Source organism: Sorex fumeus, unplaced genomic scaffold (assembly GCF_029834395.1).
Source record: "Sorex fumeus unplaced genomic scaffold, SorFum_2.1 ptg000236l, whole genome shotgun sequence".
Classification (NCBI taxonomy): Eukaryota; Metazoa; Chordata; class Mammalia; order Eulipotyphla; family Soricidae; genus Sorex; species Sorex fumeus.
In genome coordinates, this window is record NW_026606293.1 from 656685 (window position 1) to 799704 (window position 143020).

Genomic DNA, 143020 nt, shown 5'->3' on the forward strand with positions numbered 1-143020 from the left:
GCCTGCCAGAACCTCATCACCACCTGTTTTCTTGGTCTCTCCTAGTATTTACCTTTAAAGGAAGATGTGAAACAGAGCATTTCCTGTAAGACAAGGTAGACTTTTGTGTTAGTAAGTCCTGAGAACAACCAGGTATGGCCTGTAAACAAACAATAACAAAACCCAAACCCCCACAATATTGCATTACTTTTCACTCTATAATGAACATGAGTCAAAATGTTGTGTTTTCCGTTTAGAGTGGAGAACAGAACTTTGTGAATGATTGAAGACATGTAGGTTCTTTAAAGAAACCGTTCAGTCTCAACTAATGCTTTGCTGTCATGCTTTTGAGAAACAGATAATTCCATCCCATCTAATTCTCCTTAGGTCAGGGTTAGAATTGGCTTTTGAAGAGATGTTAGTAATGACTCTGATGATGGTTTTATTTAATTAATTAATTTTGCCTTTTGAGTCACAGCCGGGATACACAGGGGTTACTCATGGCTCTGCTTTCAGGATTACTCCTGGTGGTGCTCAAGGGATCATATGGCATGGTAGGGATTAAACGTGGGTTGGCCTCATGCAACGCAAACGCCTTACTTGCGGTACTATCGCTCCAGCCTCATGATGCTTTTCTATGAGAAAGGCGTTAGCAGCAAAAACATTTCTTCACGAATATTACTTTGATTCTCCAGTTTATTTGGATTGTTATAAGTATATCATGGGCTATAAGTCAATTATTTGTTTTAAAATGTCATCAGTTTCAGGATTAGAGAGATAGTACTTTTAGTAAGGTGCTGCCTTGCACCTCCCAGAATGATTCCTGAGCACAAAGCGAGGAGCAAGCCCTGATTACAGATGGTTGTGGCCCCCTATTTGTATCTTTTATTAAATATGCAGTTAATTTACCGTTTCTGAGTACAAAGTTGTAATATTTTAATTTGTAAAAAGGCTCACTTGGCTTACTTTGATTTTAGGGCCACACCTGCCAGTGCTCAGAGGTTATTCCTAGCTCTGTACTCGGGAGAGTATATAAAATGCCAAGGATTGAACTCGGGACAGCTGCATGCAAGCAAAATGCCCTATGAGCCGTTCTATCTCTCCGGTCATCCCTTGCCTTATTTTTTTAAATCATGTTTAATAATCATGTGAATATTTTATTGTCCTTTTAAATTTTGCCTTTTTAATGATTTCCTTAGACTACAATCCCCAAAATGGAAGCAGAAGATGCAAAAATAACAGGTTGATAGAACCACTAACTTGTCTTATTAAACTGCTTTTCTGAAAGACCAAGTATGTGGAACCATCAGCACTATGAAGCTATCTCTAATCATTTCTTACATTCTGACAACACTGGGCTGTATTTTTTTCCTCTGCAAGGTATACTTTGTTATCTTCAGGCTACTCTAATTTGCATTTTTCATTGCAAGTTGGCCATGTGTTTTCACTTTTAGTCCTTTGGTATATTAAATTTATTTTTAAATAATTCCTTCTTCAAAAAATATTTGATGTACACAGTTGTGTTGTTGGGGGGTGGGGATTGAAAGGGAGACATGTTAGGATCCTTGAGGAGCTACACTGGTGGTAGGTGTTGTGTTGATAATATGTGCATTAGAAACCACTATTTATAGTATTGTAGACCAAGTGATCAAGTGATGTGAAGTAAACCACAAAGTATAAATTAATAATTTTTTAAAATGTGATCATTTTCAGGGTTAGAGACATAGTACATCAAGTAAGGTGCTTGCTTTGCACCTCCAGGAATGGTTCCTCACAAAGCTAGGAGGAAGCCCTAGCATGGATGGGAGTCGCCCGCCAGAAGTGAACAATTTATAAACAAATGGACTATCTTAAAATAAGAAAAAGTGAGCAGAATACAAAGACAATCTACACAATGGGAAAGGTTATTCACCCAATACCCATCTGATAATGGGTTGATATCAAGGATATACAAATCACTCGTTGAACTCCACAAGAAGAAAACCGATTCAGAAAATGATTTAAAAAGGAGATTATCCATGACTTCTACTCGGATCTCTTCAATAGCCACGTCCACCTGCCCACCTACCAAATTCCGCAGGATGTATATGTCATTCCCAATGTTCCTTTTCTGAAATACGACATACCATTTCTTTGGTAAAGAAGCGTACAGCTATGGTAAAGAAGCATTCATGCTACCTTGTCCAGACAAGGTAAGACCTTAGCAACTGAAGAACTTGCCGCCAGTACTCGTCAATACAGTGGCTTGGCTCGCCAGTACTCGTCAATACAGTAGCTCAGCACTTCACATGCTACCTGTCTGAATGCAAGGTTCTGTCCCAATGGAAAACCAGAAGGACCATTCTGTTGTACAAGAAGGGAGACATCCACGACACCGGCAAATATTGCCCAATCTGCCTATTGTCCGTTGTCTACAAGTTGTTCACTCAAGTCATCCTGAAAAGAATAGACAGAACACTAGACAAAGAACAACCATGTGAGCAAGTCGGGTTCCGAAAAGGATTCAGCACGATCGACCATATCCACACGGTGACCAAGCTCATTGAGGTTTCTCTGGAGTTCAAGATGCCACTCTGTCTAACGTTCATCGATTTTAGGAAGGCATTTGATTCAGTTGAGACTGAAGCAGTCATCACAGCCCTAGCCAAACAGGGTGTTCAAACCCAGTACAACAGGATCCTCCAAGAGCTGTATTACGGATACACCACCAGGATCTCACCATTCTACAAGGAAGTGATCATCGACATAAGGAGAGGGGTTCAACAGGAGGTCATATGGCCCCTAGTTGAGAAATAGTACTTTAAGAGAGTATACCAGTATAGGAGAATCAGACCTTATTGCATAATAAGGACAGAGGGAGAGAGAGAGAGAGAGAGAGAGAGAGAGAGAGAGAGAGAGAGAGAGAGAGAGAGAGAGAGATTTTCAAATGGGAAAAAAAGATTCAAGGAGAAAGTCAGCATCTTACCCCATTACCTGGTGAGACAAACAATGACATTTGGTTGGGTTTAATAGTCTGACATAAGTGTTCTTATTCCACAAGTTCCATATGCTCTCCTGGTTCAGAGTGGGGCTAGGAGAGCAGGTAAGGGAGGGAGAGTTCTTTTGAAACTCTCTGCCCTTATCATATTTCTCAACCATGAAACTAGGAGATAGTGGTAATATGACAGGAGCTTCCTCTGGATCCCTCTGGGCCACAATTCCTGGCTGAAAGGAAGAGAAACAGTGAGGCAAGCCCCTTCTTTATTCCTACAGCCATCTGGTATAGCTGCTGCCACACCTCATTCTGACATTAGGCAAATACCAGTGGATTGAGTAGAGGGTTGCCCACACTGAGCAGCCACAGGTACCCCTTCCAACACTATGTAGAGGTGGTGCTCCTGGCAGTATCTCTAGCACAATGCCCGTGATAAGGAATGGAGTCCAGGACAGAATGAAGGTTCCAATGAGAACAGTCACAGTGCAGATGGTCTTGAAGTCCTTGGGAGTTCTTGAGGGCCTGTAAGCTCCAGCCATGACTCCTGCATGCTCCATCTTTCGGACCTGTTGACTGTGCTCAGAGACAATCTTGAGCATGTCACAGTAGAGGAAGACAAAGATGGGCAGGACTAGGAATAAGCCAGCAAGAAGAGGGTCAGTACATAGACCCGGTGAAACACAGAGAAGCTGCAGGGTCCTTGGTAGGTGGTCTGCTGGAATACAGGGACTACAAATGGGAGGAAACCAAACAGATAAGAGAACAACCAAAGCCCGGCAATGCAGGCCCCAGCCACAAACCCATTCATGATCTGGAAGTAGCAGAGGGGCTACTGGATGTCAAGGTACCCGTCAAAAGCAACAGCATGACTGTAAGGACTGAGGCAATTGCCGAGGAAGTGATAAATGCCATCCGAAGGCTGCGGAGGGTCTTCTGTGTGGGCCGGGTGGGGCTAGTGAGCTGATCTGTCACCAGGCCAGAGATGGCTACACCAAGCACAGCATCAGTCATAGCTAGGTTCGAGGTGAAGCAGAGACTCACTCCATCATTCTTGTGGATCAAAAACAGCAGAGCCACACCACTAGTGAATTAGCTGCATTGATGAGCGAGGACAGGACAGCGAGGGTCACTCCAAATGGGGACGATAACTCCATGTCTTGAAGAAGCATGATACCCACTTACTCAGCTCAAATTCCCAAGGGCTAAAGGAGCTGTGGGCTCAGGGCTGTGGCACAGTTCTGTTCTTCTTTGGTCATTTAGGCTGGCAGCTTGCCATCTTTGGAATCCCGCTAGTCTTCTAGAGTTATTCCCAGTCTCCTTTTCACTCCTCATCCTCTTGCCTCTCCAGCTCTCTGAAGGTAGCAATCAAAGGGCATATATCCTATCCCCTGAGCCTGAGTTAGTCCCTACCCTTTGAACAACCTAGTTACCAGACAACTCCTAAGTAGCTGGTGTACATCATCTTGCCAGGCTCTCTGCCTTTATGATGATTTGAGGGCTCTGTTTGGACAGACTGGGATATTAGTCAGGTGTCCTGTCTGGCAGAAGACATAATTAACATAAATCACATTTTGTCTTCAGAGTTTGATAATAAGTTTCCACCCTCCACCCAACCCCTGCTAAAGTACTACCTGAAAAACGAATTTCCGCTTAATTAAGCAATTACTTAGTAACTTATTCTCAGTTAATTTTATGGTTGCCTTCAGTCAAGCAAGGTGATAATAATCAGTTGATGTGGGAAGTCAGGGCAAGCAAGTTACTTCAGGGTCCAGGATACTTTAAGGCAAGTGAATTGGAATGTTAAGCTGTTTCTTAAGTTGTATTCCTAGAGCCTCATTTCAAGGGTTGGGGGTTCTTTTTCTCATTCGTTGAAACTGTGTTTTAGAAATTCAGAAAAGTAGGACTCTTAATATCTGCATTCAGTTTAGAATAGAGCCCTTTCCCTATGTGAGGCTGTTGTGAAGTGTTGAGTCCATTGAAACGGTTTTCTACACCATGCTGGATGTCTCTGCTCATGAGTAGTGGCACCAAGCCTTGCTTCTTTTGATCCTGTGTGTCGCTGGAGCAGATGTGGAGGTAAGGCGTGCTCTAGGGTTGAGTTAGGAAAGTTTTCATTTCACAGGAAAAAGACTTGTTAGGGTTCTGCCAGAGGGTGGTGGTGCTGGGATGGGTGAGCTGGACTCTGCTTTGGAGGGCAGCAGCACAAGGTCACTCCAATTTTAGATTGCGCACATTAGAAATAACTTTTGCCAGCTACTCTCGTCTTGGATACCAGCAATAGAGGTGAGGGGAAAAGAGCTTTTAGAAGCTTATTTACTCAGTTCCTGTGACAGCACAAATGGGCAACATTAGTGTGTTAAGTGAAGGAGTGGAGAGCAAGGCACAGGGTGCAAGATAAATAATCTACTCCAGGATGTTTTGGCGGTCGGTGTAGGCCATTGGCAGATATGCCTCTTGCAGACTCAAAAGGGCTATAAAGTGGAAACTTGTTCTTCTAGTCGTCAACTTGACAGCAGTTACTATTTGGTACATGCAGCAGGAGGCCCGTTTCAGGTGCATGACACTGTGCTTAATTTTGTATCTAGATCTAGAGTTAGAAGACTTTTTTAAAAGCCCTTCCTCAGGATCAAAAGTATCGGAGTCACATGGAGACTTTGTTAGAAATCAGATTCTTGGGTCCCACTCCCAGAGCTTCAGATCCATTCAGCCTGGGATGGGCCCAAGAACCTGCATCTCTGAAAATTCCGAGGTGGTAGAATACTGCTGGCTGTACGACTGGAATATGAAAATTAATGCTTTTGGGAATGGAGAGAGAGTACAGTGAATAGAGCCTTGCATGCAGCTGACCCAGCACCCTAAATGCCTCCCCCAGAGACCTGTTAGGAGTAGTAACTAAGTGAAGAGCCAAGAGTAAGCCCTGATCATCACTGAATGTGGCCCAAATCATCCCCTCCAAACAATAAAAGCAAATCACTGCTTTTGTTGCAGGGGTTCTTTAGCCTTTTGTGTGCATTGGAACCACTCTGTGATTTCCTCGAACTATTGATATTTCAGTATCTACAAGAGATTCTGGAATTGTTATATTTCAGTATCTACAAGAGATTCTGGAATTGTTAGTGTTGTGTGTGACCTCTGTAGCTAGAGTTTTAAATGTTTCACAGGGAGGTGGTGAGAGTGACACTTTGACATCTGGGATACTTGGTGGCATATCGAACATATCGTGGCATATGTTCTAGAGAATCAGCTTAGATGCTGGCTTAGTGGAGCAAGGCAAAATAGGCAGATACCAAACCTGATCCAGAACTTTACTGTTAATCTAATGGGAAGACTGCATTGACTCCACAAATGAGCTGAAACCTCAGTTAGCCTTCTTTAAAAAGGGCACATGTGGGGCAGCATGATAGTTCAGTGGCTAGCACAGTTGCCTTGCACACAGCGCACCTGGGTTCAATCCTCGCCATGCCCCGGAGTCAACCTGAGCACTGCCTATGTGGCCCCCATATAAGAAACAATAAACGAATAAATAAAAGCGCACATGGTAATTTCTGTTCCATCTAAGAAGACTGAGTAAAAGCTCTGCGCCAGAGTATAAGTTCTGCACAAGTGTGGCTGTGTCTTGGTATAGAAGTATAAACACAGAAACATAAGTATTTCCAACTCAGGTCATGACTGCAGTGAGGAATGTTTGCATGTCTAGATAAAAATGTACACAAGAATTCGCCCTACATTTATTTCCTTAAATTCTCCTGTGGCCGGAACAGTAGTAGTTTGAGCAGGGCATGTGCCTTGCACACAGCTGACCTGAGTTCACCCTTGCCACCCCATTTGGTCCCCAAACCCGCCATCAGTGATCCCTGAGCACAGAGAAGGAGTAGGTCCTGAGCACCACTGCATGTGTCCCCATACAAATAATTAAAATAAACTCTTTAGTAAAAATTTAAGTTTAAAAACTATTCCTTAGGCTATGTATAGAAAGGTCTGGAATACTTGCTTTGCATCTGAAGTCCCTGAGTTCAGTCCCCAGTCTGGTATGGTCCCCCAATCACCACTAGAAAACAATCCTGAGCAACTGTCAAGTAGTAGTACTGCGAGGTGTGGCCCATACCCCAAACCCCAAAGGAAGATCCTCAAATCACTATAATAATTCTGCCATCTGTCACTGTCATTGTCCTCCCGTTGTTCATCGATTTGCTTGAGCGGGCCCAGTAACGTCTCCATTATGACAATTGTTACTGTGTTTGGCATATCGAATATACCACGGGTAGCTTGCCAAGCTTTACCGTGCGGGCGAGATACTCTCAGTAGCTTGCCAGACTCTCTGAGAGGGGCGGAGGAATCGAACTCAGGTTGGCTGCCATGTTGGCTACTTGCGGAGCAAACGTCGTACCCGCTGTGCTATCGCTCCAGCCCAATTCTGCCATAGGTGAGAACAAAATTTTGCCATTTTTCCAGTGGCAAAAGCATGTGCTCTGTAGTTAAAACATGTGGGGGCTGGCCCAACATTATTTTTGATTTTGTACACATGGGATACCTCACTGGATTTCTTCAGGTGTGTCATGGGTACAATCATACCTACTTCACACAGTTGTGGGGAATGACAAAATGATGCCTGATGGTTCTGAAGCAGCTTTCATGAATTAATTGTGAAATGTTACACGGGTATAATTGAGTGTCTTCCACTTCCTTGTTAAACATAGTATATATCAGATCTGAAGCACTGGTATTATCTGAGATCTTTGTAGATATTCAAATACTCAGGCCCTGCCCAAGACCTATTGAAGCAGTCTTCATTTGAACAAGATATCTAGGTAATATATATGTACATTAAAATTGTCTTTTCCTCTCTCACAGTCTCAGATATCTGACTGTATTCATCTAATTTTGCTGCTGTGATATAGTGGCTTGAAACAATGAAAATGCACTGTCTTAGACTTCTCCATCTCAGATGTCTGAAGTGAGTGTTTCTTTTTTAAAAATTTTTTTTATTAGTGAAACACGATGGGCTGGAGCGATAGCACAGCAGGTAGGGCATTTGCCTTGCACGCAGCCAACATGGCCAACCCGAGTTCGATTCCTCTGCCCCTCTCAGAGAGCCTGGCAAGCTACAGAGAGTATCTCGCCCGCACGGCAAAGCCTGGAAAGCTACCCATGACGTATTCGATATGCCAAACACAGTAACAACGAAATCTCAAAATGGAGACGTTACTGAGCCCGCTCGAGAAAATCGATGAACAACGGAAGGACAGTGACAGTGACAGTGACACACCATGAGGTACAGTTATAGACTTACAAATTTTTGTGCTTGGGTTTCAGTTATACAATGATCAAGTTGAAGTGAGTCTTATAGTGCAAAATCAAAGTGTTGGTAGGGCAGTTTCCTCCAGAGTCTAAAGGGGGAAGTAATTTGTTTGATTTTTGTTTCTTTGGGGGCCGAATCTGGAAATGCCCAGGGTGTACACCTGAATCTGCGCTCAGAAGTCACTTCTAGTGGTGCTTGGGGGATCATTTAGGGTGCTGGGGTTGAAACCTGGTTGGCCACATGCTGGGCAAATGCACTACCCCTCTATTATTGCCCTGCCCCCTTCCACACTTGTTTAATTTTAGAGAATGCGTGCACTCCTTAGCTCATCGCTATAACCATTGCTTCCATATTTCATACCTTTATCTTACTCTGTTTCTTGTCTCCCTCTTTCAAGAACCCCTGTGATATCAGTGGGACTTCCTGTGTAATCCATGAAATCCCCCGTCTTAAAATGTTTTAACTTAATCATATCTTCATATCTCTTTTTGTGTAAGATCAAATATTTGGGTGTGAGGCAAGTGTGTGTGGGCCTTGCACTGATCCATTATAATTCTGCTTTAGTGCTAGGTGCTATGATGCCTGAGGCAGAATTTGAACCAGGTGACTGATTGGAATTCTGGTGGCATATTAGCCCACTCAGATATTGGGGGAATTCTCTTTTGTAGAGAAATAAGAGAAAGTTGGCTCTTTTCCAAAGCTTCTTTCCCTACAAGCATTCAAGCGGTCATGGGTTCAGGTGTTTAACGTTCCACTGTTTTGCCTCAAAGCATTCATTCCCATCTTAGGCTCCCAAACATGCCATCAGGCACATCGCCTCTTTTAGGCCAAAGGGCTAAGCTGTGCTCAGTGTGTGCAGTGGGAGAAAATTTTATACACTTATCAAAGCCTTACACCTGCTCTGTGATGCTTACTGCACTACCAAGAATGTTCGAGGTTCAAGTCACACCATCCGAGCTAGGAGTTTCTGTTTTCCACAGATTCCACGTGAAGAAAATGATCCTTGAAGATAGGCGATTTTTTGTGGCTATCTCTCTCTTGGTGTTCCTCGCACATTCATGGAGGTGCTGAACCAGTCGATCGTATTCCTCGTCAATGTTGTCAACAATGGCATCTTCCCATGTTGCCGCAATAGTACCAAAGAGTTCCCAGTTGGTGGTCATTCTGGGAGTTCTCTTTTTGAACTTTGCAGCCCTTTCTCCCCGCTCTGTGAAGTAGAATTTTACACGAAGGAGATGGTGATCCAATCCCGTTCGAAATTTTGGGACAACAGCGACATCAGTCAGGCAAAACCGTCGATTGAATATGATGTGGTCTATTTTGTTGTGGAATTGTCCACCGGGAGACTCCCATGTCCATCGTTTAGATTCTGCCTTCTGGAACTGTGAGTTACCATGAATGGTCTTGGTCGACATGATGAACTCCAGACAGTCTCTCACCCTATTCGTTCCATTCTAGGCCATGGGTCCCGATGTGAAGTTCTTCAGCTGATCTTCTCGGTCCTATCTTGGCATTAAAATCACCCACAATGATCTTGTAGAAGGTGTGGTCTTCTTTATAGAACTTCTCTAGCTCCATGTAGAACTTCTCGATTTCTCTTTCATCATAATGAGGTGTTGGTGCATAGACAACGAAGATAGAAACTGCAGGCAGTGAGCCACATCTATTCAAATGTAAACGTACGATTCGGTTGTTAGGCATTCGAATGAATCAATGCTATTGGCCAAGTTTGTGTTTACAAGGACACCGACGCCTCCACCACCTCTTTTATCGCATGTTCCGAGGAAAAATTCTTCTCCAGTGTCGAAAACGGCATGGTGAGATTCGTGCCTTCTTGTCTCGGTCAGACCAATGATGTCATACTTGATCATTCGCGCTTGTACCATCAGGTCCTCGATGGATGCATCTGATGCTAGCGTACGCGCATTGAAAGTACAGATGATCATTTTGGTCTTCCTTCGTTGTGGCAGCCTAGGTCGGCCTTGAGATTTTGTCGGCCTCTCCTTTCTCATCCTTCTCAGTGCTGCCATGTCGGTGAAGCCTTCAGGGTCAGGTGAATGAGACCAGTTGTAGTTACTGGTTTTGGCATATCGAATACACAACGGATAGCTTGCCAGGCTCTTCCATGCAGGCGGAATACTCTCGGTAGCTTGCCAGTCTTTCCGAGAGGGATAGAGGCTTTTGGGGCGACCTCTAATCATCCTTGTAGGTGTTACCATATTTGAACCCTATCAAATACGGTACGACAATTCCGGAAGATGGGTATTTAGTGTCTTATGATGTGTCGCATGGCCGCTTCGTGCGGGTCCGGAAAGCGTCCTGGAGTGTGGCGACGGCTGGGTAGTGGAAGTAGTGTCGAGAGTGGAAGTCTGCCAGTGGGGTATTTACCTGGGTAGGGTGGGTCTCCTGTGCGCAATTCGATCCCTGAGTGGTTGATGGAAGCAGACAGGGCAGGGTAGGGTGGGGCTCCTGATTAGAATCCCTTTGTCGCCTGTGGTTGGTGGGAGCAAGCAGAGAAGCTCTGTCCCTGGGTCCACCGAGCCTGGAGTCCAAGGTCTCAGAGAGTTCTGCTTATCTTGTTCTGTGGGTCTTCAGTCGTGCGTGAGTCTCGGCCGGAGCTGCCATGCGGGTCCGGAAAGCATCCTGGAGTGTGGCGACGGCTGGGTAGTGGAAGTAACGTCGATCAATAGATCAATCGGAGTATGAAAAAAGAACAGTGATAAAAGTCTCAAATTCCCTAGTGACAATAACACAAGTTAGCTACAAAAAGTAGGAATGAGTAGACTGCTCTCCCTAAAATGGTGTCAGGATGAAACTGACATAAATTATGTACATGTGTCAAAGACCACTTGATCACTTCTTGATCACTTGACATTCCATTACTCATTGATTTGCTCAAGTGGGCGCCAATCAAAGAATGTAGAAGACACATATTTAGGTGTTAATAGTGAAAATGCTGTTTTAAAATGAATTCATATTTTCAAAAATAAAAATAAGATATAAATAGACCAGTGGAGCACCAGATATGGCCCCAAACCCTTCACATTTGACAGAAGTAGCTTGGCAAGTGTTGCAAGACAGATTTAATAAATATTGCTATTTTATATGTACGCATCATACACCTATAATTATATGTATGGAGAGATAAATGCAAATCGAATTGTTTTTACTTCATAATAAAATTTTTGTTTTGTTTTCTGGCCACAACAAGCAGTAGTCAGGACTTACTCCTGGCAGACCGGGGGATGTGCCAGGGATGAAACCCGTGTTGAACAAATGGAATATAAGTACCCTACCCACTATACTATTTCTAAGGTCCCCATAATAACGCTTTAATCCACAATGGAATACTTTGCAGCTGCAAGAAACGATGAAATCATGCAACTTCTGCAACTTGGTTAGAGCTGGAAGACACCTTGCTGAACGAAGTAAGCCAGAAGAAGAAAAACAAATACACTGTGAACTCACTTGTCTGTGGTATATAGAATACTGGATGAGGAAATGTATTGTTGTAAAAGGGGGTTGCCTAGGTGACCCTTGCCCCAGTGTTTAGAGAGGAGAAGTACAGAGGAGGAAAGAAATGAAGAGTGGGAGGGAGAAGTAATGGATGAAAAGGCATCAGGGCTTCAGTTATACCAGTGATATGAGTGAGGGATACAGCCTTATCTCCAAAACATAGATTCAATATAACTGAAAACATGAGATCTAAGTGACAACCACTGAAACTTTTGTAATGTGCCTATCAAGTTGACAATCAGGGATGGAGTGGGGGTTGGGCTGGGGAGGGAATCTAGGAACACTGGTGGAGAGAAGTGACACTGATGCAGTAATTGGTGTAGAATTATTCTATGCCTAAAACTCAACTATCAGTAACTTTGTAAATCCTAGCTCTTTAATAAAATTTTTAAAAATTAAAAAAAATTAAACCTCCATTTTTACATCAATACTTATTTTTCACACTAAATTGTCAATCCCCCTAGCCTGACAGCTCAATTGGAAAACCCAATAAATGACCTTAGTTCTCTTTCGGTTTGCTCACAGATGCTGAAATAAAGAACACTTTGAAACGTGGATCTAAGATGATGAAATTTAGTTTCATCAGCTTTTTCCAAAGTGATTTCACAAACTGATGCCACTGTCACCAAATCTCGCGAACCCTCTAGCAAGGACAAAAATTAAAGCTTCCTTACCTGACATCAATAAACATGGTGGCCTTCCTCAAAAATAGTTGTCTTCCTTCATGTTAGAAGTACTAAAAATATGAACAAAGAGGGGTTGGAATGATCAAGATCATGATCACGATGATCCTGTTGTTTGTCGATTGCCTCGAGCAGGTACCAGTAACGTCTCCTTCATCCTAGCCGTGAGATCCTAAAAAGTGCCGCATTCAAGGCTCTTTCAGGGTTAGGAGAATGAGACCCATTGTTGTTACTGGTATTTTGCATATTGGGTAAGCCACGGGGTGTTAGCCAAACTCTGCTGTGTGGGCAGGTTACATTCGGTAGCCTGCCAAGTTGTCCAGAGCAAGAATGAGATAGTAAGATGTCATGCGGCCACATTTGCTTCCAGAAGCTGGGTTTTATAGTCTCTGGATCTTGACCATTGATGGGATTACACGACGCCCGGGGAGGCAGTTTATGGGTGTGACCCCTGCCTACTGGAAGATGTAGGATCTGGGTGGAGGATGATCAGCCCCGATCTGAGCAGGCTTGGAGATCTCAGCCCTGGGACCCACATGCCTTTGTTCCTCTGCCGTTCCCTTCATGCATGTGGAGAGTGGTCACAGCATGGTTGTGGCTAGTTCCAGAGGTCTTTGGCTGCCGTGGTTCTGCTCGCGGCGGGTAGGGAACTCAACCCGCCCCCTCCAAGGGGCTCCGATGAGGACAGCCTGGCGTGGAGACAGGAGACTGTACAGCGAATCGGATACTTGTCTCGCACACCCCAGACCCAGGTTTTTTCTCCGACATCCTATATGGTCCCCCAAGCACCACCAGGAGTAACCCCTGACCATCACTGGGTGTGGCCCCCAAACAAACAAAAAATAGCAAAGAAGACCAGAGAGATAGCTCAGCAGGATAAGTGTATGCTTTGCATAAAAGCGGCTGGAGTTTGATCCTCAGTATCACATGGTCCCAGAGAACTGCCAGGTATAGCCCCCAAACCAAAACTAACAGCAAAAAAGAACAAAGTACCAAAAGGTAGTTGAAATAAAGGAAGGTTTGAAAAACGCTTTTGATAGGCATTCTGGTTCATGCACTCTGTCTCACATACTGATACATCTAGTAGGCCAGTGTGGGGTTAAAGTTCTGCAATCGAGGGATCTCTAGTCTTAGGGGGAAGCTAGGATTAATTTCAATGCAAAGTATGCTGCCTTTATGGTTATGTATGGTCAGGTATTCCAGTGCTTTAGAGGTTCCATAAAGGGGGTCATGGATGCGAGCGGGAGTGGTCAGATATTTCCGGAGGAAGTGGAATTAAGGCAATGTGAAAAGGACATGTAGGATGAGGTAGTTAGGGTAAACATCAGGGAGACTTTCACTCTGTTCTCTCTCCTAGCTCAACATTCTGGTTAACACGGGCCTACAATAAGCCTTGTGAGGGTGGAAATGTTCATAAAAGTTCATAAAACCTACAGCATAAACTAACACCAACCACATGGCAACTGAAACACCAGCATGAGTATTTGTTTGAATTTAACCACATGTGGCTAGTGACTTATTGAAAACAAGACTATTTCTCATGGACCTCCCAGACACCAGCCAATTCAATCAGGATTGAAACATGTGAGCGTGTATCCAAAGTCTACCCCAAACATATCGGAAAGCAGTGCAAGATCTCATTCCTCAGAGGGGTTTGGAAGCTTCCAAGTGTCCTCAGGGACTCTTTCAATATTTACGAACCTCTTATATGGCCATTGAACGAGCTTATATTTTCCAGTCATACTATGGTCCTGCACTGATGCTAACTCAAAGGGTGGGAAAGCACAGGCCGCATCTAGAAAAAAAAGTCAAGAAACCACAGAGCAAATGAGAGCCTTTCCTACAAGTAGTATTTGTAGGAAACTGCTTTCAGTGACAGGAACCACTTTACAACTAAAAACACCGTTCTATTCTCTCTCTTCCCCACCCACTCTCTCTCTTATCTCCTCCTCCTTCTCCCGCTGACCACCTCTCCCTTAATCACAAGAAGATTCTCACTCAACTACTCTTATCCCCCAGATTTATCTAAGAAGTTAAGGCAGAGATAGGTCCTAAATTATCAGAATCTCTAAGGAGATATTTCAAAACAAATTTTCCTCTATGCTCTACCTATATTCCAGAAATTGTAACAGAGTTAGGAAGGAGAATGGTAAGCCATTCTGCCCCATATTGTTGCCTTCATGTACACTCATCCTTGCCCTAACTTATTTATCACATACAGAACATAACTTGTAGACTTTTTGTGTTATATCTTTTGCAGTACTAAAAATCTGACCTAGAGCTTCACACATGCAAGTCAAGTGCTTTCTCACTGAGCTTTGTGCCTGGTCCTGTAGTTTGCTCATCTAGCTTAAGTAACATTTATTTGCATATCGCATTTTGATATACAAATTAATATACTACAAGCATATGCTTATAACATGGTAAATTAAAATGTACATTTGAAAAAGATACAGGTTTATCACTTTTGGGGAAGCCATACCCATCCATGCTCAGGGCTTCCTCCTAGCTTTGTGCTGAGGAATCACTCCTGGAGGTACAAGGCAAGCACCTTGCTCAATGTACTAACTCTCTAACTTGGAAAATGATCACATTTAAAAATATACTGATTTATATTCTGTGGTTTACAATACTAATAATGTTTTCTCATGCACATAACTTCAACACGACACCCACCACCAGTGTAGCTCCGCAAGGACCCTAACACCCTTTCAACACCCCCCCCCAACAACTCAATTGTGTGGATCAATTATTTTTTGGAGAAGGAACTACTTAAATACAAAGAAACACACAAAAGCACTAAAAATGAAAACAAATGACCCACTTGCAATTAAAAAATGCAAATTAGAGTAGCCTGAAGTTAATACAATATACCTTGCAGAGAAAAAAAAAAGAATACAGCCCAGTGTTGTCAGACTGTAGGGAAATAATTAGACATAAGCTTCATAGTGCTGATGGTTCTACATACTTGATCTTTCAGAAAAGCAATTTAATAAGACAAATTATGGTTCTATGAGCCTGTTATTTTTACATCTTCTGCTTCTATTTTGGGGACTGTGGTCTAAAGAAATCATTAAAAAGGCAAAATTTAAAAGAAAAAAATATTCACATGATTATTAAACATAATATTAAAAAGTAAGTCAAGGTGGGCCGGAGCGATATCAGGGCTGATAGGGCATTTGCCTTGCATACAGCTATCCCAAGTTCAATCCCCGGCATTTCATATGCTCCTCCGAGTACGACCAGGAGTGATCCCTGAATACAGAGCTTGGAATAACCTTTGAGCACTGGTAGGTGTGGCCCCCAAACCAAAGTAAGCCAGTGAGCCTTTTTAAAAATTAAAATATTACAACTATATGCTCAAAATATGGTAAACTAAATGCATATTTAACAAAAGATGCAAATAGCGGGACCATACCCATCTGTGCCCAGGAATTGTTCCTTGCTATGTGCTCAGGTATCATGCATGGAAGTGCAAGGCAAGCACCTTATTCAATGTACAATCTCTCCAATCCTGAAACTGATGACATTTTAAAACAAATAATTGACTGATACCCCATGGTATACTGTTGGAGTACAAGGAGCTTAGGTTTATCAGGTTGCACTCATCACAGTGCTCCCAAGTCATTCCCATTACTTTGTTTGTCTGTAACCACTTCTATGCTCTCTTCCCCAACCAATTTGTAAGTGTAAGGTCCCTAGGGACCCTGAGGGAAATTCCAGAGTTAAAACTCTACAAATTAGTAACTCTCCGTTTCCTGCCCCCTCCCTAGCAGAGCTTTAGAGTGAAACCATTCCTTATTGAAATGTAAATTCTGAAACCATTTGTTGGCCCTTCCTTATCTATTACCTCTGTTAGGAACTTTTCCCTTATCCACCTCCACTGGAATGCAGGGCTGAGAATCAAAGGAAGCCAGGTGATAACCAAATGTCCGAGTTACCAGATGCCCACTAGCCACAATGCCTATGTATGTAAATGCTGATCTTTGAATCTATAGGCTAAGGAGTGATGTACTTTCAAATGGATTGGTTAAGAAAGTATATGTTGTTACAAATCTATTGGCTATGAAATGCGCGGGTTTTGCTGTAACGGCCAGTGAAGGCCTATATAAGATCCCCTTTGAAGAAGTTCGGGGTCTTGCCTCACCTAACTGACCTGCGCGTCTGTGTAGGTGGCTTGACCCTGGCTAGCCATTCTTACAATAAACCTTGCTTGCTGTTTGCAGTCTCTGGAGTCTCTTTGTCGTTAAACGGAGATCACAATCCGCGCCCTAACAGTAAGGTCTCATCCTTCTAGGACACTGAACTTATACTGTAAGTTAATATTGCCTTTCTCCTCTCCTTATGTCTTTTGAATTGTTTGATGCAATGTCCTTTTTGTATAGCTACAGGAAGACAATATTATGCTTTATAACTTAGGATTTAATTGGCCTTGAATATTATTCACTTCCGGGCATCTGCCTTCTCAACTTAAGCCTCAGTTGCCCTCACTTCCTAGCACTCAAAGAGCAGGGTCCCGACGTGGGACTGGATTGAACCAGGGCAAGCTGGTAAGTCATGTGCTACCCTGGCATCACGATGGGTCAGGCCAAGGTGCCACGATTCTTAACTGTAGGTTAAGAGTTTGATCATAGGCAACTGCTGTCATGATCCAAAAGTAACGACGAGACTAGGACCCTGCTGCTAAGAATAGGAAGGATATCTGGCCTGAGCACTGTAGTCTGAGATGGAGATAGCCCTCGGAGAGCAATTCTATGAACTTAAAGTATTTCTTACTGTGTCCATACAAAATGATTTATATTATGTATGCTTACATGTTTGTTAGACAAGGAAAGGAGAAACACATCCAGGGAAATCTGTCCTAGGGTGGGTTGATCTGCTAAATGAGAATCTGTCCTAGAAGCAGTTTTCCTGGGTGTCCTGACTAGCTTGGCTGAGACAGAACCTTTTACCCCTTCAAACTGCCTTCAGTAAATGATTTCAGTATTTTGAGGCAGTTTCCCTTATCTCACAGGAACCTAGCTGGTCTTAGGCATGCAGATCCCAGGTGCTAAGGCAGGCCTGATCTTTGAGATGTAGATGCCTGGCTCTAGGCAGGCTGATCTTTGAGACTCCAAGCTCTAGCAGACTGGTCTTTGATGTGCTAATCCAAGTGCTTGTAGCTTGTAAAAGGTGAGGCCAGGATTACTGGCCTGCAGATGTAAAGAAACAATGTGGATGTAAAGAAACAATGTATGGTTTGCTGCCTCAATGTTCTTTCTGTAACTCCTTTGATGACATCACTATATTGCACCCTTTAGAGGTACTATGATCTATATGATCTATATAAGGGAGATTTCAGGGCTCTCTGGGGGGACACGCGCATCAGAGAACCTGGGAAGATGGGGCTGAGGACAGAAGCTGAGAGAACAAGTGTGCACTTGCTTGAGGCCTCCTGAGGCCTCCATGACATACATTTCTTCCATGTAATAAACTGCTGCTAAGACCAACCAGCCTGGCCCTCGTTTCTGTCCTTCACCTGACTATCGCCATTGACCTTCCTGGAGTGGGGAAACGGCCTGAGACCACTGAACGCGGGCGGTGGGAGAGATAGGCTGCTGCCACGCTTTTGCCCCTCCTTTTTTGTGTGATTACACAGTATACTTATAACAATCCAAAGATACTGGACAGTCATATTAATAAAATATAAAGGACTTTTTGCTGTTAACTAGTTAACACCTTTCTCATTAAAAAGCATCATCAGGGGGTGGAGCTATAGTACAGAAAGTAAGGTGTCTGCATTGCATGCAGCCGACCCATGTTCGATCCCAAGCATCCCATATGGTCCCCTGAACACCACCAGGAGTAATTCCAGAGTGTAGAGCCATGAGGAACCCCTGTGCATCCTGGCTGTGACTCAAAAAGCAAAATTAAATAAATAAATAAATAAATAAAAGCATCATCAGTGTCATTACTAACATCTCTTCAAAAGTCAATTCTAACCCTAACGGAAGGGGAATGGGATGGGATGGTATTATCTATTTCTCACAAGCATGAGAGAAAAGCATTAGTTGAGACTGAATGGTTTCTTTAAAGAACCTACATGTCTTCAATCATTCCCAAAGTTCTGTTCTCAATTCTAAACGGAAAACACATTTTGACTCATGTTCATTATAGAGTGAAAAGTAATGCAATATTGTGGGGGGTTGAGTTTTGTTATTGATTGTTTTCAGGCCATACCTAGTTTCCTCAGGACTTATTAACACAAAATGCTACCTTATCTTACGGAAATGCAATGTATCACATCTTCCTTTAAAGGTCCATACCAGGGTCACAGCAAGTAGCGCATTTGCCTTGCACGTGGTCAATCCAGGTTCGATTTGCAGCATCCCATATGGTCCCCCAAGCACTGCCAGGAGGGATTCCTAAGTGCAGAAACAGAAGAAACCTCCGAGCATCCCTGGTGTGATCCAAAAAGCAATAAATAAATAAATAAATGAATAAAGATCCATACCAGGAACGTGCAATGGAATGCTCGGGGGCCACGGTGGATTGCCTCTCCTGACACATTTGCTTTGCCAATGTTTAGCACCTCACTGCAGTCTGGCTTTTCCTCCCTGCAACCCCATCAGCTCTCCCCTCATTTTGCCACAAGTGTGAAACCTGTGTCCGGTCTGAAAGCTCTACCTTACAGCTCTAGCTCCTCACCCCCACGGTCCTCTCCAAGAGGTTTTCCTAAATCCAGCATGCCTAATCCCATTTTGGAATCCCCTTGTCACAGAACCCTGGACTAGCACAAATGGTGGCAGGAGAGACCAAGACAACAGCTGGTGATAAGATGAAGTTCTGGCATGTTTCAGTCAATGCCCATTGGACAAAAAATGTACTATGCTCAGGGGCCAGAGAGATAAGTTCGGGGTTAAGTTGCCTTCCTGGAGCGTGCAGCCACATTTGCGGCCATGCAACCTCATATACTCTACCTCACTTATGAAAAGTATCATACATTTGTTTGGTTTCTAATATACTTGCTTGTATTCTCTTATATTCGGGCTTAAATGACTCCAGAATAAAAGACAACAACCCTCACACACTTACCTCTTTATTGTGGTGGGAAGGTGCTTGGTGGTGGGATTGGTTTTTGAATATTATCTGTAATGAACTATTGTGAACTACGTTTGTAAAAATAATATACATAATGAAAAAAAAACAGTCGCTTTCCTTGCAGAACGCCAACCCTACATTCAATCCTGGCACTGCATATCGTCTTCTTGGCACTGTGAATACCCTAAACATAGAATCAAAATTAAGAACTGAGCAGAGCAGAGCGGAGTGTGACCCCCAAACCAACCCCACCCCAAACCAAATAAACTATTTTTTAAAATTTTTTTCATTGTGAGGAGTGATAGACTTATTAAGAACCTTAAGCTTTGAAAATAATCTTTAATATGAACATCACTTTGAAATAGGATATATCGTCATTGACAGAGAAGAATAAGATATTTGTATAGTAATATTTTTCTTGACTTCTAATTTATACATTAAAATAAAATAAAAAATAAGATGTGGCCATCATATTTAATAACTGTGTCTCAAGAAAAACTGCTAGTAGAAATAATAACAAATAATGCAGTGTGGTAATCTTTTGCATATATTGATAAACTAAAAATATTTTATTTAAATATACATTAGCAAATGTATTAGCAAGAAACATTTATATATTTATGTTTCATGATTTACAAATGAGTACACATTTCCAGACTTGCTTATTAATATTGAATTTAAGTAAAAATCGTTTCTCTTTGAGTTTTATTGTTCATTTTTTATTTCCAAATTTTATATTAAATGATCTGAGAACTATATGTAGTATAATAGAAATGGACTGAAAATTTCTGTTAAACGTTTACTTAAATTATATATACTTATGTATATGTACATCCATGTATAATCTACACTTCAGTATTTGTCAGCTATTCATCTGGAACCATCTCTTTTTTTTCTGAAAATATTTCTCGCTCTGCTCCATCCACACAGTTTTGTCTTATGTTTTTCTCTGAACCCTATACACCATTTTTCTGAATGTAGCAGCATAAAGGTTACTCAGGGTGGGATAATTGGATATATTTTCTAAGATTTCTGAAATTTAGACCAAGTATCTGTCATCCCCCTGCTCGAAGAAACTGAGTGGTGAAATTCAGAGACTTCTAAGATGGAAATTGTCTCCATGGGAAGAGGGTAAGTTTGCAGTGTGAGAAAATAAAGCTAAATATACATAGAAAAATATAGTCAAGAGGGAGAGAATATTTTATAGGACTCAATTTCTGATTTCATCTCTTCGCGAGGCCCCAGTGAATCATTGCCCTTCTTTCCTGTGGCTTGAATGTTCAAAGCTGCTTTGGAATCAATTGCCAAATTCATAAACCCCCTTTTTTTAAACTCCCGTGATTGGACGTGAATCATGTTGGATCATGGTCTAGTAAGAAACAACCCCCAGCTGTGATTTTTTTGGGGGGTGGTGAATTGATTTTTTTAAAATTTTTTTTATTAGTGAAACACCATGAGGTACAGTTATAGACTTATAAATTTTTGTGGTTGGGCTTCAGTTATACAATGATAAAGTACCCATCCCTCCACCAGTGCCCATCCTCCACCACCACGGGACCCAGCATCCCTCCCACCATCCAGCGCCCCCATCCCACCCTGCCTCTGTGGCAGGGCATTCCCCCTTGTTCTCTCTCTCTTCTTTTGGGTACTGTGTTTTGCAAGAGAGACATTGAGTGGCAATCATGTTTCGTCTATAGTCTACTTTCAGCATGCTTCTCCTACCCTGAGAGGATCCTCACAACACCCTTTATTTGGTGCTCTCTTATCTATATGAGCTTCCTTTTCCCCTAGCACGTGTGGCTGGCCTCCAAGTCATGGAGCAAAATTCCGGATACTAATCTCAGCCATTCTTGGGTTTTAGTCTCCAATTTTGTTGCTTTATGTTCCCCAGATGAATGCAATCTTTCTGTGTCTATCCTGCTCTTTCCAACTCATTTCGCTTAACATGATACTTTCCATGTAGTACCACTTGTATGTAAACTTCATAACTTCATCTTTTCTAACAGCTACATAGTACTCCATTGTGTAAATATACCAAAGTATCTTTAACCAGTCATCTGTTCTCGGGCACTCAGGTTTTTTCCAGATTCTGGCTATTGTAAAGAGTGCTGCAATGAACAAAAATTGCAGATGTCACTTCGACTATACTTTTTTGCCTCTCTGGGACATATTCCCAGGAGTGCTATAGCTGGGTCAAATGGGAGATCAAATTCTAATTTTTTGAGAATCGTCCATACTGTTTTCCAAAAGGGTTGGACCAGCCGGGATTCCCACCAGCAGTGAAGGAGGGTCCCTTTCTCGCCACATCCGCAGCAGCATCAGTTGCTTTTGTTCGTGTGAATGTGGCCAGTCTCCGTGGTGTGAAATGATATCTCATTGTTGTTTTGATCTGCATCTCTCTGATGATTAGTGATGATTAGTTATGTAGAGCATTTTCTCATGTGCTTTTTACCATGCGGATTTCTTCTTTGCGAGTTTTTGTTCATTTCCTCGCCCCATTTTTTGATGGGGTTAGGTGATTTCTTCTTGTGGAGTTCAACCAGTACCTTGTATATCCTTGATATCAACCCCTTGTCGGATGTGTATTTGGTGAATATCCTTTCCCATTCTGTAGGCTGTCTTTGTATTTTGGTCACCGTTTCTTTTGAGATGCAGAAGCTTCTTAGTTTAAGATAGTTCCATTTGTCTATCTCTGTTTTCACTTGCTTGGCCAGTGGCGTGACATCTTCGAGGATACCATAAGCTTCAATATCATGGAGGGTTTTGCCAACTTTGTCTTCAATAAACATTATGGATTCCGGTCTGATGTGGAGGACATAAATCCATTTTGATCTTACTTTTGTGCATGGTGTTAGGCAGAGATCTGAGCCCATTTTTTTGCATGTAGCAGTCCACTTTTGCCAGCACAATTTATTAAAGAGGGTTTCCCTGCTCCATTTCACTTTTCTTGCCCCCTTATCGAAGATTAGATGATCATATGCTTGGGAGGAAATGTCAGTATATTCAACTCTGCTCCATTGGTCTACAGCTCTGCCTTTGTTCCAGTACCATGCTGTTTTAACTATTACTGCTTTGTAGTAGAGCTTGAATTTAGGTAGGCTGATTCCTTCCATTTTCTTTTTCCCAAGAATTGCGTTAACTATTCGTGGGGGCTTATTGTTTCATATAAATTTCAGGAGTGTTTGCTCCATTTCTTTGAAGAATGTCATGGGTATCGTTATAGGGATCACATTGAATTTGTACACTGCTTTGGGATGTATTGCCATTTTGACAATGTTGATTCTCCCCATCCATGAGCAGGGGATATTTTTCCATTTCCTCGTGTCCTCTTTTTTTTTTCCTGGAGTAGCGTTTTGTAGTTTTTTTGTACATGTCCTTTACTTTCTTATTTAAGCTGATTCCCAGGTACTTGATTTTCTGGGGCACAACTGTGAATGGGATTGTTTTCTTCATGTCACTTTCTTCTCATTCACTATTTGCGTATAGGAAAGTCATGGATTTTTGGGTATTGATTTTATAGCCTGCCACTTTACTATACAAACCTATTGTTTCTAGGAGTTTCTTGGTAGAGTTTTAGGGTTCTCTAAGTATAGTATCATATCATCCGTGAATAGTGAGAGCTTAATTTCTTCCTTCCCTACCCGGATGCCCTTAATATCTTTTTCTTGCCTAATCACTACTGCAAGTACTTCCAGTACTATATTGAAGAGTAGTGGAGAGAGTGTGCATCCTTGTCTCGTCCCTGATCTTAGGGGGAAGGTTCTCAGTTTTTCCCCATTGAGGATGATGTTTGCTGTAGGTTTGTGGTAGATGGCTTTAACCATATTGAAGAAAGTCCCCTCTATCCCCATTTTGGCAAGGGTTTTCATCATGAATGGGTGCTGGATCTTGTCAAATTATTTCTCTGCATCTATTGATATTTTCATATGATTTTTATCTTTTCTTTTATTAATATGATGAATTATGTTGATTGATTTACGAATGTTGAAACATCCTTGCATCCCTGGGATGAATCCCACTTGGTCATGATGTATGATCTTTTTGATGAGTTGTTGAATTCTATTGGCTAGTATTTTGTTGAGAATCTTCGCATCCGTGTTCATCAGGGATATTGGCCTGTAGTTTTCTTTTCTTGTGGTGTCTTTGTTTCCTTTTGGTATTAGAGAAATATGGGTTTCATAGAAACAGTTTGGGAGAGTTTCTGTGTTTTCAATTTCCTGGAAAAGCTTGAGAAGGACTGGCAGTAGGTCCTATTTAAATGTTTGGAAAAATTCGCTAGTGAATCCATCTGGACCTGGGCTTTTTTTTTGGGAAGATTTTGATTAGAGTTTCAATTTCCTTGATGTGAACAGGTCTATTCAGGTACTCTATATCTTCTTGATTCACCTTTAGGAGATGATAGGAATTCAGGAATTTATCCGTTTCTTCTAAGTTCTCTTGTTTTGTGGCATACAGACTTTCAAAGTAGTCTCTGATGATCTCTTGAATTTCTTTAGTTTCTGTTGTGATATCCCCATTCTTATTTCTGATTCGATTTATTAGGGCTCTCTCTCTGTTTCTTTGTGTGTGTTGCTAGTTGTTTATCTATCTTATTTATTTTCTCGAAGAACCAGCTCTTGGTTTCATTGATCTTTCGGATTGTTCATTGTTTTTCATGTCGTTGATTTCTGCTCTAAGTTTTATGATCTCTTTCCTTCTGCCCAATTTGGGCTCTTTCTGTTGATCCTTTTCTAAGATCTTGAGCTGTGAAGTCAAGGTGTTTGTGTGCATCCTTTCTTCTGTCCTGAGATATGCTTGCAGAGCTATAAATTTTCCCCTAAAAACGGCTTTCGCTGCATCCCATAAGTTCTGGTAGCTCATGTCTTCATTCTCATTTGTTTCCAAGTATCTTTTGATTTCATTCTTGACTTCATTCCTGATCCACTCGTTGCTATGCATTGAGTTGTTTAATTTCCAGGTGTTTGATTTGGTTCTCCGTGTCTGTGTGTGATTCACTTCTATTCTCGGTGCGTCATGATCTGGAAAGACTGTTGATACTTTTTCTATCTTCCTGATTCTATTTAGGTATGTTTTGTGGCCTAGGACATGGTCTATTTTGGAAAATGTTCCGTGCGCACTGGAGAAGAATGTGTATTCTTTCTTTTTGGGGTGTAAAGCGCTGTATAGGTCTATAAGTCCTTTCTCTTCTATTTCATCTTTCAAAGCCAATGTTTCCTTGCTGAGTTTTGTTCTTGTTGATCTATCCAGGGGTGATAAGGCGATGTTGAAATTTCCAGCTACTATTGTGTTGCTAGCAATGTTTCCTTAAAATCTGTTAGCAGTTGTTTTAAATATTTAGCTGTTCCCTCATTAGGTGCGTATACATTTAAGAGTGTGATTTCTTCCTGTTGTCCGTATCCCTTGATGAAGAGAAAATAGCTTTCGCTGTCCCTTCTAATCTTTTTCCATGCGAAATTAATGCTGTCGGATACTAGTATGGCCACTCCAGCTTTTTTGAGGGAGCTGTATGCTTGCAGGATTGTTTTCCATCCTTCGACTTTGAGTCTATGTTTGCTCTGACCATTGAGATGCGTTTCTTGTAGGCAGCAGAATGTTTGGTTCTGTCTCTGAATCCATTTTGCCACTCTATGTCTCTTAATTGGTGAATTTAGACCATTGACATTGAGAGAGATTATTGTTATGGGGTTTTGTGTCATCTTTCTATGAGGGTGTGTTATGGTTGTAGGGTTTGTCTTGTCTTATAGTAGCCCCTTTAGCCCTTGTTTTAGGTTTGGTTTTGAGTCTATGAATTTCCTGAGCCTCTGTTTGTCTAGAAAATAGTGTACTGTTCCTTCAATTTTGAGTGAGAGTTTAGCCGGATAGAGTATTCTTGGTGAAGCATTCATTTCAGTGAGTTTTTTCACTGTATCTCGCCACTGCCTTCGGTCTTGGAGGGTTTCCTCTGATAGATCTGTTGTGAATCTAAGGGGCCCTCCTTTGTATGTGTATTCCTTCTTTGACCTTGCTACTTTGAGTATTGTATCTCTATCGGCAGCATCAATCATTCTAACTATGATATGTCTTGGAGTGTTTTTGTTAGGGTCTCTTTTAGCTGACACCCTTTGGGCTCCTTTAACCTGGATTGCTGCATTGTGAAGCTCTGGGAATTTTTCAGCAATGACTTGTTTGACGGTGTTTTTTTCATTGGAATTGTTTCCCTGAGCTTCTGGAAGTCCAAGGATTCTAATGTTGTTCCTCTTGGAATCATCTGCTAGAACTCTGATTCCCTGTAGAGCTATTTTGAGGCCCCTTGCCACTGTTTGTTGTTGCCTTTTGGCTTGGTGCAGCTGATCTTCCAGCTCACTGATTCTCTCTTCAGCTGCGGTTTTTCTATTGTTAAGAGAAGAGACTGAGTTTCTCATTTCATCTATGGACTCTTTTAATCTTGACATTTCTGCTCTTATTTTTTTGCGTAATTTGTCAATTTTTTCTGTGGTGTTACTGGATGTCTGTCTGAGTGTTTCATTGAGTTGATTGAACATCTTCATGACTTTGTATCTGAATTCTGTGTCAGAGAGGTCCCTTAGGTGAGGAGTACCAACAGAATCTTCTAGATTGTTTTCATTGTCCTCCCCTTGTGGTGGGGATTTGCGTTGTTTCTTCATATTGCTGTGTAGGCTGGGGACTAGATTCCATGGGGATTAGGTTCCTTAAGGTAAGGTAAAGGCACTCCCGTTGTTCATCAATTTGCTTGAGCGGGCCCAGTAACATCTCCATTGGAGATTTTGTTGTTACTGTGTTTGGCATATTGAATACATCACGGGTGGCTTGCCAAGCTCTGCCGTGTGGGCAAGATACTCTCGGTAGCTTGCTGGGCTCTCCGAGAGGGGCGGAGGAATCGAACTCGGGTCGGCCATGTTGGCTGCGTGCAAGGCAAACGCCCTACTGCTGTGCTATCGCTCCATACCTTAGTATTGGTAACCTCTTGCGGCCGCATCAGCGTTGGCCCGCCGAAAAATTGCCCACGCCCACTTCTGCAGAAGCCATGCCCACTTGTGTAGAGGCCAAGCCTCTACAGAAACCTGGGTTTGGGACGACATGGGCTCAGAGTGAGGAGTGAAGAGGGGAGGGCAGACGCTCAGAACTGCTTTTCTCCAGGCGTCTGGGGGGACGCCTGGGGTCTTGAAGGGAGAGATGCAAGTCCCGGGTTCAAGAGCCGGCAGCTGAACTGACCTGGGTTTGGGACAAGATGGACGCAGCGTGAGGAGTTAAAAGGGGAGGGCAGCTGCTCAGAACTGCTTTTCTCCAGGCGTCTGGGGGGCGCCCGGGGTCTTGAAGGGAGAGATGCAAGTCCCGAGTTCAAGAACCAGCGGCTGAACTGACCTGGGTTTGGGACGAGATGGGTGCAGTGTGAGGTGTGAAGAGGGGAGGGCAGACGCTCATAACTGCTTTACTCCAGGCGTCTGGGGGTCGCCTGGGGTCTTGAAGGGAGAGATGCAAGTCCCGGGTTCAAGAGGCGGCAGCTGAACTGACCTGGGTTTGGGACGAGATGAGCGCAGCGTGAGGAGTGAAGAGGCTTAAAATTTTTTAAAAAATTTTTAATGAAATACCAGCAGTTACAGACTTATAAACTTTCGTGCTTATGTTTCAGTCATACAATGATTGCGTACACATCCCTCCACCAGTACACATTCTGCACCTCCAATGTTCCCAGTATCCCTCCTCTCATTCCCCTCCCTCTGGAAGGCACATTCCCTTTTACTCTGTCTCTCACTTAGGGTGTTGTGGTTTGCAATGCATATATTTTGTGGCCATCATGTTCGGTCTACAATCTACTTTCAGCTCACATCTCCCACCCCAGTAGGCTCTCCAAGCACCCTTTACTTGGGGGTCCGTTCTATATCTGAGCTGCATTTTTTTAAGCTTTGCCATTGGAATGGTGTCCCCATCCCTGTATTTTATTTTTTCTCTTTTCTTTTTTTAAATATATTTATTTATTTTTTGCCTTTTTGTATTTCTTGTTTTTCTTTTATTTTTTTTATTAGTGAAACATCATGAGGTACAGTTATAGACTTACAAATTTTTGTGCTTGGGTTTCAGTCACACAATGATCAAGTACTGATCCCTCCACCAGCACCCATCCTCCACCACCACGGGTCCCAGCATCCCTCCCACCCCCCATCTCCCCCTTCCCACCCTGCCTCTGTGGCAGGGCATTCCCCCTTGTTCTCTCTCTCTCCTGTTGGGTGTTGTGTTTTGCAAGAGAGCATTGAGTGGCAATCATGTTTGGTCTATAGTCTACTTTCAGCATGCTTCTCCCACCCAGGGAGGATCCTCCCAACACCCTTTATTTGGTGATCCTTTCTCTATCTGAGCTTTCTTTCCCCCTAGTACGTGTGGTCTGCCTCCAAGTCATGGAACAAAATTCCTGGTACTGATCTTTGCCACTCCTGGGTGCTCGTCTCCCATTTTGTTGCTTTTTGTTCCTCAGATGAATGCAAACTTTCTGTGTCTATCCTGCTCTTTCTGACTCATTTCGCTTAACATGATAGTACCACTTGTATTACCACTTGTATGTGAATTTCATGACTTCATCTTTTCTAACAGCCACACAGTACTCCACTGTGTAAATGTAACAAAGTCTCTTTAACCAGTCATCTGTTCTCGGTCACTCAGTGTTTTCCAGATTCTGGCTATTGTAAAGAGTGCTGCAATGAACAAACAAGTGCAGATGTCACTTCGACTATACTTTTTTGCCTCTCAGGAATATATTCCCAGGAGTGGTGTTAGTGGGTCAAATGGGAGATCAAATTCTAATTTTTTGAGAAACGTCCATACTTAAACTATTTTTTTAAGACAGCACATATTGGGGTAGGAATCAAGAGGCCCAAGATAGCTTGTTCAGTATTTCTTTGGAGATGACCTGGGAAAAGAGAGGCTGGCCCTACAGTTGAGCTAATTTCACTTTGAAAAACTATGGGAGCAATAAGGCCTACAAAGACAGTGATTGTTCCACTAAAGCTCGGTATTAGCGTGATGGCAAATGGATGACAGTTCAGAATGGATGACAGTTCAGGGGTAGAAAAAGACTAAGAGAGCATTTCTGCAGAGCATACAAATTGGATCTCATTTCCAAGAGTGGAGAAATGGACACAAAACCATCAGAGTAGTGCAAATAGAGCGACAGAACTCTGAGATGAAATGCTACATATTCAACACATTGTGGTTCTGCTATATCAAAGCCAAGGTCATCTGGTTGGTAGACCCTGAAACACGGCATTGTGGGAGGGGGACCACCTGAGACCAGACCTGAGGATATCTGCTCTGCATGCACCCTGCCCAGCCTCAATTTTTTGTGCCCTAGCAAGAAACAGCACAATCGCTCTACCCTTAGAAATACTCTTGTATAAGTGAGTAACCTCAAAATTCTGGTGGGTCTTACCCAAAGAGATCAAGCCTGTGCAGAAGAAGCGAACTTCTTGACTTCTGAGTAGTTTTCTGTCTAGAATATGACAGACACATATATTGGGAAAATAGTATATCCCAGGTAAGGAATCTTTCAGGAAAATAGAGTGCAAAACCACAAGGAGCATATCACTTGATATCTGTTACCAGGGCTATTACCAAGAATATTGAAGTGCCAGGGATCTAATTGGCGGGCTGCATTCAAGGCAAGCAAACATCTTAAACTTCTATACGATGACCTCAAACACAGTAGTATTGAAATAGAGACTACTTACCTCAATACGTATAAGTTACTACCCCCATTATCTGTTGGGTCTTACCAAATACATCAAGCCTTTCCAGATGAAACTTACTCCCTGTCTTTAGAGTTGTTTTCTTTCTAGAATCTGACAGACACATATATGGAAAAGTTGTATATCCCAGCCAAGGAAGATTTAATTGACAATTTCCTATACCAGGAAAATGCAAATCAAATCAACAATGAGCTTATCTGTAATCAACTCTACTAACAAATAACAGCAAATGGTGAAAGAGACCGATTCCTGGAAGATGACTTAGAATGCTCTAGGAGGGCATACTTTGAGGAAGGGCCAGTGTCAATCTCTGAAACCATATCGACTTGGCTCGCATATATAAGGTTCCTTCTGCCCACATATAGTCATTCTGAATGAAGTTGTATGATGACACCCAGTCTCAATAAAATCATGCCTAATACAACACTATCGTATTCATACAGGTTAGAAACCCTATGAAGGAATGTAGGAAATCTTTCTCACTAAAATAATATCGAATTCAGCAATACTGAATTCATACAGGTGAGAAAACCTATGAATTGTAAAAAACATAGTAGGGCTTTCTCATTCAAATCCTCTCTCAGTCAAAACAAAGAATTCATGCAGGAGAGAAATCTTTTGAAAGAAAAAAATTCTTCTGTCTAACAGTTCTCCAGAGTCACTGTAAATCTCATACAGGAAATAAACCTTATGAATGTAAAGAATAGATGAAAACTTATTACAAGAAATCAGACCTTCAGGGCTGGAGCGATACTACAGCGGGTGGGGCATTTTCCTGCATGCAGCTGACCTGGGATCGATTCCCAGTACCCCATTTGGTTCCCTGAGCACTGCCAGTGAACGACGGGAATGCTGCCTCGGAAAGACGGGGAGCACTGGTCTCCCTCTGGGGGAGCAAGCCACTCTCTGCCCCCTACAACTGTGTCTGTTGCTGAAGAACTCTGACTCACTGGCCAGACTCCTGCATTCTCCTATTATGAATGCAGGGATTGGAGTGAGGCCCTAGGCGGGCACATTACAAACCGCTGGACCTTCAAAGGCTAGGGTTAAAAATTAAAAACACAATAGGAGATGCTGAATAATGAGAATTTCATCTTAAAGCACACGAATCCTGGCATCTTGTCCATGGCAAAAGCAGGAACCAACACAAAAGACTCGCAGTTCTTTCCCTGCACCATCATACAGACTGGTTGGATGGCAAGCACTAAGATCTTGGCATGGTGAAAGGGACATGAATATCATGGAAGCCAGGGAGCATTTTGCATCCAGGAATCGCAAGACCACCCAAAAAATGATTTCAGACTGTGCACAATACTAATGGCTTATGTTTACTCTTAAAGCTACCAGCACAGGGGCTGCAGAGGTAGCACAGCGGGTAGGGCGTTTGCCTTGCACGTGGCCGAGCCGGGTTCAAGTCCCAGAATCCCATATGATCCCCTGAGCAGCAACAGGAGTAACTCCTGAGTGTAGAGACAGGAGTAACCCCTGTGTATCACCAGGTGTTACCCAAAAAGCAAAAAAAAAAAAAACCCAAAAAACGCCCAGAACACTAAACTATTTTGGGCAAGAACACTAAATAGTGAGTAGGACATTTGCCTTTTACTTCCTGAATCCAGCTTCAATTCCCAGCACCTAATATGGTTCCTCAAGTTCTGCCAGGAGGAAATCCTGAGTTTAGAGCCAGGAGTAACCAATGAGCACCACTAGGTGTGGTCCCAAAACAAAACAAAACAAAACAAATAAACCACAAGACCATTCCTTCTGTACCTCAGGAGCCCACCATCCCATACATACTCATGTCCTCTGATGCTTGGGCTTTCCCTGCAGTTCTTTCAGTTTCACATTATTTTATATATTCCCTTTCCACTTTTAGTGAGGCTGCAGTTGCTCATGATTAAATAAATAAAACAATGAGCGAGTTGCCCAAAATATTACAGAAGGGGCTAGGTTGAGAATAAAGAGCATAGGGAGTTTTCCTTGCACGTGGCTGACACAAGTTCAGTCCTGGTGCTATAGCTGATCCCCAGAGCCCTTCCAGGAGTGGTCCCTGAGTGCAGAGCCAGGAAATCATTAGAAGGCCAGGCTCAACCAATAACAGGTGAAACACCTAGTTGTAATTCTGATTCCCAGGACTAGAACCTTAGGGCCACAGTTTCCATGCTATATTGACACTGCAATGCCTACAAACCAGAAGCAACTTCAAGCCTGCCGTGTAGAGTTCACTATGGATTCTACATTGGAACTCATTAGCTAGAGCCCCATGTGAAAGTCTGAGGGATGCAAAAGACATTCCTCTTTTGGAGTTCCGAATAGGAAACTGCCTTTCGGGCCCCGAAATGAGCCACTTGGCCTGCACGCAGTTGACTCAAGTTTGCTTCCTGAGCTGAAACTCAAGAGTCAGCACTGACACTGGGTGACCTTCCCCATATCCCTGGCAGTCATGCCCATGAACTGCCTCTGGGGCCATAAAAGTTCACTGAAGTCCATGAGCCAGAGACTCACAAATCTTAGAAGAGAGCAACAAGCTGCAGAGATGCTCCAGACCTCAAAGCCACCATAAGGTTAAACATTTAACTCCAGCTGTATCACCCTATTTAAAATTGTAAAATTCCTGGAGCAACAACCCATACTCTACACCACTGATGTACCAGGAATAGCACACCACATCAGATGGGGTGTAAAGTAGAAGACAACCAATTAAATCACACAAGGCTTGGCCTGTAACAACGTGTTAATTACCTGTTGTTACACAAGGGCTTAACAACTCTATTGTGAGGTTCAACAAGCTTCACACACTTTCCTCTAAGGAAACTTTTTGGATCATTTTAGAGGCTTTTTCATAAGAAATAATGCAAAATAATATAAGACCTGCTTTGGGGGCCAGATTGGGTGGTGCTGGAAAGGTGTAATAGTGGTGGGATTGGTGTTTGAACATTGAGTGTAATAAATTGTGAACTTTATAAAAAAAATTTTAAGTCAGCCCTGAGCACCGCTGGGACTACCTCCCAACCTCCCCCAAATTTTAAAATATATTACAGAAGAACCTTCGGTAATATTGGAAGTAGCGGGTAAGATTATCAAGTTTCTTCTGAGTACAAAAAGGATCTGCTCTATTTTAGAGTCCTATTTGGGGACCCTTATCTCTCAAAATTGGTCAACTTCTTGTGGCCACAGTCAGTTATGTAACTAACATACCATACCCACCCTCTACGCTCTCTGTGGTGTGATCATTTTTAGACATTCCTTCTTTGGTAATGAATGTCTTCCCATATAATATTTGTGCAGAGACATCCTTAAGATTTAAAGGCATCAGTCCCTCTTGCTTACCACTATTAATGGTACCAAGTACTATTAGAAGTCGTGTTCATTCAGCAGAAGGATCACATGATGCAAGATGACCCTGCTCTTTAGGCAGCAGGTAGCCCACAGAGAACCTTGACACATTCCACACTGTGTAGTCAATTAAAGGACCTCAATCACCTTCAGACTGACACCACTATTTCCTAAAACTGCAAGTGAGGGCAGGATTGTAACCAATCAGAGACAAAATCTGAGCTGCTGGTTGGTCTTTTAAAACACCTGAGCCCCTATGTACTTCTCCAAACGTGGCAGAAAGCAAATCTGATGCGCAACGAAGGATGGTACAAAAGTAACTTAAGAGCACCCTAGGAACCTCTTATTCCAATTTACCCTACACTCCCAAATCCCTACTGTATATTGGGAAACATTTCTCCGTCCACACTCTGGTTGACAGAAGTAGATCAAAAAAATCCTTCTTTGCGCATTCAGAGAATAGAAGACTCGCAACACGTATTACCTTTAAAGTGGGATGTGGGGAAACAACCTACTCATTTTTTTAGGTCTATTTCCTCAGGATTTTTGGAACCATGCTCTTCTATGTGCACGTGCTCTGGGTCATGATCCAGAGGATGTACTCTTACAAAGGTAAAACCTGTTCAGTGTGTGCATAATCTGTTCATCTGTTCCCCTACACAATAAGGATAACAAAAACTGTGCAAACTCCTCTAATTTTTTAGCTTTGGGGATATGAAATCCTAAGAAACAAGGCCTAGCTCAACCAGTAACAGGTGAAACGCCTGGGAGTTGTTCGGGTCCCCTCGACGAGAACCTTAGAACCAGACTTTCCATGCTATATTGACGCTTCGATGCCTACAACCTAGAAGCACCTTCAAGCCTCACAGTGTGGACTGAACCATTGATTCTACAGTGCAATAAAGCCCTACGTGAAAGTCTGAGGGATGCCAAGGACATTCCTCTTCTTTTGTAGATCAGAACGGAGAACTGCCTTTCTGGCCCCAATGTGGGCTTAAACGTGAGCCCCAGCGTTACCTTTGCCACAGCTGCACAAGCGCTTTAATGTTTGGCTCCAAAAGTTAGGCATAGCATCTGGAGATTTAACCCAGTCATTAGGTCCCAGAAAAAGACCAACGGGATATTCAAGCAAGAATCTAGAGCCAGGTGCAGCAGGATGGCCAAGTGCTTTAAGAGCAGTAGCTGCCACAGCTTTTTTACATAGGCGAATAACTGAGGTTGGGGACAGGCATGAATAATCCACATCTCTCATCATTTAACACTACTCTTTAAAACCAAGACACACATTTTTTGCATGATAGATTGTTGCTTCTTCAATGTTATGTCCTCTTTCAGAATATCCAGTTTTCACCTTAAATTCATGTAATACCCTGAACCCTGCTACTTTATTGCCTAGGCCATGGTCCTCCTCTAAAGAAGTTTTATCTACAAACCTAGGAATATACATATACCAAAAGACCTGATCTCTCTAACACTCCTTTTGAAATTCGGATCTCACTGTTTACAGATTGCAGCTGCTTTCTGGAACAGGGCACCACTAAGTCCAGATATACTGCAGTGACCTCAACCAATGTAGTCAAAAGTGGTGTTTTTCCAAGAGTTTTGACAATTGACCTAACCCCCAGCACGAGATCTCGGGTAAAATCATTAAGATTTAAAATGAAACAAAAATGAGGGGCAGAGCTCAAGGGATACACTTTCCCTATCAGGATCACTAGGGAAGAAAACCCTGGTGTTCAAGAGTGGCACAATTCTTCTAGTCTGTCCAAAGCATTCAAAAGATTTCCTGCAGAGCCCTTCAAAATTCCAAATGACGCTATCCACCAGAACTTGCTGCTTCCAGGATCATCCTGGGCCAAAATCGCTGCTTCACTTAAATTCATTGTGACGTGAAGGAGGATCTTAGTATCAAACACAGGTTGTAAAGCAGCAGAAGAGCACAGACAGCAGGTACAGGAAGGAAAGATTCTAACTTGGAATGCTCATGAAATTATGCAGACTTCTGTCCAAACCATAAACATAAGACTTAAGATACAGGAGCCAGCCATACCAGTTTTCCCAATCTTCCTCAACTCTACTTCAAGAGCTCAAGGAGTGGCAAACATGTTCTGTCCATAGTCTACTTTCGATGCCTCTTTTGCAGACCAATGCCTCTTTTGCAGACCAATGCCTCTTTTGCAGACCACAACACCCAAAAGGAGAGAGAGAACACAGGGGATTGCCCTGCCACAGAGAAAGGGGGGATGGGGGGATGGGGGTGGGAGGGATATTATCCATGGTGGTGGAAAATGGGCACTGGTGGAGGGATGGGTATCTGATCATTGTATAATTGAAACCAAAGCACAAAAAATTGTAAATCTACAACTTTAAAAAAAATCACTTAATCACTTAATCACTTAATCCCCGTTATTCATCGATTTATTCGAGCGGGTGCCAGTAACGTCTCCATTCATCCCGGTTGCGTGCTAGCGTAGCCCAATGGTATCTGTTCGTTTTAGGAACATGTAGAGCCTCAAACCGATCATTTAGGGTCTTGACGAAGAAGTCTGACCATCTTATAGGTGGGCGTCCACGTGATCTTTTGATGTCTCGTGGAATCCAATCAGTAATGGCTCTAGTCCAGCGGTTGTCTGTAAACCTCATTACATGTCCAGCCCATCTGATTTTTGATGTCTTGGCAAATGAGACAGCGTCTCTGATTCTTGAGCGTTGACGAAGATCAGAACTCCGGATTCTATCTCTCATTTGAGTGAATCGTGATATTCCAAGCATAGTTCTTTCGATTCCTCTTTGAGAGACCCGAATAGTGTTCTCATCCTGTTTTCGTAGGGTCCAGGTCTCTGAGGCATATGTTAATGCAGGAAGAATAGTGGAATCAAAGAGATGTGCTCGTAGCTGGAGGTTCTTTGTCCTTTTAGTTATTTCTTCAATGCTCTTGAAGGCATTCCAAGCCGCTCTCTTCCTCCTGCGTAACTCAGGTGCCAGGTCATTCATCATGTTGATTTCTCGACCTAAGTATATATAACTGTTGCATTCGGAGATGGTGGTTCCGTTGAGAGCGAATGGAGCGTCAGGAACAAGGCTGTTTCTCATAAACATTGTCTTCGTAAGATTCAGCTGTAGTCCGACCTTTCCACACTCACGGTCAAAGTCCGCAAGCATTTGTGCCGCTTGGCTGATGTTTGGTGTTATTAGAACGATGTCATCAGCAAAGCGGAGGTGGTGTAGTTGCCGACCATCTATCTTCACTCCCATGTTTTCCCATTCTAGTCGTCGCATGATGTTCTCGAGGGTGGCACTGAAGAGTTTTGGTGAAATGGTATCACCCTGCCGAACCCCTCTCTTGATATGGATGATTACTTCTTTGTAGAATGGTGAGATCTTGGTAGTGAATCCGCAATAGAGCTCACGAAGGATCCTGATGTATTGAGTTTGTACGCCCTGATTGGCTAGGGCTTTCATGACCGCTTCCGTCTCAACAGAATCAAAGGCCTTCTTTAAATCAATGAACGTTAGACAGAGCGGCATCTTGAACTCCCGAGATACCTCAATGAGCTTGGTTATTGTGTGGATATGGTCGATGGTACTGAATCCTTTTCGGAATCCAGCTTGTTCACATGGTTGTCCTTCATCTAGTGTTCTGCTAATCCTATTCAGGATGACTCGAGTGAATAGTTTGTAGATGACAGACAATAGGCAGATTGGGCGATAGTTGCCAATGTCGTGGATGTCTCCTTTCTTGTATAGTAGTACAGTCTTGCTGGTTTTCCATTGGGATGGAACCTTGCATTCAGACAGGTAGCGTGTGAAGAGTCGAGCTAATGTATTGATGAGTACTGATGGTAAGTTCTTCAGGTGTTCAGGTCTGATCTTGTCTGGGCCAGGTGCTTTTTGTTTCTTTACCGACGAGATGGCATGTTGGATTTCGGAAGGGAGAACATTGGGAACGACATATCCATCATGTGGTATGTGGTATGTGGGCAAGTGGATGTGGCTATTAAAGAGATCTGAGTAGAAGTCATGAATAATCTTCTCCATTGCCCTTCTGGAAGATGTGATAGATCCATCATGATGTCGGAGGGCAGTCATCTTGGTTTTGTAGTTGGTGAAGGACAGGCGGGCATTACGAATGTTTTTCCCAGCTTCTGCTGCATCTACCAGTACTGCTGCTCTCCTGTTTTTGAGGTCATCCTTGATGGCTTTTCTGCACTGTTTTGCCAGTTCGGACGTTTGCTTGTGGTTGCCTGAGGCACGTGCCACGCCACGTTGGCGAATAAGTTCAAGAGTGTTCGAAGAAAGACGGTTTTTTGTGGTTATCTCTCTCTTGGCATTCCTTGCACAATCATGGAGGTGCTGAATCATTCGATCGTATTCCTCATCAATGTTGTCAATGACGGCATCTTCCCATGTTGCTGCAACAGAGCCAAAGAGTTCCCAGTTGGTGGTTGTTCTGGGAGTCTTCTTCTTAAACCTTGCATTCTTTTCTCCTCGTTCTGTGAGGTAGAATTTTGCACGAAGAAGACGGTGGTCTGATCCCGTTTGGAATTTTGGGACAACAGCAACATCGGTTAGGCAAAACCGCCGATTGAATATGATGTGGTCTATTTCATTGTGGAACCGTCCATTGGGGACTCCCATGTCCAACGTTTAGATTCAGCCTTTTGGAATTGTGAGTTACCATGGAAGGTTTTGGTTGACATGATGAACTCAGACAGTCTGTCACCTTGTTCGTTCCATTCCAGGCCATGGGTTCCGATGTGGAGTTCATCAACTGATCTTCTTGGTCCTATCTTGGCATTAAAATCACCGACAATGATCTTGTAGAAGGTGTGATCTTCTTTATAGAATTTCTCCAGCTCCATGTAGAATTTCTCAGTTTCTTTTTCACCATAACTGGATGTTGGTGCGTAGACAACAAAGATAGAAACTGCCGGTAGTGAGCCACATTTATTCAAGTGTAATCGTCCGATTCGGGTTGTTAGGCATTCAAATGAATCAATGCTTGTGACTAATTTTGTGTTGACAAGGATACCGACACCACCGACGCCTCTTTTATCACATGTTCCAAGGAACAGTTCTTCTCCAGTGTCGAAAACAGCATGATGGGATTGATGTCTTCTCGTTTCGGTCAGACCAATGATGTCGTACTTGATCTTTCGTGCTTGTACCATAAGGTCTTCAATGGATGCAGCAGATGCCAGGGTACGAGCATTAAAAGTACAGACAATCATTTTTGTTTTTCTGCGTTTTGGTAGCCCATGTCTGCCTTGGTGTTTTATCAGCTTCTCCTTCCATATCCTTCTCGACTCTGCATAATCAGGGTTAGGGGAGTGAGATCCATTTATTACTGGATTTGGCATATCAATTTGGTCTATTTGGCATAGATCACGGATAGCTTGCCAGGCTCTGCCGTGTGGGTTGGATATTTAAGGATATTTAAGGTATCCTGAAAATTATTAAATAAATAGTCACAAGCTCCCGGGAGCTTGTTGTGATAATCTTTGGATCCTGGCCTTTGTTGGGGTTACACGGCAGTTGGAGGGTGTAACTGTCTAGTTACTGACAGGTCCAGTCCCAAACCGTGCAGGCTTAGAGATCTCAGTCCCGGGTCCCACACACCTGGGTTCCTCTGCCAGTTCGGTTATGTCTGAGGCTTATCCAAGTGTGTGGAGAGTGGCTCCAGTAAGGCCTTGGTTGGGGCCTGGAAGTCTTCAGCTGTTGGGCCCTGGCGAGGATAGTCAGACACAGGGTAGGAGACTCTGCCTTGTGCTCTCCCGGGAGCTTGTTGTGATAATCTTTGGATCCTGGCCTTTGTTGGGGTTACACGGCAGTTGGAGGGTGTAACTGTCTAGTTACTGACAGGTCCAGTCCCAAACCGTGCAGGCTTAGAGATCTCAGTCCCGGGTCCCACACACCTGGGTTCCTCTGCCAGTTCGGTTATGTCTGAGGCTTATCCAAGTGTGTGGAGAGTGGCTCCAGTAAGGCCTTGGTTGGGGCCTGGAAGTCTTCAGCTGTTGGGCCCTGGCGAGGATAGTCAGACACAGGGTAGGAGACTCTGCCTTGTGCTCTCCCGGGAGCTTGTTGTGATAATCTTTGGATCCTGGCCTTTGTTGGGGTTACACGGCAGTTGGAGGGTGTAACTGTCTAGTTACTGACAGGTCCAGTCCCAAACCGTGCAGGCTTAGAGATCTCAGTCCCGGGTCCCACACACCTGGGTTCCTCTGCCAGTTCGGTTATGTCTGAGGCTTATCCAAGTGTGTGGAGAGTGGCTCCAGTAAGGCCTTGGTTGGGGCCTGGAAGTCTTCAGCTGTTGGGCCCTGGCGAGGATAGTCAGACACAGGGTAGGAGACTCTGCCTTGTGCTCTCCCGGGAGCTTGTTGTGATAATCTTTGGATCCTGGCCTTTGTTGGGGTTACACGGCAGTTGGAGGGTGTAACTGTCTAGTTACTGACAGGTCCAGTCCCAAACCGTGCAGGCTTAGAGATCTCAGTCCCGGGTCCCACACACCTGGGTTCCTCTGCCAGTTCGGTTATGTCTGAGGCTTATCCAAGTGTGTGGAGAGTGGCTCCAGTAAGGCCTTGGTTGGGGCCTGGAAGTCTTCAGCTGTTGGGCCCTGGCGAGGATAGTCAGACACAGGGTAGGAGACTCTGCCTTGTGCTCTCCCGGGAGCTTGTTGTGATAATCTTTGGATCCTGGCCTTTGTTGGGGTTACACGGCAGTTGGAGGGTGTAACTGTCTAGTTACTGACAGGTCCAGTCCCAAACCGTGCAGGCTTAGAGATCTCAGTCCCGGGTCCCACACACCTGGGTTCCTCTGCCAGTTCGGTTATGTCTGAGGCTTATCCAAGTGTGTGGAGAGTGGCTCCAGTAAGGCCTTGGTTGGGGCCTGGAAGTCTTCAGCTGTTGGGCCCTGGCGAGGATAGTCAGACACAGGGTAGGAGACTCTGCCTTGTGCTCTCCCGGGAGCTTGTTGTGATAATCTTTGGATCCTGGCCTTTGTTGGGGTTACACGGCAGTTGGAGGGTGTAACTGTCTAGTTACTGACAGGTCCAGTCCCAAACCGTGCAGGCTTAGAGATCTCAGTCCCGGGTCCCACACACCTGGGTTCCTCTGCCAGTTCGGTTATGTCTGAGGCTTATCCAAGTGTGTGGAGAGTGGCTCCAGTAAGGCCTTGGTTGGGGCCTGGAAGTCTTCAGCTGTTGGGCCCTGGCGAGGATAGTCAGACACAGGGTAGGAGACTCTGCCTTGTGCTCTCCCGGGAGCTTGTTGTGATAATCTTTGGATCCTGGCCTTTGTTGGGGTTACACGGCAGTTGGAGGGTGTAACTGTCTAGTTACTGACAGGTCCAGTCCCAAACCGTGCAGGCTTAGAGATCTCAGTCCCGGGTCCCACACACCTGGGTTCCTCTGCCAGTTCGGTTATGTCTGAGGCTTATCCAAGTGTGTGGAGAGTGGCTCCAGTAAGGCCTTGGTTGGGGCCTGGAAGTCTTCAGCTGTTGGGCCCTGGCGAGGATAGTCAGACACAGGGTAGGAGACTCTGCCTTGTGCTCTCCCGGGAGCTTGTTTAAAAAAAATAAAATACAATAAAGGGGGAAAAAAAAAAAAGAGCTCACGGAATTTCTAAGAGATACCTATGAAAACACCTTTGGGGACGGTGCTCTTTGTGGAGGAGCCTGTGAACGTCACGTGCAAAGACTGGCAGTTCCTGCCTGGCTGATGAGCAGAGGACCCTGTTCGGTGACGTGATGCTGGAAAACTACAGGACCTGGAGTCATTGGGACTTTCTGTCATCACACCTGAAGCAATCAACAAGTTGAAGCAAAGAGTAGAGCCATGAAAAAGTAAAAATGAAATAAGGAGTAGAGCCATGGATGATAGATAACTCAAAACAGAGACTCTCTGGAAAGAAACACTACAAATAAAAACAATGTAGAAAAAATTTCTCAAGGAAGCCAGACCTAATTCAACATGAAAGAACGCACACAGGAGAGAAACCCTATGTACATAAACAATGTAGGAAAACATTCATAGTGAAATCATCTCTCATTCAACATGAGAGGACTCAAACAAGAGAGACACCTTGTTCATGTATTGAATGTAGAAGATCTTTCTCGTAGAAGTGATGTCTGATTGAACATAAGGAATTCACATGAGATAAACCCTACGAATGCAGTGAATGCAGGAAGAAATCTGTCTCCATTAAGTCATTACTGATTGAACATAACAGGATTCACACGAGAGAAACCCTGTAAATGTAGGAAAAAATTCTCATTGAAATCAAACCTCACTAACCATGAGAGGATTTACACAGGAGACCCTATGAATGTAGGAAAACTTTCCTTTCAAATCATACCTAACTGAATAGGAACGAAATTCACAGAGAAAACCTGTGAATGGAAAGGAAACGGGAAAACTTTCTCATTATAATCATATCTCATTAAACAATATGGAATTCACACACGTGAGAAACCCTATGAATTGTAAAGAAAGTAAGAAAATTTTTTGATAAAATTGTTCCTCACTCGACATAATTCATGCAGGGGAGAAAGCCTATGAATATCAAGAATGGATAAAACCTTTTTACAACAAATCAGGTCTCCCTATACACAACATATTGCACAAAGAGAACAAACCCTTAGAGTATGAAATGTAGGAAAAGCTGATTCATGAAATCAAACCTCACTGAACTTGAGAAGATTCACAAAGGAGAGAAACCCTATGAATGCAAGAGAACTTTCTCCAAGGTCGGCAAGCCAGGCCAGGAAAGGCCCAAACAGAGTCCCAGAAGGTTCTTACTCCCACACTGCTTTCTCTCTGGGTGGACCCCACTGTTTCAGGATTGAGACTTAGTCAGAAACCAACTTGCTGAAAATTCAAGTATGCAAGTTTTTGTGACTGAAATCTTGACTCGGAATGGGCTACCTCCCTTACCTCCCTGTACTTCTGGAAGCTCTGGCAGTCACACCCAGGAACCACGCACCGTACCATGTAGGCTCATCTATTGTTCTTGCTCCAGAGACTCAAAATCTTGAAAGAGACCAAGCAGCTGCCCAAACTCCTTCTATCATCCATGCATAGCTGAGGCCTCAGGGGCCAGCCCAGGGCCCGCCCAAACTGAGCCCTGGCTGCTGCTCACTCCCCAACTGCAAAGTCGCAGTCATGCATCTGGTCAGACTCCACTATCTCAGAACCGAGACTTACCCAGAAATAAACCTGCTGAAAGTTCAGGTGTGCAGGTCTTTGTGACCAAAATCAACAGGCTTTCTCAGTGTTGGGACGGGCTACGTTATAAATCAGTGTTTAAATACAATTCCAAACTTAAATAAATGATGGAACTTTCAGACCCATGGAATTCTGAATTCAGAGCCCAGATATCAACCCTCAGAGTCAGAGGCTCTGTCTGAGTCTATTACAAAGGAGAGGAATTCATGAAGTTAGGCCAAAGAAAGGCTCCTCAGCAAATGCCGCTAAGATAACTATGCTCCACTTAACCCAAAATGACACCACATCCTTCTTTCATACCATATACCTCAAAAACATTATCCTAACTGAAATAAAAAATGACACAAAAGGTTAATGGTTATAGGATGTCACTTAGAATGGACAAACTCATAGAAATGGAAAACAGATGGGTGAATTTGGAAGAGCAAGGAAGGCATGAGGAGACATAGCTTAATGGGTACAGGGTTTTATTAAGGGCAGATTAAAATACTTTGAACTAGACAGAAGTGGTGCTTTCACAACACTATGAATTGACTAAATGCCACTAATGTTACCAATAAAATGGTTAATTCTCGGTGCTGGAGCATTATAGCACAGCGGGGAGGGCATTCTCCTTGCAATCAGTCAACCCGGGTAAGATTCCCAGCATCCCATATAATCCCCTGTGCACCGCCAGGTGGAATTCCCTAGTGCAAATCCAGGAGTAACCCCTTTGATCCGCAGGTGTGACGCAAAATAATGGTTAACACTCAATGATTGGAAAGAGTATTCAAGTAGCTGCTGTGCCTTGCATGCAGCCGAACCGGGTTTGGTCCCCTGAAAAGCATATGTTACCCCAAACCTGCCAGGAGTGATTCCTGAGTAGAAAGCCAAAAGTAAGCCCTGAACAGAGCTAGATATGGCCTAAAATACAAAACAAGAAAAGAAATTCTTTGACACAACAAAATCACTTCTGGAAAAAAAAAAAACTCCTGGGCAGTCATCTGACATAAAAAACACTTATCTAGAGACATTTACACCCCTTTTTGATTATATCATATTCAAAATAGGGAAAAGATAGGAATTCACCTAAATGCCCATCCACATATGACTAGCCAAAGAAGCAAGAGCATACTGACACTGGAATACTATTCTGTCATTTTAAAAGATAAAATGTCATTCTGGACAAAATGGAATAGACCAAGTCTGGAAGTTAAAGACAATCATCACTATTTACTCATTTGGAGTATGCATTACTAAAGAAAGTACACCCCGAAGAAATAACAAAATTGGCTTGCTCTTTAAGCCCGTGTACTCACTTAAACATGCATACCACTTGCTTCTGTGTTCTTTACTTGCCTTTTTCTACTCTGGAGAATCCTGTGTTCTCTCCCGAACACACATTTCTTCCTTTCTCTGTCCTCACAGATTTTCAAGTTTTAATTAAAACTAAATTCCTTTGCCCTTTTTTTCCTGCCTCTTAGAGGCGAGCGTTTCTTGCCTCCTCGCTCCGCGTCACCCTTTCCCTCGGCAGACTCGCCCCAGCAGCAGCAGCCAAGCGCCATGGGATTTGGAGTTCAGAAGACTCCCGCAGGCCTCCAGGTGCTCAAAGATTACCTGGCGGACAAAAGCTACATCGAGGGGTACGTGTCGTCACAGGCCAACGTGGCGGTGTTTGAGGAGGTCACAGGCCCACCCCCTTGTATCATGCCCTTCGCTGGTACAACCACATCAAGTCCTTCGAGAAGGAGAAGGCCAGTCTGCTAGGGGTGAAGAAAGCTCTGGGCAAATGTGGCCCTGCTAATGTGGAAGACACCACGGGAAGTGGAGCTGGGGACAGTAAAGATGATGACGACATTAATCTCTTTGGATCTGATGAGGATGAGGGGAGCGAAGAAGCAAAGAATCTAAGAGAAGAACGCCTTGCACAGTATGAATCAAAGAAAGCCAAAAAAACTGAACTTGTTGCCAAGTCTTCCATCTTACTAGATGTGAAGCCTTGGGAAGATGAAACGGAGATGGCAAAATTAGAGGAGTGCATCAGAAGCATTCAAGCAGATGGCTTGGTTTGGGGCTCTACCAAACTAGTACCAGTAGGATACGTAATTAGCAAACTTCAAATACAGTGTGTGGTTGAAGATGATAAAGTTGGAACAGATATGCTGGAGGAGCAGATCACTGCTTTTGAGTACTAGGTGCAGTCCATGGATGTGGCTGCTTTCAATGAGATCTAAATCCATTATGGATCACGGCTCTTCAATAAAGGCTTGCAGGAACAACAAAAACAACAAAACTAAATTGCTTCAGGGCCGGGACAGCAGAACGGTGAGTGAAGCATTTGCCTTGCACAGGACCAACCTGCATTCTACCCCCAGAATCCCATGTGGTTCCCGAGTACAGCAAGGAATAATTACTGAGGGTAGAGCTAGCAGCAACCCTTGAGCTTCACCGGGTCTTACCAAAAAAAAAAAAAAACAATTATTTTAAGTTTTAAAAAATAATAAAACTCTCTTGCTTCACCAAAAAAGTAAAAAGGAAAGAAAATAACAAACTTGCTAGACTGAAGGAATACAATGGTGACTCTCTGAGAGAAGGAGTAGGTAGTGGAAGGAACCAGCTGGGGTCTTTTTGGTGGTGGGATAGCACCCAAAACTTGGTGGTGGATGTTGTGACAATTATATACATACAAAGGTCTGAAGCTAACAGGAGAACCTTCACAGTATTTCAAACCAATTTTAAGGCAATTTTGAAAAACTACATTTTTGTATGAGGTGAATTTTGTTGTGTCAATTTCTCAATAAAAATAAACTGCAAGGAAAATATGTGGGAATGTATCAACAACAAAATGATTCAGGAAAAGGCACATCTCAATATGCACAGAAGAGACTAACAGCTTCATTATTGTATCTATGTCATGCTACTTAACCCGAATTAAGTCACACATCTCTATGGTTTTATCTGCCAGATGGAAAGTCATCAAACACAGATGAAAAATCAAGAACACCTATTTTCCCATTTCTTAAATATTTTTCACCCTACTTGGGGGGGTATAGGTTCTTGGATCTATATATGAACCATTTTTAGCACATGTAATCTGATTAATGGCAAATATATTCCCAAGGACAACAAACTGTGCATAAAAATTAAGAATATCAGGAAATGGAGAGATAAAAAAGCAGGTCAGGCATAGGAACTGCACATAGCTAACCTGCGTTCAGTCTCCATGGCATCCAATATGGTCTCCCAAGCACTGCCAAGAGTAATATCTGAGTGCAGAGCCAGAAGGAATCACTAAGCATCGCCAGGTGTTACCTGCCTTCCCCGCCCAAAAAAAGTAAGGATATCAGACTTTAGGAAGTATATCTCTCTCAAGGATTGATACACAAGCGAATAAAATAATTGAGCTTCAAAAGATTTTACATATCAAAAGAGAGAAATAATTGGTTTTGCTTTCTAAAAACTGCTTCTTAGAACAGTTCAAATCTGGGGCCAGAGAGACAGTTCGGTGGACAGGGTGTTCCTCTTCCATGCAGCTGCCCTAAGTTGAGTCCCCAGAACCTCATATGGTCTTGAACCCTGCCAGGATTGACCCCTGAGCACAGAGCTAGGAGTAAGTCATGAGTAGCTCCTAGTGGGACCCAACACACATACACACACACACACACACACACACACGCACACAAGAACACACCATTCCATGTCCTATTCTACGAAGCAACTCAATTGGCTGCAGTCTCAGTGATGCCTGTAGTCTCTGGAAGTGGGGGATCACCAATCCCGGGAGTGCCAGGATCTTTGATACCTGTGGGATTTATCACTGCTCCTACTCCTACTCCTTCGACCATGCCATTCAGAACGCTCCTTGTGCCTGCCAGCGAACTTTCATATCTGATCTTTGATTTCTGTTCCTATCCCTGTTCTTTTCTTCCCTTTCCTCCCTCCTACTTAAAGACCTGTGTTCCTGTTTGGGCTTCTCCTTCTTTGGCTCCCTGTCTATGGCCTCTGCTCTGGAGTGGGAGCCTGTCCTTGTGTAAACACACAAAAAATAAAACGGCCGGCGGTCTGGCCGCTTCCCCACTCCAGGGAGGTCGATGGCGATGGTCAGGTGAAGGAAGGAACGAGGCCAAGCTAGTTGGTCTTAGTAGCCGTTTATTACATGGAAGAGATGTATGTCATGGAGGCCTCAGGAATCCTCGAGCACGTGCGCCTTTGTTCTCTCCGCTTCTGTCCTCAGCCCCATCTTCCCAGGTTCTCTGATGCACCTGTCCCCCAGAGAGCCCTGAAATCTCCCTTATATAGATCATAGTACCTCTGAAGGGCGCAATATAATGATGTCATCAAAAGGAGTTACAGAAAGAACATTGAGGCAGCAAACATACATTGTTTCCTTACATCCGCAGGCCAGTAATCCTGGCCTCCCCTTTTCACAAGCTACAAGCACTTAGATTAGCACAACAAAGACCAGTCTGCTAGAGCTTGGAATCTACATCTCCAAAAAAGCAGTCTCATCCAAGCTAGTCAGGACACACAGGAAACTGCTTCTAGGACGTGTTTCTCCTCTCCTTGTCCAACCAACATATAAGCATACATAATATTAATCATTTCGTATGGACAAAGTAAGAAATACTTTGAGCTTATAGAATTGCTCTCCTAGGACCATCTCGATCTCAGACTGCAGTGCTCAGGCCTGATATCTTTCCTATTCCTAGCAGCAGGGCCCTAGTCTCGTCGTTACTTTTGGATCATGACATCATTTGCCTATGATCAAACTCTTAACTTATAGTTAAGAATCGTGGCACCTTGGCCTGGCCCATCACGATGCCAGGGTAGCACATAACTTACCGGCTTGCCCTGGTTCCATCCAGTCCCACGTCGGGACCCTGCCCTTGGGGTGCTAGGAAGTAGGGCAACTGAGGCTTAAGTTGAGAAGGCAGATGCCCAGGAGTGAATAACATTCAAAGCCAATCAATTCCTAAGTTACGGAGCATAGTAATTAATTGTCTTCCTGTATCTATACAAAAGGACATTGCATTAAGGTAAACTGCTCAAAAGACATAAGGAGAGGAGAAAGACAATATTAACTTACAGTACAGCTTCAGTGTCTAAGCAGGATGAGACCTTACAAATTGGTTGGGGAAGAGAGCATAGAAGAGGTTACAGACAGACAAAGTAATGGGAGTGACTCGGGAGCACTGTGATGGGTACAATCTGATAAACCTAAGCTCCGTGTACTCCAACAGTCCTGACCTCAGGGGAGCTGTGGTACTGCTTCATCCCCTCTCCGGACTCTGACTTCAGAACCTTTTCAGAGTTCTTGCTGATGAACTTTTTATATTCGGGGGAATCGTTTTCCTTTAGCATCTTGCTTCTGGGTGATGAACAGGAGACCTCTGGTTCTGGCTGTACCTCCCACTTTTCTGTCTTCATTTTCTTTTTTCCCCTTTTTGTCTGGAGATTAAAAAAAATGGAAGGGAGCCACAAAAAGGAAATGAAAAAATAAAAAGCTCTCCCCCAACGTACTTATTTTCTAAATACACTGCATCAAATGCAGAACCAGGAGTAAGCCAAAGCACCAACGGGTGTGACCTCCCACACCCCAAAAATTAACTTGAAGTTGGGGTGGTGGTGCTTGGAGGACCACATGGTATGCAAGAGATCAAACTCTGGTTCTGTGTATAAATCAAACGCCCTACCCACTCGCTGTACTATTATCATCCAGTCTAATAACTTGAATTTTAATAGTATATTCATGGCAAGACAGCAAAAAAGAGCAAAGTCTATAAGATGCAGAGTCAAAAGATTCAAATTATCATACTCCAATTTAAAAATGATGAGCGGTGAAAATGTCTTCAATGATTTTCTAGAAAGTGTGTATGCACATCAGTATATTCTTTAAATTTACTTTTCTCTAGGGAAGTCGAGATAAAATAAAATGAGTATCAGGGCTGGAGCAATAACACCGCAGGTAGGGTGTTTGCCTTGCACACTGCCAACCCAAGTTCGATTCCCAGAATCCCATATAGTCCCCCGAGCAACACCAGGAGTAATTCCTGAGTGCAAAGCTAGGAGTAACCCCTGTGTATTGCCGGGTACGACCCAAAAAGAAAAAAATTGAGTATCTACATTTGTATCTTGACATAAACAAGTTTACTAAGTCATGATTTCTAGAGAGCTTTGTATATGAACATTTCCTATTAGAAAGTAAACATACCTTTCTATGGTTACATAAACAGCTTTATTCATAAGAAAAAAAACAATTAAGACCACCTAGAATCTTTTTTGGTCATAACATTTTACCTTCTTTTGTGTGTGGTTTTTTTTTGGTGGGTTTGTCATCTTCAGAGTCCTCAGCTGAACTGTTTGAAGGCATGTGAGCCCAACAGCCCTTCTCCTGAAGCAGTCTGGTCACATCATCCAGTTCATGTGAGTCCTTAGGAGCCCTATAGTTAGACACATGATCCACTCGAATAGTTTGTCCTTTGATCTAAGACAAAAAGCCAACGCATCATCAAAGACAGCCCTCCTTCCAAACTAAGTGATCCACACCAACTTCCTGATAATTCAATCTCTGGGAAAATCTCCAACACTGTTTGCCCAACTGGTGTGTTTGAGCACTTTTTCCCAGCTAGCAATTTTCTCTGCTCTCAGGGAAACCACATGGGGCCTGAGGGCTACTGAGCCCCTGAGGCAAGTGCACTAGCATCATCGGTCAGTTTACCCCTGTGTGCCATACAAATATTTTTGTGCTCTATTTATGTCATGACATAAAAAAAAACTCTGGGAAATTTTGTGACTAGTTCACACTTATACTTTGCTGTGAAATACAAACTCTGTGCAAGGAACAAAATAGTAATTACTCACATCAAACAAAACCATTTCATTTTTCAAGCATAGACTTAAAAATTCTTTTTTGATGTTGGGGGTGTTGAGCCACTACTGAATGTGCTCAGAAGGTCATATAGGGTGTCCAGATCATAACCCTGGTCAGCCACAGGTAAGGTATGAGCCTTACCCACTGTAGGATCACTTCAGTCCCCGATACATACTTAATTCTATAGGCATCAGGCACTCTACATTCCCAAAGTCTAGCTTTTATTGTTCCAATACAAGGTCTGATTTTAGTCTTATCTTTAAGTCTAATCTACCTCTTTTCATCTATCCTATTTCCCATTTAAAACACTTTTGAGGGGTTGATGCGATAGCACAGCGGGTAGGGCATTTGCCTTGCACGCGGCTGACCCGGGTTCGATTCCCAGCATCCCATATGGTCCCCTGAGCACCGCCAGCAGTAATTCCTGAGTGCATGAGCCGGGAGTAACCCCTGTGCATTGCCAGGTGTGACCCAAAAAGCAATAAATAAATAAATAAATAAATATTTTTGAGGGGCCGGAGCGATAGCACAGAGGGTAGGGCATTTGCCTTGTAGCTGACGGATCCAGGTTTGATCCCCAGCATTCCATCCCCAGCAAGGCCAGAAGTAATTCCTGAGTGCAGAGCGAGGAGTAACCCCTGAGCATTGCTGCATACAACCCGAAAAGAAAAAAATGTTTTGAAAACCATTCCTTCTTTGAGTCAATTTGAATATAGGCTCCATAAAATGGAAACCTATATCCCCATTCCATGCTATCCTTGAAACTACTGATTATTGGTGCAATCATTGATACATTCTCCACGAGTCACTCTCCTGGGCTGGAGAACTACAGTGTTGAGGAGGGAAAGGTAAGAAACAAAGGCCTCCCTGGGTGGGTGGAGAAATAGCTAATACTGAGGAAGAAAAAAGTGCTGACTGGGGCAGAGGCCCATGTAATTGCTTCCTAGAACCATTTTTCCACACCCCTGAAACTCTTTATGTCTCATCCTGGTGGCCCCTGGGACTTTCTGAACCAGGGGAAAAATAAAACTAAACTACTACATCAGAAACCTTCAGCAAAATCCTGTTTATTACTTATACCCACCTTGATGCCATTAAAATTGTCAACCTCCAGTATTGTGCTCTGCTGGACTTCATAGCAAAGGAAGCAGAAATCACTTGGATTTCCCAGGCTTCTTATCCTGTACCAGATTTATGGTAACAATCTCACCGTATCTATTTATTTACAAAAAAGACACACTATTAGAAATAAAATGTTCAGAATGCTTGACAAACAAAACTTAAATACTGAGTATAAAAGACGAAGCTAGAACCAGATGACGAATGAAGATTAACTATAAAAAGGTATACGGAGGGAACTAGAGCAGGACAGTGGGTAGAGCTCTTGTCTTGCATGCAGTCAACCGGGTTCAATCCCTAGCACCCCATATGGTCTCTTGAGCCCGACCAGGAGTGATCCCTGAGCACCACTGGTGTGGCACCCCTAAACAAGACAAAAAAAGTTACTCAAGGATATAATAGGAAATGTCCCATTTAAAAAGTGAATGAAGAGATGAGTAGTGCCTGCCATAGAGGCAGGCTGGGGGGTGGGGGGAAGGTGATGGGAGGGGAAACTGGGGACACTGGTGCTGGGAAATGTAAACTTGGGAGAGATGGGTGTTGGAACACTGACTGAAACCTAATCTTGAACAGCTTTGTAAGGGTCTAGCTTACAGTGACTCAATTAAAAGTAGAAATAAAAAGTTTAAAAATAGTGATAAAAATTAAGACTCAAAATTCCCCCCACCAATTAATATATCCAATCATTCCCAGGAGAGATCCCAGAGCACAGAGCCAGGAGTACTTCCTGAGTAGAGCATGGTGTCACCAGGACAACAGTAAATCTGGTAAAGTGCTTGCCCTGCACACGGCCGAATGACGTTCAATCCCGGGCATCCCATACATTCTCCCGAGCACCACCAGGAACGATTCCTCAGCGCAAAGCCATGACTATTGCCAAGTGAGGAACAAAAACAAAAACAAAATAATATTTTTACTAGAGTCACAAAAAGAAAATATCAAACAGAAATCTTAGTGCGTTTCAGCATATGCTTTGTAGGTAGGCCACCTAGGCTCAATCCCTGGTATCAAATGGTCCCCCAGGCACCACCAGAAGTAATCCCCCAGCACCGAGCTAGGGAAAGTTCCCAGGCATCACTGGAGTGGGACAAATAACAAAAAGAACAAAAAAAAATTGATGAATACATTATAAACATAATCATAGACACAAAATTTCTGCCAAAATCTAGCATCTTATAACAGAAACGACTAAAAACAGCTAAAGTGATTTCATGAACTATTTACCTATTTAATGGCTGGAGCAATAGCACATTGGGTAGGGCATTTGCCTTGCACGTGGGTGACCTGGGTTCAATACCCGGCATCCCATATGTTCCCCAAGCACCGCCAGGAGTTATTCCTGAGTGCAGAACCAGGAATAACCTCTGAGAATCGCTGGGTGAGACCCAAAAACCAAAATAAATAAATAAATAAATAAATAAACTTGAGGGGTCAGAGTAAAAGTACAGTAGTGTGGGCAGTTGCCTTGCAAGTGTCAGACCCGGATTTGATCCACGGTATCCCAAATGATCCCCTAAGAAGCACCAGGGAATCTTTCTGAGTACAGAGCCAGGAGTAACCCCTGAGTATTGCCGTGTATGGTCCAAAAACAAATATAAATAAATACATAAACTTGAGAGACCCGATGAAGAGTACATTGGGTAGGGCACATGCCTTACACATATCCAACCTGGGTTCTATTCCCAGTAAAAGATCCACCTAGCACCACCAGGTCTAATTCCTGAATGCAGAGCCAGGAATCAACCCTGAGCCCTGCAGAGTCTGGCCAAAATAATAAGTAAACATATAAATAATGAAAAGACTTGAACAGGGCTGGACAGACAGTACAGGGGTCAAAGTGCTTGCCTTAAATGTGGCAGACCTGGCTTAATCTTTGGTATGACAAATGGGCCCTGAGCCCTGAAACAAGGGGTCACTGACAACAGAGCCAGGAATAAGCCATGAGCACCATCAGGTATGACCCCAAAAGAAAAATAAACTACAAATTGTATCTTAAGTAAAACTTTTTAAAACTCCTCAAAGAAACATAGAATTAAATAAATATAAAAATATCCCTTGTTGGGTTTAATGGCTCTAGGGTGAGATACAAAAATCTTCACACAATTTTCTCAAAGAAAACATTTCTGAATCATTTGTAACATATTATTCATAGCAAACAATAAAAAATAAATTACCTATGGCTTTCTTTGGGGGCAGGCTTAACTGGTGGACGGACAACCTGAAACAATGGGGGTGAGAAGGTGTAATGAAGGTAGAATTGGTGTTGGGATACTGAATGTAATAAATTCTTGTGAACAACATTATAAAAATAAAATTGAGGGGAAAATATCGTTTGTTGTTGGTTAGGATAACCCAACATAACAAAGGCACTAAAAATCCTTCTCAGGTTGCACTTATTTCTAGAATATAAAGTAACAGAATGGGAGACCAACACCCAAGATTAGTAGAAATAAGTACCAGGAGGATTACTCCACAGCTAGGAAGCCGGCCTCACATGTTGGGGGAAAAGGCAGCTCAGATAGAGAAGGGTGCTAGGAGGGCCCAATTGGGAGGGGAGATGCAGGGTGAATGTAGAGTATAGACTGAACATAATGGCCACGTAATAGCTCTACTGCAAACCACAACACCCAAAAGAAGAGAGAGAGAGCCAACAGGGAATGCCCTGCCACAGTGGCGGGGTGGGGTGGAAGGGACGGGGCGGGGTGGTGGGAGGGATGCTGGGACCATTGGTGGTGGAAAATGGGCACTGGTGGAGCGATGGGTACTCGATCATTGTATGACTGAAATGCAAGCATGAAAGTTTGCAAGTCTGTAATTGTACCTCATGGTGATTCACTAATAAAAAATTTAAAAAAAAGCAAAAATAAAAGTCCTTCAAAAACTAATATATAAATTTCACGCAATTCCACTTTTAAAGTGCACACATTTTTTCCCCTGGAGCAGAGTAAATTGTTTCCAACATTCTTGTGGAAAAATGAACATAAGAATAACTAGGAATGGGGCTGGAATGATAGCACAGCAGGTAGGGAGTTTGCCTTGCACGTGGCTGACGCGGGTCTGATTCCCAGCATTCTACATGGTGCCCCGAGCACAGCCAGGAGTAATTCCTGAATGCAAAGCCAGGAGTAACCCCTGTGCATTGCCGGGTGTGACCCAAAAAGGGAAAAAAAATAAGAACTAGAAAAACTCTGAATAGCTCATAAGATTAGCTACTTGGTATGTGTCATGAATAAATAAACCAATAAAAAGGAAGAAAAACACCAAGAAAGTCAAGCGTATATGAATTAGTATACAAATATGGTACGGTTAATGTTTCAATTTACAAATATTAGCCATTTGAAAAGACAAACTGAATCCATGTCCCACAAATATTCATAAAAATAACTATAAATGGATCAGGGATTTCAATTTATGGCACTAAAATCTTACACATGAGAAAAAAAAGAGCAGTGGGTGAGTAGAAACACCTATAATTGATTACAAATCCAGAAACATGAAAGAATGATACACTTTGCCACATAAAATAATCAAACGGCGGCGGGGGAGGGGGAGTTGGTTCAGAGTCCACCAGAAATGATTTCAGAGTACTGAGCCAGGAATATCAAAGCACCACAGGCTGTGGCCAAATAAACAAAAAAAAAAGCAAAACCAGAAAACAAAAACCACATATGGTCGCTCGAGCCTACCAGGAATAAGAATCCTGGAGTACAGAGCCAGGAGTAAACCCTGAGCACAGCTGGGAGTGCCCAACCTCAAAGGAAAAACATACAGAAATAAAATCAAAGAGAAGACTATAAAAGGTACCACGTGAAGAAAGTTTGAGGGTAATGAAACTGAGCTTCATTCTGATTCAGGCGATGATTACAAAATAATTGCACTAAAACTTACAGGGGCTAGGAAGATGGCTCAGCATTACAGCACATGTGAGACACTGTTATCAATACTCAACAAAAACTTTTAAAAAATGAACACCCTAAAAATGAGTTTTATCCTATAATAAATACCCAGAGGTGCTCGGGGGTTAATCCTAGCTCTATACTCAGGGGTCATTCTAGGCACTCAGGGGACCAATGCTGGACATTAACACAGGGTCAGCCCCATGCAAGTGGAAGCAAACATACACAAATGGGACTACATCAAACTAAGAAGCTTCTGCACTTCAAAAGAAACAGTGGCAAAAATACAAAAAGAGCCCACAGAATGTGAACGAATATTTACCTAATAAATACCCATCTGATACGGGATTAATATGCAGGATATACAAGACACAAGTAGAATTGTACAAGAAAAAAACCTCCAACCCCATGAAAAAAATGGGGGGAAGAAATGAACAGAAGTTTCCTCAAAAAAGAAATACAAATGGCCAAAAGGCACATGAAAAAATTCTCCACATTGCTAGCCATCAGGGAGATGCAAATCAAGACAACAATGAGATATCATCTCACACCACAGAGACTGGCACACATTCAAAAGAACAAAAGCAACCAGTGCTGGCATGGATGTGGGGGTAAAGGGACACTCTTTCACTGTTGGTGGGAATGCCCACTAGTCCAGTCTTTCTGGAAAACAATATGGACAATTCTTCGAAAACTAGAAAGTGAGCTTCCATATGACCCCACAATAGCAATTCTGGGACTATATCCCAAGGATGCAAAAAAGCACAGTAGTAATGACATCTGTACCTCTATGTTCATTGCAGCACTGTTCACAATAGCCAAAATCTGGGCCAAGTGCCCAAGTGCCCTAGAAACTTTGGGGCATCTATACAATGGAATACTATGCAGCTCTCAGGAGAGATGAAGTCATAAACTTTGCTTATAAATGGATAAACATGGAAAGTATCATGCTAAGTGAAATGAGTCAGAAAGAAAGGGACAGACACAGAAGGACTCCACTCATTTGTGGAGTATAAAATAAATAAAAGGTAAAAGGTAAAGGCCCTCCCGTTGATCATCGATTTGCTCAAGCGGGCCCAGTAACGTCTCCATTGGAGACTTTGTTGTTACTATGTTTGGCATATCGAATCCACCACGGGGAGCTTGCCAGGCTCTCTGAGATGGGCTGAGGAATTGAACTCGGGTCGGCCATGTTGGCTGCGTGCAAGGCAAGCGCCCTACTGCTGTGCTATCACTCCAGCCCTTGTGGAGTATAAAACAACATAACACGAGGCTGACACCTAAAGATAGTAGATACACAGGACAGATAGATTACTCCATAGCTGGAAGCCTGCCTCATGAGCAAAGGTGAGAAGGCAGCTGGAATATAGAAGGGATCGCTAAGAAAAAGGTGGCTGGAGGAATCGGTTGGGATGGGAGATGTGTGCAGAAAGTGGATAAAGGATCAAACATGGTAACCTCTCAGGGTCTGTATTGCAAACCATAATGCCCAAAAGTAGAGAGAGAATATGGGGAATCATGTCTGCCATGGAGGCAGGGGGAGGGTGGGAAAAGGGGGGAGTATACCGGGAATATTGGTAGTGGGGAATGTGCACTGGTGGAGGGATGGGTGTTTGATCATTGTGTGACTGTAACCCAAACATAAAAGCTTATAACTTTCTCACGGCGATTCAATAAAATTTACAAAAGCAGGCTGTGATGGGGGGAGACGGGGGGTGTGAGGGATACTGGGATCAGTGGTGGTGGAGAATGGCCACTGGTGGAGAGATGGGTATTCAATCATTGTATAAATGAATCCCAAGCAAAAAAATTTGTAAATCCACAATTGTACCTCATGGTGTTTCACTAATAAAAATCTAAAAAAAAATTTAAATGTAAAAAAAAATAATAGCAATCCCATAAATAAAAGAAAAATTATATTACCCCCCCAAAAAAAATAAAAACCAGGGTTACCCACATGCAAGACAAGCACCTTTATCCTGGTACTTTCTCTCTGGCAAAATAAAAAAGACTAAAATTTTTATAATTTACATGACAGATCAAGGACCACAAAGCAATTTTTCTCCTACAATAAAGAGATTATCAGCAAGTTGGGGAGATGGCTCAAAGGGCTGGTACAACTGCATTGCATGCTGGAGATCCAGATTTGATCACCAGCACCACATGGTCCCCTGAGCACCAGTGAGAACGACCCTGAGCAATGGACTGGGAGTAGCCCCTAAGAACCACTGGGTATGGCCCAGAGACAAAAAAAGGGTTTTATGAGACCGGGGATGAAACGGAAGAAAACCAAAAGGTTCATCATAGTTCTGTATCAGTGTTGATTTCCTGATGGCCTTAGTTTTTGGAAACACAAACTGAAAGATCTTGGTACTGACCTGGAGGGCAGCACAAAGGCACTTGCCTTGTGACTGGGGTTCAATCCCCAGCATCCCATGTGCTACCCCAAGCACCACCACGAGTAATTCCTGAGTGCACAGCCAGGAGTAATCCCTGATCATCGCCAGGCATGGTCCAAACCCACAAATCATGTCTTGCAATGGACTCTCTGATAACTTAGTAAAATCAGAAACTGTGAAACAGGTAAAAATAGCAATAACAAGTGCAGATGTCACTCTGACTATACGTTTTTTGCCTCTCTGGGATATATTCCCAGGATGGTATTGCTGGGAAAAATGGGAGCTCTATTTCTAATTTTTGGAGAATCGTCCATACTGTTTTCCAAAAGGGTTGGACCAGTCGGCATTCCCACCAGCGGTGAAGGAGGGTCCCTTTCTCGCCACATCCACACCAGCATCGGTCGCTTTTGTTCTTTTGGATGTGGGCCAGTCTCTGTGGTGTGAAATGATATCTCCTTGTTTTGATCTGCATCTCCCTGATGATTAGTGATGTAGAGCATTTTCTCATGTGCCTTTTAGCCATTCGGATTTATTCTGTGCGAAAGTTTCTGTTCATTTCCTCGCCCAATTTTTGATGGGGTTGGGTGTTTTCTTCTTGTGGAGTTCCGCCAGTACGTTGTATATCCTTGATATCAACCCCTTGTCGGATGTGTATTTGGAAAATATCCTTTCCCATTCTGTAGACTGTCTTTGTACTTTGGTCAGTATTTCTTTGGAGGTGCAGAAGCTTCTTGGTTTAAGATAGTCCCATTTGTCTATCTCTGTTTTCACTTGCTCGGCCAGTGGCGTGACATCTTTGAAGATACCATTAACTTCAATATCATGGAGGGTTTTGCCAACTTTGTGTTCAATGAACTTTATGGATTCCGGTCTGATGTTGCGGTCATAAATCCATTTTGATCATACTTTTGTGCATGGCGTTAGGCAGAGATCTGAGCCCACTTTTTTGCATGTAGCCATCCACTTTTGCCAGCACAATTTATTAAAGAGGGTTTCGCTGCTCCATTTCACTTTTCTTGCCCCCTTACAGAAGATTAGATGAGCATATGCTTGGGAGGAGATGTCAGTATATTCAAATCGGTTCAATTCGTCTGCAGCTCTGCCTTTGTTCCAGTACCATGCTGTTTTAACTATTACTGCTTTGTAGTAGAGCTTCAAGTTGGGGAGGTTGATTCCACCCATTATCTTTGTCCCTAGAATTGCTTTAGCTCTTTGTGGGGGCTTATTGTTCCATATAAGTTTCAGGAGTGTTTGCTCCATTTCTTTGAAGAATATCATGGGTATCCTTATAGGGATCAGCACTCTTTCCAATAGCCACAATCTGGAAAAAACCTGAGTGCCCGAGAACAGATGACTGGTTAAAGAATCTTTGGTATATTTACACAATGGAGTACTATGTAGCTGTTAGAAAAGATGAAGTCATGACATTCACATACAAGTGGTAATACAAGTGGAACTATCATGTTAAGCGAAATGAGTCAGAAAAAGCGGGATAGACACAGAAAGTTTGCATTCATCCAGGGAACATAAAGCAACAAAATCGGAGACTAACACCCAGGAGTGGCCGAGATTAGTACCAGGAGTTTTGCTCCATGACTTGGAGGCCAGCCACACGTGCTAGGGGAAAAGGAAGCTCAGATAGAGAAGAGAGCACCAAATAAAGGGTGTTGGGAGGATCCTCCCAGGGTGGGAGAAGCATGCTGAAAGTAGACTATAGACCAAACATGATTGCCACTCAATGCATCTCTTGCAATCCATAGGACCCAAAAGGAGAGAGAGAGAGAACAAAAGGGAATGCCCTACCACAGAGGCATGTATTAAAGGGTGCGATGGGGGGATGGGGAGTTGGAGGGATGCTGGGACCCGTGGTGGTGGAGGATGGGTGCTGGTGGAGGGATGGGTACTTGATCACTGTATAACTGAAACCCAAGCACAAAAATTTGTAAGTCTGTAACTGTACCTCATGGTGTTTCTCTAATAAAAAATAGTAGTAGCAATTAGGTCCAATGCTAATATTCAGGGACTTGGCTAAGGGAATACTGTGGCATTCCTTGCATTTTATAGTTTTTCTGTATTACGTCTGAAATAAACATATAAAATACATTAACATGAAATATAAGTAGTATTTCAAAATAAAAAGCAAAGAAACAGTAGAGGAATCGGTTAAAAAGGCCTCTTTAGACCTCAAATTGAAAACTTTTCAACATGAAAGAATAAAGGCACAGTACTATCACACATCAAATTGGGGTGGGGGAAGGACACCCAGGAGAGTTCTGTGGCAACTTCTGGCTCTGTGTTCAAGAAATCATATAAAGTGCTCAAAAATGAACCACTACTGTAGCCAAAAATGGTATGCAAGGCAAGGACCTTAATCTATGTATTCTCTCCATCCTAGTATATCACATTTTTAAAAATCAATTAATACATGTCACTGTCACTGTCCTCTCATTGTTCATCAATTTTCTCCAGCGGGCCCAGTAACGTGTCCATATTGAGACTTTGTTGTTTCTGTGTTTGGCATATTGAATACGTCATGAGTAGCTTGCCAGGCTTTGCCGTGCAGGTGAGATACTCTCGGTAGCTTGCCGGGCTCTCCGAGAGAAGCAGAGGAATCAAACTCGGGTCGGCCATGTTGGCCGCATGCAAGGAAAATGCCCTACCCGCTGTGCTATCGCTCCAGCCCATTAAAACATGATAAAATGATATAACAAAACTATATCCATATTCTATCAAGGAGGCTTGTAAAATCACTAATGAGGAACACAACACTAGAAAAAAAATAGGCAAAGTACATAGCATACTAAAAAGAATAATGACCTATTGATCTATGAAAAAGATGTTTAATGTCACTGCTGATGAACCAAGCTCCTGAAAGCATGCAGCCACATTTCCGGCCGCATGACCTCTCGGTGTCTAGTTCTCGCTCCCAGAGAGCCCAGCAGGTTACCAACAGTATCCCAACAGCATGGCAGAGTCTGGCAAGCTCCCCATGGCGTATTCGATATGCCAAAACCCAGTAACAATGATGGCTCTCATTCCTCTGACCCTGAGAAAGTCTCCAATGTGGAACTTGTGAAAATCTCAGTTGAGGACGAAAGGAGACCTTACTGGTGCCTGCTCAAAGAAATCGATGAACAATGGGATGACAGTGCTACAATGATACAGTGATGATGAATTTAAAAGCAAACGAAAAGATAAAGCAAGTGCTCGCTTTGGCAGCACATATATTAAAATTGGAAAAATACAGAGATGATTAGCATGGCCCGTGCACAAGGATGACATGCAAATTTGTGAAGCATTCCATATTTTAAAAAATTTTTAAAAATAAAAGAGAAAGCAAGGAAATACAAAAACTGAAAACATGGGATCTACGCTGCAAACACGGAAACTTGTCATGCTCGTGCCAAGTTTTCAGGTGGAGGATGATGTGGGGGTTGAGGTGGGAGGGAATAAGGGAACACTGGTGGTAGGGCTGATGATGAAATAAATGTCTAAAACTCAACTTTCAATGACTCTGGAAACCACAATTCTTTAATAAGATAAATTTCAGAAAGAAAGTCAATGGCAAATAATTTTAAAATAACAAATCACTGTTGATTAGAATTCAGAAAAAGGGGGCATACTATTGAGCGGAAAGCCGGAAAACCTTTATAGAGAGCAATCTGAAAATAATATAAAAACATCTTAAAGTAACATTTAATAGTTAGCAAAGAGGGACTGGAGAGACAGTACAGCAGGCAGGGTGCTTGACTTGCACAAAACCAAACCATATTAGATAACCACATATGGTCCCTAGAGCTCCTCAGAAATGATACTTACACAGAGACTAGTATGGCCTCAAAACGAAAAAAAAATTAAAAATCAGTAAAGAGAAAACTAGCCACATTAACCCAATAATTTCACAAAGAAGAGCAGCATGCTAAAATATATATTATGGTTTAATTTCTAGTAGTAAACTACTGGAAACACTGCTCACAAATAAAAGACAATTAAGAATTTAAAAAAAAAAACTATGCAGTTCATTTGCCAATGGTTGTTTGTTGTCCTTAGGTTTGTCTCCAGAAAACACACTTTTCCAAAATTCCAAAGACAGTTCCATCACCCTACAAAATCTCTCATATTACCCCCATAGAGTAAACCACTCTGCTCGAACCCAATCCTAGACAAATGATCTAAATCAAAAATGGTTTTCAAAGTCATTATTAACAATGCCAAAAGGTCTTTATGAAGAGCACTGTGGAGCGAAAACTAGAATACACATACTAGCTGACCATCACTCAATAGAAACAAGACAAAAACATCTAGATCAATAGGTCTTCAAACACAAGTCCATGGACCAGTATGCAGGCCAGTGATATTGAAGGATGCAGCCCTAGATGAGAGACTAGACAGGAACAGATACCATGAAGAAATGTAAATCATGTGCTGTACCTACTGTGAACCTCCCCAACACCCAGAAGCTAGGAGGAAGACACCTCAACCCCTGCCAGAACTCTCAGCTTGAGTGGGATGGCCAAAACCTATACCTATGGCTCACTTCTCATAAAAAGCATTGCCAAGTTTCTTTCCCACGGCCTTCTAACCTCTGTTGTACGCATCCCCTGACCAGAAACTACTGTCCCCTAAGCTCTCCAGCCACAGAAGATCTGGTCGGCTCACTAACCTCACACTTATCTGAAAACAAAGAAAGCAAACTACAACCAAAACCATTAGTTCTTTTCCCCTACATCCTGTATACTTTGCCTAAATGGATAGTGTCACACAGGTGTGGGCAGAGAAAGGCTGTTATCCCTAGTCTGTAGGGGGTCAAAAAGAAACCTTGTAGGGGAACTGTAGCTATCTAAAAGTCCTTTCATCTGCTCTACTATAGATCCAAGTTTAAAAAGTCTCAATGAAAGATCAAGGAAATATCCATAGAGAAAATACAGGGGGTACAGCCCTTACTTGCATGCAGCTGACAGGAGTTCAATCCCCAGCACCACACACCATGGGCGGTTCTGGGGCTGGAGCGATAGCACAGCTGGTAGGGTGCCTGCCTTGCATGTGGCCGATTCCTGATTCAATTCCCAGCAGGCCATTCGTCCCCTGAGCAATGCCAGAAGTAAATCCTGAGCCACGAGTAACCCTTGCACATTGCCAGGTGTGACCCAAAAAGAAAAATGAAGAGTGATTCCTAAGCACAGTCGGGAGTAACTGCTTGAAGGACTCTGCAACGAAAAATAAAAAAAAAAGAAGAAGAACAAAAGCAATAGAAACAGAGCCGAAGCCTAGAGACAAATTGTTGGATTTTCCAGACTGGGAGAGCTCTAGATCTACGTCCTGGGTAGAACTAAAGCAAAATCTTGAATTGAGCTCTCCCTATGCAGAAATGCCAGCCAGCTTACAATTTGTATGGAAACAAATTTCATCACGGAAGAAAATGACACAGATAATCTAGAAAGGAGAAAATTAAAGCGAACTTACTGGGCAAAAACACAGATAAACAGCACCTTCAGTCAGTTCATAAGGAAGTCCACCTAGAAGAGAAAAATCACATTTCAGTTCAAACATTTACCAAGCATGTACTATCTACAAGGCCCTAGGCCTAGCCTTGAGGTTATCAAAAAAGAGGATCTGAACTCACAATCTAATAGAATACATTACACCAGTAGTAGCACTGTCCTCCTGTTGTTCTTCGATTGCTTGAGCGGGCCCAGTAACGTCTCCATCGTGAGACTTGTTGTCACTGTGTTTGGCATATCGAATACGTCACGGGTAGCTTTCCAGGCTTTGCCTTGCGGGCAAGATACTCTCAGTAGCTTGCCAGGCTTTCCGAGAGGGGCGGAGGAATCAAAACCGGCTTGGCCGGGCCGGCTGCACACAAGGCACAGGCCCTACTGCTGTGCTACTGCTCCAGCCCACACCAGTAGTATAGAATAGTTTTTAAGTTTGAACATGGAAAGGTCAAGAAAACCACCAATGGACCCAAATAAATTTTCCTCAAAACCCCCAATTTGTTTTTGTTTTGAAAATGTTTTGTTTCAATGATCTTGCCACATTCAACTATGCTCAAAGATCACTCCTAGAGATATCCAGGGGACCCTATGTGGTAAGTGGTGAGCAACTAAGGAAAGCCAATTTCAAGGCCTTACCTACATACTATTGGTGTCCCTCAAAACAAAAAAATTGTAGGCAAAGGAGTTAAGTTTCCAACAACACAAATGTATCTTAAAATACATTATCAGCAGTTAAAGAGATAGTATAGCAGATGCTCATCTTACATGTACCAACCCAACTTTGACCCCAGCACCCAATATCATTCCCCCATGCCCAGAAATGATCTCTGTATGTAGAGGCAGTAGTAAACCCATAGCACAGCAGGTGTGGCCCCCTAACCGAAATATGTGTATGGATATATGATTATATATACATATATGTGTGTATACATATAAATACATATGCATGTATGTATCTGTGTATATGTGTATGTATATACATACACACACACATATATATATATATAAATATATATATAAAGTTGACCAGAGTCATACTACAGCAGGTAGAGAGCTTGTCTTATATGCAGCTGGCCTAGGTTCAATCCTGTGCACCAGATATGGTCCCCAAGCCCCAACAGAAGGAAGCCCTGAGCTCAGAAACAGCAGTAATCCTGAGCAATACTGCCTGTGGCTCAAAAATACAAAAAGAATTTAAAGTCATACGCTCTTTATACACCATAGGTACCTTCAAAAAATGTTTTCAAAGGGGTCTTCCAAGCAGAGCCCAAGGACCATTCCCTGGATACTGGGTCAGACAACTCACTCTAAGGCCCCAAGGATGTGGTGATACACTGACACTACAGCTTGGGGAACCTCCAGTGCCACCTGGAAGTGCGCTGGGGCCACCAAGGCTGCATGGGTTGATGCTGTGAGCAGGATTTTAGTGCTGGGGGACACTAGACCTACTTTAATAATCTGCAACCCTGGGGCTGGAGCAATAGCATAGCGAATACGGCGTTTGCCTTGCACGCGGCCGATCCAGGTTCAATTCCCAGTATCCCTTATAGTCCCCTGAGCACTGCAAAGGGTAATTCCCGAGTGCAGAGCCAGGAATAACCACGTGCATCCCCGGGTGTGACCCAAAAAGCAAAAAAATAAAAAACAAAACAAAACAAAAACTGTGCCCCTAACCCACTATCTCCTTGCCCCCCCAAAAATCAGTTTAAATATGCAAATATCAACCCTACCTCTCAAAGACTAAAGATTAAGAAGGAAACTTTTAGGCATTTCACAAAAGTAATGCCTTATTAAAATATAACCTACCTCACCGAATGGGTTTATTAGTATGACTCATGAGATTGTTCAAAGCAGCCAGGAATGTGCCCCAGAGAAACCAAGGAGAGGAAGGGGAAAGTGAAGAGGAGCAGGGGGAAGGAGAAGAGAGGAGTGTGGGGTAGAGGAGGAAAAAGGAAAGAGGGGGAAGAGGTAGAAGAGAGTAGGGCAAAGGGGGGAAGGGAAATGGGAAGAGGAAGGTAAGGAAAAAGAAAAGAGGGAGGGCATGGGGAAGTGGAAAGCGGGAGAGGTGGGAGGGGTAGAGGAAGGCAAAATAAAGAGGAAGGAGGAGGGATAAGGGGAGAGGGAAGAAGTGGGGGGAAGAGAGGCATGGGAAAGTCCAGGGGGAGAGAGAGAAAACTGAGGAAGGGGAGGGAAAGAGGAGGAGGGGAGAAAAGGGGAAGAGGAGAGGGAAAGAGTATGAAGGGGAGAAGGGAAGAAGGAAAAAGGGAGAGGATTATAAGAGGATGAGAAGGGTGAAAGGACAGGGACTGGAGCGATAGCACAGTGGGTAGGGCGTTTGCCGTGCACGTGACCAAGCCGGTTTCGATTCCCAGCATCCTATATGGCCCCAGGAGTAATTCCCGAGTGAGTAAGCTAGGAGTAACCCCTGTGCAAGGCCGGGTGTGACCCAAAAAGTAAAAAATTAAAAATGAAGAATACAGGAAACTGTACAGCATTAAATAATAGAGGAGGACAGGGGATGAGGAGAGCAGGGAGAATGGGAATAAGAGGGGGAGAGCACGGGGAGGGTGAAGGAGAGGGCAACGGGAGGGGGGCAGGCCAGGGGCGTGGCCACTACATAGGCTGCGTGGCCTCCCAGAAGTGGGTGTGTCCTTCTCCTGGCCACAGTTATATTTCCCAATCTGAGCACTCAGGACTTTCATCCCATACTTTGTCTCCTAATACCGACCAAAAATTTCTGACCACCTCTACTACAATATAACAACATCCCACTGGCCTACTCTACTTCTAACAAAAGGCCAGTATGAAATAAGCTATACAATCTCAATCCTAAAAAGCACCTCCTCCAAAGCTTCACTCAATGTCAGGGCTGGAGCGACAGCACAGCGGTAGGGCGTTTGCCTTGTACACAGCCAACATGGCCGACACAAGTTCGATTCCTCCGCCCCTCTCGGAGAGCCCGGCAAGCTACCGATAGAAAGTCGGACTCTAGACTGGGAGAAGGGTGGCTACCATCGACCAATCTTAACCAAAATCCTTTCCCACGATAAGACGGAACAGTGCCTGTGATTTCAGCATTCTACCTCTAGCAACCAAAGCAACATGAAGAAACAACGCAAATCTCCACTACAAGGAGAATACGAAGAAAAGAATCGCGAATCCTCAACCGAGATTGTCCACAATTATGCATGCTCTCTTTGAATAAGAGTTCCGGGACAAAATGCAGAGGGTCTTCAAGGATCTACTCAAAGAGTCAATGGAAGAGATGTCCAGAATACTAAAAGGAGAAATGAAAGAAACAATAGAACAGATAGTCGAGAAAATACAGGAAGAAATGAGAGCAGAAATAAAATAGCTACACAAAGAAGCGTCACAAATAAAGGATTCAGTAGGTGAAATTAAAAAGCAAGTAAGTACCCTTAGCAATAGGATAAGTGCAGCTCAAGAGAGGATCAGCGAGCTTGAAGATGAGCAACAGAAATCTCATAGGGAACAACAAGCAATTTCCAGGAAATTGAAAACACAGAAACTCTCCCAAACAGTTTCTATGAAGCCCATATCTCTCTAATACCAAAAGGAAACAAAGACACCACAAAAAAAGGAAACTACAGGCCAATATCCCTGATGAACACGGATGCAAAGATTCTCAACAAAATACTAGCAAATAGATTTCAACAACTCATCAAAAAGATCATACACCATGAGCAAGTGGGATCATCCCGTGGATGCAAGGATGGTTTAACATTCGGGAATCAATCTACATAATCCATCATATAAAAAAAGAAAAGATAAAAAGCATATGATCATATCAATAGATGCAGAGAAAGCATTTGACAAGATCTAGCACCCGTTTATGATGAAAACTCACGCCAAATTGGGGAGAGAGGGGACTTTCCTCAATATAGTTAAAGCCATCAACCACAAGCCTACAGCAAGCATCATCCTCAATGGGGAATAACTGAGAGCCTTTCCCCTAAGATCAGGGATGAGACAAGGATGTCCACTGTCTCCACTACCGTTCAACATAGTACTGGAATTACTAGCATTAGCGATTCGGCAAGGAAAAGAGATTAAGGGCATCCAAATAGGAAAGGAAGAAATCAAGCTCTCAGTATTCACAGATGATATGATACTATACTTAGAGAACCCTAAAACCACTACCAAGAAACTCCTAGAGGGGCTGGACCAATAGCACAACGGGTAGGGAGTTTGCCTTGCACGCGGCCGACCCAGGTTCAATGTCCCCGCATCCGACATGGTACCCTGAGCACTGACAGGGGTAATTCCTGAGGGCAGAGCCAGGAGTAACCCCTGTGCATTGCTGGGTATGACACAAAAATCAAAAAAAAAAAAAAAAGAAACTCCTAAAAATGATTGACTTGTATCATAAAGTGGCAGGCTACAAAATCAATACCCAAAAGTCCATGGCTTTCCTATATGCAAATAGTGAGAGAGAAGAAAATGACATGAAGAAAACAATCCCGTTCACAATTGTATGCCACAAAATCAACTACCTAGGAATTAGTTTAACTAAGGAAGTACTTCTACAAAGAAGTGATCGTTGATGTCAAGAGAGGGGTGCAGCAGGGTGATACCATTTCACCGAAACTCTTCAGTGCCACCCTCGAGAACATCATGCGACGACTGGAATGGGAAGGAATGGGAGTGAAGATAGATGGTCGGCAATTACACCACCTCCGCTTTGCTGATGGCATTGTTCTAATAACACCAAACATCAGCCAAGCGGCACAAATGCTGGCCGACTTTGACCGTGAGTGTGGAAAGGTAGGACTACAGCTGAATCTTACGAAGACAATGTTTATGAGAAACAGCCTCGTTCCTGACTCCCCATTCACTCTCAATGGAACGACCATCTCCGAATGCAACAGCTATGTGTACCTAGGTCGAGAGGTCAACATGACAAATGACCTGGCACCCGAGCTGCGCAGGAGGAAGAGAGTGGCTTGGAATGCCTTCAAGAACGCCGAAGAAATAGCTAAGAGGACGAAGAACCTCCAGCTCCGGGCACATCTCTTTGATTCCACTGTTCTTCCTACATTAACATATCCCTCAGAGACCTGGGCCCTACGCAAACAAGATGAGAACGCTATTCATGTTTCCCAAAGAAGAATAGAAAGAGCTATGCTTGTAATATCACGTTTCACTCAAATGAGAGAAAGAATCCGGAGTTCTGACATCCGTCGACGATCAAGAATCAGGGACGCTGTCTCATTTGCCAACGTGTCAAAAATCAGATGGGCTGGTCACATAATGAGATTTAAAGACGACCGCTGGACTAGAGCTGTTACCGACTGGATTCCACGGGATGTCAAAAGACCGCGTGGCCGCCCACCTACCAGATGGTCAAGACTTCTTCGTCAAGATCATGAACGATCGGTTTGAGGCCCTTCATGTTCCCGGAGCGAACAGATGCCATTGGGCTACACTAGCACGCGACAGGGACAAATGGAGATGTTACTGGCGCCCGCTCGAGCAAATCGACGACTAACGGGAAGTTAAGTGATTAAGTTAAGGGAAGTGAAGGAAGTAAAGGACGTGTACAAAGAAAACTACAAAACGCTGCTTCTGGAAATAAAAAGAGGACGCGAGGAAATGGAAAAATATCCCCTGTTCATGATCGAGAGAATTAATATTGTCAAAATGGCAATACTTCCCAAAGCACTGTACAAATTCAATGCGATCTCTATTAGGATACCCATGACATTCTTCAAAGAAATGGAGCAAACATTCCTGAAATTTATATGGAACAATAAGCCCCCACAAATAGCTAAAGCAACACTTGGGAAAAAGAAAATGGGAGGAATTAACCTCCCGAACCTCAAATTCTACTACAAAGCAGTAATAATTAAAACAGCATGGTACTGAAACAAAGGCAGAGCTGCAGACCTATGGAACAGGGTTGAATATACTGGCATCTCCCGTCAAACAAATGCTCATCTAATCTTTGATAAAGGAACAAGAAATGCGAAGTGGAGTAAGAAAAGCCTTTTTAACAAATGGTGCTGGCAAAACTGGATGACTACATGCAAAAAACTGAGCTTAGACCTCTGCCTAACACCATGAAAAAATGTAAGATCAAAATAGATCAAAGACCTCAACATCAGACCGGAATCCATAAGGTACATTGAAAACAAAGTTGGCAAAACCCTCCATGATATTCAAGCTAATGGTATCTTCAAAGATGCCACGCCACTGGCCAACCAAGTGAAAAGAGATAGACAAATGGGACTATCTTAAACCAAGAAGCTTCTGCACCTCCAAAGAAACACTGACCAAAATACAAAGACAGTCTACAGAATGGGAAAGGATATTCTCCAAATACACATCCGACAAGGGGTTGATATCAAGGATATACAAAATACTGGTTGAACTCCACAAGAAAAAACACCCAACCCCATTAAAAAGTGGGGCAATGAAATGAGCAGAGACTTTCTCGAAGAAGAAATCCGAATGGCTAAAAGGCACACGAGAAATGCTCTACATGATTAAGCATCAGGGAGATGCAGATCAAAACCACAATGAGATATCATTTCACACCACAGAGACTGGCCCACATTCAAAAGAACAAAAGCAACCTGTGTTGGCACGGATGTGGCGAGAAAGGGACCCTCCTTCACTGCTGGTGGGAATGCTGACCGGTTCATCCCTTCTTGAAAACAGTATGGACGATTCTCAAAAAATTAGAAATTGAGCTCCCATTTGACCCAGCAATACCACTCCTGGGAATATACCCCAGAGAGGCAAAAAAGTATAGTCGAAGTCACATCTGCACTTGTTTGTTCATTGCAGCACTGTTGACAGTAGTTAGAATATGGAAAAAATCTTAGTGCCCGAGAACAGATGACTGGTTAAAGAAACTTTAGTACATCTACACAATGGAGTACTATGTAGCAGTTAGAAAAAAGGAAGTCATGAAATTTATATACAAGTGGTACTACATGGAAAATATCATGCTAAGTGAAATGAGTCAGAAAGAGAGGGACAGACATAGAAAGATCGCATTCATCTGGGTAACATAGAGTAACAAAATAAGAGACTAACACCGAAGAACAGCTGTGATAAATACCAGGTTGTTCACTCCATGGCTCAGAGGCAGACTCTAGGGGTAAAGGCAGCTCAGATAGAGAAGGGAGCACCAAATAAAGGGTTCTGGGAAGATCTGCCCAGGATGGGAGATGCATGCTGAAAGTAGTCTATAGACCGAACATGACTGCCACCCAATGTCTCTTCTGCAGACCACAGCACCCAAAAGGAGAGACAGAACAAAAGGGACTGCCCTACCACAGAGGCAGGGTGAGATGGGGGATGGGGGTTGGAGTGGGATACCGGTATTGGTGGGGGTGGAGAATGGGCACAGGTGGTGGGATTGGTACTCAATCAATTCTATAACCGAAACCCAAGCACAACAACTTGTAAGTCTTCAACTGTACTTCATGGTGTTTCACTAATGAAAAAAAAAATAAAGATGGGATGGGAGGGTGAGAAACGGAGGGGAAAAATGAAAGCCTGGAAAAAGAACAGAAATAAGGGTGCTGGAAAAATGGTACAATGGGTAAGGCGCTTGCCGTGCCCGTGGCCAAAATCGTGGGTCCCATCTCTGGCATACCATATAATTCCAGACACCGCCAGTCGTGATCCCGGTGCACTGAGCCAGGAGAAACGCAGGAGCACCACCAGGTGTGGGCCCCAAAATAAGAAGCAGAAATACATGCCGGCAGGGCTGGAGCGCTCGTGTAGCGGGTAGGGCAATCGTCTTGCATGAGGTTCGATCCCTGGCATCATCCCTGGACCATCCCATAGGTTCTGTGAGCACCGCCAGAAGGAACTGCTGAATGGAGAGCCCGGAGTGACGCCTGACCACCTCTGGGTGTCACCTAAACGAGGAGGGGGGGGGGGCGCGAGAGCCAGGGAGAGGAGAGGAATAACGGGAGAAGAGAGGCAGAAAGCTGAAACCCTCCCTGGAAAGCCAGGAGGCGGGGAACCCGAAGCGCACCGCGGCAAAACTCACCCAAGAAGATCCAGGCGCTGTCCTTGTACTCGGGGTGCCAGGACACCTTCTCCGCCACCCCCAGCTGGACCCCTCGCTCCTTGAGTTCCTTGATTAACTTCAATTTCGTCAATGGGCTGCGGAAGTTGCCGCAGAGTAAAGAAATGTCCCAGCGACCCAGACGCCGAACTAGGTCTCCACTGGAAGAGTCACGGCCCTGTCCAGAATTCGCGACCCCCGCCCCCTCGGACGCTTCGGCCCCCGCCTCTTCCCTCAGCTCCTCCCGCCCCGCATCCCAATCCCCCAGCCCCGACCTCCCACACTCCACGTAGGACAACCGGAGCCTTACTTCATCTTCCACAGGTTTCTGCTCCAAGATGACGATGTAACGACCTCTGGAAAAAGCCGTTCAACGGCCGGTCGCCCGGCTTCAGCGCGTAATCCCATTGGACTAGAGCTGCCCCGAAAGAGACCATTTAATCCGGAAGAGATTAGGCACGTCGGGACGTAATGCGAGGAACGCATGCACACTAGAACCGGCACGTGTCTCACGGGGACAGTTTAGCTTTTTCACCCCTCCGTTTCCCCCTCCCCATTTCCTTTCTCATTCCCCTCTCCCCTCTTCTCCCTTCCCCTTTATGTCCACTTGGCTTTCTGGGTCCTCCTCTCCGCCTCTCCTTGCTCTGCTCTCGCCCTCCTCCTGCCTTTCTCTCCCACTCTCCTTCCTCTTCCCCCTCTCCGTGCTCTCCCCATCCCCTGTCCTCTATTTTTTAATGTCGTGCATTTTCTTTTATTTTTAATTTTTTTTACTTTTTGGGTCACAACAGGCCTTGCACAGGGGTTATTCCTGGCTTATGCACTCGGGAATTACTCCTGAGCCCATATAGGATGCTGGGAATCGAAGCTGGTTGGCCATGAGCAAGGCCAACGCCCTACCCCCTGTGCTATGCTCCAGTTCCTGTTCTCCCTTTACCCTTCTCATCCTCTTATAATCCTCTCCCTTGTTCCTTCTTCCCTTCCCCTTCGCCCCATCATCCTCTTTCCCTCTCCTCTTCCCCTTCCCTCCCCTCCTCCTCTTCCCCTCCTTTCCCGATTTTCTCTCTCCCCCCTGCCTTTCCCATGCCTCTCTTCCCCCCACTTCTTCCCTCTCCCCTTATCCCTCCCCTTCCGCTTTTTTTGCCTTCCTCCACCCTCCCAGCTCTCCCCGTTTCCTCTTCCCCATGCCCACCCTCTTTTCTTTTTCCTTCCCTTCCTCTTCCAGATTTCCCTTCCCTGCTTTGCCCTTCTCTCTTTCACCTCTTCCCCCTCTTTCCTTTCTCCTCCCCTATCCCTCACTCCTCTCTTCTCCTCCCTGCCCCTCTTCACTTTCCCCCTCCTCTTCTTGTTTTGCCTGGGACACATTCCTTGCTGCTTTGAACAGTCTCATGAGTCATACTAATAAACGCATTTATAGAGGTAGGATATGTTTGAACGAGGATTTACTTTTCTTAAATACCTAAAAGTTTTCTTTATAATCCTTAGTCTGTGTGAGGTAGGGTTAATCTTTGCACATTTCAACTGATTTTGGGGGGCAACAGGATAGCGGTTTAGGAGCGTAGATTATTAAACTACGTCTGATTCCCGCAGCACTAAAAGCCCTGTTCACAGCATCAAAAGATGGCCCCAGAGACTGCCAGGTGGCACTGGAGGTTCCCCAATCTGCAGAGTCAGTGCAGCACCACATGCTTGGGCCCTTCCAGTGAGTTGTCTGACCCAATATCCACGGGATGGTCCCTGAGTTCTGTTTGTAAGGCCCCGTTAGAAACACTTAATTTTAAAGATAGCTATGGGGGATAAGGAACGGATGACTTCAACAATTTTTTTTTTGTATTTTTGGGCCACAGTGGTGCTCAGGCTTACTCCTGGTTCTGAGCTCAGGGGTTCCTTCTCGTGCGGCTTGGGGACCATCTGTGGTCCAAAGAATTGAACCTGAGCGAGCTGCATAGAATACAAATGCTCCACCTGCTCTAGCATGACTCTGGTCCACTTTATTTCTATATAAACACATACATACATATGTATGTGTACACACATATGTATACACACATATATATGCATATACAATCATATCTATACACACATATATTTTGGTTTTGGGGCCACACCTGCTGTGCTCAAGAGTTACTCCTGGCTTTACATTCAGAGATCACTCTGGGCTTGGGGGAATCATATTGGGTGCTGTGGATCAAGGTTGGGGTGGCTACACATAAGGGGAACATCTGCTATACTCTCTAACTGCTGATAATATATTTTAAGATATATTTGTCGTGTTGGAAACTAACTTCTTTGCTTACAAAGTTTTGGTTCTGAAGGCCAAACAGTATTCGGTTAAGGCCTTGAACTTGGCTAACCTTAGTTGCATACCACTTTACCACCTGCCATTTATGGTCCCCTGAGTACCTCTAGGAGTGATCCTTTCGCATAGCTAGATCTCGCTACATAATTGAAACAAAAAATTTCAAAACATAAAAAAATGGGGGTTTGAGGATAGATTAGTTTGGTCCATTACTGGTTTTCTTTAGTTGTTGTTGTATTTTGATTTTATTGAATCACCATGAGAAAGTTACAAGCTTTCATGTTTGGGTAACAATCACACAATGATCAAACACCCATCCCTTCACCACTGCACATTACCAACCACCAATATCCCTGGCATATTCCCCTTTCCCACCTGCCCCCTGCCTCCATTAAAGACAATATTCCTCACATTACTGGTTTTCTTGTCCTTTCTATGTTCAAACTTAAACAATTTTCTATACTCAGAGTAACCCCTGAGCATTGCTGGGTGTGACCCCAAAAGCAACAAAACAAACCAAATTTAATTTTTATTATAGTGTAGGAAACGTGCTTACAAAAGTATTGACCTGTACAGTGTTCAAGATTTTTGGTTTGTATTTTGTATACACAGAACAGCAGACTGTTTATTGCCATCAAGTAATCAGGGAGAGCACAGTTTCTACAAAATGCTTTTCTTAAATTTCAGTGGGATTTATAATTTTACAATATTGTCAATGATAAGATTTCAGAAAACAAACTTTAAACACCACAATCCATACCATAGTCTCCATTTCTCTTGACTGATATTAAAACACCCCAATGAAAAGTGCCCACCTCCACCAGTGGAGGTTTTACATTTTTCTTTCATTTTTATTGCACTGAAAGTAATACATTATGAAAGTATTAACATTTATGGTTTTCAAGTACAACGTTATTGTACATTGGAAAGCACCAAAGTACCAAAGACCCTCCACCACTGAATTTTTGTATAAAATATGTATGTATATTTTATGATAGTACCAATATTATGGGGCTACAGCGATAGCTGTGCGGGTAGGGCATTTGCCTTGCATGCAGCCAACATGGCTAACCCGAGTTCGATACCTCTGCCCTTCTCAGAGAGCCCGGCAAGCTGCAGAGAGTATCTCCCTGCAGGGCAAAGCCTGGCAAGCTACCTGTGAGGTATTCGATATGCCAAAACAGTAACAACAAAGTCTCATAATGGAGACGTTACTGGGGCCGCTCGAGCAAATCGATGAACAATGGAGGACAGTGACAGTGACCAATATTATTTAATTCATTTTAATTTACCTGAATATTTGAGATAGTTATAAACTTTTCGTGATCAGGTTTTTGACATACGATGTTCCAACATCCATCATTTCACCAAATACACTTCCACCACCAATGTCCTGAGTTTCCCTTCTACCAGCTCCACACACCCTGAGCCACCAAGTGTGCCTGTAGACAGGCATATTTCATCTTGTCTCTCTGTCTCCTTTTGGGCTTATGGCTTCCAATACCGATACGGAGAGGCCATCATGTTTGGTCAGTTACCCAATTTCAAAACACATCTCCATCCAGAGAAATCCCTTCCAACCATCATTGTCAATATGGTCCCTATTCTGATCCCAACTGCTCTGTACTCAGGAAATGATCTGCTGTGCAGGGGATCAAATCACGTGGGCCCCAAGGAAGGAAAGCATCTAATCTGCTGTACTATTGCTCCAGCCATATAAATTTTTAAGTATAAGTGACTACTCACTAAAGTCTGGTGGATCTTACCCAATCAGATCAAGCTCACCAGATGAAGCTAATTTCTTGTCTTCTGTGGTGTTTTCTTGCTAGAATCTGGCAGAAAAACATATCGGGAAAATAGTATGTCCCAGGCAAGGAAAAGATCAGGAAACTGCAAGTCAAACCCACAAGAGAACTATCACTTGGTATCTGCCAGGGAGGTATCTAGAAAATATCAAACACTTCATCACTTGGTATCTGTCAGCAAAATACCAGACATCAAATGCTGAGACAGAGTCCTGGGATGCCAGGGATCAAACTGATGGGCTGCATGCAAGGCAAGCAAGCATGTAGGAAATCTTTCCCACTGAAATCGCATCTATTTCAACAAGATCGAAGTCACTCTGAAGACAAACCTTTCAAATGCAAAGCAGGTAGCAAAACTTTCCCACGAAAGTCATGCAGAATTCAGCAATATCAAATTCATACAGTATGAAATTCTAGGGGTGTAAAGCATGTAGGAAATCATTCCCACTGTAATCTTACCTAATTCAACAATATGGAAGTCACTCTGACGAAAAACCTTATCAATGTAAAGTAAGTACTAAAAATTTCTTACTAGAGTTATGTAGAATTCAACAATATCAAATTCATACAGTAAGAAATCTGAGGGGTGTAAAGTATGTAGGAAATCTTTCCCACTAAAATTATATCTAACTCAACAATATCAAATTTAAACAGGTGAGGAACCTCACGAAAGTCACAACTAAGTCAACAATATTAAATTGTTACAGGTAAGAAACTCCATGAATTTTAAAGGAGTAGGCAGGAAAATGTACCCAAAAAATCCTATATATTTCAATTAAAAAAAAAAGTGGGAAATTATGGAATCCTCCAGTACAATTGGCAGGCTTCCAAACATGGACCAATCCTGCTGGTCTTCTTCCCACTGTCCTTGGGTGGTACCTTGTTTCCTTACACCTCAAATAGGTTAGAGTCCCTGATGAACCCCTTTTTCTATGATTCTCTTCACTTAGCAGAACTCCATCCAATCACATGGAAGGTACAGCATTTTCTCTCTGCATTTGGACCAATCCCACCCCAGTCCAGCCCACACAGAGCTCAGGGCTTACTCTTGGCTATGCACTCAGGCAACTATACGGATGTCTTGGACCAAACCCGGTTGATCACATACAGGGGAAGAATCTTACCGGATGCATACTCGCTCTAGCCCTAGAAATACTCATGCATAAGTGAGTATCCTCAAAATTCTAGTGGCTTTTACCCAATCAGATCAAGCCTCTCCAGAAGAATCTCACATCTTAACTTCCGAGTTGTTCTCTTGCTAGAATCTGACAGACACATATATCGGGAAAATAGTGTATTCCAGGCAAGTGAAAGATCAGTAAAATTCAAGTCAAAATTGCAAAAGGATTATCAGTTGGTATCTGTCTGCAAGATATTAAGAAAATATCAAACACTAATCACCTGGTAACTCTCAGCAAAATACCAAACATCAAATGCTGAGACAGAGTACAAGGATGCCAGGGATCAAACTGATGGGTTGCATGCAAAGCAAGCAAGCATGTAGGAAATCTTCCCAATGAAATCGCATCTAATTCAACAATATCGAAGACACTCTGAAGATAAACATTTAAAATGTGAAACAGGTAGCAAAACATTCCCAGGAAAGTCATGCAGAATTCAGCAATATCAAATTCATGTAGTACAATATTCTCTGGGTGTAAATCACGTAGGAAAAGCCTCCCACTAGAATATCTAATTCAACAATATGGAAGTCACTCTGACGAAAAACCTTATCAATGTAATGCAGGTACTAAAACTTTCTCACGAAAGTCATGAAGAATTCAACAATATCAAATTCATACAGTAAGAAATAGGAGGGGTCTAAAGCATGTAGTCTTTCCCACTGAAATAATATGTAACTCAATAATATCAAATTTGGACAGGTGAGAAATCTTTCTCACGAAAGTCACGTGTAAGTCATCAACACTAAATGGGTAGACGTAAGAAACCCCATGAATTTCCTCTTCTGGATTTCGGAACAATCCCAGCCGGGTCGAGTGCACCATCTGCTCGGGGCTTACTCTTGACTCTGCACTCAGGCAACTATACGGATGTCACGGACCAAAACCGGTTGACCATAGACAGGGGAAGCATCATACCTCATGCACATTTGCTCCAGCCCTAGAATTACCCTTGTATAAGTGAGTAACCTCAAAATTCTGGTGGGCTTGCCCAATCACATCAAGCCTCTCCAGAAGAAGCTAACATCTTAACTTCCGAGTTGTTCTCTTGCTAGAATATGGCAGACACATATATTGGGAAAATAGTATATTCCAGGCAAGTGAAAGATCAGGGCAATGCAAGTCAAAACTTCAAGAGGCTTATCACCTGGTATCTGCCTGCAAGTGACCCAGTAACAAACACATATCACTTGGTATCTATCAGGAAAATACCAAACATCAAATGCTGAGACAGAGTACTGGGATGCTGGGGATCAAACAGATCGGCTACTGCAACCTTCTAAATTTAAAGCAGGTAGCAAAACATTCCCAAGAAAGTCATTCAGAATTCAGCAATATCAAATCCATACGGTATGAAATCCAAGGGGTGTAAAGCATGTAGGAAATCTTTCCAACTAGCATCATATCTAATTCAACAATATGGAAATCACTCTGATGAATAAGCTTATCAATGTAAAGCACGTAGTAAAACGTTCTCACGAAAGTTCCGTACAGGCAATAAATTCATAGAGCTAACAGTCCCCATTAATATTCACGGAGGAGGCAGGAAAATGTTCTCACAAAAATGTATCTAATTCAATTAAAACACCCAAAGAGGGAGAGTTTGGGAATCCTCCAGCCTTTGAGGCAGGCTTCCAACCATGGAATAATCCTCCTGGTCTTCTTTCCACTGTCCTTGGGTGGCACCTTCTTTCCTTACAACTCATAGAGCTGAGACTACTTGATGAGCCCTTTGTTCTTTCTGATTCTCTTTACTTACGAGAAGTCCATCCAATCCCATTCAAGTTACAGCATTTTCTCTGCTGGATTTGGATCAATCCCAGTCCGGTCCAGCGCACAATCTGCTCAGGGCTTACTCTTGGCTTTGCACTCAGGCAACTATACAGATGCCAGAGATCAAACCCGGTCGACCACATACAAGGGAAGTATATTACCTGATGCAGGGTTGCCTCAGCTATAGAAATACTTAAGTATAAGTGAGCAAAATCAAAATTCTAGTGGCCCTTACCAATCAGATCAAGCCTCTCCAAAAGAAGCTACATTCTTGACTTCCGAGTTGTTTACTTGCTAGAATCATGAAAATAGAATATTCCAGGCAAGTGAAAGATCAGGGTAATGCAAGTCAAATCCTCAAGAGGCTTATCAATTGGTATCAGCCATCCAGGGTATTAACAAAATACCAAACACTTATCACTTGGCATCTGTCAGAAAAATACCAAAAATCAAATGCTGAGACAGAGTAATGGGATGCCAGGTATCTAACCGATGGGCTGCATGCAAGGCAAGCAAGCATGTAGGAAATCATTCCCACTGAAATCGCATCTAATTCAACAAGATGGAAGTCACTCTGAAGATAAACATTGCAAATTTGAAACAGCAACTTTCTCACGAAATTCATGCAGAATTCAGCAATATCAAATTCATGCAGTATGAAATCCTAGGGGTGTAAAGCATGTCGGAAATCTTTCCCACTAGAATATCTAATTCAACAATATGGAAGTCACTCTGAAGAAAAACCTTATCAATGTAAAGCAAGTAGTAAAACTTTCTCATGAAAGTCATGTAGAATCCAACAATATCAAATTCATACAGGAAGAAATCCGAGGGGTATAAAGCATGTAGGAAATCGTTCCCACTGAAATCATACCTAACTCAACACTATCAAAGTTGGACAAGGTGGGAAACCTTTCTCAATAAAGTAACATCTAAGACAAAAATAATAAATTCATACAGGTAACAGTTCACATGAATTTTCACGGAAGAGGTAGGAAAATGTTCTCACAAAAAAATATCTAATTCAATTAAAAACCCAAAGAGGGAGACACTGGGAATCCACCAGTCATTCAAGCAGGCTTCCTACCATGGAATAATCCTCCTGGTCTTCCTTCCACTATCCTTGGGTGGTACCTTGTTTCCTTACACCTCATATAGGTGAGACTACCCGATGAACCCTTTGTTCTTTCTGATTCTCTTAACTTTACCAGAAGTCCATCCAATCCAATGCAAGTTACAGCATTTTCTCTTCTGGATTTAGGACCAATCCCATCCTGGTCCAGTGCACAATCTCCTGAGGGCTTACTTTTGGCTCTGCATTCAGGCAACTCTACGGATGCCAGGGATCAAACCCGGTCGACCACATACAAGGGAAGCATCTTACCTGATGCAGGATTTCCCCAGCTCTAGAAATACTTAAGTATAAGTCAGTAACCTCAAAATTCTAGTGGGCCTTACCAATCAGATCAAGCCTGTCCAGAAGAGGCTACATTCTTGACTTCAGAGTTGTTTACTTGCTGGAATCTGACAGATACATATATCAGGAAATGAGTATATTCCAGGCAAGTGAAAGATCAGGGTAATGCAAGTCAAATCCTCAAGAGGCTTATCAATTGGTATTTGTCTGTAAGATATTAAGAAAATACCAAACACTTATCACCTGGAGGGCTGGAGTGATAGCACAGCGGTGGGGCGTTTGTCTTGCACACAGCCAACATGGCCGACCCGAGTTCGATTCCTCCGCCCCTCTCGGAGAGCCCGGCAAGCTACTGAGAGTATCTTGCCCTCACAGCAGAGCCTGGCAAGCTACCTGTGATGTATTCGATATGCCAAATACAGTAACAGTAACACAGTATCACCTGATATCTCTCAGCAAAATAGCAAACATCAAATGCTAAGACAGAGTACTGGGATGCCAGGCATCAAACTGATGGGCTGCATGCAAAGCAAGCAAACATGTAGGAAATCTTTCCCACTGAAAAAACATCTAATTCAACAATATCGAAGTCACTCTGAAGACAAACATTTCAAATGTGAAACATACACAGTCTCACAAAAGTCATGCAGAATTCAGCATCATCAAATTCATACAGTATGAAATCCTAGGGGTGTAAAGCATGTAATAATCACGGAGGAGGCAGGAAAATGTTCTCACAAAAATGTATCTAATTCAATTAAAACACCCAAAGAGGGAGAGTTTGGGAATCCTCCAGCCTTTGAGGCAGGCTTCCAACCATGGAATAATCCTCCTGGTCTTCTTTCCACTGTCCTTGGGTGGCACCTTCTTTCCTTACAACTCATAGAGCTGAGACTACTTGATGAGCCCTTTGTTCTTTCTGATTCTCTTTACTTACGAGAAGTCCATCCAATCCCATGCAAGTTACAGCATTTTCTCTGCTGGATTTGGATCAATCCCAGTCCGGTCCAGCGCACAATCTGCTCAGGGCTTACTCTTGGCTTTGCACTCAGGCAACTATACAGATGCCAGAGATCAAACCCGGTCGACCACATACAAGGGAAGCATCTTACCTGATGCAGGGTTGCCTCAGCTATAGAAATACTTAAGTATAAGTGAGCAAAATCAAAATTCTAGTGGCCCTTACCAATCAGATCAAGCTTCTCCAAAAGAAGCTACATTCTTGACTTCCGAGTTGTTTACTTGCTAGAATCATGAAAATAGAATATTCCAGGCAAGTGAAAGATCAGGGTAATGCAAGTCAAATCCTCAAGAGGCTTATCAATTGGTATTTGTCTGTAAGATATTAAGAAAATACCAAACACTTATCACCTGGAGGGCTGGAGTGATAGCACAGCGGTGGGGCGTTTGTCTTTCACACAGCCAACATGGCCGACCCGAGTTCGATTCCTCCGCCCCTCTCGGAGAGCCCGGCAAGCTACTGAGAGTATCTTGCCCTCACAGCAGAGCCTGGCAAGCTACCTGTGATGTATTCGATATGCAAAACACAGTAACAGTAACACAGTATCACCTGATATCTCTCAGCAAAATAGCAAACATCAAATGTTAAGACAGAGTACTGGGATGCCAGGCATCAAACTGAAGGGCTGCATGCAAAGCAAGCAAGCATGTAGGAAATCTTTCCCACTGAAAAAACATCTAATTCAACAATATCGAAGTCACTCTGAAGACAAACATTTCAAATGTGAAACATACACAGTCTCACAAAAGTCATGCAGAATTCAGCATCATCAAATTCATACAGTATGAAATCCTAGGGGTGTAAATCATGTCGGAAATCTTCCCACTAGAATATGTAATTCAACAATATGGAAGTCACGCTGACGAAAAACCTTATCAATGTAAAGCAGATAAAAAAACGTTTATAAAGTTTCTTCTGAATATATAAAGTATCTGCTCTATTTTAGAGTCCTATTTGGGGACCCTGATCTCTCAAAATTGGTCAACTTATTGAGGCCACAGTCAGTTATGTAACTAACATAACATACCCACCGTTTATTCAGCGATGTGATCATTTTTAGTCATTCCTTTTTGGTAATGAATGACTTCTCATATAATATTTGTGCAGAGACATTCCTTAAGATTTAAAGGCATCCATCTCTCTTGGTCACCACTATTAAAGATACCAAGTACTATTATTCCTCCTGTTATTCAGCAGAGGGATAACATGGTGTAAGATGACCCTGCTCTCTAGGCAGCAGGTAGACTACAGAGAACCTTGACACATTCCACACTGTGTAGACAATTAAAGGACCTCAATCACCTTCAGAGTGACATCTCTATTTCCTAAAACTGCACGTGAGGGCAGGACTGCAACCAATGCCTCATGTACTTCTCCAAATGTGGGAGAAAAGAAATCTGATGTGCAATGAAGGACGGCGCAAAAGTACCTTTAGAGCACCCCATAAACCTGTTATTTCCATCTTCAAAGTGTACTACATATCTGGAGCAATTAAAATCTTGTGGGGCTGGAATAAGGAACAAATTCTCAGATCAATTCAAAAGAATTGAAAATTCAGAGAGCTAAAAAAAAAAAGAGAGTCCACAAATGTCCCAAAAACAACAGAAATGAGATCTGCCTGCAGGAGGAAACCTGACAGATGGATTGGAATGGGATAGGAGAAAAAAATCCAATAGTTGTGCAGGGAAGTGCAGACTTTCAAAGTCAGCAGAATTTTTTTGCTTAGTACCAGTAAGAAAGGCTTTGGTTACAAAAGTTCCTGCTTTCCCAAAATAACAGCACCAGCAGATTAGTACTCATCAATAGGAGATTCTGACTCACAGGGTCCTCCAAACAGCATCAGGAGTAATTCCTGAGACTGAGCCAGATGAAAAACCTCCATACCATGGAGTGTGACCCCAAAAGGAAGAAAGAAAGTGAACAGGCTATGTTATGCGGAACATTTCAACCGACCTACCACTACAGCTTTTGCAGAGCACCTGCGGAGGTCCCTGATCAATTGCAAGGATTTGATCATCAAGACAGTGAAAGCCAGACCGCAGCAAGGCAACATCATCGTGCAGGACGTGAAGAAGCAGACTGGCGCCTTGTTCAGATCCTGGGAGACCCCCTCACAGCGCAGCTGCAGGATAAGGTCCACCTGCTGAAACCCCTGCTCGTCTATCTGATCTTCTATGCCGCTGACCTGAACCCGGACCCTGAGCCCGAGGCCCCTGCACCCAGGACCCCCTCCACACTACAGACCCCTCCTAAGTTCCTCCAGCCCCACCGTCCCAAAGTTCAGATGCTTCAGAAAAAGTATCTCTGATGGGACCAATGCAGCGTATGCATATGCAGGTTCTAGAAACTTCCTACAGTAAATACCTTTTCTCTCTTTCTTTTTAATAACCCTAGCCTAGTCTCTTTCAGAACAAGTCTTAAAGACATCAGGTGTATATATATTTTTTATTAAATTATTTATCTGGTTTTTTTTTCCAGTGGTAAAGGCCCAAAACTATACGCATCATTTACCACTGCCATCCAGATGTGAAAATAAATAATTAAAAAGCCATCAACATCACTGAAAAGCGTCCAAACTGCCTCAGAAAGACTGGGAGCACTGGGTCTCCCTCATGGGGAGCAAGCCACACCCTCCCCCCAAAACTGTGCCTGTCGATGATGAACTCTCACTTGGTCGCCAGACTCCTGCATTCTCCTGTCATGAATGCAGGGATAGGAGTGAGGCCCTAGGAGGGCACATCACAAACCACTGGATAGTCAAAGGCTACAATTAAAAGTTTTTTTAAAAAGGAAAAAATTAAGGAGATGCTGAGTAAGGAGAATTTCATCTAGGAGCACACCAATCCTGGCATCTTGTCCATGGCAAAAGCAGGACACAACACAAAAGACTCCCAGGTTTGCCCCTGCAACATCAAACTGACTGGTTGGATGGCAGGAACAAAGATTTTGGAATGCTCGAATAGGAAATGAATATTGTGGAACCCAGGAAGCATTTTGCATCCTGAAATGGCAAGAGCACCCAAAATATGATCTCAGACTGTGGACAAGAATTGGCTTAGGATTTTTCTTAGAACTACCAGAACATTGGACAAGAGCACTAAATAGTGAGTAGGACATTTGCCTTTTACTTCTTGAATCCACCTTCAATCCACAGCATCTAATATGGTTCCTCAAGTTCTGCCAGGATTAAGTCCTGAGTTTAGAGTCAGGAATAACCAATGAGCATCGCTAGGTGTGGTCCCAAAACAAAACAAAACAAAACAAAACAACTAAACCACAACACCATTCCTTCTGTTCCTCAGGAGCCCTCCATCCCATACATACTCATGTCCTCTGATGCTAGTGCTTTCCTTTCAGTTTCATATTATTATATATTCCCTTTCCACTTTCAGTGAGATTGCAGAAGCTCATGATTAAATAAATAAAACAATGAGCGAGTTGTCCAAAATATTACAGAAGGGGCTAGATTCAGAATACAGAGCATAGGGAGTTTGCCTTGCTCGTGGCTGACTCAAATTCAGTCCTGGAGCTATAGGGGAAGCCCAGAGCCTTTCCATGACACAACTGGCTTGTGGCTAGCTTCCTCTTTCCACACCTCATTCAACGATGGAAGGAGCTGCTATTCTGAAAAACTCAATCTCTTAGGAATACCCACATCAGGGTTTTGTGCTTTACATTTTTGAGTTTAAAAAAAAAATTTTTTAAAAAGAGAGCTAGAGAGCCAGTACAACAGGCACGGCTGGATCAATTGTTGGGGGGGGGGGGGGAACAAAACAGGTGAAGGGTACCAGAAATATAATTTACTTATTAGAGGAAACTAGGAAGTGGAAGAAAAGTTTGTGTTCACCAAGGGGGGGGAGCAGATTACCCCCATTATCCTGACCATCCTACAAAAACTATTTAACAGATTGCCTGACATACTCATACCAATTTCAATGATGTTCACTATAGCCTTAGGACTAATAAACTTGCCCTGCACACAGCTCACCCAGGATCGATTCCTGAGCTTAATATCAAGAATAAGCCCTGAGACCTGGTGGTATACCCATCTCCACCAGCCTCCACCCAGAAAAATGAAAATTAACCAAGAATAGATTACTTCTCCCCAGAGAGGATCAATTTGGGATAAGCATAATGAGGGGCAGAGCTCAAGCGATACACTTTCCCTGTCAGAGGTCACCATGGAAAAATACCCTGGTGTTCAAGGGGTGGCACAGTTCTTCTGGTTTTCAACAGATTTCCTGCAGAGCCCATCAGAATTCCAATGACGCTTTCCACCAGAACTTGCAGCTGCCAGGGTCGTCATGGGCAAAAGTCGCTCCACATGATGGGTTGCTTCAATAAAATTCATTTTGGAAGACCTTGGTACCAAACACAGGTTGTAAGGCAGCAGAAGAGCACAGACAGCAGGTATAGGAAGGAAAGATTCTAACTTGGCATGATCATGAAATTGTGCAATCTTCTGATCAAACCATAAATATAAGACTCTTAAAAAACAGGAGCCAGTCATGCCAGTTTTCCCAATCTTCCTCAACTCTACTTCAAGAGCTCACCGAATTTCTAAAAGATACCAATGAAATCACCTCTGGGGACGGTGCTGTTTGAGGAGGAGTGTGTGAACTTCACGTGGAAAGAATGGCAGTTCCTGGCTGATGAACAGAGGACCCTATTAAGTGAGGAGACACTGGAAAACTACAGAACTTGGAATCATTGGGACACTCTGTCATCACACCTGAAGCAATCATCAAGTTGAAGAAAGAGTAGATCCATGAAAAAATAAAAATAAAACAAGGAGTAGAGCCATGGATGATAGATAACTCAAAACAGAGTCTCTCAGGAGAGAAACACAAATAAAAACAATGTAGAAAACTTTCTCAATGAAGCCAGATCTAATTCCACATGGAAGATTTCATACAGAAGAGAAATCCTATGCACAAAAAAAAAATGTTGGAAAACATTCACAGTGAAATCCTCTCTCATTCAACATAAGAACTCAAACAACAGAGAAACCTAATTCATGTACTGAATGCTGAAGATCTTTCTCTTGTAAGTCATGTCTGATTAAACATTAGAATTCACATGTGATAAACCCTACCAATGCTGTGAATGCAGGAAGAAATCTTTCTCCATTAAGTCATTACTGACTGAACATAACAGGATTCACACGAGAGAAACCCTGTAAATGTAGGGAAACATTCTCATTGAAATCAAACCTCACTAACCATGAGAGGAGACCCTATACATGTAGGAAAACTCTCCTTTTAAATCATACCTCACATTGGGCTGGAGCGATAGCACAGCAGGTAGGGCATTTGCCTTGCACGCGGCCAACCCCGGTTCAATTCCCAGCATTCCATATGGTCTCCTGAGCACCGCCAGGGGTAATTCCTGAGTGCGAGCCAGGAGTAACCCCTGTGCATCACCAGGTGGGACTCAAGTAGAAAAAAAAATTATACCTCACTGAATAGGAATGAAATTCATGGAGAGAAAACCTGTGAATGGAAAGTAAACAGGAAAACTTTCTCCTTATAATCATATCTCATTAAACAATATAGAATTCATACACGTGAAAACCCTGTTTATTGCAAAGAATGCAGGAAAACCTTTTTGATAAAATTGTACCTCACTCAACATAATTCGTGCAGGAGAGAAACCCTATGAATGTAAAGTGTGGATGAAAACTTTTTACAACAAATAAGGTCACCCGATACACAACATATCTTACAAAGGAGACAGACCCTTAGAGCATGAAACGTAGGCAAAGATTATCCATGAAATGAAACCTCACTGAACTTGAGAAGATTCATGAAGGAGAGAAACCCTGTGAATGCAAGAAAACTTTCTACACGGTGGGAAAGCCAGCCCACACTGCCTTCTCTCTGAATGGACCCCGTTGTTTCAGGATTGAGCCTTATTGAGAAATTACCTTGCTGAAAATTCAAGTATGCAAGTTTTTGTGGCTGATATCTTGACTTGGGATGGGCTCCCTCCCCTTACCTCCCTGGTACTTCTAGAAGCTCTGGCAGTAAAACCCATGAATCACCCACCGTTCCGTGTAGGTTCATCTATTGTTCTTGCTCCAGAGACTCAAAATCATGAAAGAGATGAAGCAGCAGCCAAAACTCCTTCTATCACCCATGCATGGCTGAGACCTCAGGGGCCAGCCCAGGGCCTGTTCCAACTGAGCCCCAGAAGCTGCTCACTCTCCAACAGCAAAATCGCAGTCATGCATCTGGAGAGACTCCACTCTCTCAGAACAGAGCCTTACCCAGAAATTAACATGCTGAAAGTTCAGGTGTGCAAAATCTACAGGCTTTGTGACTAAAATCTACAGGCTTTCTCAGTGTTGGGACTGGCTACTTTGTAAATCAGTGTTTAAATAAACTTCGAAACTTAAAGGAATGATGGAACTTTCAGAACCATGGAATCCTGAATTCAGAGCCGAGATATCAACCCTGAGAGTCACAGTCTGCGAGTCTATGACAAAATGGTTAATTCTCAAGGATTGACAGAGTATTTAAGTAAGGTGTGTGCCTTGCATGCAGGAGACCTGGGTTTGGTCCCCAGCAAAGCATATTTTCTCCCAAACCTGTCAGGAGTGATTCCTGAGTACAAAGCCAGAAGTAAGACCTGAGCAGAGCAAGATATGGCCTAAAATACAAAACCATGTGGTTCCCGAGTACAGTGAGGAGTAATTACTGAGGGTAGAGCTAGCAGCAACCCCTGAGCTTCACTGGGTCTGACCCCCCCAAAAATCAATTAGTTTGAGTTTTAAAAAATAATAAAACTCTCTTGCTTCACCAAAAACAGTAAAAAGGAAAGAAAATAACAAACTTTCTAGACTGAAGGAACACAATGGTGACTCTCAGAGAGAAGGAGTTGGTAGTGGAAGGAACCAGCACGGTCTTTTTCGTGGTGGGATAGCACTCAAAGATTGGTGGTGGATGTTGTGACAATTATACACATATAAAGGTCTGAAGCTAACAGCAGAACCTTCACAATATTTCAAACCAATTTTAAGGCAATTTTGAAAAACTGCATTTTTGTATGAGGCAAATTTTGTTGTGTCAATTTATCAATAAAAATAAGTGGCAAGGAACATATGTGGAAATGTATCAACAAAATTGTTCAGGAAAAGACACATCTCAACATAAACAGAACAGACTAACAGCTTCATTACTGTATCTATATCACGCTACTTATACCGAATTAAGTCACACATCTCTATCGGTTTTATCTGCCAAATGGACAGTCATCCAACACAGACGAAAATTCAAGAACTGATATTTTCCTATTTCTTAAATATTTCTCATCCTTCTTAGGGGGGTTATAGGTTCTTGGATCTATATATGAACCAATTTACCACATGTAATCTGATTAGTACCAAATATATTCCCAAGGACAACAAACTGCGCTTAAAAATTGAGAACATCAGGCAACGGAGAGATAAAAAAGCAGGTTAGGCGTTCGATTGCAAATAGGTAACCTGCGTTCAATTCCCATGGCATCCAACATGGTCTCCCAAGAACTGTCAATAGTACTGAGTACAGAGCCAGGAGAAATCCATAAGTATCGCCAGGTGTTACCTGCCCCCCCTCGAAAAGAAGTAAGGACATCCGACTATAGAGAGTACATCTCTCTCAAGGATTGATATACAAGGGAATAAAATATTTGATCTTCAGAAGATTTTACATATTCAAAAGTGAGAAATAATTGGTTTTGCTTTTTAAGAACTGCTTCTTAAAACAGTTCAAATCTGGGGCCAGAGAGACAGTTCGGTGTACAGATTGTTTCTCTTCCAGGCAGTTGCCCTAAGTTCTGTCCCCGGAACCTCATATAGTTCTGAGCCCTGCCATGATTGACCCCTAAACCAGAGCTAGAAGTCATGAGTACCTCATGATGGGACTCTACATACATACACGCACGCGCACGTGCGCGTGCGCGCGCACACACACACACACACATACACACACACACAAGAAGAAACCATTTCATCTCAAATTCTACCAAGCAACTCAATCGGCTGCAGTCTCAGTGACGCCTGTAGTCTCTGGAAGTAGGGGATCCCCAATCCTGGGAGTGCCAGGATCTTTGATACCTGTGGGATTTATCACCGCTCCTACTCGTAGCCTACACCTACTCCTACTCCTGCGACCATGCCATTCAGAACGCTCCTTGTGCCTGCCAGCCAAAGTGGGTATCTGACCTTTGATCTCTGTCCCTAGGCCTATTCTTTTCTTCCGTTTCCACTCTCCTACATACGGACCTGTGTTCCTGTCTGGCTTCTTCTTTGGCTCCCTGTCTTGGGCCTCTGCTCCAGAGTGGTAGGCTGTCCTGACCTCAGAGGAGCTGTGGTATTGCTTCAGCCCCTCCCTGGACTCTTACTTCTGAACCTTTTCAGAGTTCTTGCTGTTGAACTTTTTACAGTCAAGGGAATTGTTTTCCTTTAGCATCTTGCTTCTGGGTGATGAAGAGGAGACTGGTGGATCTGGCTGTACCTCCCGCTTTTCATTTTCTTTTTTTCCTTTTTGTCTGGAGAGAAAAAAAATGGACGGGAGGAACAAATAGGAAATGAAAAAACATACAACTCTCCCCAAAGTTTCCTATTTTCTAAATACACTAGATCAAATGCAGAACCAGTTGTAAGCCAAAGCACCATCAGGTGTGACTCCCACCCCCCAAAAATAATTTGAAGTTGGGGTGGTGGGGCTTGGAGGACCACATAGTATGCAAGAGTGCAAAACAGGGTTGGCTGTGTATAAATCAAACACCCAACCCACTCACTGTACTATTATCATCCAGTTTAATAATTTGAATTTTAATAGTATATTAATATTCATGGCAAGACAGCAAAAACAGCAAGGTTTATAAGATGAAGAGTCAAAGTATCCCAATCGTCATCCTCCAATTTAAAAATGATGAGCTTTGTAAAAGTCTTAGAAGATTTTCTAGAAAGTTCGTAAGCCCATCAGTATATTCCTTAAATTTACGTTTCTCTAGAGAAGTCGGATAAATTAAAACAGTATCGGGGTGGAGCAATAACGCAGCAGGTAGGGCGTTTGCCTTGCACACTGCCGAACTGGGTTCGATTCCCAGCATCCCATATGGTCACATGAGCGCCAACAGGTGTAATTCTTGAGAGCAGAGCCAGGAGTAACCCCTGTGTATTGCCGGGTATGAACCAAAAAGAAAAAAATTGTGTTTCTATACTTGTATCTTGAAATAAACTTAAGTTTACTAAGTCACTATTTTTTTAATAAAAAAATTTTTAATAGTGAGACATCATGAGGTACAGTTGCAGACTTACACATTTTTGTGCTTGGGTTTCAATTATACAATGATTAAATACCCACGGATCCCAGTATCCCTCCCACCCCCCATACCGCCCTCCCACCCTGCCTCTGTGGCAGGGTATTCCCTTTTGTTCTCTCTCTTATTGGGTGTTGTGGTTTGCAAATGAGACAATGGGTGACAATCATGTTTAGTCTATAGTCTACCTTCCGCATGCTTCTCCCACCCTGGGAGGATCATCCCAACACCTTTATTTGGTGTTCCCTTCTTTATCTGAGCTCCCTTTTCCCCTAGTATGTGTGGTTGGCCTCCAAGCCATGGAGTAAAATTCCTGGTACTAATCTCGGCCATTCTTGGGTGTTAGTCTCCTATTTTGTTACTTTATGTTCCCCAGATGAATGTAATCTTTCTATGTCTATCCCTTTCTTTCTGAGTCATTTTGCTTAACATGATACTTTCCATGTAGTACCACTTGTATGCAAATTTCGTGACTTCCGTCTTTTCTAACAGCTACATAGTACTCCATTGTGTAAATGTACCAATGTTTCTTTAACCAGTCATCTGTTCTCGGGCACTCAGGTTTTTTCCAGATTCTGCCTATTGTAAAGAGTGTTGCAATAAACAGACAATTGCAGATGTCACTTCGACTATACTTTTTTGCCTCTCTGGGATATATTCCCAGGAGTGGTATTGCTGGGTCAAATGGGAGCTCAATTTCTAAGATTTTGAGAATCGTCCATACTGTTTTCCAAAAGGGCTGAACCAGTCGGCATTCCCCCAACAGTGAAGGAGTGTCCCTTTCTCACCACATCCGCGCCAGCACTGGTTGCTTTTGTTCTTGTGGATATGGGCCAATCTCTGTGGTGTGAAGTGATAACTCATTGTGGTTTTGATCTGCATCTCCCTGATGATTAATGATGTGGAGCATTTTCCCATGTGCCTTTTAGCCATTCGGATTTCTTCTTTGTGAAAGTTTCTATTCATTTCATCTCCCCATTTTTTGATGGGGTTGAATGTTTTCTTTTTGTGGAGTTCAACCAGTACTTTGTATATCTCTGACATTAACCCCTTATCAGATGTGTATTTGGCGAATATCCTTTCCCATTCTGTAGACTGTCTCTGTGTTTTGGTTATGTCACTATTTCTTAACAGTTTTGGTTATATGAACATTTATTTCCTATTTGAAAATAAACTTACCTTTTTATCGTTCAATAAACAGCTTTATTCATCAAAAAAATTAAGACCACCTGGAATCATTTTTGGTCATAAAATTTTACCTTTTATGTGTTTTTTTGTTGGTTTGTCATCTTCAGAGTCCTTAGATGAACTGTTTGTAGGTGTATAATCCCCACAGCCCATCTTCTGAAGCAGTCTGGACACAGTATCCAATTCATCTGAGTCCATAGGAGCCCTATAGTTAGACACATGATCCACTGGAGGAGTTCGTCCTTTGAACTAAGACAGAAAGTCGATGCATCAGCAAAGACAGCCCTCCTACCAAACGAAGTGACCCACAAAAACTTCCTGCTAACTCTATCTCTGGGGAAATCTCCAACACTGTTTGCCCAACTGTTGTGTTTGAGTACTCTTTCCCAGTTAGCAATTTTCTCTGCAGGCCTTAGGGCTACTGAGCCCCTGAGGCAAGTGCACTAGCATCTTCTGTCAGTTTACCCCTGTGTGCCATACAAATATTTTTGTGCTGTATTGATGTCATGATATAAAAAAAAACTCCAGGAATTTTTGTGAATAGCCCACACTGATACTTTTGCTGTTAAATACAAACTCTGGGCAAACAACAAAATAGTCATCACTCACATTAATCAACATCATTTCATTTTTTTAAGCATAGACTTAAAAATTCTTTTTTGATGGTGGGGGTTATTGAAACAATACTGAATGTGCTCAGATGATATAGGGTGTCCAGATCATAACCCTGGTAAGGCACAAGTAGGGTATGAGCCCTACCAACTGTAGGATCACTTCACTCTCTAATAGATACTTAATTCTATAGTCATTAGGCACCCAACATTCCCAAAGTCTAGCTTTTATTGTTCCAATACAAGGTCTGATTTTAGTTTTACCTTTAAGTCTAATCTACCTCTTATCATCTATCCAATTTCCAACTTAAAAACATTTTTGAGTGGCTGGAGAGATAGCACAGAGGATAGGGCGTTTGCCTTGCACGTGGCCGACCTGGGTTCGATTTCCAGCATCCCATATGCTCCCCCCAGTAAGGCAAGAATTAATTCCTGAATGTAGAGCCTGGAGTCCCTGTGCATCCCCAGATGTCATAAAAAAAACCCAAAATAAATAAATAAATAAAGACAGTTTTGAGGGGCCAGAGTTAAAGCACAGAGGGTAAGGCATTTGCCTTGCATGTGGCCAATACAGGTTCGATCCCCAGCATCCCATATGGTTTCCTCAGCAAGGCCAGGAGTAATTCCTGAGTGCAGAGTCAGGAGTAACCCTGAGCATCGCTACGTATGACCAAAGAGGGAAAAAATGTTTTGAAAACCATCCCTTCTTTGACTGACTTTGAATATAGGATCCATAAAATGAAAACCTATAACCCCATTCCATGCTGTCCTCGTAACTACTTATTACTGGTGCAATCAGTGACAAATTCTCTAAGAGTAACTCTCCTGGGCTGGAGAAATACAGTGGTGAGGTGGGAAAGGTAAGAAACAAAGGCCTCCCTGGGTGGGTGGTGGTATAGCTAATACTGAGGAAGAAAAAAGTGCTGACTGGAGCAGAGGCCCATGTTATTGCTTCCTAGAACAATTTCCCCACATCCCTGAAACTTTTATTGTCTCATCCTAGTGGCCCCTAGGCCTGTGTGAATCAGGGGAAAAATCAAACCAAACCATTACATCAGAAACATTCAGCCAAATTCTGCTTCATACTTTTACTCACCTTGAAGCCATTAAAATTGTCAACAGCCAGAATTGTCCTCCGGTGGTCTTCATAGCAAAGTAAACAGAATCCCTTGGATTTCCCAGTCTTCTTATTCCGTACCAGATTTATGTTAACGATCTCACCATGTCTATTTACCAAAAAAACACACTATTTGAAGTAAAATGTTCAGAATGGATGAAAAACAAAACTTAAATATTGACTATAAAAGACAAAGCTAGAACCAGATGATGAATGAAGGTTAACAACAAAAAGGTATACCAAGCGAACTAAAGCAGGACAGTGAGTAGAGCTCTTGCCTTGTATGCAGTCAACCAGGTTCAATCCCTAGCACCCCATATCATTCCTTGAACCCACCAGGAGTGATCCCTGAGCACCACTGGTGTAACACCCCCAAAAAAGATAAAAAAGTTAATATAATAGGAAATGTCCCATTTAAAAAGTGAGTGAAGAAAAGTTCCTGCCACAGAGGAAGTCTAGAGAGTGGGAGGTGAAGCGTGGTGGGAGGGGAAACTGGGGACACTGGTGCTGGGAAATGTACACTGGTGGAGAGATGGGTGTTGGAACACTGACTGAAACTATATCTTGAACAGCTTTGTAAGGGTCTATCTCACAGTGATTCAATTAAAAAGAAAGGTAAAAGGTTTAAACATAGTGATAGTATTTAAGATTCAAAATGCATGCCTCCCACCGAAATTAACATACCCATCACTGCCAGGACACATCCCAGAGCACAGACCCAGGAGTAATTTCTGAGTAGAGCTCGGTGTCACTGGGACAACAGTATAGCTAGTAAGGTGCTTGTCTTGCACACGGCCAACCCAGGTTCAATCCCCGGCATCTCATTCATTCTCGCGAGCACCACCAAGAATGATTCCTGAGCCCAAAGCCATGAGTATTGCCAGGTGAGGCACGAAAACAAAAACTAGTATTTTTAATAGAGTCAGAAAAAGAAAACAGGAAGCAGAAAACTCAGTGGTGAGTTCAGTATATGCTTTGCAAGTAGGACACCTAGGCTCAATTCCTGGTACCAAATGCTCCCCCAGGTACCATGAGAAGTAATCCTCCAGCACTAAGCTGGGAAAAGTTCCCAGGCATCACTGGATAGTGCCAAATAACAAAAAGAACAAATAAAAATTGATGAATACATTATAAACATAATCAGACACAGATTTCTGCCAAAATCTAGAATCTTTAACAGAAAGTACTAAAACAGCTCAAGTGATACCAAGAACTTTTTACTTACTTAATTGCTGAAGTGATAGCATAGAGAGTAGGGTGTCTGCCTTGCGTGTACAGCCGACCCAGGTTCGATTCCTCCATCCCTCCTGGAGAGCCCGGGAAGCTACCAAGAGTACCCCATCCGAATGGCAGAGCCTGGCAAGTTCCTTGTGGCGTATTTGATATGGCAAAAACAGTCACAACATGTCCCACAATGGAGATGTTACTGGTGCCCACTGGAGCAAATCGATGAACAAGGGGAGGACAGTGTTGCAGTGTACTGTTATCTGCCAATGCAATTAGGAGAAAACATATAAATCAGAAATAAAAGGTGAAACCATATCTGTTTGAAGATTAGATGTGATTGTACTATAGAAAACCCAAAATACTCTTAATTAAGAGTCCAAGATTTACTTAAAAATCACAATGCCTAATTAAAATTTTTCTTAAAACTAGGATATAATTACAAATAAACCACTTTCTTGAATTCAAACAGTGATTGGTTAGAAATATATAATGGAGGAGGAGCCACATTTATAATTAGCAAGAAAAATAAAATTAAAAAACTTCAGGGGTCAGAGCAATAGTACAGTAGGGAAGGTACTTGCCTTGCAAGTGTCAGACATGAATTCAATCCACAGTATCCCAAATGGTCTTCTAAGCACTGCCAGGAAAAATTTCTGAGGGCAGAGCCAGGAGTAAACCCTGAGCATTGCTGCCGTGTATGGTCCAAAAACAAAAATAAAGAAATAAATAAACTTGAGGGTTTGGAGAAAGAGTACAGTGGATAGGGCACATACCTTACACATATCCCACCTGGGTTCTATTCTCTATATAAGGTCCCCCAAGCACTGCCAGGTCTAATTCCTGAATGCAGAGCCAGCAATAAGCCCGGAGCACGCAGACTATGGCCAAAACAAAACAAAGAGTAAGTAAATAATGAAAATGGACTTGATCAGGGCTGGAGAGAGAGTACAGGGGTCAAAGCGCTTGCCTTAAATGTGACAGACTTGGCCTAATCCTTGGTATGACATATGGGCCCTGAGATCTGACACAAGGGGTCACCTCTAACAGAGCCAGGAATAAGCCATGAGCCCCATCAGGTATGACCCCAAAAGAAAAATAAAGTATAAATTGTACTTTTAGTAATACTTTTTATATCTCCCCAAAGAAACAGAGATTTAAATAAATATAAAAATATTCCTTGTTCGGCTTAATGGCTCTAGGGTGAGATACAAAAATATTCACACATATACCAATAAGAAAACATTTTTGGATCATTTTAATGCATTATTCATAACAAGTAATACAAAATGTATTATCTAGGACTTGGTTTGAAGGCAGGCTTAAGTTGCAGTAGGACAATCCGAAATAATGGGGGTGAGAAGGTGTAATGGTGGTGGAATTGGTGCTGGAATAATGAATGTATTAAATTTTTGTGAACAATTTCCAACATTCTTGTGGCTCATATATTGGTGTTCTTGGTGGTGAAAAATAAGTACTGGTCAAGGGGAATGTGTTTGATCATTGAATGACTGAGACTTAAACCTGAAAGCTTTTTAACTTTTCCCATAGTGATTCACTAAATAAAAAAAAAAAGAAAAGAAAAAAAGAATAACTAGGAATGGAGCTGGAGTGATATCACAGCAGATAGGGCATTACCCTTGCATGTGGCCAACCCGGGTTCAATTCCCAGCAATCCACATGGTCCCTTGAGCACCGCCAGGTGTAATTCCTGAGTGCAAATCCAGGAGTAACCCCTGTGCATTGCCGGGTGTGACCCAAAAAGGAAGAAAAAAGAACGAGAAAAACTTGGAAGAGCTCATATGATTAACTAGTTGGTATGTGCTCATGAAGAGACAAACCAATAAAATGAAAGAAAAAAAACAAGAAAGTTAAGCATATATGAATTAGTATACAAATGTGGTACGGTTAATGTTTCAATTTGTGAGGGTAAAATAACAAACAGTGCTACAAAAAATAGTCATTTGAAAAGACAAATTGAATCTGTATCTTTAAAAAATCCATAAAAATAAATCTAAAACGATCAGGGATTTAAATTTATGGCACTAAAGCCATACAAATGAGAAAAAAAATCAGACCAGTGGGTGAGTAGAAACACTTATAACTGATTCCAAATCCAGAAACATGAATGAATGATACAATTTCCCATGAAAAATAATCAAACGACGGTGTGGGAGGGAGGTGGAGTTCGTTCCGAGTCTACCGGAAATGACTTCAGACTACTGAGCCAAGAATATCAACTCCAGAGCACCACTGGCAATGGCCAATAAAATAAAAGCAAAACCAGAAAACAAAAACCACATATGGTCCCCGGAGCCTACCAGGAGTAATCATGGAGTACAGAGCCAGGAGTAAACCCTGAGCACAGCTGGGAGTGCCCAGACTCAAAGAAAAATAGAGAAATAAAATCAAAGGAAAGACTACAAAAGGTACAACATGAAGGAAGTTTGAGGGTAATGGAACTGATATTCAATCTAATTCAGGTGATGATTACAAAATTCTATGCACTAAAATTTATAGGGGCCAGGAAGGTGGCTCAGCATTACAGTACATGTGAGACCCTGTTATCAATACTCAACACAAACTTTTAAAAAATGAACTCCCTAAAATGTGTTGTATCCTGTAATAAATACCTACTGGTGCTTGGAGGGTTACTCCTAGGCTTTTTCTATGTTCAGGGCTCAATCTAGGCACTCAGGGGAACATCTGTGGTGCTGGGGATTAAAAAAGGGTCAGCCACATTCAAGACAAGCATATTAACCCTAAAACTTTCTGCAAAATTAAAAAGACTAAGAGATTTTTATAATTTACATGACAGATCAAGGACCAGAAAGCAATTTCTCCTACAATAATAGATTATCAGCAAGCTGGGGAGATGACTCAAAGGGCTGGTACAACTGCATTGCATGCTGGAGATCCAGGTTTGATCACCAGCACCACATGGTCCCCTGAGCACCAGTGAGAACGACCCCAAGTAATGTACTGGGAGTAGCCCCTAAGCACCACTGGATATGGCCCAGAAACAAAAAGAGGGCTTTTTGAGACGGGGTGAAAATGAATAAAACAGAAAGGTTTGATAATAGCTCTGTATCAGAGTTAATTTCCTGATGGCATATTTTTTTTTGAAAAACAAACAGAAGGATTTTGGTACTGGGCTGGATAGCAGTACAAAGGCACTTGCCTTGTGACTGAGGTTCAATCCCCAGCATCCCATATGCTACCCCAAGCACCACCACGAGTAATTCCTGAGTGCACAGCCAGGAGTAATTCCTGAGCATCGCCAGGGATGGTCCAAACACACAAATCATGTCTTGCAAAGGACTCTCTGATAATTTAGTAAAATCAGAAACCGTCAAACAGGTATAAATAGTAATAACAATTAGTTACAATAGTAATATTCAGGGACTTGGCTAAGGGGATACAGTGGCATTCCTTACATTTTATAATTTTTCTGTATTAGTTTTGAAATAAAAGCATAAAATACATGAACATGGAATATAAGAGGTATTTCAAGATAAAAATCAAAGAAACAGTAGAGGAACCGGTTAAAAAGGCCTTTCTAGGTCTCAAATTGAAAACTCCTCATCAAAAAAGAATGATGGCACAGTTCTAGCACACATCAAATTGGAGAAGGAAACCCAGAGAAGTTCAGTGACAACTGCTAGCTGTGTTCAAGAAATCATATTGCTCGAGCGGGCCCAGTAACGTCTCCATCGGAGACTTTGTTGTTACTGTGTTTGGCATATCGAATACGTCACAGGGAGCTTGCCAGGCTCTGCCGTGCGGGCGAGATACTCTCGGTAGCTTGCCGGGCTCTCCAAGAGGTGCTGATGAATCGAACTCGGGTCAGCCATGTTGGCTGCGTGCAAGGTAAACGCCCTACCACTGTGCTATCGCTCCAGTGCCCAAATTTGAGCCACTATTGTAGTTAAAAATAGTATGCAAGGGAAGGACCTTAATCTATGTATTCTGTCCAGCCTAATATATCACATTTTAAACATCAATAAATACATGATAAAACCGGCAAAGCCTGGCAAGTTACCAGGGACATATTCGATATGCCAAACACAGTAACAAATGTCCCAATGGAGACGTTCCTGGGCTGACTCGAGCAAATCGATGACAAGGGGAGGACAGTGACCGTGACAGCGACAGTGACAGTGTCATGATAAAATGATATAACAAAACTAATATGCATAGTCTATCAAGGAGCCTTGTAAAATCACTATGAAAATTAGGAACACACCACTAGAAAATAATAGGCAAATTACATAACATACTAACGGGAATTTCATAGACCTGTTGATCTATGAAAAAGATGTTTAATGTCACTGATGGTGAACTTAAAAGCAAAGTAAAAGAGTAAGCAAGTACATAGAAAAACTTAAAAAAAAATGGGATCTAGGGGCCTGAGCAATACCGCAGCGGGTGGGGCGTTTGCCTTGCACGCGGCCCACCCGGGTTCAATCCCCAACATCCCAGATGGTCCCCAGGGCACCACCAGGACTAATACCTGAGTGCAAAGCCAGGAGTAACCCCTGAGCATTGCTGGGTGTGACCCCAAAATAGCCCATTATATCTAAGCTGTAACCACTGAAACTTTGTAATGTTCTTGCCAAGTTGACAGGCGGGGCAATGGTGTGGGGGTTTGGGGGTTGTGCTGGGGAGGGAATAAGAGAACACCAGTAGTAGGATAAGTTTTGAAATACATGTCTAAAACTCAACTGCAAATGACTTTGGAAAACATAAGTCTTTAATAAAATAAATTTAAGAAAGTCAATGGCAAATATATTTTTAAATAACAAATCTCTGCTGATTAGAATAAAGAAAAAAGGGACATTCTATTGAGGCAAAATCTGGAAGACCTTTATGGTGAGCAATCTGACAATAATATAAATACATCTTAAAGTAATATTTAAAAGTTAGCAAAGAGGGACTGGAGAGAGAGGACAGCAGCCAGGCTGCTTACCTTGCACAAAACCAATCCATCTTTGATCACCTCATATGGTCCCTTGAGCTCTTCAGAAAGGATACTTAAACAGAGACTGGTGCAGCCTCAAAACTAAAAAAAAAATTTAAATCAGTAAAGAGAAAACTGGCAACATTAATCCAATAATTGCACAAAGAAGAGCTGCATACTAAAATGTATATTATGGTTTAATTTACAACAGCAAACTACTGGAAACATTGCCAACAATTAAAAGACAATTCTACCATTGTGTTTTCCTGCTTCCCTAACCACTGTACTCTCTGGTCCTCCTTCCTATATTCTTTTCAATACCATTTTTTTCACAAGTTGTAATTACTAATGTAATTCTCTGATAATAAAAAAACAAAACTCTGTAGTGAATTTGCCAATGTTTGTTTGTTGTCCTTAGCTTTCAGTCTCCAGATAAAACACTTTTCCGAAATTTCAAAGACAGTTCCATAACCCTCCAAAGTCCCTCACAGTAACTCCACATAGTCAACCACTCTGTTCGAACCAAACCCTAGACAAATGATCTAAATCAAAAATATTTTTCAACGGCATTATTAACAATGGCAAAAGGTCTTCATTAAGAGCACGGTGGAGCAAGAACTAGAATACACATACTAGCTGACCAACACTCAAAAGAAACAAGATAGAAACATCTAGATCAATGGATCCATGGACCAGTCTGCAGGCAGGTGATATGCAAGGATGAAGCCCTAGATGAGAGACTAGACCAGGAACAGATACCATGAAGAAACGACATAATCCTGGGCTGTACCTACTGTGAATTTCCCCAACACCCAAAAGCTAGGAGGAAGACACCTCTACTCCTGCCAGAGCTCTCAGCCTGAGTGGGGTGCCCAAAACCTATACCCATGGTTCACTTCTCACAAACACTGCCAAGTTTCTTTCCCATGGGCCTCTAACCTCTATGGTACGCATCCCCTGACCAGAACCTACTGTCCCCTAAGCTGTCCAGCCAGAGGAGATCTGGTCGGCTCAGTAACCTGACACCTATCTGGAAACAAAGAAAGCAAACTGCTACCTAAATATTTTGCTTTTCCTCCTAAATCCTGCAAACTTTGCCCTAAGTGAAAAGTGTCACACAGGTGCGGGCAGAGAAGGGCTGTTATCCTTAGTTTGTAGGGGTTCAAAAAGTAACTTTGTAGGGGAACTGTAGCTTTCTAGGAGTCTTTTAATCGGCTCTACCGCAGGACCAGGTTTAAAAAGTCTCAATGAAAGATCAAGGAAACAGCCATAGAGAAAATAGAAGAGTGATTCCTAAGCAGAGTCAGGAAGGATTCCCCGCACTGCAAAAAAAGAAGTAGAAAAGGAAAAGAAGCAGAGCAGAAGCCTCAAGACGAGTTGCTGGGTTTTCCACACTGGGAGAGCTCTAGATCTATGTCCTGGGTATAACTAAAGCAAAAACTTGAATTGAGCTCTCCCTCTGGAGAAATGCCAGTCAGTCTACAATATGTAAGGAAACAAATTTTATCATCGTGGAAGAAAATGATACCTATAATCCATGAAGCAGAAAATGAAAGCGGACTTACTGGTAGAAGACACAGATAACATCCCCTTTAGTCAGTTCACAAAGAAGTCTTCCTACAAGAGAAAAATCACACTTCAGTTCAAACATTGACCTAGCATGCACTATGCACCAGATCTAGGCCTAGCCTTGAGGTTACCAAAAAAGAGGATCTGAACTCACCATCTGATAGAATGCAGTACACCAGAAGTATAGAAAAAGTTTTAAGTTTGAACATGGAAAGGTCAAGAAAACCAGTAATGTGGAGCAACAGCACAGTGGTAGGGTGTTTGCCTTGCACGCAGCCAACATGGCCGACCCGAGTTCAATTCCTCCGCCCCTCTCGTAGAGCCCGGCAAGCTACCGAGAGAATCTCGCCTGCACAGCAGAGCCTGGCAAGCTACCCGTGATGTATTCGATATGCCAAACACAGTAACAACAAGTCTCACATGGAGAAGTTACTGGGCCCACTCGAGCAAATCAGTGAACAACGGGGGGACCGTGACCGTGACCATGGGGAATATTGTCTGTCATGGAGGCAGGGGGAGGGTAGGAAAGGTGGGGTATACCAGGGATATTGGTGGTTGGTAATGTGCAGTGGTGAAGGGATGGGTGTTTGATCATTGTGTGATTGTAACCCAAACATGAAAGCTTGTAACTATCTCATGATGATTCAATAAAATAAAAATACAAAAACAACAACAACAAAGAAAACCAGTAATGGAGCAAAATAATCTTTCCTCAAACCCCCAATTTCTTTTTTTAGGTTTTAAAATGTTTTGTTTCAATTATGTTGCGAAATCCAGCTATGCGAAAGGATCACTCCTAGAGGTACTCAGGGGACCATAAATGGCAAGTGGTAAAGTGGTATGCAACTAAGGTCAGCAAGTTTCAAGGCCGTACCGGAATATTCTTGCTGGCCTTCACAAGCAAAACTTTGTAGACAAAGGAGTTAGTTTCCAACATGACAAATATTTCTTAAAATACATTATCAGCATGTAAAGGAGAATATAGCAGATGCTAGCCTTACCCCAACATTGATCCTCAGTAACCAATATGACTCCCCCAAGCCCAGAGTGATCTCTGAATGTAGAACCAGGAGTAACTCCTGAGCACAGCGGGTGTGGCCCCCAAAGCAAAATTTGTGTGTATAGATATGATTGTATCTGCATACATATGTGTGTATACATATGTGTGTACACATACATATATATGTGTGTGTTTATATACAAATAAATAAAGTTGACCTGAGCATACTAGATCAATTAGTGCGTTTGTATTGTATGCAGCTTGCTCAGGTTCAATTTCCTGCACCACAGATGGTTCCCCAAGCCCCACTAGAAAGAAGCCCTGAGCATAGAACCAGCAGTAAGCCTGAGCAGCACTGTGCCCAAAATACAAAAAAAAAAATTGTTCAAGTCATCTGCTCATTATCTACCATAGCTACCTTCAAAATCAAATGTCTGCAAGGGGCCTTACAAACAGAACCCAGGGACCATTCCATGGATATTGGGTCAAACAACTCACTGGAAGGGCCCAAGGATGTGGTGCTGCACTGACACTGCAGATTGGGGAACCTCCAGTGCCACCTGGCAGTGCTCTGGGGCCACCAAGGCTACACCTGTTGAAGCAGTGAGCAGGGTTTTTAGTGCTGCGGGACATCAGACCTAGTTTAATAATCTACGCTCCTAACCCACTATCTCCTTGCCCCCCAAAATCAATTTGAATATGCAAATACTAACCCTACCTCACACAGACTAAGGATTATAAAGAAAACTTTTAGGCAATTTACCAAAGCAAATCCTCATGCAAACATGTCCAACCTCTATAAACGCGTTTATTAGTACGACTCATGACATTGTTCAAAGCAGCCAGGAATGTGTCCCAGACAAAGCAAGGAGAGGAGGGGGAAACTGAAGAGGAACAGGGGGAAGGAGAAGAGAGGAGTAAGGGGTAGGGGAGGAGAAAGGAAAGAGGGGGAAGAGGTGGAACAGAGAAGGGCAAAGGGGGGAAGGGGAAAGGGAAGAGGAAAGTAAGGCAAAAGAAAAGAGGGAGGGCATGGGGAAGAGAAAAGGGGGAGAGGTGGGAGGGGTGGAGGAAGGCAAAAAAGGGGAAGGTGGAGGAATAAGGGGAGAGGGAAGAAGTGGGGGGAAGAGAGGCATGGGAAAGGCAAGTGGGAGAGAGAAAATCGGGGAAGGGAAGGGGAAGAGGAGGAGGGGAGAGAAGGGGAAGAGGAGAGGGAAAGAGGATGATGGGGAGAAGGGGAAGGGAAATAGGAACAAGGGAGAGGATTATTAGAGGATGAGAAGGGTAAGAGGAGGACAGGGACTTGAGCGATAGCACAGGTAGGGCAAACGCCTTGTACGTGGCCAACCCGGTTTGATTCCCAGATTCTTATATGGCCCCAGGAGTACTTCCTGAGTGCAGAAGCCAGGAGTGAGACATGTGCAAGGCCGAGTGTGACCGAAAAGTTAAAAAAAATAAAAATAAAGAAAACTGTACAACGTTAAAAAAAGAGGAGGAAAGGGGATGGGGAGAGCAGGGGGAGTGGAAAGAAGACGCGGAGAGCACGGGGAGGGGGAGAGGAGAGCAAGGAGAGGCGGAGAGGAGGACAGGGGAATGGGAAGTGGACATGAAGGGGAGGGGAGAAAAGAGGAGAGGGGGATGAGAAAGGAAAGGGGGAGTGGGAAGACAAAGAGGGAATGGGGGGTGTGAAAAGGAGGGAAAAAATGAAAACCTGGAAAAAGAACAGAAATAAGGGTGCCGGAGAAATAGTACCGTGGGTATGGCGCTTGCCGTGACCGTGGCCAAAATCATGGGTCCCATCTCTGCCATACCATATATTCCCCAGACACCGTGCATTGAGCCAGGAGAAACCCAGGAGAACTGCCCGGTGTGGCCCCCAAGATAAGAAGCAGAAATACATGCCGGCAGGACTGGAGCGCTCGTGTAGCGGGTAGGGCAATCGTCTTGCATGAGGCTGACCCAGGTTCGATCCCTGGCACCATCCCTGGACCATCCCATTGGTTCTGTGGGCACCGCCAGAAGGAACTGCTGAATGCAGAGCCCGGAGTGACGCCTGACCATCGCTGGGTGTCACCTAAACGAGGAGGGGGTGGGGGGGGGGGCGGCGCGAGAGCCAGGGAGAAGAGAGGTGGAAGGCTGAAACCCTCCCTGGAAAGACAGGCGGCGGGGAACCCGAGGCGCACCGGGGCAGAACTCACCCAAGAAGATCCAGGCGCTGCTGTCCTTGTACTCGGAGTGCCAGGACACCTTCTCCGCCACCCCAGCTGGACCCCTCGCTCCTTGACCTCCTTGATTAACTTCACTTTTGTCAACGGGCTGCGGAAGTTGCCGCAGAGTAAAGAAACGGCCAGGCGACGGAGAGCGCCCAACTAGGGCTCCCCTGGAAGAGTCTCGGCGCTGTCCGGACTTCGCAACCCCCGCCTCCTCGGACGCTTCTCCCCCAGCCCCTTCCCTCAGCTCCTCCCGCCCCGCATCCCAATCCTCCAGCCCCGAACTCCCACACTCCACGGAGGACAGCCGGAGCTTACTTCATCTTCCACCGGTTCCCGCTGCAAGATGCCGATGTAACGACCCCCGGAAAAAGCCGTTTAACGGTCGCCTGGCTTCAGCGCGCAATCCCATTGGACTGGAGCTCCCCCGGAAGAGATCGTTCAAACCGGAAGAGATTAGGCACGTCGGGCCTTAACGCGGGCAACGCATGCGCACTAGAACCGGGACGTGTCTCACGTGGACAGTTTTGATTTTTTTCCCCCTCCGTTTCGCCCTCCCATTCCCTTTTTCTCTTGCCCCTCCCCGTTTCCTTTCTCATTCTCCTCTCCCCTCTTCTCCCTCTGCTCTTAATGTCCACGTGGCTTTACCTGGTCTTCCTCTCTGCCTCTCCTTGCTCTGCTCTCCCCCTCCTCTTACCCTCCTCTCCCCCTCGCCCCCTGCCTGATCGCACCATCCCCGTCCTCCTCTTTTTTTAAATGTTGTACAGTTTCCTTTATTTTTAATTTTTAAATTTTTTACTTTTTGGGTCACATCCAGCGTTGCACAGCGGTTACTCCTGGCTTATGCACTCAGGAATTACTCCTGGGGCCATATAGGCAGATCTCATTTCTATTGTTTTTGGGACATTTGTGGTCTCTCTTACTTTTTTTTCTTTTAGCTCTCTGAATTTTCAATTCTTTTCAATTGATCTGAGAGTTTTTCCTTATTCTAGTCCCATTTGATTTTAATTACTACAGATTTGTAGTAGACTTTGAAGTTGGAATGTGATGCTTCCCATGTTTTTCCCCTAGGGTTGCTTTGACTACTTGGGGGTTGTTTTCCAAATGAATTTCATGGATGTTTAACTGATATGTTTTGGGATTGCATTAAATTTTATAGTGCTTCGGAGAGTATTTCCATTTTGACAGTATTTGTCGTCCTGATTTATAAGCAAGGAATGTGTTTCTTAACCCTGGCATCCTTCATTTAAATAATGTTTCATAGCTTTCCTTGTATTGGGATTTCTCCTCTTTTGTTAAGCTACTGGGCACTTGGATTATTTTTTCAATTTCTCCCTCTTTTATTTCATTATTTATTTATACAAAAGTCATGGGTTTTTTGACTGCCACTTTACAAGCACATCTTCAGAATTTCCTCTCAAGTACTTGTCCGTGTTTATATACCTGGCTGTTAGTGGTTGAATCTCTAAGGCTGTCATCTTTCCTTGGTGTGGCAGGGATCTGATCTATTTCCCCATTTTGAGTTTTGCACGTTGAGAGTGAGTCTTTCGATTCACTTTTGTGCCATCCCCACTGCCTGTGAGCTCTGACAGAACCAGCTGGTGTTACCCTTTCCTCCCTGTCAAAGCTATCTTTGTCTACAACTGTACCTCATGGTTTGTCACTAATAAAATTTTTTTTAAAGCTATCTTCACCAGATTGGTTGTTTCTGACTAGATGTTTACAGTTAAGGGCCACACTCTTTTAATTGCTCTGGGTTTTGTCCTGTTCAGTGTCAGTAGATGGACACTTGCATGTTCTTGCATGTTCTCTTTCCTTAGAACACTTACTGTGTATTCAGAATTTGTTCTGTAGGTCCCTTAACAGATGTCCTTAAACTTTGTTCTGGGTCTCTGAAGAATCATGGAGTTTTAATGAACACTACAGAACAGCTGTAGAATACTTTGTGGAGGATCATAGTGCCTACAGGGGAGAATTGAGCTGCACGGTTAATAGGGATTCTCTATAATGGTGTCGTTTGAAAGGAAAGTGCATCCCTTAAGCCCCTTACCCTATTTTGCTCACCCTCCACTCCATGTTCTCTGGGGAGCGGCCGTCTGTTTTTGGTTCATGTTAAATTTGTTAAGGTTTGAAAAACTAAAGACCAGAATGGTAGTCTGGAAATTCCCAAGAGATTGTTTTCCAGAAACTTGTAAAAATATACTGAGAATAAATGGGACGTCTGCTCCACAAAATGCTCTGGCGGTGTGCCTATGGTGTTTACTAATCTCTGGCACTGGGAAGCACTGCAGCATATTTCAGGAGATATCTTAGGAAATCATGATGATAAGTATTAAAACAAGGCTTCTTTGGAGCAAATGTTAAGTGGATAGGGTGTGAGCCTTGCACATGGCGGACCTGTGTTGAACACAGGTGAACTGTCAGGCTGTATGGTTACCTGGTGCATGGAGCTGGTAGGCAAATTAGACTATCGACGGATGGTCAAAAGACACAGACTAACGTCTGGTGGTCAGTATACAACTTTATTCATGGTAAGCAGTGATTATATAGGGGCAGAAGGAAATTAGTACATGTGCGGGGGGCCCCTCCAGACCAATCCTCCGGCCCGCGGATGTGGCCCTATGGTCCGTAGGTGCAAGGAGGGACCGACCGAATGAACAGAAGACACGAGACAGAGTGCAGTGTAGAAACAGAGAAGAAAAGGGAAAGACTTTATTGAGTGCTACAGGCTGTTATATAGGATCCGGAGCGGCCCAGTCACAAGCAAAAGCAATATAATCATACATGGTAAGGTCAGCCACAAGAACTTTACATAGCATTCAAGGTAAACATCTGTACATTAAAGGGTCTTATGGAAGCAGCTGCAACCTGGGGATATCTATAGATGAGTCCAGTTTTGCGCAAGTATCTGCCTGCCTGTTCATGGTCACCGGACAAACATCCATCAGGGTCAGACGGTCCTGGGAGGCCTTTTAAGAAGGAAGCTCTCAGGGTCTGTGTGGGCACCGCAAAGGGGGCTCAGTAATTGAAACTCTCACAGAGCAGTCTTGGCTCTGGTCATTTTTTCTCCTGGAAAATTCTTTTTTCTGGAGGTTCTGGGTGTTGAAGTTCCCTTTAAGATCTTGCAAATGCTATTTGATGTTCTCCCAGAATGGGAACAAGGCGCTACTGGGGTTGTGTTTGGGAGTTCCCCGAGCTGGCCCCCCATCCTTCAGGTGACCCTGATGTCTCAGGCATGCTTGGGTGTCCGGAGGATTATTGGCGGCTGGTTGTCCTCTTTTGAGTTCTATTTATGAGTCTGTTTCAAGGGTTCATAAAGTAGAGTACTCTAAGTAGATGAGCTTCCATGTGGCAGAGGTGGATCATAGGCCTGAGTACCTGGGCTTCTAGAAGTACAGGAAGGAGAGCACAGGTAGCCCATACTGACTCTGAGAAATCCTTGGAATTTCAATCACAAGGACAAGTATACCTGAATATTCAGTAAGTTAATTTGCAGGAGAGGCTTAATACCAAGGCAATGAGGTCCTGCCAATGGCATGGTGAAGGTTTTGCAGGGTTTGGGCAGTCCCTAAGCAGGCCCCCATCCCTCCGATATATATATTGTATAAAGTCATTGGATTTTTTTCCTTTGTGAATCCTTTTCATGTTCAGTGAAATTTGATTTCACGTTGAATCTTTATGTGCATTCCATGCTCAGAGGCTTTATCTCCTTTGTCAGATCTCTTCATGTTCAGTGAAGTTTAATTTCACAGAAACTCTTGTCCTATATTCTTTTATTTTTTCTTTCTGGGTCATACCCGGCAATGCACAGGGGTTACTCTTGGCTCTGTACTCAGGAATCGCCCCTGGCGGTGCTCAGGGGACCATATTGGGATACTAGGAATCAAACCTCGGTCAGCTGCGTGCAAGGCAAACACCCTACCCGCTGTAGTATTGCTGCAGCCTTGAAGGTCAGATTTCCAGTAAAAAGTTTTCATCCATTCTTTACATTTATAAGGTTTATTTCCTGCTTGAGATTTACAGTGACTCGGGACAACTTTTTTGCAAATGGATTTTTTCCTTCAACAGATTTCTCTCCCGCATGAATTCTTCGTGTGAGTGTGAACATATTTGATTGAGAATGTCCTCCTACATTCTTTACAATCCATAGGATTTCTCACCTGTTTGAATTCTGTATTGCTGAATTTGATATCATTTTAGTGAGTTAGATTTCCTGCATTGCTTCATAGGGTTTGTAACCTGTATGAATTCCATATTGTTGATTTGGATACAATTTTAGTGAGACTGGGGATCAATATAGAACTTCGTTCAGAATGGCCTCATGAGGGCAGACAGAGCATTATATGTGCGAGACAAGTTGATATGGTTCCAGAGATCGACAATGGGCCTTCCTCAAAGGATGCCATCCTACAGCTTTCTGAGTCATCTCCCAGGAATAGATCTCATTTAGCATTTGTTGTTTGTTATTTTCTTAATAGAGTTGATTACCGATAAACTTATTATTTATTTGATTTGCATTTTCCTGATATAGGAAATTGTCATTTGAATCTTCCTTGCCTGGGATATACAATTTTTTCTATGTATGTGTCTGTCAGATTCTAGAAAGGAACCAACTCTAAAGAATTGGAGTAAGTTTCATCTGGAAAGGCTTGATGTGTTTGGTAAGACCCAACAGATAATTGAGGTAGTCACTTATACGTATTGAGGTAAGTAATGTAAACGTAAATACTGTTAAGGTTGGGACCATATTAAAGCAGTGTAAGATGTTTCCTTGCCTTGCATGTGGCCACCAGGTTAGATCCCTGTCACTTCAATATTCTTGGTAACAGATACCTTGCTGATAAATACCAAGCTCCTTGCGCTTTTGACCTGCATTTTCCCGATAGGTTCCTTACCTAGGATATACATGTCTGTAAGATTCTAGCTATTAAAATACTCAGAAGACAAGGAGTTGGCTTCATCTGGAGAGGCTTGATTTGATTCGGTAAGACCCACCAGGTTTTTGACTCTTATACTTAATATTTCTAGGGCTAGAATGATTGTGCAGCAGGTAAGATGCTTACCTTGTATGTGGTCAGCCTGGTTTGATCCCTGGCATCCGTATAGTTGCCTGAGTGCAGAGCCAAGAGTAAGCCCAGAGCACTGTGGGGTGCTAGGCCGGGGTAGGAGTGCTCCAAGTCCAAAAGAGAAAATGCTGTAACTTGGATGTGATTGGATGGAGTTCTGGCAAGTCGAGAGACACAGAAAGAACAAAAGGTTCATTAGGCAATCTCACCAATGTGAGGTGTAAGGCAACAAAGTACCACACAAGAACAGTAGAAAGAAGACCAGGAGGGTTGTTCCATGTTTGGAAGCCTGCCTTGAGGGCTGGGGGATTCCAACGTCTCCCTTTTTGGTTTTTGATTTTAATTGAATTAGATATGATTTTTGTGAGAGGATTTTCCTAACTCCTCCTTGAACATTCATGGGGTTTGTTCCTGATTGTGGACGTAGATGTGACTTTAGTGAGAATGGATTCTCACCTGTCCGACTTCGATATTGGTGAGTTAGATATGATTTCAGTGGGAAATATTTGCTACATGCTATACACCCCTCAGATTTCTTACCGTATGAATGTGATATTGTTGAGTTCTACATGACTGTTGTTAGAAAGTTCTACTACCTGCATTACATTTATAAGGTTTTCCATCAGAGTGACTTCCATATTGTTGAATTAGATATGATTCTAGTGGGAAAGATTTCCGACATACTTTACATCCCTAGGATTTCATACTGTATGAATTTGATATTGCTGAACTCTGCATGAAAGTTTTGCTACCTGCTTTATATTTGAAAGATTTGTCTTCAGAGTGACTTCGATGTTGTTGAATTTGATTTGTTTCATAGGAAAAATTTCCTACATACTTTACATCCCCTCTGATTTCGATAGCACAACAGTTCGAGCGTTTGCCTTGCACGCAGCAAAAATGGCCAACTTGAGTTCGATTGCTCAACCCCTCTCGGAGAGCCCGGCAAGGTACCTAGAATATCTCGCCCTCACAGCAAAGCATGGGAAGCTACCCGTGACGTATTCGATATGCCAAACACAGTAAACAATCTCACAATGTTACTGGGCCTGCTCGAACAAATAGTCGAACAACGGGAGGACAGTGACAGTGATGAAGTTGATATTATTGAATTCTACATGACTTTTGAGGGAGAGTTTTACTACCTGCTTTACATTGATAAGGTTTTTCATCAGAGTGACTTCCATATTGTTGAATTAGATATGATACTAGTGGGAGAGATTTCCTACATGCTTTACACCATTAGGAGTTCATACTATATGAATTTGATATTACTGAATTCTGCATGACTTGCTTGTGAACGTTTTGCTACCTGCTTTACATTTGAAATGTTTATCTTCAGAGTGACTTCAATATGGTTGAGTTAAATGTTTTTTTCAGTGGGAAAGATTTCCTATATGTTTGCTTGCCTTGCATGTAGCCAATTGGTTTCATCCCTGGCATCCCAGTACTCTGTCTCAGCATTTGATGTTTCATATTTTGCTGAGAGATGCCAAGAGATAAGTGTTTGGTATTTTGGTAATACCCTTGTGGCAGATACCAATTGATAAGCTTCTTGCAGTTTTCACTTGCATTACCCTGATTTTCACTTGCCTGGAATATACTATTTACCTGATATATATATATGTGTCAGATTCTAGCAAGAAAACAATTCGGAAGTCAAGAAGTTAGCTTCTTCTGGAGAGGCTTCATAGGATTGGTTAGACCCACTAGAATTTTGAGGTTACTAACTTATACTTAAGTACTTCTAGGGCTGGGGCAATTGTGCATCAGGTAAGATGCTTCCCTTCTATGTGGTCGACCAGGTTTGATCCCTGGCATCCGTATAGTTGCCTGAGTGCAGAGCCAAGAGTAAGCCCTGAGCAGATTGTGTGCTGGACCGGGGTGGAATTGATCCAAATCCAGAAGAGAAAATGTTGTAAATTGCATGGGATTGGATGGACTTCTGATAAGTGAAGAGAATCAGAAAGAACAAAGGGCTCATCGGTCAGTCTCACCTATGTGAGGTGTAAGGAAACAAAGTACCACCCTAGGACAGTGGAAAGAAGACCAGGAGGATTATTCCATGGTTGCAAGACTACCTCAAGGACTGGGGGATTCCCAATGTCTCCCTCTTTGGGTATTTTAACGGAATTACATATTCCTTTGTAAGAACATTTTCCTACCTCCTCCGTGAGGATTAATGGGGACTGTTACCTGTATGAATTTAATATTGTTGACTTAGATGTCACTTTAAGTGAGAAAGGTTTCTCACCTGTTCAATTTTGATATTCTTGAGTTAGATATGATTTCAGTGGGAAAGATTTACTACATGCTTTAAACCCCTCGGATTTATTATTCTATGAATTTGATATTTATGAATTCTACAGGAATTTCATGAGCAAGTTTTCCTACCTGCTTTAAATTTAAAGGTGACTCCCATATTGTTGAACTCCGTATGATTCTAGTGGAAAAGATTTCCGACATGCTTTACACCCCTAGGATTTCTTACTATATTTGATATGCATTTGATATTGCCGAATTCTACATGACTTTTATACCAAAGTCTTAGTACCTGCTTTACATTTATAAGGTTATTCGTTGGAGAGACTTCGATATTGTTGACTTCTATACGATTTCAGTGGGAAAGATTTCCCACATGCTTGCTTGCCTTGCATGCAGCCAATCTGTTTGATCCCTGGCATCGCAGTATTCTGTCCCAGCATTTGATGTTTGGTATTTTGCTGACAGGTACCCAGTGATAAGTGTTTGGTATTTTGTTAATACCTTACTGGCGTATACCAAGGGATAAGACTCTTGTGGTTTTAACTTGCATTTTCCTAATATTTTTTTGCCTGGGACATACTATTTTCCCGATATGTTTTTCTGTCAGATTCTAGCAAGAAAACAACTCGTAAGAAAAGAAGTTAGCTTCATCTTGTGAGTTTGATCTATTGGGTTAGATCCACCAGATTTTTGAGGTTAGTCACTTACACTTAAAAATTTATATGGCTGGAGCAATAGTACATAAAATTAGATGCTTTCCTTCCTTGGGGCAAACTGGGTTTGATCCCTGCACAGCAGATAATTTCCTGAGTGCAGAGCAGTTTGGATCAGAATAGGGACCTTTTTGACAATGATGTTTGGAAGGGATTGCTCTGGATGGAGATGTTTTGAAATTTGGTAACTGACCAAACATAATGGCCTCTCCGTATCGGTAATCTATTTCTTGTCTCGCTCTTTCAAGAACCCCTGTGATTTCAGTGGGACTTCCTGTGTAATCCATGAAATACCCCCGTCTTAAAATGTTTTAACTTAATCTATATCTTCATATCTCTCTTTGTGTAAGATCAAATATTTGGGTGTGAGGCAAGTGTGTGTGGGCCTTGCACTGATCCATTATAATTCTGCTTAGTGCTAGGTGCTGTGATGCCTGAGTCTGAATTTGAACCAGATGACTTATTGGAATTCTGGTGGCATTAGCCCCCTCAGATATTAGGGGAATTCTCTTTTGTAGAGAAATAAGAGAAAGCTGGCTCTGTTCCAAAGCTTCTTTCCCTACAAGCATTCAAACAGTCATGGGTTCAGGTGTTTAAGGTTCCACTGTTTTGCTGAAAACAAAGGATTCATCCCATCTTAAGCTCAAAAACATGCCATCAAGCACATTGCCTCTTGTAGGCCAAAGGGCTAAGCTGTGCTCAGTGTGTGTAGTGGGAAAAAAGCCTATCAAACCCTTATACTTATCAAACACTTACACCTGCTCTGTGATGGTTACTGTACTTACAAAGAACGTTCGAGGTTCAAGTCACACCGTCTGAGCTAGGTGTTTCTGTTATCCACAGATTCCACATGAAGAAACTGATTCTTGAAGAGATGAAAGGAGTTATCTAAGGTTAACCAACTAGAAAGGAATGGCAAAGGTTTTTATAGAATACAATTTTTAGTCCTGGGGTGATAGTGCAGAGGGTAGCCCAAATTCGCCCCTCGTAAAAATAATCTCGTTGTTACTTTTTGTCCAATGAATTTTTTGCTGTCAACTTAGCATAAGCTTGGTGATGATAAGGTGAATGGAAGTATCCCAAATATGCATATGTCCAGGATCTGAAGACATAGTACGGTGAGAAGCGCACTTACCTTTCTTGTGGCCCACTGGGTTTTGTTTCTCAGCACCCCATATCATCTCTAAGACCCTTGCAAGTGATCTCTGAGCACAGATATACAAGTAAGTCTGTGTAACATCAGGTGTGACCCAAACTAAAACCACAATAAAACAAAGGTATAGATGTTCTAATCCCTGGAACCTGTAATTATGTTGGCAAAAGGAGCTTTGCAGATGTGATTAAGATTCTTGTGGTGGGGAGAGTTGCCTGGACTTCCCAGGTGGGCTCAATGTTGTAATTACAAAGATCATTATAAGAGAAACAGGAGATTAGAGTGGGTTGCTTGGTTGTTTGATGAGATGTGTCCGTGGAAGCAAGAGGTTGACGAGATGCAAGGAAATAATCATCAGCCAAGAATTGCACAGCGTTTCTAAAACGAGTAAAGGCAAGATGATAAATTCTCCCCTAATGTCAGGGTAACTCACAGCTTGCGCTGAGTCCATTCAATCCCTCGTCTGGACCCTGCTTTTAGGGTGCTAGGAATTAAGGGCAACTGAGGCTTAAGTCGAGAAAGCAGTGTCCGGGAGTGAAGACTATTTGGAGTGAATTAAATCCCAAGTTATAAAAGCATAATATTAAATGTCTCCCTGTGTCCATACAAAAAGGGCAATGCTTAAAAGTAAGCTTAAAAGTAAACTGTGCAATCGGGGCTGGAGCAATAGCATAGCGGGTAGGGCGTTTGCCTTGCACGTAGCCAACCTGGATTCAATCCCTGGCATTCCATATGGTCCCCCAAGCACCGCCAGAAGTAATTCCTGAGTGCAGAGCCAGGAATAACCCCTGAGCATCGCTGGGTGTGATCCAAAAAGCAAAAAAAAAGTAAACTGTCCAAAGGATCGAGAAAAGCAATATTTAACTTACAAGTTCAGCATCCTTAGAAAGATCTGACCATACAAGTTAACAGAATCTGATTAGGGGAAAAGGTGATTAACCCGTTGGGGAGGAGAGCACAGAGAAGAGTTTACAGATAAACCCAGAGGAATGGGATTGACTTGGGAGCACTGTGACGAGTGTAACCCGATAAACCTAAGTTCCCTGTGGCAAGGGAGTAAGAACAAACCAATGTAATCCTACAAACATGGTTACAACAAAGTGTCCATATAGGAAACAGTGTGAAGATTGTTCTATTTTGGCCGGACCCATTAAGACATTCTATAGGATATCACTAACATGTTTTTAATGTTTGGGTGATGTGAGCTTTGGTATATATATCTAAAAATATATGCATATATATAATTTCCATCTATGATTTGTTGCCTAATATCTGAAGCCATCAAATGTGGTGTGGTGTGATAATTATGGAGAATGAGTAGGGAGTGTTTTATAATGTGTCCAGGAATATGTTCATTCGTATGTGAGGCTAGGCCACAGCGCATGGGGAATGGCTTTGAGCATTGTGGCGGTTGGGCAGTGAAGGATTTTGGCTGCCGGAGCTGGGTCCCTTGGGGCGGGGAGGGTTCTCACCCACCCTGCTCTGGCGCACCCCATGTGAAACAGCCTGGCGTGATTCAGGTGGCATGGTTATGGGGGCCTCATGTAATGCTCCCATTCGTGAGAAGCAGCCATGTGATCTGGACGGAGTCTGAAGATTAGATTATCTAGCACCGCCAGGAGGTGGCGTATGGGTGTGACCCCTGCCTTGACAGACTGGGCAAAGCAGCCAGAGGAACTGTGGAGATCCTGGTTTTGTTAAGCCGAGAGTCTAAGTTCACAGAGTTCCGCAATGCCTGGGTGTTCTGTAGGACTTCACTCATACGTGAGGCGCGGCCTTGAGCGTGCCATGGTTAGGTTGTGGAGGTTTTGGCTGCTGGAGCTGGGTCCCTTGGGGTGGGGAGGGTTCTCACCCACCCTGCTCTGGCACACCCCATTTGAAACAGCCTGGCGTGAGTCAGGTGGCATGGTTATGGGGGCCTGATCTGGACGGTGGCCGATGACACGATTATCTTGCGCCAGCAGGAGGTGGCTAGTGGGCATGACCTCTGGCTCACCAGAGACTGGGGAAAGTGGGCAGAGGATCTTTGCCCCAGGTCCCGTTGAGCCTAGAGTCCAAGGTCACAGAGTTTTATTGTTAGGCTTGCTAGGAAATAGAAATGTGAAGACAGGATTAAATGCTGGTTCAGATCTGACTTAAAATGGTCCTGCTGAGTTTTCAGACCCACTCTGTAGTGAGTTTTTATTACTACAAGTGAGATCACTGTAATAAGCAAATATTATAGTTAGAACAATGTTTGCATTTATTACTTTTCCTATGGCCTGAGAGTGATAATAATAGAAAAAACAAATAAAATTTTTAAAACAACTTCAGCCAAACCATTTGAGTACAATTAATGCAACATTGCTACTTGTGAAAATGATAAAAGAGGGCTGGAAAGATAGCACAGCAGATAGGGTGTTTCCCTTGAACATGGCCAAACCTGGTTTGATTCCCAGCATCCCATATGGTCCCCCTGAACACTGCCAGGAGTAATTCCTGAGTGCAGAGCCAGGAGTAACCCCTGTGCATCACCGGGTGGGTCCCAAAAAGCAAAAAAAAAAAGAGTATTGTAAAAGTTCCACTCTAAAGTAAATAAAAGTGACAATCTTCATTATATGTTTTTAGACATTGCAAGTTTGAACTATAAAAATAACATGGAGCCTGAGAGATAATATACAATAATGAACTCCACCAAGTGATATACTGAATTATATGTTTATTATATACAGAGTTTGGCAAACACACTGTGGCGTATTCAATATGCCAAAAACCAGTAACAATGATGGGTTTCATTCCCCTGACCCTGAAAGAGCCTCAAATGTGGCACTTTTCAAAATCTCAGGGCTAGGAAGAAGGAGCCATTACTGGTGCCTGATCGAGAAAATTGATGAACAACAGATGACAGTTATACAGTGATACAGTGAACTCAGGTTTCTTATATTTGGTAGGAAATAATAGTATGGCCACTGATACATGATAGTCACTTATTGACCTTACAAATGTATTCATTACTAATTCTAATCAGAAGATATCAGCAATAGTTGTAATTCCATTGTAGTGGAAATTCACAAAATAAAACTAAGATGTAAATAGACCAGTGGAGCACCAGATATGGCCCCAAACCCTTCATATTTGACACAAGTAGCTTGGCAAGTGTTGCAAGACAGATTTAATAAATACTGCTATTTTATATGTACGCATCATACACCTATATTTATATGTATGGAGAGATAAATGCAAATAGAATTGTTTTCACTTCATAATAAAATTTTTGTTTTGTTTTGTGGCCACAACAAGCAGTATTCAGGACTTACTTCTGGCAGACCGGGGGATGTGGTGGGCCAGGGATGAAACCCGTGTTGACCAAATGTAATATAAGTACCCTACCCACTATATTATTTCTAAAGTCCCCATAATAACACTTTAATCCACAATGGAATACTTTGCAGCTCCCAAGGAACGATGAAATCATGCAACTTCTGCAACTTGGTTAGAGCTGGAAGACACCTTGCTGAACGAAGTAAGCCAGAAGAAGAAAAACAAATACACTGTGAGCTCACTTGTCTGTGGTATATAGAATACCGGATGAGGAAATGTATTGTTGTAAAAGGGGGTTGCCTAGGTGACCCTTGCCCCAGTGTTTAGAGAGGAGAAGTACAGAGAAGGAAAGAAATGAAGAACGAAAGGGGAAGTAATGGGTGAAAAGGCATCAGGGCTTCAGTTATACCAGTGATACGAGTGAGGGATACAGCCTTATCTCCAAAACATAGATTCAATATAACTGAAAACATGAGATCCAAGTGACAATCACGGAAACTTTTGTAATGTGCCTATCAAGTCGACAATCAGGGATGGAGTGGGGATTGGGCTGGGGAGGGAATCTATGAACACTGGTGGAGAGAAGTGACACTGATGCAGGAATTGGTGTAGAATTATTGTATGCCTAAAACTCAACTATCAGTAACATTGTAAATCCTAGCTCTTTAATAAAATTTTTAAAAATTAAAAAAAATTTAAACCTCCGTCATTACATCAATACTTTTTTTTCACTCTAAATTACCAATCCCCCCTAGCCTGACAGCTCTGTTGGAAAACCCAATAAATGACCTTAGTTCTCTTTTGGTTTGCTCACAGATGCTGAAATAAAGAACACTTTGAAACGTGGATCTAAGATGATGAAATTTAGTTTCATCAGCTTTTTCCAAAGTGTTTTACAAACTGATGCCACTGTCACCAAATCTCGCACAACCTCTAGCAAGGACAAAAATTAAAGCCTCCTTACATAACTCAGGCGCCATCTAGAATACGAAGTCAAGAAACCACAGAGCAAATGAAAGACTTTCCTACAAGCAGTATTTTTAGGAAACTGCTTTCAGTGACAGAAACCACTTTACCACTGAAAACACCGTTCTAATCTCTCTCTTCCCCACCCACTCTCTCTCTCATCTCCTCCTCCTTCCCCCGCTGACCACCTCTCTCTTATATCACAAGAAGATTCTCACTCAATTACTCTTATCCCCCAGGTTTATCTAAGAAGTTAGGGCAGAGATAGGTCCCAACTTATCAGACTCTCTAAGGAGATATTTCAAAACAAATTTTCCTCTATGCTCTACCTATATTCCAAAAATTGTGACAGAGTTAGGAAAGAGAATGGTAAACCATTCTGCCTCATATTGTTGCCTTCATGTACACACTCATCCTTGCCCTAACTTATTTATCACATACAGAACATAAATTGTAGACTTTTTGCGTTATACCTTTTGCAGTACTAGGAATCGGGCCTAGAGCTTCACACATGCAAGTCAAGTGCTTTCACACTGAGCTCTGTGCCTAGTCCCGTAGTTATATTTTATAATTATTTAGCTTAAGTAACATTTATTTGCACATCACATTTTGATATACAAATTAATATGCTACAAGCATATGCTTGTAACAAGGTAAATTAAAATGTATATTTGAAAAAATATACAAGTTGATCACTTTTGGGGGAGCCACACCCATCCATGCTCAGAGCTTCCTCCTAGCTTTGTGCTGAGGAATCACTCCTGGAGGTGCAAGGCAAGCACCTTGCTCGATGTACTATCTCTCGAACCCTGAAAATGATCACATTTAAAAATATATTGATTTATATTCTGTGGTTTACAATACTATTAATAATGGTTTTTCATGCACATAACTTCAACATGACACCCACCACCAGTGTAGCTCCGCAAGGAACCTAACACCCTCCCTTTCAACACCCACCCCCAAGAACTCAATTCTGTAGATCAATTATTTATTGGAGAAGGAACTACTTAAATACAAAGAAACACACAAAAGCACTAAAAATGAAATCATGGCCGAGTCGCAATTAAAACTGCAAATTAGAGTAGCCTGAAGTTAACACAATATACCTTGCAGAGGAAAAAAAGGAATACAGCCCAGTGTTGTCAGACTGTAGGGAAATAATTGAACATAAGCTTCATAGTGCTGATGGTTCCACATACCTGATCTTTCATAAAAGCAATTTAATAAGACAATTTATGGTTCTATGAACCTGTTTTTTTTTTTGCATCTTCTGCTTCCATTTTGGGGACTGTGGTCTAAGGAAATCAGTAATAAAATAAATAATAAAAGACCCTCCCGTTGATCTTCGATTTGCTCGAGCGGGCCCAGTAACGTCTCCATTGGAGACTTTGTTGTTACTGTGTCTGGCATATCGAATACTCTCGGTAGCTTGCCGGGCTCTCCGAGAGGGGCGGAGGAATCGAACTCGGGCCGGCCATGTTGGCCGCTTGTAAGGCGAACGCCCTACCCGCTGTGCAAAAGGAAATCATTAACAAGGTGAAATTTAAAAGAACAAAAATTTTCACAAGATTATTAAACGTGATATTAAAAAGTAAGTCAAGGTGGGCCGGAGAGATAGCATGGCTGATAGGGCATTTGCCTTGCATACAGCTATCCCGAGTTCTGTCCCCGGCATTTCATATGCTCTTCCGAGTACGACCAGTTGTGATCCCTGAATACAGAGCCAGGAATAAGCTCTGAGCACTGGTAGGTGTGGCCCAAAAACCAAAGTAAGGCATTGAGCCTTTGTACAAATTAAAATATTACAACTATATGCTCAAAACATGGTAAATTAAAGGTATATTTAAAAAAAGATGCAAATAGCAGGGCCACACCCATGTGCACTCAGGGCTTGCTCCTAGATATGCACTCAGGAATCATGCCTGGACGTGCAAGGCAAGCACTTTACTCAATGTACAATCTCTCTGATCCTGAAACTCATTACATTTTAAAACAAATAATTGACTTATACCCCATGGTATACTTATAACAATTCAAAGACACTGGAGAGTTAAACTAATAATCATGAAGGATTTTTTTGCTGTTAATTAGTTAACACCTTTCTCATTGAAAGGCATCATCAGGAGGCTGGAGCTATGGGGTTGCAGGTGTCTGCATTGCATGCAGCCGACCCATATTCTATCTCAAGCATCCCATATGGGCCCCTAAGCACCACCAGGAGTAAATCCATAGTATAGATCCATGAGGAACCCTTGTGCATCCCCGGCTGTGATCCAGAAAGAAAAATAAACTAAATAAATAAAAGCATCATCAGTGTCATTAAAAACATCTCTTCAAAAGCCAATTCTAAACGTAAACTAAGGAGAATGGAATGGGATGGTATTATCTGTTTCTCACAAGCATGAGAGCAAAGCATTATTTAAGACTGAATGGTTTCTTTAAAGAACCTACATGTCTGCAATCATTCCCAAATTTCTGTTCTCCATTCTAAATGGAAAACACAACATTTTGACGCATGTTCATTATAGAGTGAAAAGTAATGCAATATTGTGGGGGTTTGGGTTTTGTTGTTGATTGTTTTCAGGCCATACCTGGTTGTTCTCAGGACTTACTAACACAAAATGCTACCTTGTCTTACAGGAAATGTTCCGTATCACATCTTCCTTTAAAGGTCCACACTAGGGACACAGAGTTGGTCATTTGCCTTGCACGTGGTCAATCCAGGTTCAATTCCCAGCATCGCATATGGTCCCTCGAGCACTGCTAGGAGGAATTCCTGACTGCAGAGACAGGAGTAAACCCTGAGCATCCCTGCTGTGACCCAAAAAGCAATAAATGAATGAATGAATGAATGAATGAATAAAGATCCATACCAAGAACATGCAATGGGATGCTTGAGGGCCAGGGTGGATTGCCTCTCCTTTCACATTTGATTTGCCAGTTCTTAGCACCTCACTGCAGTTTGGCTTTTCCTTCCTGCAACCCCGTTAGCTCTCCCCTCATTTTGCCACAAGGGTGAAAGCTGTGTCCGGTCTGACAGCTCTACCTTACAGCTCTAGCTCCTCACCCCCATGGTCCTCTCCCAGAGGTTTTCCTAAATCCAGCATGCCTAATCCCATTTTGGAATCCCATTCTCAGAGAATCCCGGACTAGCACAAATGGTTGCAGGAGAGACCAAGAAAACAGCTGGTTCTGGCATGCTTCAGTCAATGTATGTTGGGGAAAAAAGGCACTATGCTCAGGGGCCAGAGAGATAAGATAGGGCTTAAGTTGCCTCCCTGGAGAGTGCGGCCACATTTTCGGCCACGCGACCTCATATATTCTACCTCACTTACTTATGAAAAGTATCACACGTTTGTTTGGTTTCTAATATACTTGCTTGCATTCTCTCATATTCGGGCTAAAATGGCTCCAGAATAAAAGACAACAACCCTCACACACTTACCTCTATACTGTGGTGGGAAGGTGCTCGGTGGTGGGACTGGTGTTTAAATATTATCTGTAATGAACTATTTCTGTAATGAACTATTGTGAACTATGTTTGTAAATATAATATACATATAGTGAAAAATATTGCTTTCCTTGTACATAGCCAACCCCACATTCAATCCTGGCACTGCATATGGTCTTCTCAGTACTGTGAACACCCTAAATATAGAACCAAAATTAAGAACTTAGCAGAACAGAGCGGAGTGTGACCCCCAAACCAACCCTCATCCCAAACAAAATAAATTATTTTTTTAAGACAGCACATTTTGGGGTGGGAATCAAGAGGCCCAAGATAGCTTGTTCAGTATGTCTTTGGATGACCTGGGAAAAGAGAGGCTGGCCCTGCAGTTGAGCTGATTCCATTTTGAAAAACTATGGGAGGAATAAGGCCTACAAATATGGTGATGGTTGCACTAATGCTCTCTACTAGCGTGATGGCAAATGGATGACAGTTCGGGAGTAGAAAAAAGACTAAGAGAGCGTTTCTGTAGAGCACACAAATTGGCTCTCATTTCCAACAGTGGAGAAATGGCCAAAGTAGAACCACCAGAGAAGTGCAAAAATAGTAATGGAACTCCGAGATGTAATGCTCCATATTTAATACATCGTGGGTCTGCTACGTCAAAGCCAAGGTCATCTGGTTGGTAAACTCTGAAACACGGCATGGTGGGGGGGGGCTGTCCTGAGGCCAGGCCTGAGGATGTCTGCTCTGCATCCACCCTGCTCAGCCTCAATTTGTTGTGCCCTAGTAAGAACCAGCACTTGCCTCATTGCAGAAGATGCTGGGGGTGCGTTTCTCCCCACAATCAAAAGCCCCCTTTCAGGAACAGAAAAATAAGAAGTCATAGACCGTGACACTTTCTCAACATGCAGGATTCTGTTTTTTAAACCATTCTGATAGAAGGATTTATGAGAATACTGCTTACACTTTTCATGCAAACAAGACCTTCAATTTCAATGACTTTCGCCATTTGTTGTTCCATATTCCTTTATAACTTACAAGATCTTTTTTTAATGTGAAGACAGTGACACCAACACACAGAGATGCATCAAGCTAAACTCCTTTGAATTGCATATTTTACACCAGTTACTTGTCATCCTGCTGATCATTGATTGGCTTGAGCAGGCACCAGTAATTACTCCATTAATCCCTGTCACATGCTAGCATAGCTCAATGGCGAACTGGAGGCTCTTTCAGGGTACGGGGAATGAGGCTCGTTATTGTTTTTGGCGTATCCAATATGCCACAGGGAGCTTGCCAGGCTCTCCCATGCGGGCAGGATACTCTCGCTAGCTTGCCAGGCTCTCGGGGAAGGACAGAGGCTTCTGGGGCGGCCTCTAATCACTTTTACAGTTACTCTCTGTCCACCGAATGCAAGCTTTTGGTCCACTGGTCGGCCACACTCTCCAGGAAAAACTGCGTTGCTCTTTTGGGGGAGATTTATTTTATATTCTCTGGATTTTGGCTGTTGATGAGATTACATGGAACCAGGGGCGAACTCTGGGTGTTGCTGCCAAGCTTCTGGAAAACTGGGGATCTGGGTGGAGGGGGCCCAGTCTCGATCCAAGCAGGCTTGGAGATTTCAGCCATGATCCCCACATAGCTGGGTTCCTCTGAGGGTTCCTTCATGGGTGATCTCACCTGAGCAAGTGGAGAGTGGCCTTGAACATGGTTGTGGCTGGGTTCTGGAGTTTGTTGGCTGCCAGGGCTCTGCTTAGGACAGGGAGGGAAACTCAACCCACCTTCCTGTCAAGGGTCCCAGGTGAAAACAGCCTGGCGCAGGGGCAAGAGATTCTGCATTGCTCTCTTCCAGGAACTTTTTTTATAGTCTCTGGATATTGGTTATTGATGAGACTACATTGTGCACGGGGCAGTTTGTGGTTGTGACTACCAAGCTACTAAAAACCTGGAGATCTGGACAGAGGAGGCTGAGGGGCTCTGTTTTGGGCGGGAAGGGAAATTCAACTCACCCACCTCCAAGGCTCTCCCACTCCCGGCTGAGAGAGCTTGGAACAGGGGGCAGGAGATTTACATAAGTAAGTTGTTAAAACTTTTTTTCAAAAACAATGTAACAGGATGCAGGACTGTGTGTTTACAGAAGGTCCAGGGGCGCTCTATCTTTCCTGCCACCCACATTCGGTAGTCTCGAGCCGTGTCCCCCACCTCAGGGAAGTCGATGGCGATGGGCAGGCAAAGGAACGAACGAGGGCCAGGATGGTCGGTATCAATTGTAGTTTATTCCAATTTTCACTCTCACCTCTGATTCTGCCCTCTGGAGCCTAAGCTCCGGAGCCCGATCCTGCGCTTCAGCTTGAGCCTCTGCCCGGGCCTCAGCCTCAGCCTCAACTCAGTCTCTGCTCTCTTGAGCCCAAGCTTCCTTGGAACTTACAGACTTAGTTTATATAGCAATCACATAGGGTGGTGACACAAAGGTGGGTTGAACATTAACAAATAAGCAAAGAGAGATAAGACCACTCCTGGAGGAGATTAACTCAAGGATTAAATCGCATCTAAAGAGATTTATTCCAGATTACTAGGAGATCAGCTCAAGTGTGGGATCCCAACAAGGGTGTGTTCTTTCCTCATCTTGTAATCTACTGAAATAGTTGTAGGAAGTCTACTTTTAATAATTCTAGCAATGTCATTATGTCATTCTCTATGAGCACACCAAGAGATAAACTTACAGTTTGGTTCTCCCTGAGGACATCTCACTATATATATATATATATACATATATATATATATATATATATATTAGAGTCCTCAGGCCAGGTTAGTCTTCCTAGCCCAGCAGGATCCTAGTCTCGTCGTTACTTACTTTTGGATCATGACAGCATTTGTCTATGATCATGCCCTCAATTTATAGTTGAGCATCGTGGCGCTTTGGCCTGTCCCATTTCGATGCCATAGCTTTCCCTGGGTCCATTAAGTCCCTCGGTGGGACCCTGCTTTTGGGGTGCTAGGAACTAAGGGCAACTGAGACAAGAAGGCAGATGCCCACGAGTAAATATTATTTGGACTCAATCAACTCCCAAGTTACAAAACATAATATTAACTGTCTTCCTGTGTCGATACAGAAAGGACATTGCTTTCAGGTATAATATGCAAAGGACATAAATTACAATACAAGATCAGTATCCTTAGAAGGATCTGATCTTACAAGCTAACAGAATCTGATTAGGGAGAAAAGGTGATTAACTGGCTGGGGAGGAGAGCACAGAGAAGAATTTAAAGATAAACAGAGGAATGGGAGTGATTTGAGAGCACTGTGATGGGTGTGACCAGATAAACCTGAGCTCCCCGTGGCAGTGTTATTCTACACAGGATTTAATCCCCAGGGTACCAGGGTGAAAACAATGTGGATCTCTGAAGCCCATGAGAAGTCCTAGCCAACAGTGAGCAAACTAGGGACCCAGAGTATGAAATGCCACATAAAGGTGCTTTTCCACTACAAGCCAGGACCAACGCCTTGTCCACCAAATACCAAAATGAACCACAAGGTCCAAATGGCAGCTAAGGGGTTTATACCCAGAGAGATCTAGGGAGATGCTAAGTACCATCATGGTGATCCTTGAAAGAATAGAGACAGAGTTACAAACAGTACAGCACAAGATCTGCAAGCTGAGAGGGAAGAATGGGGAAGCAGGGTGTTTACACCAAGGTGCCCTCCCAATGAAAAGTCATAATTCCTTGCTTAGTTTCCATTTAAAGCCTTTTAGATCTGTGATAAGTAACAGGGTCTCAAGGAGGAAGGGTACTATGTGGCAATGATGAATTCCCCGCTGCTTATCCCAAGGTGAATCATATAGGCACTTAATTGAATGTGTGCTTACTGGGGAAACAGACCTATGGAGAGCAAGTAAGAGGTGCTGAGCTTTCATCAGTACAGATAGAGGTTGAAAACCACCCTCATAGCTCCTGTTAGACTGGATGCTTACAGGGGCCAAGTAATAACTAACTAAAAGAGGCCTGTAACGGGCCCGCACACTTACACAGCAGCCATATTCAAGTCCACCATACATAAGTGGGAGTAAGTCGGCAGTTGGGAGTTAACTTCTAAGTGGATCCTTGGCCTGTAGTTTCAGTGATACCAGAGTGAGGAAAGTGGAAACCTCTGAAACAGCCCCCTCCACGAACAAGTGTAAAGTGTGATGATTAACCTTTATGTTAATCTGAATTAAGCCAAGTGAACTTACAAACAGGTAAAAATAGAAACAGTTCACAGGTTATTGACTATACAGAGAAAAATTATATAACTTCTAATAAGAAACATTTTGGTATTTATGATGAAACCCAACATCAGTGTTTCTCAACCGTTTTCTGACCATGATATCTCCTTCCATCCGTATTTTCTTACTGGGGGTTCCCACTACTTTTTGTTTTGTATTGATTTCTTTTGGGGTCCATACCTGGTGATATTGATTGATTTCTCCTGGCTGTGTATTCAGGAATTACTCTTGGCAAGGCTCAGGGGAGCATCTGGGATGCTGTAGATCAAACCTGAGTGGACAGCATGCAAGGCGAGTGCACTATCTCTGATACTCCAGTCCTCCCCCAAGTATTACACCATATCCCCACTTTTGAAAGCCCCCGAAGAAAACACTGCCCTACATGATCCAAGTGTAACATGTGTTAAGGGTTAATAGCATTTTTATGCAATAGCAGGATATTTCTGAGGCCTGGGGATGGGATAGGAGGCTACAGTATCCACTGAGGCTGCAGTATCCAGTTAGTAAGTGTCAAACTCAGTGTTACTGCAAAAACATATATGTAGGGTGCAGAGCCATATAACAGTGGATAGGGCATTTACCTTGCATGCTGCCCACCTGGGTATGATTCTCAGCATCCCATATGGTCCACCATGTACCGCCAGGAATAATTTCTGAGTTCTGATCCAGAAGTAATCCGTGAGCATCTCTGGGTCTGAGCAAAAAGCTACAAAAATTTATGCAGATGTAGGTAATAACAGGAAACAGTAGGGTTTTTTAAATTTAATTTTTACGGGGCTGGAGCAATAGCACAGCGGATAGGGTGTTTGTCTTGCCCATGGCCGACCCAGGTTCGATTCTCAGCATCACATATGGTCCCCTCAGGACTGCCAGGAGTCATTCCTGAGTGCAGGGCCAGGAGTAATCCCTGAGCACTGCTGGGTGTGACCCAAAAAGCAACAAAACAAACACACAAAATTTAATTTTTATTACATTGAAGGCAATGTGCTTACAACAGTTTTAACCTATACAGTGGTCAAGATTTTTGGTTTGTATTTTGTATACACAGAACAGCAGATTGTTTATTGCCATCAATTAATCAGGGAGAGCACAGTTGCTATAAAATGCTTTTTTTTAATTTCAGAGAAATTTACAATTTTACAATATTGTCAATGATAACGATTCAGAAAATAACCTTTAAACACCACAGTCCAGACCATAGTCTCCATTTCCCTCAACCAACATTACAACTTCCCAATGAAAAGTGCCCACCTCCACCAGAGGAGGTTTTACATTTTTCTTTCATTTTCATTGCACTGAAAGTAACATGTTATGAAAGTATTAACATATATAGTTTTCAAGTACAAAGATATTGTGCATTTTAGAAAGCACCAAAGTACAGATCACCCTTAACCATTGTACTTTTAGTTAAAATATGTATGTATATTTTATAATAGTACCTATATTATTTAATTCATAGTAATTGAACTGAATATGTGAGATAGTTAAAAACTTTTCGTGATCTGGTTTCAGATATACAATGTTCCAACATCCATCCTTTCACCAAATACACTTACCACCACCAATGTCCTGAGTTTCCCTTCTACCAGCTCCACACATTCTGGGCCACCAAGTGTTCCTGTAGACAGGCATATTTAATCTTGTCTCTCTCTCTCAACTATTGGGTTTACAGCTTCCAATACCGATACAGAGAGATCATCATGTTTGGTCCGTTACCCAATTTCAAAACACATCTCCATCCAGAGAAATCCCTTCCAACCATCATTGTCAAATGGTCCCTATTCTGATCCCAACTGCTCTGTACTCAGGAAATTATCTGCTGTGCAGGGGATCAAACCAAGTTGGACCCAAGGAAGGAAAGCATCTAATCTGCTGTATGCATCTAATATGCTCCAGCTATATAAATTTTTAAGTGTAAGTGACTAGCCTCAAATGTCTGGTGGATATTACCCAATCAGATCAAGCCGCACCACATGAAGCTAACTTTTATCTTCCAAGTTGTTTTCTTGGTAGAATCTGACAGAAAAATATATTGGGAAAATAGTATGTCCCAGGCAAGGAAAAGATCAGGAAAATGCAAGTCAAAACCACAAGAGAACTATCACTTGGTATCTGCCAGGGAGGTATTTAGAAAATACCAAACACTTAATAACTTGGTATCTGTCAGCAAAATACTAAACATCAAATGCTGAGACAGAGTACTGGGATGCCAGGGATCAAACCGATGGGCTGCATGCAAAGCACGCAAGCATGTAGGAAATCTTTCCCACTGAAATCACATCTAATTCAACAAGATGGAAGTCACTCTGAAGATAAACCTTTCAAATGTAAAGCAGGTAGCAAAACTTTCGCACGAAAGTCATGCAGAATTCAGCAATATTAAAAACATGCAGCATAAAATTCTAGGGGTGTAAAGCATGTAGGAAATCTTTCCCACTAGAATCATATCTCATTCACCAATATGGATGTCACTCTGATGAAAAACCTTATCAATGTAAACCACATACTAAAATTTTCTCATGAAAGGCATGTAGAATTCAACAATATCAAATTCATATAGTAAGAAATCCGAGGGATCTAAAGTATTTAGGAAACTTTTTCCACTGAAATCATATCTAAGTCAACAATATCAAATTCAGAACAGGTGAGAAACCTTTCTCACGAAAGTCACATTTAACTCATTAACACTAAATGGGTACAGGTAGGAAAACCCATGAATTTTCTAATAGGTCGTAGTAAAATGCTATCATAAAAACCCTATCTAATAAAATTATAAAGCAAAAAGAACAGGGAGACATTGCAATCCCCCTGACTTTTAGGCAGGCTTCCAACCATGGAACAATCCTCCTGGTCTTCTTACTACTGTCTTTGAGTGGTACCTTATTTCCTTACAACTCCCATAAGTGAGATTGCCCAATGACCTCTTTTATCTTTGTGATTCTCTTCACTTACTAGAACTCCATCCAATCCCAGGAAAGTTACAGAATGTTCTCTTCTGGATTTGGACCAATCTCACCCCAGAACAGCCCGCACTGTGCTCAGGGCTTACACTTGGCTCTGCATTCAGGCAACTATAAAGATAATATGGAAAAAACCCGGGTTGACCAGAGACACGGGAAGCATCATATCTGATTCTCAATCAATTCAATCCTAGAAATCCCCTTGTATGAGTAAGTAACTTTAAAATTCTCGTGGATCTTACCCAATCAGATCAAGCCTCTCCAGAAGAAGTTAACATCTTAACTTCTGAGTAGTTCTCTAGCTACAATAGGAAAGAAACATATATCGAAGAAATAGCATATTCCAGGCAAGTTAACGATCAGGGTAATGCAAGTCAAATCCTCAAGAAACTTATCAAGTAGTATCTGCCAGCCAGGGTATTAAAAAATAACAAACACGTACCACTTGGTATCTTTCAGCAAAATACCAGACATCAAATGTTGAGACAGAGTCCTGGGATGCCAGGGATCAAGCCGATGGGCTGCATGCAAAGCAAGCAAGCATGTAGGAAATCTTTTCCACTGAAATCACATCTACTTCAGCAATATAGAAGACCCTCAGTAGACAACCATTTCAAATGTGAAACAGTGAGCAAAACATTTTCACAAAGTCATGCAGAATTCAGCAAGATCAAGTTCATACAGAATGAAATCTTAGGGGTGTAAAGCATGTCGGAAACCATTTCCACTAGAATCATATGGAGACCAACAATATGGAAGTCACTATGATCAAAAACCTCCTCAATGTAAAACAGGCAGAAAAACTTTCTTGTGACAGTCCTGCAGAATTCAACAATACCAAATTCATATAGTAAGAAATCCGAGGGGTGTAAGCATGTAGGAGATCGTTCCCACTGAAATCGTATCTAATTCAACAATATCAAAGTCGGACAGGAGAGAAACCTTTCTCACTAAAGAAACAACAAAGTCAACAACATTAAATTCATACAGTTAACAGTCCCCATTAATTTTCACGGAGGAGGAGCGATAGCACGGCGGGTAGGGCGTTTGCCTTACAAGCGGCCAACATGGCCGACCCGAGTTCGATTCCTCCGCCCCTCTCGGAGAGCCCGGCAAGCTACCGAGAGTATTCGATATGCCAGACACAGTAACAACAAAGTCTCCAATGGAGACGTTACTGGGCCCGCTCGAGCAAATCGACGATCAACGGGAGGGCCTTTACAGAAATATTCTCACAAAAACATATCTAATTCAATTAAAAAACTCAAAGACAAAGACATTGGGAATCCCACAGCCTTTGAGGCAGGTTTCCAACCATGGATGAATCCTCCTGGTCTTCTTTCCACGGTCCTAGGTTCGTTCCTTCTTTCCTTTCACCTCACATAGGTGAAACTGCCCGATGAGCCCTTTGTTCTTTCTGACTCTCCTCCCTTACCCGAAGTCCATCCAATCCCATGCAAGTTACAGCATTTGCTTTTCTGGATTTGGATCAATCCCAGGCCGGTCCAGCGCACACTACGCCTCAGGGATTACACTTGGCTCTGCACTCAGGCAACTGTACGGATGCTAGGGAGCATACCCGGTCAAACACAACCAACGAAAGCATCTTACCTGCTGCACAATCGCTATACCCCTAGAAATACACTCGTCTAAGTGAGTAACCTCAAAATTCTGGTGGGTCTTACCCAGAGAGATCAAGCCTCTGCAGAAGAAGATAACTTCTTGACTTCTGAGTAGTTTTCTGGTTAGAATCTGACAGACACATATATATGGAAAAGTTGTACATCCCAGCCAAGGAAGATTTAATTGACAATTTCCTACACCAGGAAAATGCAAATCAAATCAACAATGAGTTTATCTGTAATCAACTCTATTAACAAATAACAGCAAAAGGTGAAAGAGACTGACTCCTGGGAGATGACTCAGAATGATCTAGCAGGGCATACTTTGAGGACGGGCCAGTGTCAAACTCTGAAACCATAACGACTTGGCTCGCATATACAAGGTTTCTTCTGCCCACATATAATCATTGTGAATGAAGTTGTCTGTGGACACCCAGTCTCACTAAAATCATACCTAATACAACACTATCGTATTCATACAGGAGAGAAACCTTATGAAAGAACGTGGGAAGTCGTTCTAACTAAAATCATATCGAATTCAGCAATATCGAATTTGTATAGGTGAGAAACCCTATGAAATGTAATAAACACAGTAGGACTTTCCCAAATCCTGTCTCACTCAAAACGAAGAATTCATGCAGGAGAGAAATCTTTTGAAGGAAAAATTTCTTCTGCCTAAAAGTTCTCCTGAGTCACTGTAAATCTCATACAGGAAATAAACCTTATGAATGTAAAGAATAGAGGAAAACTTTTTACAAGAAATCAGACCTTCAGCGCTGGAGCTATACTACAGCGGGTGGGCCTTTGCCTTCCACGCAGCTGACCCGGGATCCATTCCCAGTATCCCATACGGTTCCCTGAGCACCACCAGGGAAAGACGGGAAAGCTGCCTCGGAAAGAAGGGGAGCACTAGGTCTCGCTCTGGGGGAGCAAGCCACTCTCTGCCCCCTACAAGTATGTCTGTTGCTGAAGAACTCTGACTCAGTGGCCAGACTCCTGCATTCTCCTATTATCAATGCAGGGATTGGAGTGAGGCCCTAGGCGGGCACATTACAAACCACTGGATATTCAAAGGCTAATTTTAAAAATAATAAAAAAAAAAACCAATAGGAGATGCTGATTCATGAGAATTTCATCTTAAACCACACCAATCCTGGCATCTTGTCCATGGCAAAAGCAGGAACCAATACAAAAGACTCGCAGTTCTTCCCCTGCACCATCAATCTGACGGGTTGGAATGCAAGCACAAAGATTTTGGCATGAAAGGGACATGCATATCGTGGAAGTCAGGGAGCATTTTGCATCCAGCAATGACAAGACCACCCAAAGTATGATTTCAGACTGTGCACAATATTAATGGCTTATGATTTCTCTTAAAACTACCAGAACAGGGGCTGGAGAGACAGCACAGCGGGTAGAGCATTTGCCTTACACGTGGCCGAACTGGGTTCAAGTCCCAGCATCCCATATGGTCAGGAGTAACTCCTGAGTGCAGAGCCAGGAGTATCCCCTGTGCATCACCTGGTGTGCGCAATGAAGGATGGTACAAAAGTCCTTTAAGAGCACCCCAGGAACCTCTTATTCCAATCTAGCCTACACTACCAAATCCCAACTGTATCTTGGGAAACATTTCTCCGTCCACACTCTGGTTGACAGAAGTAGATCGAAAAAATCCTTTCTGCATTCAGACTCGCAGCACCTATTACCTTTAAAGTGGGATGCGGGGAAACAACCTACTCGTTTTATTAGGTCTATTTCCTCAGGATTTTTGGAACCATGCTCTTCTATGTGCACGCGCTCTGGGTCATGATCCAGAGGATGTACTCTTACAAAGGTAAAACCTGTTCAGTGTGTGCATAATCTGTTCATCTGTTCCCCTACACAATAAGGATAACAAAAACTGTGCAAACTCCTCTAAATTTTTAGCTTTGGGGATATGAAATCCTAAGAAGTAAGGCCAAGCTCAACCAATAACAGGTGAAACGCCTGGGAGTTATTCGGTTCCCCACGACTAGAACCTTAGAACCAGACTTTCCATGCTATATTGACGCTTCAATGCCTACAACCCAGAAGCACCTTCAAGCCTCACAGTGTGGACTGAACCACTGACTCTACAGTGCAATAAAGCCCTACGTGAAAGTCTGAGGGATGCCAAGGACATTCCTCCTCTTTTGTAGATCAGAACGGAGAACTGCCTTTCTGGCCCCAATGTGGGCTTAAACGTGAGCCCCAGCTTTACCTTTGCCACAGCTGCACACACAAGCGCTTTAATGTTTGACTCCAAAAGTTAGGCATAGCATCTGGAGATTTAACCCAGTCATTAGGTCCCAGAAAACGACCAACGGGATATTCAAACAAGAAGCCAGAGCCAGGTGCAGCAGGATGGCCAAGTGCTTTAAGAGCAGTCGCTGCCACAGCTTTTTTACACAGAGCTCAAGGGATACACTTTCCCTATCAGGATCACCAGGGAAGAAAACCCTGGTGTTCAAGGGGTGGCACAATTCTCCTGGTCAGTCCAAAGCATTCAAAAGATTTCCTGCAGAGCCCATCAAAATTCCATTGACGCTATCCACCAGAACTTGCTGCTGCCAGGGTTATCCTGGGTCAAAATCGCTGCTTCACTCAAATTCATTGTGATGTGAAGGAGGATCTTAGTGCAAAACACAGGTTTAATTTTCACGGAAGAGGTGGGAAAACGTTCTCACAAAAAATATCTAATTCAATTAAAAACCCAAAGAGGGAGACACTGGGAATCCCTCAGCCATTCAGGCAGGCTTCCTACCATGGAATAATCCTCCTGGTCTTCTTTCCACTATCCTTGGGTGGTACCTTGTTTCCTTACACCTCATATAGGTGAGACTGCCGGATGAGTCCTTTGTTCTTTCTGATTCTCTTAAATTTACCAGCAGTCCATCCAATCCCATGCAAGTTACAGCAATTTCTCTTCTGGATTTGGGATCAATCCCAGTCCGGTCCAGTGCACAATCTGCTCAGGGCTTACTCTTGGATCTGCACTCAGGCAACTATTCGGATGCCAGGGATCAAACCGGGTCGACCACATACAAGGGAACCATCTTACCTGATGCGGGGTGGCCCCAGCCCTAGAAATATTTAAGTATAAGTCAGTAACCTCAAAATTCTAGTGGGCCTTGCCAATCAGATCAAGCCTCTCCAAAAGAGGCTACACTCTTCACTTCCGAGTTGTTTACTTGCTAGAATCTAACAGATACATATATCCGGAGAATAGTATATTCCAGGCAAGTGAAAGATCAGGGTAATGCGAGTCAAATCCTCAAGAAACTTATCAAGTAGTATCTGCCAGCCAGGGTATTAACAAAATAACAAACACTTACCACTTGGGATCTGTCCGCAAAATACCAGACATCAAATGCTGAGACAGAGTCCTGGGATGCCAGCGATCAAGCCGATGGGCTGCATGCAAAGCAAGCAAGCATGTAGGAAATCTTTTCCACTGAAATCACATCTACTTCAGCAATATAGAAGACCCTCAGGAGATAACCATTTCAAATGTGAAACAGTGAGCAAAACATTTTCACAAAGTCATGCAGAATTCAGCCAGATCAAGTTCATACAGAATGCAATCTTAAGGGGGTAAAGCATGTCGGAAACCATTTCCACTAGAATCATACGGAGACCAACAATATGGAAGTCACTATGATCAAAAACCTCCTCAATGTAAAACAGGCAGAGAAACTTTCTCGTGACAGTCCTGCAGAATTCAACAATATCAAATTCATATAGTAAGAAATCCGAGGGGTGTAAGCATGTAGGAGATCGTTCCCACTGAAATCGTATCTAATTCAACAATATCAAAGTCGGACAGGAGAGAAACCTTTCTCACTAAAGTAACAACTAAGTCAACAACATTAAATTCATACAGTTAACAGTCCCCATTAATTTTCACGGAGGAGGTACGGAAGTGTTCTCACAAAAACATATCTAATTCAATTAAAAAAACTCAAAGACAAAGACATTGGGAATCCCACAGCCTTTGAGGCAGGTTTCCAACCATGGATGAATCCTCCTGGTCTTCTTTCCACTGTCCTAGGTTCATTCCTTCTTTCCTTTCACCTCACATAGGTGAAACTGCCCGATGAGCCCTTTGTTCTTTCTGACTCTCTTCCCTTACCCGAAGTCCATCCAATCCCATGCAAGTTACAGCATTTGCTTTTCTGGATTTGGATCAATCCCAGGCCGGTCCAGCGCACACTACGCCTCAGGGATTACACTTGGCTCTGCACTCAGGCAACTGTACGGATGCTAGGGAGCATACCCGGTCAAACACAACCAACGAAAGCATCTTACCTGCTGCACAATCGCTATACCCCTAGAAATACACTCGTCTAAGTGAGAAACCTCAAAATTCTGGTGGGTCTTACCCAGAGAGATCAAGCCTCTGCAGAAGAAGCTAACTTCTTGACTTCTGAGTAGTTTTCTGGTTAGAATCTGACAGACACATATATATGGAAAAGTTGTACATCCCAGCCAAGGAAGATTTAATTGACAATTTCCTACACCAGGAAAATGCAAATCAAATCAACAATGAGTTTATCTGTAATCAACTCTATTAACAAATAACAGCAAATGGTGAAAGAGACTGACTCCTGGGAGATGACTCAGAATGATCTAGCAGGGCATACTTTGAGGACGGGCCAGTGTCAAACTCTGAAACCACAACGACTTGGCTCGCATATACAAGGTTTCTTCTGCCCACATATAATCATTGTGAATGAAGTTGTCTGTGGACACCCAGTCTCACTAAAATCATACCTAATACAACACTATCGTATTCATACAGGAGAGAAACCTTATGAAAGAACGTGGGAAGTCGTTCTCACTAAAATCATATCGAATTCAGCAATATCGAATTTGTATAGGTGAGAAACCCTATGAAATATAATAAACACAGTAGGACTTTCCCAAATCCTGTCTCACTCAAAACGAAGAATTCATGCAGGAGAGAAATCTTTTGAAGGAAAAATTTCTTCTGCCTAAAAGTTCTCCTGAGTCACTGTAAATCTCATACAGGAAATAAACCTTATGAATGTAAAGAATAGAGGAAAACTTTTTACAAGAAATCAGACCTTCAGCGCTGGAGCCATACTACAGCGGGTGGGCCTTTGCCTTCCACGCAGCTGACCCGGGATCCATTCCCAGTATCCCATACGGTTCCCTGAGCACCACCAGGGAAAGACGGGAAAGCTGCCTCGGAAAGAAGGGGAGCACTAGGTCTCGCTCTGGGGGAGCAAGCCACTCTCTGCCCCCTACAAGTATGTCTGTTGCTGAAGAACTCTGACTCAGTGGCCAGACTCCTGCATTCTCCTATTATCAATGCAGGGATTGGAGTGCGGCCCTAGGCGGGCACATTACAAACCACTGGATATTCAAAGGCTAAGTTTAAAAATAAAAAAAAAAAAAACCAATAGGAGATGCTGAATCATGAGAATTTCATCTTAAACCACACCAATCCTGGCATCTTGTCCATGGCAAAAGCAGGAACCAATACAAAAGACTCGCAGTTCTTCCCCTGCACCATCAAACTCACGGGTTGGAATGCAAGCACAAAGATTTTGGCATGCAAAGGGACATGCATATCGTGGAAGCCAGGGAGCATTTTGCATCCAGCAATGACAAGACCACCCAAAATATGATTTCAGACTGTGCACAATATTAATGGCTTATGATTTCTCTTAAAACTACCAGAACAGGGGCTGGAGAGACAGCACAGCGGGTAGAGCATTTGCCTTACACGTGGCCGAACTGGGTTCAAGTCCCAGCATCCCATATGGTCAGGAGTAACTCCTGAGTGCAGAGCCAGGAGTATCCCCTGTGCATCACCTGGTGTGCGCAATGAAGGATGGTACAAAAGTCCTTTAAGAGCACCCCAGGAACCTCTTATTCCAATCTAGCCTACACTACCAAATCCCAACTGTATCTTGGGAGACATTTCTCCGTCCACACTCTGGTTGACAGAAGTAGATCGAAAAAATCCTTTCTGCATTCAGACTCGCAGCACCTATTACCTTTAAAGTGGGATGCGGGGAAACAACCTACTCGTTTTATTAGGTCTATTTCCTCAGGATTTTTGGAACCATGCTCTTCTATGTGCACGCGCTCTGGGTCATGATCCAGAGGATGTACTCTTACAAAGGTAAAACCTGTTCAGTGTGTGCATAATCTGTTCATCTGTTCCCCTACACAATAAGGATAACAAAAACTGTGCAAACTCCTCTAAATTTTTAGCTTTGGGGATATGAAATCCTAAGAAGTAAGGCCAAGCTCAACCAATAACAGGTGAAACGCCTGGGAGTTATTCGGGTCCCCACGACTAGAACCTTAGAACCAGACTTTCCATGCTATATTGACGCTTCAATGCCTACAACCCAGAAGCACCTTCAAGCCTCACAGTGTGGACTGAACCATTGATCCTACAGTGCAATAAAGCCCTACGTGAAAGTCTGAGGGATGCCAAGGACATTCCTCCTCTTTTGTAGATCAGAACGGAGAACTGCCTTTCTGGCCCCAATGTGGGCTTAAACGTGAGCCCCAGCTTTACCTTTGCCACAGCTGCACACGCAAGCGCTTTAATGTTTGACTCCAAAAGTTAGGCATAGCATCTGGAGATTTAACCCAGTCATTAGGTCCCAGAAAACGACCAACGGGATATTCAAACAAGAAGCCAGAGCCAGGTGCAGCAGGATGGCCAAGTGCTTTAAGAGCAGTCGCTGCCACAGCTTTTTTACACAGAGCTCAAGGGATACACTTTCCCTATCAGGATCACCAGGGAAGAAAACCCTGGTGTTCAAGGGGTGGCACAATTCTCCTGGTCAGTCCAAAGCATTCAAAAGATTTCCTGCAGAGCCCATCAAAATTCCATTGACGCTATCCACCAGAACTTGCTGCTGCCAGGGTTATCCTGGGTCAAAATCGCTGCTTCACTCAAATTCATTGTGATGTGAAGGAGGATCTTAGTGCAAAACACAGGTTTAATTTTCACGGAAGAGGTGGGAAAACGTTCTCACAAAAAATATCTAATTCAATTAAAAACCCAAAGAGGGAGACACTGGGAATCCCTCAGCCATTCAGGCAGGCTTCCTACCATGGAATAATCCTCCTGGTCTTCTTTCCACTATCCTTGGCTGGTACCTTGTTTCCTTACACCTCATATAGGTGAGACTGCCGGATGAGTCCTTTGTTCTTTCTGATTCTCTTAAATTTACCAGCAGTCCATCCAATCCCATGCAAGTTACAGCAATTTCTCTTCTGGATTTGGGATCAATCCCAGTCCGGTCCAGTGCACAATCTGCTCAGGGCTTACTCTTGGATCTGCACTCAGGCAACTATTCGGATGCCAGGGATCAAACCGGGTCGACCACATACAAGGGAACCATCTTACCTGATGCGGGGTGGCCCCAGCCCTAGAAATATTTAAAGTATAAGTCAGTAACCTCAAAATTCTAGTGGGCCTTGCCAATCAGATCAAGCGTCTCCAAAAGAGGCTACATTCTTCACTTCCGAGTTGTTTACTTGCTAGAATCTAACAGATACATATATCCGGAGAATAGTATATTCCAGGCAAGTGAAAGATCAGGGTAATGCGAGTCAAATCCTCAAGAAACTTATCAAGTAGTATCTGCCAGCCAGGGTATTAACAAAATAACAAACACTTACCACTTGGGATCTGTCCGCAAAATACCAGACATCAAATGCTGAGACAGAGTCCTGGGATGCCAGCGATCAAGCCGATGGGCTGCATGCAAAGCAAGCAAGCATGTAGGAAATCTTTTCCACTGAAATCACATCTACTTCAGCAATATAGAAGACCCTCAGGAGATAACCATTTCAAATGTGAAACAGTGAGCAAAACATTTTCACAAAGTCATGCAGAATTCAGCCAGATCAAGTTCATACAGAATGCAATCTTAAGGGGGTAAAGCATGTCGGAAACCATTTCCACTAGAATCATACGGAGACCAACAATATGGAAGTCACTATGATCAAAAACCTCCTCAATGTAAAACAGGCAGAGAAACTTTCTCGTGACAGTCCTGCAGAATTCAACAATATCAAATTCATATAGTAAGAAATCCGAGGGGTGTAAGCATGTAGGAGATCGTTCCCACTGAAATCGTATCTAATTCAACAATATCAAAGTCGGACAGGAGAGAAACCTTTCTCACTAAAGTAACAACTAAGTCAACAACATTAAATTCATACAGTTAACAGTCCCCATTAATTTTCACGGAGGAGGTACGGAAGTGTTCTCACAAAAACATATCTAATTCAATTAAAAAAACTCAAAGACAAAGACATTGGGAATCCCACAGCCTTTGAGGCAGGTTTCCAACCATGGATGAATCCTCCTGGTCTTCTTTCCACTGTCCTAGGTTCATTCCTTCTTTCCTTTCATCTCACATAGGTGAAACTGCCCGATGAGCCCTTTGTTCTTTCTGACTCTCTTCCCTTACCCGAAGTCCATCCAATCCCATGCAAGTTACAGCATTTGCTTTTCTGGATTTGGATCAATCCCAGGCCGGTCCAGCGCACACTACGCCTCAGGGATTACACTTGGCTCTGCACTCAGGCAACTGTACGGATGCTAGGGAGCATACCCGGTCAAACACAACCAACGGAAGCATCTTACCTGCTGCACAATCGCTATACCCCTAGAAATACACTCGTCTAAGTGAGTAACCTCAAAATTCTGGTGGGTCTTACCCAGAGAGATCAAGCCTCTGCAGAAGAAGCTAACTTCTTGACTTCTGAGTAGTTTTCTGGTTAGAATCTGACAGACACATATATATGGAAAAGTTGTACATCCCAGCCAAGGAAGATTTAATTGACAATTTCCTACACCAGGAAAATGCAAATCAAATCAACAATGAGTTTATCTGTAATCAACTCTATTAACAAATAACAGCAAATGGTGAAAGAGACTGACTCCTGGGAGATGACTCAGAATGATCTAGCAGGGCATACTTTGAGGACGGGCCAGTGTCAAACTCTGAAACCACAACGACTTGGCTCGCATATACAAGGTTTCTTCTGCCCACATATAATCATTGTGAATGAAGTTGTCTGTGGACACCCAGTCTCACTAAAATCATACCTAATACAACACTATCGTATTCATACAGGAGAGAAACCTTATGAAAGAACGTGGGAAGTCGTTCTCACTAAAATCATATCGAATTCAGCAATATCGAATTTGTATAGGTGAGAAACCCTATGAAATGTAAAAAACACAGTAGGACTTTCCCAAATCCTATCTCTCTCAAATCGAAGAATTCATGCAGGAGAGAAATCTTTTGAAGGAAAAATTTCTTCTGCCTAAAAGTTCTCCTGAGTCACTGTAAATCTCATACAGGAAATAAACCTTATGAATGTAAAGAATAGAGGAAAACTTTTTACAAGAAATCAGACCTTCAGCGCTGGAGCCATACTACAGCGGGTGGGCCTTTGCCTTCCACGCAGCTGACCCGGGATCCATTCCCAGTATCCCATACGGTTCCTTGAGCAACACCAGGGAAAGACGGGAAAGCTGCCTCGGAAAGAAGGGGAGCACTAGGTCTCGCTCTGGGGGAGCAAGCCATTCTCTGCCCCCTACAAGTATGTCTGTTGCTGAAGAACGCTGACTCAGTGGCCAGACTCCTGCATTCTCCTATTATCAATGCAGGGATTGGAGTGCGGCCCTAGGCGGGCACATTACAAACCACTGGATATTCAAAGGCTAAGTTTAAAAATTAAAAAAAAAAACAATAGGAGATGCTGAATCATGAGAATTTCATCTTAAACCACACCAATCCTGGCATCTTGTCCATGGCAAAAGCAGGAACCAATACAAAAGACTCGCAGTTCTTCCCCTGCACCATCAAACTCACGGGTTGGAATGCAAGCACAAAGATTTTGGCATGCAAAGGGACATGCATATCGTGGAAGCCAGGGAGCATTTTGCATCCAGCAATGACAAGACCACCCAAAATATGATTTCAGACTGTGCACAATATTAATGGCTTATGATTTCTCTTAAAACTACCAGAACAGGGGCTGGAGAGACAGCACAGCGGGTAGAGCATTTGCCTTACACGTGGCCGAACTGGGTTCAAGTCCCAGCATCCCATATGGTCAGGAGTAACTCCTGAGTGCAGAGCCAGGAGTATCCCCTGTGCATCACCTGGTGTGCGCAATGAAGGATGGTACAAAAGTCCTTTAAGAGCACCCCAGGAACCTCTTATTCCAATCTAGCCTACACTACCAAATCCCAACTGTATCTTGGGAGACATTTCTCCGTCCACACTCTGGTTGACAGAAGTAGATCGAAAAAATCCTTTCTGCATTCAGACTCGCAGCACCTATTACCTTTAAAGTGGGATGCGGGGAAACAACCTACTCGTTTTATTAGGTCTATTTCCTCAGGATTTTTGGAACCATGCTCTTCTATGTGCACGCGCTCTGGGTCATGATCCAGAGGATGTACTCTTACAAAGGTAAAACCTGTTCAGTGTGTGCATAATCTGTTCATCTGTTCCCCTACACAATAAGGATAACAAAAACTGTGCAAACTCCTCTAAATTTTTAGCTTTGGGGATATGAAATCCTAAGAAATAAGGCCAAGCTCAACCAATAACAGGTGAAACGCCTGGGAGTTATTCGGGTCCCCACGACTAGAACCTTAGAACCAGACTTTCCATGCTATATTGACGCTTCAATGCCTACAACCCAGAAGCCCCTTCAAGCCTCACAGTGTGGACTGAACCACTGACTCTACAGTGCAATAAAGCCCTACGTGAAAGTCTGAGGGATGCCAAGGACATTCCTCCTCTTTTGTAGATCAGAACGGAGAACTGCCTTTCTGGCCCCAATGTGGGCTTAAACGTGAGCCCCAGCTTTACCTTTGCCACAGCTGCACACGCAAGCGCTTTAATGTTTGACTCCAAAAGTTAGGCATAGCATCTGGAGATTTAACCCAGTCATTAGGTCCCAGAAAACGACCAACGGGATATTCAAACAAGAAGCCAGAGCCAGGTGCAGCAGGATGGCCAAGTGCTTTAAGAGCAGTCGCTGCCACAGCTTTTTTACACAGAGCTCAAGGGATACACTTTCCCTATCAGGATCACCAGGGAAGAAAACCCTGGTGTTCAAGGGGTGGCACAATTCTCCTGGTCAGTCCAAAGCATTCAAAAGATTTCCTGCAGAGCCCATCAAAATTCCATTGACGCTATCCACCAGAACTTGCTGCTGCCAGGGTTATCCTGGGTCAAAATCGCTGCTTCACTCAAATTCATTGTGATGTGAAGGAGGATCTTAGTGCAAAACACAGGTTTAATTTTCACGGAAGAGGTGGGAAAACGTTCTCACAAAAAATATCTAATTCAATTAAAAACCCAAAGAGGGAGACACTGGGAATCCCTCAGCCATTCAGGCAGGCTTCCTACCATGGAATAATCCTCCTGGTCTTCTTTCCACTATCCTTGGCTGGTACCTTGTTTCCTTACACCTCATATAGGTGAGACTGCCGGATGAGTCCTTTGTTCTTTCTGATTCTCTTAAATTTACCAGCAGTCCATCCAATCCCATGCAAGTTACAGCAATTTCTCTTCTGGATTTGGGATCAATCCCAGTCCGGTCCAGTGCACAATCTGCTCAGGGCTTACTCTTGGATCTGCACTCAGGCAACTATTCGGATTCCAGGGATCAAACCGGGTCGACCACATACAAGGGAACCATCTTACCTGATGCGGGGTGGCCCCAGCCCTAGAAATATTTAAAGTATAAGTCAGTAACCTCAAAATTCTAGTGGGCCTTGCCAATCAGATCAAGCGTCTCCAAAAGAGGCTACATTCTTCACTTCCGAGTTGTTTACTTGCTAGAATCTAACAGATACATATATCCGGAGAATAGTATATTCCAGGCAAGTGAAAGATCAGGGTAATGCGAGTCAAATCCTCAAGAAACTTATCAAGTAGTATCTGCCAGCCAGGGTATTAACAAAATAACAAACACTTACCACTTGGGATCTGTCCGCAAAATACCAGACATCAAATGCTGAGACAGAGTCCTGGGATGCCAGCGATCAAGCCGATGGGCTGCATGCAAAGCAAGCAAGCATGTAGGAAATCTTTTCCACTGAAATCACATCTACTTCAGCAATATAGAAGACCCTCAGGAGATAACCATTTCAAATGTGAAACAGTGAGCAAAACATTTTCACAAAGTCATGCAGAATTCAGCCAGATCATGTTCATACAGAATGCAATCTTAAGGGGGGGTAAAGCATGTCGGAAACCATTTCCACTAGAATCATACGGAGACCAACAATATGGAAGTCACTATGATCAAAAACCTCCTCAATGTAAAACAGGCAGAGAAACTTTCTCGTGACAGTCCTGCAGAATTCAACAATATCAAATTCATATAGTAAGAAATCCGAGGGGTGTAAGCATGTAGGAGATCGTTCCCACTGAAATCGTATCTAATTCAACAATATCAAAGTCGGACAGGAGAGAAACCTTTCTCACTAAAGTAACAACTAAGTCAACAACATTAAATTCATACAGTTAACAGTCCCCATTAATTTTCACGGAGGAGGTACGGAAATGATCTCACAAAAACATATCTAATTCAACTAAAAAAACTCAAAGACAAAGCCATTGGGAATCCCACAGCCTTTGAGGCAGGTTTCCAACCAGGGATGAATCCTCCTGGTCTTCTTTCCACTGTCCTAGGTTCATTCCTTCTTTCCTTTCACCTCACATAGGTGAAACTGCCCGATGAGCCCTTTGTTCTTTCTGACTCTCTTCCCTTACCCGAAGTCCATCCAATCCCATGCAAGTTACAGCATTTGCTTTTCTGGATTTGGATCAATCCCAGGCCGGTCCAGCGCACACTACGCCTCAGGGATTACACTTGGCTCTGCACTCAGGCAACTGTACGGATGCTAGGGAGCATACCCGGTCAAACACAACCAACGGAAGCATCTTACCTGCTGCACAATCGCTATACCCCTAGAAATACACTCGTCTAAGTGAGTAACCTCAAAATTCTGGTGGGTCTTACCCAGAGAGATCAAGCCTCTGCAGAAGAAGCTAACTTCTTGACTTCTGAGTAGTTTTCTGGTTAGAATCTGACAGACACATATATATGGAAAAGTTGTACATCCCAGCCAAGGAAGATTTAATTGACAATTTCCTACACCAGGAAAATGCAAATCAAATCAACAATGAGTTTATCTGTAATCAACTCTATTAACAAATAACAGCAAATGGTGAAAGAGACTGACTCCTGGGAGATGACTCAGAATGATCTAGCAGGGCATACTTTGAGGACGGGCCAGTGTCAAACTCTGAAACCACAACGACTTGGCTCGCATATACAAGGTTTCTTCTGCCCACATATAATCATTGTGAATGAAGTTGTCTGTGGACACCCAGTCTCACTAAAATCATACCTAATACAACACTATCGTATTCATACAGGAGAGAAACCTTATGAAAGAACGTGGGAAGTCGTTCTCACTAAAATCATATCGAATTCAGCAATATCGAATTTGTATAGGTGAGAAACCCTATGAAATGTAAAAAACACAGTAGGACTTTCCCAAATCCTATCTCTCTCAAATCGAAGAATTCATGCAGGAGAGAAATCTTTTGAAGGAAAAATTTCTTCTGCCTAAAAGTTCTCCTGAGTCACTGTAAATCTCATACAGGAAATAAACCTTATGAATGTAAAGAATAGAGGAAAACTTTTTACAAGAAATCAGACCTTCAGCGCTGGAGCCATACTACAGCGGGTGGGCCTTTGCCTTCCACGCAGCTGACCCGGGATCCATTCCCAGTATCCCATACGGTTCCTTGAGCAACACCAGGGAAAGACGGGAAAGCTGCCTCGGAAAGAAGGGGAGCACTAGGTCTCGCTCTGGGGGAGCAAGCCATTCTCTGCCCCCTACAAGTATGTCTGTTGCTGAAGAACTCTGACTCAGTGGCCAGACTCCTGCATTCTCCTATTATCAATGCAGGGATTGGAGTGCGGCCCTAGGCGGGCACATTACAAACCACTGGATATTCAAAGGCTAAGTTTAAAAATTAAAAAAAAAAACCAATAGGAGATGCTGAATCATGAGAATTTCATCTTAAACCACACCAATCCTGGCATCTTGTCCATGGCAAAAGCAGGAACCAATACAAAAGACTCGCAGTTCTTCCCCTGCACCATCAAACTCACGGGTTGGAATGCAAGCACAAAGATTTTGGCATGCAAAGGGACATGCATATCGTGGAAGCCAGGGAGCATTTTGCATCCAGCAATGACAAGACCACCCAAAATATGATTTCAGACTGTGCACAATATTAATGGCTTATGATTTCTCTTAAAACTACCAGAACAGGGGCTGGAGAGACAGCACAGCGGGTAGAGCATTTGCCTTACACGTGGCCGAACTGGGTTCAAGTCCCAGCATCCCATATGGTCAGGAGTAACTCCTGAGTGCAGAGCCAGGAGTATCCCCTGTGCATCACCTGGTGTGCGCAATGAAGGATGGTACAAAAGTCCTTTAAGAGCACCCCAGGAACCTCTTATTCCAATCTAGCCTACACTACCAAATCCCAACTGTATCTTGGGAAACATTTCTCCGTCCACACTCTGGTTGACAGAAGTAGATCGAAAAAATCCTTTCTGCATTCAGACTCGCAGCACCTATTACCTTTAAAGTGGGATGCGGGGAAACAACCTACTCGTTTTATTAGGTCTATTTCCTCAGGATTTTTGGAACCATGCTCTTCTATGTGCACGCGCTCTGGGTCATGATCCAGAGGATGTACTCTTACAAAGGTAAAACCTGTTCAGTGTGTGCATAATCTGTTCATCTGTTCCCCTACACAATAAGGATAACAAAAACTGTGCAAACTCCTCTAAATTTTTAGCTTTGGGGA

At 43.0% G+C, this 143020-nt stretch overlaps 1 non-coding gene and 4 pseudogenes across 1 annotated transcript; 2 read left to right on the plus strand and 3 right to left on the minus strand.

Moving 5' to 3' along the window:
• Nucleotides 1-3121: 3121 nt before the first annotated feature.
• LOC130018079 (glucose-dependent insulinotropic receptor-like) lies at nucleotides 3122-4107 on the minus strand (annotated as a pseudogene).
• A 39241-nt stretch (nucleotides 4108-43348) lies between these two features.
• On the plus strand, nucleotides 43349-44034 carry LOC130018081 (elongation factor 1-beta-like; annotated as a pseudogene).
• Nucleotides 44035-48083: 4049 nt separating this feature from the next.
• Nucleotides 48084-74861, minus strand: LOC130018095 (RNA-binding motif protein, X-linked 2-like; annotated as a pseudogene).
• On the plus strand, nucleotides 59289-59395 carry LOC130018107 (U6 spliceosomal RNA). Its single transcript, XR_008791474.1, has one exon. It is a non-coding gene; the product is annotated as a U6 spliceosomal RNA (small nuclear RNA).
• Nucleotides 74862-87408: 12547 nt separating the features above from the next.
• Nucleotides 87409-113484, minus strand: LOC130018096 (RNA-binding motif protein, X-linked 2-like; annotated as a pseudogene).
• Between the last annotated feature and the right edge of the window lie 29536 nt (nucleotides 113485-143020).